Below are 123,908 nucleotides of genomic sequence, written 5' to 3'. Positions count from 1 at the left end.
CCGGAAAAGTCCACGAAGACGCTCAGAGTTGACTCCACACGTCTGCTTTTCTCTCATTTTACGGACTTTCTGCCGCTGTCGCGCATCGTAACCTCTGAATAACCCAAGGTACGAGGCAGAGACGTTTATTAGAGCAAAGAAAATCATCCGAAACTTTTAAAATCGCGTTATATCCGGGCTAAGCTAACGTTAGCCATCCGTTACATGTCAGGCGTTTCGTCCTGGAGCTGGTGCTAAAACACAAACTGTTCTGCCCGTGTTATCATGAAAAACATGCTAAAAGTTACAAAAAACAAGCCCAGGCCTGTTCCTGATAGTTATGTTTGGGGTTTTGTTTAGTTTCTGAATTAGAGTTGATGTATATTTAATATTTTCTGCCATGGAAACCTAAAAGAATCACAAACTAATGCTATTTTCTCTGTATTAATGTACAGTTTCCTTACCATAACATGTTAAACGATTAAACTCATATTTACGATCATAACCGGCTCTTAAATACTACAAAAAACACTAAGATAAATAAAATAATGATGCTAAGCCAGCTCCACCTGGACGAAATGCCCAATAATTAGGGAGTCCTGTCATTTAACATGCAATTTCTTCACATGAATATGATGTAAACCAGGGAATAAAGTGATAGTTTTGTAATATTTGTGTTGTTTGGGTGGAAATATTGGATCTTGCTTTGAAAAAGCGAGAAATACAAACTTGGATGAAACGAACATCAGCATTGAAGAGTTTCCTTTGCTGTTTTTGACCCAAATCGCACATACAGATAAAAGAAGCCATTAACCTCTTACCTGAAGTGTGTTTTCTCCAGTTTGGCATTACCCAAATCTAAAAGCTTCACGACTGGAGGCTGTAGGCCAGTGTAACGCCTCATTTGAAAGCTAAGTAACTAACTAACTGATTTAAACGGGATAGATAGATAGATAGATAGATAGATAGATAGATAGATAGATAGATAGATAGATAGATCGATCTAAACAGTACAAGCATCGATACCAATACATTAAAAGTTAAAAAGCTACTGTCAATAGTAATAAATGTAACAAAACTGAGAGATGTTCTTACCTGCGCTTCGACGAGACCTATTAGGGCTGAACGATATGGACTAAATTTCATATCTCGATATTCATACCAGATGTCTCGATACGATACAACTATGGGTTCGGTGAAAACCAATAATTTTTCAGAAGAATAAAAGCATAATACAAAAGAGTGCAGTTTCATTGATGAAAATCTGTATTTTCTATATCTATATATCGCGAAAAATATCGTATCGCGATATTAGCTGACGCAATATCCGTATCGCGAGAAGCCGCAATATGTCGCAACATCACCATAGCCTTCGTCTGACTGAGATCCACCCATTTTTTTTGCAAACTCGAAACTCATGCATTGAAGTCACGTGTAAAAGTTCAGTTTTAGTTTAACATTTACCAGCTTTGTTAAATTCTACCCTTGTTTTGGTCCTGATTGGGATTTTTTTTAGTCTTTTTTTGACACAATGAAGTGTACCTGCTGCTACTGTGTCTGCAGTGAACTGATTTTATAATGAACTGATTTTATTATGTACATTGCTGGGCAAATGTATTAGAATGTATGAGCGAGCCAAAGGCAAATTTCTGCCATCATTGTGCATAGTAGACAATAAAGTTTTTTCTATTCTATTCTATCCTATTCAATTTGCTGAAAAAAATGGAACATATGGTGTTTGGTGAAATATCGCAATAATATCGTTATCGCGATATTGCACAGCCATATCGCAAGTCACTTCAATATCGTGCAGCCCTATCTTGAATGTTCATATCTCGATATCGATTTGACGATGTATCTTTCAGCCCTAATACCTGTCTGGTCTTTGTGCGCGTGGAAGAGCTTGATCACTTCTAACTTCAACCCGTTTTGGAGCCATAGGAATACACTGGGAGAGGCCACATGCTAACAACATCTTTGGTCGTTTTGCGTGACTGAGCGCACACACAAAGACCAGACATTTTGACACATTTCCTTTAGTAGCTCTGAAACACTGGTGGTCATTCTCTGTAAGTGAGACGTTAAATTAAATACGTTTATTTTCCTTTTCGCCATTGCTTGTTGAACTATTGTCCTGTATGTTTAAGCTTTTAGAGGTTATGACCATATTCTTTCCCAGGTTTAGACTTATTTCTCCTCCACCTTCCACTTCATGTCCTTCGTGATTTCTTCTATTTTGAGATAAACTCACAGACCTTGGGGGAACAGCTTGAAGGCCAGACCTTGATTCCTCGTCTTGTTTGGACGTTCCCTTAAAGCTAACATGCTGCGTTTGTTTGAATCTTTGCTAATAGTGTGGAAAGTTAGTAATGTTTATCTTTGTGCAGCGGACCTTGTCTCGCTCTGCCCTGTTTTCACATTAATCAGCTCTGATATGAGGACATGTTCCCTCCCCCGTCTCCCTCTGTCAAGAACACTGTGTAGCAATAAAGACTTGTTGCAGTTTGTGGTTTCTTAGCAACGACAATTTTCCCTTTTGTGTGAGCGACGAAACACGCAGTGGAGTTTGTTTTGCTAAAAATGAAAATATTGCATTTTAGTTTGGTTTTTGGAAAGAATCTCAGGAATCCACAAGAAATGGCGGTTCGACAGAGTCTCTGCAATAAATGTGATTTAAAAGGCTCATATTAATGTAAGTGTTCAGTGACAGTCTTTGTGGTGTTGTACACTACATTACTTGTACACTACATTACTTTTAAGTCATATAGACCTGAGACGTTTTTTATCTTTGACACTTAGATCTTTGGAATTGCTTCTATCACCACATCTCTGCTTAAAGTAACAATGCTGGAACCATCTGTTATGTATTTCTTCAATTTAATTATGATTTTGCATGAAATTCCCTGAACAACATACCCGAAATTAGAGCCGACTGACCGTTGCACATTTGTCTCTATTTTTCTTGTCTGTCCTTTGTCTGGTGTGTGTTCCACAGGAAAGACTGAACCCAGACGACTCCAGAAGAAGACGGCCTTCCCAAGATGGCTGCCCTGTCCCAGTTCCAGTTCAGTAACCCCTTCTCTTGTTTTTCAGCGTTGCACGAACAATCCTTCTGATTGGAGGGCTCCCTGGGAGCTCTCTGCAGATTGGGCTTCAGTGGGCTCTTTTACCGCTCGCACTGACTAAGATAAACAGAGGCCAAGCTAACGCCAGCGCCTTCTGAGGAACCCCAACAACATGTACAACCCGTACGGCAACCAGCGGCAGAGCCAGGGGCCGTACGGGGCCAACCTCAACCCGGATCATGACCCTCGGATGGGGGCTTCCAACATGGGGCTCCCCTTCAACCCTGGAGCCTCTGCTTCTGCCAGCCCCATGTCCAGCCTCCCCATGTTCTCCCAGCAGATGTCCTACAGACCAGAGCCGGGCCAAGCCCCTGCGGAGGCCGACAGGGACCGGACCATGGACAGAGCCAGAGACGAAACTCGACACCTCAACACCCCTCTGTCCCAGCCCTCCTCCCAGATGCCCCCGCAGAGAGACGACCTCTACTGCCCCTTCACTGCCACGTCCTCATTCTCTGCCCCTTCTTCCACTGCCGGGCCTCCTCCCACAGCCTCAAACAGCAGTGGCAGCAGCGGCATTGACGGGTCCCTGAGTTGGCTTCGGGACATAACTCGTTCCACGTCAGCCAAACCACAAACTTCCACCTTTCCCTCCTCTTCTTCGAGCTTACTCGGCGGCAGTGGTGACTCTTCCCTGAACTTCTTAGGCGGCGGAGACTCTCAGATTAAGCATAGTGCAGGGGTGATACCAGGTTTGGGTGACTATCCCGACATGGAACCCCCTTTTCCCCAGCAGAACAACCCCCCTCCCCAGCAGAACAATCCTCCTCCCCAGCGGAACAACCCTCCTACAACAATGTACGGCGCTGAAACGGCCACCAACATCCTCCGACATTTCAACCTCGAGAAAGAAGATCTAGAGCAGCTCTTGGCCATCCCCGAAGAAGAGATCACGCCTGACAATTTACCCCAAATCCTTCGCCAAATCCGTATTGAGAAGAACAGAAAGCGAGCAGCCGCTTCTGCATATAAAGACCCTTCACCTGCAAGACCTGGGTTCGACAGCAGCTCCCGGGCTGATTCCAAGCAAACTAAAGTTATGGACTATGGACACAAAGACTTGACAAGTAGTGCGATGAACATTTCAAAAGACATGCCTCTTTCTAAACAAAGCAGTACAATTACGGACTACGCTAAAGATATCCCACCAATTCCAACTAAAGCTGAAGTGAAAATAGAGACGTCGCCTGTGCAGCCCATTAAAGTGATCGAATATGGACATACCGGTAAACGCGTTGCAGGAGCTGGCACTGAAAGTGGCACTATGGGGGCGATCGCGAGAGCTATTGAAGGCATCATGAAGTTCAGTTCACCTTCGACATCCACAGCAGCGGCTACTACTCCCACAAAGCCGGTTCCCAGTTTGGGATCTGCTTCCCAAGACCAAATCAGCCCTGCCACGAGTTTCCCATCACAGTTTCCCTCGACATTTCCCTCCGCAACTTCAAAGTCGAGCGAGAAACCCTCAACAACGCAAAGTCTTTCCAGCCTCCCGAAACAGGACATAGATTATGGACAAGCATCTTCCAAGCAGGAGTCCAAACAAGCCGCCAAGAAGTCCGGTCTGATAATCATAGACAGCGTGAAGAAGCCGATATCCAAAAAGCCCCAATCGCCACAAGCGCATCGATCAAACCCGGGACCGCTGCCTTTCGTTTCTCACCGGAAATCACGGTTCCATGAAAGCTATGGGCAAACGGTTGCTCTTACGCTGCCCGCAAACCCGATTCAGACCGTATCCAGCAACGTCATCACGGGGATTCCTAATGTATTCCCTGCCCCGTTTGTGCCCGTGACCAGCCCCCCGTCGGTACTAAACCATCCCAGCCCCGCGCAGATCGAGGCTTTAACGGCGAAACACTCGCCGACCTGGGTCAACATCCAGGACTACATCGCTGCCTGCCCGATTTCCTTCCCACACACCTGCAGTCTGTGTCAGGGAGAGAGCGCCTTCACTAACATGTGTCCCAAAGAGTGTTTGAGCATGAAGGTGAGTGGACGACTGCTTTCTCTACTCCTGTAAAAACAATACAGTGCTGTAAATTCTGAATGTGAATTGTGGTAAGACTTGTAAAACCTTCGTCTCCGTGGTTTTGTCCTGAGGAGGAAACTACGAAGCCGGATTAGAAGGTTCGGGTGGCACATTTAGCGTCAACCTTGGTTTCGTGATAATACAAAGCTGGATACCTTTGCGCAAAACCTGCTCTGGACTGGGTTTTGTTCCACTTTATATAGAAAGACGAGCAATCAAAGGAGAGAATCCTTCGCAGTGTACGCAGGAAGAGGAGGAAGCACCTTGAGCCACGGCGAGAGAAGTCCTTTTCCTGAAAACGTGCAGGGATTTCATATAGTAGCAACATTTTTAATTAGATAATTAGGGTCTTAGGGTTTTAAAACTTTAAGTCATTCATCTGTTGTTTTTACTAAAAAGCGTCAAGGACCTGAAGGGCAGCGCTTTCCGTTCATTTGGGTTGTAGTTGCTCTGCTACCGAAAGATAATTAGAAAGACCATGCGGCCGCTCGTCTGAGGGGACTTACGGGCGGGTCTAAGGTTCGGGTCCGTACGAGTTCGCAAGTGGGTTCGGATCTGGGCCGAGGTTTGCATTTCCATGACCTCTAGTTTAGTCTATGGTTGGGATATTAGAGAATGAGCTTACTGTCTTACCCATCCTCTGGAAAAGAAGGTAGCAATAATGCTTCAATAAATGGCTGCAAACAGAGGACTTTTTTGTGTTCTTTAAGTGTTGAAGGTGCTTAAAATGTTGAAGTTGAAGGTTGTAGTAATCATCCATCTGCATTTTTGGATCTTTACTAGTCCCAGTAGCAGAGTGCGGTTCAGTGCTGGCTGGTAGAACCACACCGGTGTCACTGCTGAGACGAGCCGATCGTGTGACGCGGGTGTCCAGGAAAAGACAGCTTCCCTTAGCGTTGGCTTGGCCGGACGCACAAGTGGTTGTGACCTAAAATATCTGTGTATTTCATTGTTTAGAAATGATGATGATGTCTGTGCAAAGTTGTTTGTTTTGGCCTTGCTGTTCCCTGTATATCCCCCGTGTGAGGACGAGGCGACGGAGACGACTGTTCCTGCACCAAACCCCAACCAGAAGGAAGATTCCGGACTCCACAAGAACCTCTTGAAATTCTTTTCTCTTCACAGTTCAGTTTTAGTGTCTAGAGTTGAGTCTTTTTTCGGTTTTGGTTTCATGTTTGCAAAATTTGAGCCTGTTGTTAAGTCTGCTTCATACTTAGACCCCGATTTTCCCACAGTCGATGATGATGAAAGATGTGGATTCTAAGACGGTCTTCAATCTGGATAGACGTCCGATGGCCCCCGATCGATGACCGACGCTCCTGGAATGATGACCGGTCACTGCTCTACAGGCGAATTCTCCAACTTGGTCCTTTTGATCCAGAGTCGTGTCTGCCCTCTGTTCCCCACAGGTTTCCCATAAGGCGCTGGTCGAAGGATGGTTCAAAGCCAGGACAAGAGAATGATGTCTGACTTTAGTTCATGGCCTTCCCATCCAAAATATTGTCAAATAGGGATGCCAACATTAACCAGTTTTATGATTTCCACAATTTTAAAAGGACACAGTAATGAGATCCATTATGAGATCAATAAAGGCCATCTTATCTTATCTTAGGTCAACCTTTAGAGTTTTAGAAGGTATGGTTTACCGCGGAATCTCTCGCATGAGGAACGGCCATCTTGAGTATCTTAAAGATTACGAAGGTGCAAAGCCTGTCCTCGGAAAGTTGCAGCAATACGTCGAGTACAAAACATCTTCGAGATAATCCTTCGCAAAGCACTGTTTTCTCCTGTATCGTCCGGACTTAATATGTAATGTAAAGTTAATACGAAGCATTTTTCTTCCAATTGTTGTTTTTCCCAGGACTGGATTTCTCATCAGAACAGCTCGCTCCACATTGAAAACTGCAAGTCTCTCCGCGTAAGGTCAGTCATCGTTTCTTTTGCTTAATTGTGATTTGTTTATCAAGTGTTTTTGGTGAGTTATTCTCTGAAGGTTTAAAATAGAGATGGTAATATTAATGCATTAATATTTCGTGTTTTAAAGGAACAGGCCACCTTTTTCAGATATGACAGATGGGATTGTCTTTCAGGTATCCGGACTGGGATGGGAAAGCGTTACCCGTTGCGAGCGTCACTCCTTCCAGTACTTCATCGCTCAGCCCCCCAATTCACATCGCCCCGGAGCCGAGAGACAAGAGCCGGTCCCAGTCTCCGCGCAGAGACAAAAAGAAAGAAAGAAAAAGGTCTGAACAAACGTCATTTGTTAAAGTACTTTTGTTGGCACTAACCCTGTGTTTGTTCTCGGACATGTACGAGGACGGCAAAGCAGGAGTGTTAGTTTTGTTCTGCCGTATATTCTGTAAAAACTGTGATTAAATATTCCTGAAAGCCTTTTTATCACTTGTGAACTGGCATCTAGTTATTTGTTGCTACATTATTGGGACCTGAGGCAACTTCCTCGGTCTCAGGAGAACTGAGAATCATCACAAGTTTGTACACCTCGGATTGTGATGTTATACTTTATGTTGCAGACTTATAATTTCGTAGCCATAAGGGTCAGCCAGGGTTGCCAGATTCTCAAAACCAATATATCAGGGGTAGGCAACATCAGGCCCGGGGGCCAAATCCGACCCTCCAGCAAAGAACCTTTGGCCCTCAAGATGATTTTGAGAAATATTATTATACAAATCAGAGGTACTTTAATCGTTTTAGAGTTTAATCTTAAACAAGCACATCTTCTCCAGTTAAGCTTTACCTAAATCTAAAAGCTTCTCAACTGGAGCTTACAGCCTATACAGTGTAACGCCTCATTTAAAAGCTAAACTGACAAAACTGATCTACGATTTTTCATTCACTTTTTTGTTCCGTTTTTGTGACTTTTTGTCATTTTTTGTTGCTTTTTCGCCACTTTTGTGTCAATGTTTTTGCCTTTTTGTCACTCTGGATATGCTATTTTAGGGAAGCTTTTTAGATTTGGGCAAGGTCGAACCAAATTAGGTCATAAATGATGCACAGCACTGGCAATTGTAGGAAATGGTGCTTTACTTTTGGCTAAAATTGTCAGGTTCGGCCCTTGGTCCTTTTACAATAAAGGAAAAATCGGCCTCCACCAAGCAAACCTGCCTACCCCTGTAATATATCATACCAAGTTCCCAAAACTGTCGTATTTCAGCACAAACTATCGAACACTAAATATGTCAGTAGCGCAAAACATGGCTCATATCATCACCTCCCCGAACTACAACACAGGCACACGCACTGTCCCATTTATTACATCATGCACACGCATGACATGACCACATTGGCACTCACCTACGAGATGAACCCCACCCCCTTGTCGGAGTCATTCCCTTCTGCAGCATTTCTGATCAAAATGGCGTCACACTGTATCACACAGTGTCGGTTGGCTTATAGGTGCCATCTAGTGGTGGTGAAAATGGACTTTTTCAAGCTTTCCATCATGTTATTATGTCATTCCCTCATTAAAAACATGCCTGAAGTGTTGCCTTGGCACATTCACGTATTTTTGAGTAATCTGTAAAAACTCTGATGGCGGCCATTTTAGGGATAGGTTTGCCTGAGTCCTCCTAGGAACGCCCCCACCTCCTGGAGACGCCTCCGAGCTTTCGTCACCAGCCGAGTAACCAACCACTGCTCCTCAGCAGAACCCCCTCCCCACTGATGCCACAGACAGCGTGGAGGGGGCGTGTCGGAAAGGGTCAGAGGTTCTTAAAGAGACAGAGGCCGATTTCAAGACATTCACTACAGCCATTTTGAGAGAGCACTTTTATACAAGGCAGTTATTCTAATTTACTGCATTGACAGACCAGCAGAAGGTTTCGTCATCATTGTAGTGTGATATAGACTGGTGCTATGTGATTGAAAAAAGCAGAATACCCCCTCTTTAAGGCAAACAACTACACCATAATAGTTGATCATCTGACTCGAACTCTCGACCTCTGCTTGTTAACCGGCCGCTCTCCTCACAGAGCTACGTGAACAGTATGACAACTTTACCAAGTACTGCCCTCTATCTCTGTTTTTGCGTCGCACTTCAGTATGGACATGAAAGAGACGGCTCTTGTATCAGTTGAATCATTTTCTTATCAGGTCCGGTGCATAAATCCCAAATGAGCCAGGTGTTGCTCTCGTGCAGCCGGCGCCCCCTCCTGCACGTTGATAATAATTTCAATAACAGAATATTGTAAGATTTGGCGCATCCAGCGAACAGTGAGAGGCCAATTATAACGGATGTGTTTGTCCCTCCAGATCCCGCTCGGCCTCTCCCCCCTCGTCCTCCTCCTCCTCTCGTCGGCCGCGCTCTCGCTCTAGAAGTCATGAACGCCCTGAGTCGCCGCCTCGCCGGGCGGAGGAGCGTCGCCGTGACGACAAGCGGACCTCCCCAAAGAGAAAAGACAAGTAGGAATTTCACTGAGCATCATAAACTCGTCTCTTCATCCCCCCTTTACCACGAGCCAGGGTTGCCAGGTCAATTGGGCGCCATTTTGATTTTATTATTATTACGGGACAGTAGTAAATTCCAGCCACGCATTCATGTATGTCGATAGGTTTTGTGTAAAGGATGGGTTTAGACTTTGTAACCCTGCCTGGTCCGTTTATAAATGAAAGTATGTATTTTCACTCCAGGTCCCGCTTGGTCTCTCCTCCCTCCTGTTCTCGCCGGCCGCGGTCCCGATCCCGAAGCCGCGAGCGCCGCAGACGGTCCTCCCCGAAGAGGAAAGACGAGCGTAGGGCGTCTCCCAGGTGGGAAATACACTGGGATCATGTCGCTTCCAAATCCTTAACATTCTATAGATACAACGCCTCTCGAAAGTACTAATACACCTTGAACTTTTGCACATTTTGTCACGTTTACAACCCTAAGCATAAAGATTTTATTGGAAAGGAAATGGAAAGAGTATAGCACCACTGCGAACTTACCAAGACACGGCCGTCCACCTAAACTAATGGACCGAACAAGGAGAGCACTGTAAGAAATGCAACCAAGTGCCCCAAGATAACTCTGGAGGAGCTGTGAAGTCCTGCCGCTGAGCTGGGGGAATCTGGACATGGGACAACTATAAGTCGTGCTCTACACCAGTGTTTCCCAACCAGGGATACGGGGACCCCTGGGGGTACTCCAGGTCCTAGTTGGGGGTACTTGGAGCTATTTCAGATTTCAAAAAGTGGAAAATTGAACATCATTTTCATAGGAAAAGCTATATTTTGCTGTAAATTGTGCTGCTTTGGGAGAATTATAGGTTTATTTTTACCACAGCATTGTCCTTTTTCTTACAAATACCACTTTTAAGTAATTACTTTCTAAATGAACTGCAATACCCTTGAGGTAGGGGGTACACGGACGACCACTGAAAAGCCCAAGGGGTACGCAAGACAATAAAGGTTGGGAACCACTGCTCTACACAAATCTGGCCTTCATGGACGAGTGGCAAGAAGAAAGCCATTATTGAAAGGAGGCCATAAGAAATCCTGTTTGAAGTTTGCTAGAAGTCACATGGAGGACACAGCTCCATGTGGAAGAAGGAGCTTTGGTCAGAGGAGACAAACGTTATGTATGGAGCAAACCTAACACTGCTCATCGTCCTGAGTGCACCATCCCCAGTGTCAAATATGGTGGGGGGCATCATGCTGTGGGGCTGCTTTTCCTCAACGGGGACTGGGGAGATTTTAAGAATAGTTGTGGAGATGGATGGAGCCAAATATGGGGACATTTTGGAGGAAAACCTGCTGGAGTCACAAGAGAACTGAGGCTGGGGCGGAGCTTCACCTCCAGCAGGACAATGACCCTAAACGCAAAGATAAACCTACAATGGATGGTCTATCTACAATTTATGTTTATGGTTGTAAACATGACGACATTTGCAAAAGTTCAAGGTGTATTAGTACTTTTGCGAGGTATGTACTTTTGAGACTGTATTTCAACGTCGTTTTCTCCCAGGAGCGAAGAGGGCAGACGTTTCTCACCGCTCAGAAGTAACAACTGGCGGATGAGCAGGTCGTCTCCGCGAAGGAGCCGAGAGAGACGCTACTCCCCGACGAGATACTCACCTTTAAGATATAGTCCTCACAGGTAGATGGAGTTGAATTGAGTCATTTATCTTGGACTGGAATGCCTAAAATGGCTATCGATCTAATGAAATCTTTCAAAACTGCAGCCGTTCTCCGTCGCGTTCCTCCCCCACGCCCCCTAGAGGCCATGACCGGAGGGAACGCCGGCGCTCTCTGTCCCGCAGTCGTGAAAGGAGATCTCCGTCGGATAAAAGATCGGCCGATCAATCCACCGACCGCAGGAGGAAACACAGCGAGCTGGAGCAGGCCACCAAGGAGGTGCTGGAGAAGTCGTCAGGTGAGGCGGCTGAGAAGTTCTGTAAAAAGGTTTAGCAAAAGTGGTTTAATTGTGGGATTGACTGCATGTTTTCAGCTCTCACTTTAGTACGACAGATTTTTTTTGTTTTGTTCCTAACGTGGCACATCGTTCATGGTTTTATCGTGTCCCGTTTGCAGTGCTGACCGCTCTCTCCGGTTCCGCGGACGTGGAGTCTTTGGTGGAGACGATGATGCCGCTGTTAATGTCGCGTTTGGCCAAAGAAATGGCCGCCTCCTCCGTGCCCTCCACCGCCGCGAAGAAGAAGAAGGTGGTGAAGAAAACGATCTCCAAGCCCACTGTGAGTCAATTCTGTCGGCTTTAAACCGTTTTTAATTTTCGCCTGGTTTGGTCAAATGTTTTTAAAGGGACTGTACGGATTTTAAAACTATTAAAATTAAGTATTTTCCTCCCCCTACATGTTCCAGCCATGTCCTAATGTGTAGAATTCACCACAACTGCCTCTAAAATCCTGCACCGTCACTCAAAAAGGTGTTAATTCGGGTCTGAGGTGCTTAATATAGATGGTGCAGTTACACGTATGACCTGAGGTGGCAGTAGTGAGTGTAAAATGGCAAACTTGCGTCTAGTCCCTTTAAAGGGGCTGGAAGCAAGTTCGCCATTTTATACTCACTACTGCCACCGCAGGCCATATATGTAACTGCACCTTCTATATTAAGCTCGTGCATGACGGCAATTCGGGCCGAAGTGACACATTTTTGAGTGACCGTACAGGATTTTAGAGGCAGTTGTGGTGAACAGGTCTGAGCTCATTCTACACATTAGGACATGGCTGGAACATGTAGGGGGAGGAAAATACTTAATTTTAACATTTTTAAACTCCTTATAGTTCCTTTAAGTCTTGTATTTCTTGCTGGGTATCGTTATTTTTTTTCCGATACCGGTACTTTAACAATACCTGGTTTTCGATACTGATGCTGAATATAGAACCAGAAAACAGATTAATAATGTTAATTTATTTATTTCCTTTGTTTTAATTTCTTTTGCATTTATATCATTTGTTTGAGGTGAAACAACCAAGAAACTTCCTTAACGACAAAAGGCCGGAAAAACTGTTGTTGTTTTTATTTTTTTTCATTTTTTTTATTTTTACAAAATATATATTTTTTACCCAAAATTATTTTTTACAAATTTTGCCCCACATTTTCCCATGTTTTTTCCCAAATTTTTCAAAATGTTTTTTGTCTTCAACTTGTGTCACTTAAACCGATACGAGTACTTGGATTTAAGTGCGCACCGATACCGATACAAGTACAAGGAACATTCTTTCTTTTTTCACAGCAGATCGGTTTGGAATAAGTTAATTTACTCATGTACATTTCCTTAAGTAAAGTCGGCGACACATTTAAGAGCAGTTATATTAGAATTGTGCTGATGCCATTTATTTATTTATTTTATTTTCATTCAATTTCATTCAGTCAATATAATTTTTTATTTTTATTGCACATTATTACACAGACAGAAAAGCCCATGTCCTAAAGCTCCCAATGCCTGAGCTTTATTCATTTATGTATTTTTATTTAACAATAGTATTGAGATGTTACTTAAATGGTCTCTTTTCATCTTTACTTCAGCTCCTGTAGATTTTCTCGTGTGTTTGTAGTAACTTAGCGAGAAGCTACAGCGTTTTCATTGTTCTGCTGCAGCTCATTTTGGCTCAATATAAACATGCTGTATGTCTTTAATTTGGATTTTCTGAGGACTTTTTAGTCGCTGGGTTAGTTTTTCAGATGAATAAACCCCTGGGCTTAAAACGGCGTCAGAATGGCCAAAACTGTTAGCCGCGAGTTAGCAACGTTAGCCTGTATGTTGTAAACACTGCAGACGCTGCAGCACGAACAACATTAGCTCTGGTTAAATCCAGCTCAGACTCTGATTTAGAGAGCGCAGTCTGTAATAAAGTCAGCTCTATGCTCTATCTGGCCGCGCATTAAATGGTATCGGTTTCTGGTATCGGGACCTCCTGAATGAGTACGAGTATGAGTACAAGCTGAGAGTACTGGTATCGGTATCGGTGCATCCCTACTTTTTTTGTGTTTTAAATTTTGATGACCAACAGTAGCAAAACTTGAATATAAAGATTTTCTCTTCCTTTTCGGTTCCTGCTTTTCCATACTTTACCCCTAAACCCCTGAAATCAAGCCTGTCACCCTTTGTAAGTTTTGTTTTTTTGTGTTTCCAGGCTGTGAAATCCTCGACGATGGTGAGACTGGGCTCCATCGTTCCTCCTCTGTCTCACGACGACGTGGCTGCGTTTGCAAAACAGTTCGGGAAAACTAAATCCATCTTGCTGTTTCGACAAAAATGCCAGGTTTGTCCGAATAAAGTGTCACTGCGAGACATTTTAGAATTTGTTTTGCTTAATCTTGCCTTTCCTTTGCAGGCTGTGGTGTGTTTTGAAAAAGAGGAAGACGCCAAAAAACTGAGAAACTCACCCGTCCTTCTGATCAAAGAGCATCCGGTCACAATCGTCAAGCTTAAGGCAAGACATTTTATCACCTAATTACGCCAACATTTCATGGACTTTTTGTCTTAAAGGGATATTTCAGGATTTTTGACATAGGGCCTCATTTCCTAGTTATCCAGAGTGTTGCTGATTTCTGGATATATATTTTTTTGTAATTCATGCAGTTCTTATATTTGAAGAGTTTGGTGGCGCTAGGCTAGTGCAAGGCTAGTGCATTTCTATGGTATCAGCTAGCCTGCATTAAAAACAGTGTGACCCGCTCCACAGAGCACCTGAGGCAAATCACTTATAACACCAGACTAACCATATAAATGTCTGTGTCCGTAGAATCATGTTTGGAATATAACTGACCTTGCATCACATGAATAATCGCATTTTGAGGGACTATTTTCTAGCAGATCACTCGCCGCGTAGCTTAAACAACCACGAAGCTGATGCTGCTCAAATATAAGTTATTTTAAATGCAAAATGGTTAAAATTACTCTATGGACACAGACATTTATGTGGTATTACGGCAATGTCAGTTCCCTGTCACGAGGACCAAAGAGAAGCGCTTTCCTCGCCCATTGTGTTGCACCAGACTAAATGCATTTTGTGAAAACAAGTTCCCAAATAAATCTATTTCAAATCAGTGAATCAATGCAATTCCTAAACATGTTATTGTGAAGATTTGGGTTTTTGTGTTTCCAGGTGAAAGTTTAGATTTTTATTTGGCCCAAAACCTGAAAAATGATTCACCCCACTGAAGTGTCTCCCCTGAAGTCATTTACTCACATTAATTTACTTTGTTTGAACAGATCCTTGTAGTCCCTGTAATAATTCCCTATCTTCTGTTTTGACATGTTTTATCTTATTCACCAGGCGGCGGTTTCTACGGCTCAAAAAAAGTCTGCAGTGTCTGGGGTGAAAAGAACCTTGAAATCTGCAGCAAAGTAAGATGGAACTCTGTTAAATGTTCAAAACCCTTGTTTTCTACAATCGTTTTTCATTTCATTACAGGATTACTCCCGCTACAAGCGAAACTAGTGCGTCAGAAAAGACTTCAGGAGAGGCCTCTACCTCCAAAGCAACAACCAGCAAAGAAGCAGCTGCCGAAACTGCTCCGGAAAACATAGGTAAATCTAACAGTTGCATAAGTTAATGGCATGTAGATTTGGATTTCCGAATGTTCTTGAATGTGATTATATAGTATACAATTTGATTCCACTGGCATGAACTGAAATCTCTTGGATATAGTGACATAGCTCCACTTTTTTCCATTATCAGTTTATTGAATATACAAAAATATGAACCAAAACCGATCAATCCAGAGTTCAGATCTTGAGCCCATTGAGAACCTTTTCGATGTGCTGGACAAGGCTTTAGTATAAGGCTTAGTATTGGAGCATGTGATCAAAGCTGACTTTGTTTGTGATACAGCGACTCCAGAGCCGAAGGTAGAAGAGCCACAGACACCAGAGCCGACAAAAGAGGAGCCCGTCCCCAGTCAGAGTCCCAGTCCCAGTCCCAGTCCGTGGGTAGAAACAGTGGGAGAAACTGTGGAAAACAGACTCGACGTGAAGTCCATCAGTGAGTAAAACCTCCTTCACTGTAGACAAATGTTTATTATTGTTTGTTTTACTAAAGCTTTATGTTTTCTCCACAGAGGATAAGGTTGTGTTCGATCTTAAACTCGGCCGCAAAGTAAGTTCTTATTAGATACCAATTAAAATCATCATGGGGCCAATAATAATTGCACTTGTCACTTCCTTTATTGCTGTATTATTATTTTTCTGTACCTGCTTTTGATACTTTTATTATTTCGACACCAGTAGTACATAATTTGGATGCCATACCCGTCTCGTTTAACAGTTAGATTCTAATGTGGCAGTCAAATATCATGGCAAACAAAAAGGTGATAAAGGGCAACCCTGACAGACTCCAGGGTTTATCCTATAATGTCTTTGTTGTGTCTGTTTTTTCTAGACTTCTTACCTTTTAATTCAACATTTTCAGTTGACATGATATAATCTAATAAATGTTATAATCTAATTGCCAGTTTTGCAATTGTAATCTATTACACTTCAATGATTAACCTTTTTGTTTACGACGACATAGATTACTTTGATAGTAATCTAATGCTCCACACTGCTACTGCTACATCCATGAGAACAGAGAGCAATGCCTTATTTTTAAATATGCAAATTTGTATCAATACTTTTTACCTGATATCAATACAGAGTTTAAAAATGTTCAAACTAAGTATTTTCCTCTCCCTACATCAAGGGGAGGCAAGTTATCTTGGAGGAGGGCATTTTCTTTTTTTGTAGACAGACCGAGGGCCGAAGCCGCTGATAATTAGCCCAAAGTAAAGCACAACACTGGAAAATTGTCGATCTTAAATGAGACAAATGAGACAAATGTGACAGATTTTGACAAAATGTGACAAAAAATTACGAAAAAATTACGAAAAAATTACAAAAATCTGACAAAAATGTGATAAAAATTTGACAAAAAAATGACAAAAATGTGACAAAAAATGACGAAAAAAGTGACAAAATTTGACCAAAAAAAGTGACAAAAAAAGTGACAAAAAATTACAAAAATGTGATAAAAAAATGTGACAAAATTTGACAAAAAAATTACAAAAATTTGACAAAAAAATGTCACAAAAGGTGATTTTTTTTTTACAAAAATGTGATACAAATTTGACAAAAAATTGTCGAAAAAATGACCAAAAATGTGACAAAATCTGATGACGTGAGGAAAAAGATCCTCTCGGTTCAGGCGGGAGTTAAGAGGTTAAATAATTTGAATTTAGCAAAGTTTAAAAATGTATATTTATCTAAAATTCGACACTGGTGGTATGACGAAGGTTTCTTGTCTAATATTTTCAATGCTCTTTTGTAGCTTCGATTGGCCCAATAGCAGCTTGACTTGTGATACAGTTCTCAATATGAGCCAGTATCATAGAGTGCAGGAATGTAATCGCTGCTGTATCCGTTAATGATGTGTGAATATGTCTAAAACATGTTTTTATTTCCTCCCCTCAGTGTCAGGCGTCAGGAGACTCCGCGGTCGAAGGTCCCGCTTCCCTGGACTTTCCGTCGGAGGAGATTTTGAAAGAAGCCGGTGAGTTGCTGTGCTTTTGTTCTTTCAGATATATATTGGATCATTAAAATTACAATCAAAAGCTTTACAACCCACTTGCTCAAACATGTTTAAACTGTAAATGTTTTGTTTTAGGTATTAAGATCCCGGAGACGACGGAGGTGGAACCTGAAAGTGAATCAAAGCCGAGTTTAGAACCAGCTTCTCTGACTCTCGACGAACCACTGGAAGCGGAGGAGGGTGAACCGGCGAAGTCTGGCCATGAGGGGGCAGACGAGAGTGTTTCCTCATCACAGGAGAAGGAAGATAAACCAGGGGAGAGCTCGGGTTTCGTGGAGCTAAGCAATGAAGAAGATGAGAAGGAGGGGAAGGATTCAAAAGAAGAGGAGGCGGCGGCCGTGAGAGGATGGAGCGCATACCCGTGTTCTCTGACAGAGGGAGAGACTCTGGACAAACGACTCACCTTCGACACCTTCAGTGAGAACAAAACACCTCCACCAGATCAAAGCACTGATGCATCGTCGTCTAACGCGGCTTTATGTTCCACAGAATGTCATGTCGTGACTTTGGAAAAAATCTTTGAACCAAACGTAAGTGTGTTTTTATTGTTTTTAAGGATTTTTAAACATCAGAGCAAAAAGAGACGAGAGTTAAGTGGCAAATTATTACTTAACGCATTTTCTCCAGTTCAGCTTCACCCAAATATAAAAACGTCTCGACTGGAGAGCGACAGTGTAACGCCTCATTTGAAAGCTAAGACCTACAAAAGTTACAAAAGTGAATGTTCACAAATGGGGATCTGTCGCGAGAACCAGGGACACAAGTTTTTAAAGTTTTTAAAATGGGTGAATTTCGCTTTTTTGCAGAATCGTTCAGTTGAAGCCTCGAAGAAGCCTCTCCATGTTTAAGCTGCAGTATTGGTTTATTTGAAAGCGTAAACTTCTAGGTTCACACCGGCTTGTTTAGGGAGATTTGGGAGCGTGCAGTAAAAAGGGGCGTGGTTTTGTCTGTGTATTTACATAGTGGGTAAACACCGGGTCGTGTTGGATGGAAAAAGATTGTATCAGACGAGCTGAACCGTGAACATGTTTGGAAGTGGATTTATTAAAGAGGGGGTATTATGCTTTTTTCAATCACATAGCACCAGTCTATATCACACTACAATGATGACCAAACCTTCTGTTGGTCTGTAAATGCAGTAAATTAGAATAACTGCCTTGTATAAAATGTCTCTCTCAAAATGGCTGTAGTGAATGTCTTGAAATAGGCCTCTGTCTCTTAAAGAACCTCTGAGCCTTTAGACACGCCCCCTCCACACGCTGTCTGTGGCATCAGTGGGGAGGGGGTTCTGCTGAGGAGCAGTGGTTGGTTACTCGGCTGGTGATGAAAGCTCGGAGGCGTCTCCAGGAGGTGGGGGCGTTCCTAGGAGGACTCAGGCAAACCTATCCCTAAAATGGCCGCCATCAGAGTTTTTACAGATTACTCAGAAATACGTGAATGTGCCAAGGCAACACTTCAGGCATGTTTTTAATGAGGGAATGACAGAATAACATGATGTAAAGCTTAAATAAGTCCATTTTTGCATTATACCCCCCCTTTAATCCCGGATTATGCGGCGCCGCTTCCTCATGAAGAGCCTTGATACTAAAGCAGCAACAGCGGGACAGAAACGCTGCATTGCTCCCCAGACAGGACCACACTTTGGCCTCAGCTTCAGCGTAAAAAAAACTTCAGCAAAAGCACCAAACAGTGAGTTTAGTATTGTTTTATTACGGTGATTTTTGCGTTTGAGTCTCTCTCTGACGTCTCTGTTTCCACGTTCGAATACACTCGTCTCCTGTTTCCTTTTGTTGTTTGGGGAGGAGGCACCGCGTTGTTGACACATCCTTTAGTGAAGAAATGCCACGCAAAAAAGGCACCTATTGTGGATCAGTTTATGACAGGAGGAGCTTTACAGCCGGCTTTTCAAAATGAGATGTAAATGAGCCCTATTGTCGCTCCCAGAGAGGTGAGAACAGCCCGAAAGTTTAGAGAACGATTCCTCTCTTTGACATATTTCCACTTCCTAAATTCAACTTGCCACATCTTCTACAAAAATGATCAGATTTCCACGTCTACACATTGTTGGAAACTTTGGAGACGACACTTTCACATTCACAATATGTCTCGCTCAAAATGCCCCAAAACCCGAGCTGTGGCCCCCGTTCTCCTGACGGGTCACATATTCTCGAGATTTCGTCTCTTTTTCACCATGTTTTTGTTACTTTTTCATTGCTTTTTTGTCGTTTTTTGTCACTTTTTTGTCGTGGCTTTTTCATCTCTTTTCTGATTTCGTTGCTTTTTTGTTACATTTTCATCCTCGCCATTTTGATGCTTTTTTCAAGCTTGTAGATTTGGGTAAAGCCAAACTGGAGAAAATGTGCAGGCAGGGGTTAAGTTAAAAAACTGATCGTATTCCAAGTAGAAAGTACAAATCCGTGTAAATAAGTGTTTCAGGTTCTTTCAGATGTGGTGGAGTAAAAACTATAATAGCTCAGTACTTCACTTTGACTGAGCAACTTAACCCCTTAACTCCCACCTGAACTGAGCACATTTTCTCCAGTTTGGCTTTACCCCAAGTCCAAAAGCTTCTGGGAAAAAAGGTGTGAAAATAGCAGCAAAACTGAGACGAAAACAATGATGGAAATGTGACAAAAAAGTGAAGAAAAATTGATGAAAAAGTGGCAAAAATGTCACAAAAGTGTCACAAGAAAGTGACAAAAAATGGATGAAAAAATGATAAAAATGTGACAAAAAAATGATAAAAATATGACAAAAATGTGACAAAAAATGACAAAAATATGACAAAAATGTGACAAAAATATGACAAAAATGTGATAAAAATTCGACAAAAAAACTGCAAAAATGTGACAAAAAAATGACCAAAATTTGATTAAAATTGACAAAAAAATGACAAAAAAGTTACAAAAATGACCAAAAAATGTGACAAAAATGTGACAAAAAATTGATGAAAAAGTGTCAAAAATTCACAAAAATGTCACAAGAAAATGACAAAAATGGGACAAAAAAATGACAAAAATATGACAAAAATTTGATAAAAAATCGACAAAAAACTGTAAAAATGTGACAAAAAAATGACCAAAATTTGATTAAAAAATGGACAAAAAAATGACAAAAAAGTTACAAAAATGAGTTGAATACCCAACAAAAAAATGATGGAAAAAAATCTGATGACGTGAGGAGAAAGATCCTCTCGGTTGAGGCGGGAGTTAAGTGGTTAACCATCTGTACTTTTACTCAAGTAGCCAAATCAAGTACTTTGTCCACTTGTGATGTTCCGTTCCAGTTCTGTAAGACGTCCCGAAGGCTGGTGCTTCTCTGCGACCTCCCGGACTACGACCCTCAGGACCCGTACACCAAGGCGGAGCTGGCGGAGAAGCTGTCGCCCTTCGGGTTCCTCAACGACGCCAACGACATTTACGTGGTCCCTCAGAGCAACATGGCCTTTGTCTTCATGCCCGACAGCCAGGCCATCGTGAACCTGGTGAGGGCCTTCGAGGAGGAGCCGGACCCGCTCGCCGCGTTCAGGGGCCGTCGGCTCAAACCCCACGTCCTCAAGGGATGCCTGAAGGAACCGGTAACAAAGCGTCTTTACTTTAGAGTTCACTTCACAGTATTTCCTCCTGACCTGCTCCTCGTGTTTCTTCAGTGGAGCTTCTACTGTTGGCTGGTGCGTGTTGCGCGTCATATCGTGAGTATGAAGCTCTTTTGGAAATACGTTCTTCTGTAGACCTGGGAGCAACATCTGGGAACTTTTGGGGGAATCGAGAGTTAAAAATTGTATTGCATTTCTCGTTCTGGGGATGAAATATTCCAAACCAGTGTCAGAACACAGGTTTCCTCCGGGTACTCCGGTTTCCCCTACCACTAAAAACATGTACAATAGGTGAATCCTCCAGCCAGGTGTTTCTGACCACCAGCCTGGCTGCACATCATGGACACGGGTCCCCGAGCGCCGGCCCAGGCTGGAGCTCACTGCTCCTACAGGTCGCCCCAGCGGCACCGAGGACGGGTCAAATGCAGAGAATGAATTTCCCTACGGGGATCAATAAAGTATAACTTAACCTTAAAGGAATAGGCCACCGTTTTTTTAGGTTATTGACGGAAGTGAGCGGGGGAAGTCTTTAGGAGTTACTGCGCGGACGTTTTGCTCCTGTATCATTACGCCTCACAATATAGTCCCCCTTTTTATCTGCTTATAAAATCGACATGCTACATTTCTGTGTAAATATACTTCGCATGAAAACACTTCACGTAACTTTATTTAAATAGGGAACACGTGGAAGAGCTTGGTAGCTTCTATCGTGAGCTTTTTTGGAGCTATGTGACATGTGGGAGAGGCTGCGTATGTGCTCCGTTTGCCTGACAGAGCGCACGGACAAAGACCAGACGGGGATATATTAACTCGTCTAAGGTTACGTAAGAGCATATCTCAGTATCTCACTATTCCTTTAACCTAGAACCTCAGGAAAATGGCCGCTCTTGATTAGGGCTGGGTACCGTTGTTTGTTTGTTTTTCGATACCACTACTTTAACGATACCTGCTTTTCGGTACCGGTGCCTTAACAGTACTTTTTTCGATACCTATGTTATTTTAATTGAGTTAAAAGAATGTGTATAAAAAGTTTCGTTCAGGAAAACAAACAGCACAGCGGCACAAACACGTAACATCACAAAACAGGAGCAGCAGCGTCACCTGTAACTTCATGTTTTGAGCAGAATTCCCACTAAAGCCGTGATAAAAAGAGAGAAAGGACATTATTACCTCCTGAGCTGCAGGAACAGACCAGATCCACATCAGGACCGTTTACTGAAGATAAACTTTTCTAAACTCACTGAGCTGTTCGACAGTGAAAGCTCCTCAAACGTCACAGATCTGTTACATAGTGAGAGCGCTCACTCTGTCACTGAAAAGCACCATAACTGTTCCAAACATGGCTAATGCAGAGTGAGCCTCACCTTTTCCAGAGACAATCTTTGATCCAAACGCTCCGGTGCAGCTGGAGTTTAAACAACAGCAGGAACTTCAGGCTCTGCGGCTAAAGCTAAAGGTAAAGCTAAAGCTAAAGCTAAAGGTAAAGGTAAAGGTAAAGATAAAGGTAAAGGTAAAGATAAAGATAAAGATAAAGATAAAGGTAAAGGTAAAGGTAAAGCCCATGTGTTTCTCGTTGTCACTGCTTTTCTCTTTGTCTAAGAGTCTAGTTTCTTGTTCAGTCCAGGTTTAGTCCTGGTTTTTTACCAGTTTACTGTAAGTCCTGGTTTAGTCCTGGTTTAGTCCTGGTTTAGTCCTGGTTTAGTCCTGGTTTAGTCCTGGTTTAGTCCAGGTTTAGTCCTGGTTTAGTCCTGGTTTAGTCCTGGTTTAGTCCTGGTTTAGTCCTGGTTTAGTCCTGGCTCAGACCGCAGCTCTGCCATCTCTGATAATGACAGAAGTGTGAGTAAGTTACAGCTTTGCTTCTGCATTTGTGCTGAAGCTGCTCATGAGTTCAGGCTTTTTTAGCCTCACTGCGGATCATTTATTGACGCTTGGAGAGAAAAAGTACCGAAAATTAGCACCGAAGGTACTGAAAATTGTGGGCATAAAGCAGAGCAGCCAGCGCCCATTGGTTTTGACTCACCAATAAAATAAAATAAAATAAAAATGTAATAAAGTCCTGTCCTCTCAAAGCCAAAACTCTTTTCGTCCAGAGTAGGTTAGAAAGAGCTCCTTCTTCATAGCTTTCGTTGTCCCCTTATATTAACTCATAATGAGCAGTGGACAGACTTTACTCATGGCTCCACCACATTATATTATAACAGTGAAACCAGTTTATTGTAACACATCATGACCTGAAGAACCTGAGGGAAACTCGTGCATTTAGGGTCTAAATATTGAACATTTATTGACAGAAACGGGATAACGTCGACAGAGAGAGAACGGTTTTCATCTCAAACATCGACAGTGACTTAATGGCTGAATTCAGGAAGAAACTGGAGAAGTTTGGATTTATCACGAACTACGTTCCGCTGCTCAACCAGGTACGTCTGACAGAGAGACTCCGACTGAAAACCGTCTGAGTAATGACTATAAAACAACAGAGCGCCGTTAAAGCGTGCATGTTTTTTAGGCGTTTGTGGAGTACGAGTCGAACGCAGGCGCCGACAGACTGGGAGTTTACCACAGCCTTCTGGACAAACCGCCCTCGTACACGCTGACCCGCATGATTTCCCCCAGGCCCAAACACGACCCCCAGCGTGAGTCCATGTGGGGGTTTTCACATTCATCCAGCCGTGAACCTTAAAAACCGTGATTGTCCCGTGTGCAGCTCCGTCCGTGTTCGCGGCCATTCCCGACGCCGCAGACCGAGCCCCCGGAGTGACCGTCCCGCAGAGGAGCAGCAGGATCCCCCACTTCAGCCGGGGGGAGTACTACATCACCATGAGCTGCGGGTCCTTCCTGTTCCCCACGGAGTCCCCCTGGTTCCACATCCCAGGTACGGACCAGGCCGGACACAGGCAGGGAGGGAGGAGAACATGGATGGGACGATTAGAACGATATTATCATGATATTTTTTCTATGGTTTAAAAAATCACTGAATCTGCAGAAATGATGGGGTTGGGTAATTATTAAATATTCCTCTTCATTGTCTGCTGTGAATGTCATACGAGTGAGACCTAAAGTAAGTGTTTAACCTCTTAACTCCCGCCTAAACCCAGAGCATTTTCTCCAGTTCAGCTTTACCCAAGTCCTGTAGGCCAGTGTAACACCTCATTTGAAAGCTAAGATCTACAAAACTCATCTAAATGGATCTTTTTCCTCACGTCAGCAGTTTTTTTTCAATCTTTTTTGGGGGGGTGGTATTCAACTCACTTTTGTATCTTTTTTGTCATATTTTTGTCATTTTTTCGTCACTTTTTTGTCATTTTTTTGTCATTTTTGTCATTTTTTTGTCACATTTTTTGTCATTTTTTTGTCTTTTTTGTCACTTTTTTGTAATTTTTTTGTCACGTTTTTGTCATTTTTTCGTCACTTTTTTTTAATTTTTTGTCACATTTTTGTCATTTTTTCGTGACTTTTTTGTCATTTTTTGCCACATTTTTGTCACATTTTTTGTCATTTTTTTGTCTTTTTTTGTCATTTTTTCGTAAATATTTTGTCACATTTTTTGTCATTTTTTTGTCTTTTTTTGTCATTTTTTCGTAAATATTTTGTCACATTTATTGTCATTTTTTGTCTCATTTTTGTCATTTTTTCGTCACGTTTCATCAACGTTTTCTCACTTTTTTGTCACATTTAGGGGTTAACCCCTTAACTCCCACCTGAACCGAGCACATTTTCTCCAGTTTGGCTTTACCCCAGTCCAAAAGCTTCTGGAAAAAAGCTGTGAAAATAGCAACAAAACTGAGGCGAAAACAATGATGGAAATGTGGCAAAAATGTCACAAGAAATTGACAAAAAAATGACGAAAAAATGACAAAAATGTGCTAAAAAATTTGACAAAAAAATGACAAAAAAATGACAAAAATGTGACAAAAAATGACAAAAATGTGACAAAAAATGACAAAAAATCCTCTTGGTTCAGGCGGGAGTTAAGAGGTTAATTCATGAGAACATTCAATAAATATGACACGCTTGACTTAATGTGTTCTGTAGATTTCGAGACGGTGCCGATGAAGAAGTGCTTTATGGAGGTAAAATCTTTCTCGTTGAACTGAAAAGTGTATTTTCTGTGTGATTCCTGGACTGTTCTTGTTCTTGTTTCTCCTCCAGAGCTTCCCTGCGGTTGATAAAACAGCCGTCATGCTCACAAATCTACAATGCACCGGCTTCACTCACGAGTCTCAGACCCACCTGGTGTGGCCCTGGTTAAAGGGCACAAATCTGCAATGCTTCTATTACGACTTCATCGTCCTGCCATTGCAGAATAGAGTAAGTCTCACTCACTCGTCACAATCAGAGGAGTTTCTACATCAAACGTGTCGCCTCTGCACTTGTGTTTCAGGCATTTGTCAACTTCTACTCGGCAGAGAAATGTGCTCAGTTCGCCGAGAGTTTCTTCACCAATGCTCACATAAAGAAGCCTGCCTTCCAGCCGCACTACATCCACGACAAACTGTTTTCTGTGTCGACGGAGGCAAGTTTCACTGACATTTGTATCTTCTATTGAGGAGAATAAAAGAAGCTAAAACACAGTAGTAGTATAGTCTAGGGAAGCGGTTCCCAAATTGTGCTAACACAGTTTAACCCAGGGGTGTCAAACTCAAATACACAGTGGGCCAAAATGTAAGACTAAAACATATGACAAAAAAGTAACAAAAAAATGACAAAAACCCGACAAAAGTGAAAAAAATATGACAAAAAAGCAACAAAAAGAAACGACCAACGAAAAGACCAAAAGACAATAAAAAAAGTGTCAAAAACGCTTAAAAAAGAAACGAAACACGATAAAGATGCTTAACATAAACAGTTAAAAGATGCTTTTTAAAAAAGTGACAAACATGTGCTGAAAACGCAACATAAACAGTTCTGTAAGTCTTAGCTTTCAAATGAGGTGTTACAATGGTCTAGATGCTGTAAGATCTGAACTGGGTAAAATGCATAAGGCGGGGTTTAAGAGGTTAAATTTACGAGCTGAAAAGAAGATAATGTCCTGCGTATACTTTATCTTCTAACCCCTTAACTCCCACCTGAACCAGTGGCTTTACCCCAATCCAAAAGCTTCTGGAAAAAAGGTGTGAAAATAGCGACAAAACTGAGACGAAAACAATGAAGATGTGACAAAAAAGTGAGAAAACATTGACAAAAAAGTGACAAAAATGTGACAAAAAATGACTAAAAATTTATTTAAAAAATGTGACAAAATGTGACAAGAAATGACCAAAAAACAAAAAATGTCCAAAAAAATGACAAAAAATGACAAAAAAATTTGACAAAAAATGGCAAAAAAATGACAAAAAATGACCCAAAAAATGTGACAAGAAATGACCAAAAATTGATTTAAAAAATGACAAAAAATGACAAAAAAATGACAAAAAATGTGACAAAGATGAGATGAGATGGCCTGTATTAGAGCATTTACGGTAATCAAGTAATGATTATATTGATGTTTTATGGATTGATTTTATCTGCCGATTAAAATAGTGTCTGTCATGATTAACGCAGATTGTTTTGTGCTTTTCGTCTCACAGGAAGAAGCATACACCAGTCTCATGGCACTGAGCAACAGCGTACGTTCATATTCACATCTGTAAATGTTTTCTGTGTCTTTAACTGAACAATTACAGATGTTTAGCCCCCCCCCCCCCCCCTCTCTTCGTTTCCAGCGCGCCCCGGAGAAGCACCAGCTGGAGCATCGCTTACTCTGCGTCTTCCTGGGCAGATTCACCGCCAAGCTGGTTCGACTGGTGATGGAAGTGGTGGCGTCCGCCGCCCCCGTCCTCGGCTTCCTGCCTCTGGCCAACAGGGTACGGCTCAAAACGCTCCTCATAATTATACCAAACTCATCCTCGTCCTCCCGCAGGTTTGTATCGAGCTGCCCAAAGTCAGCGACGTGGCCAAAGTCAGGCTCAAATTCTGCAACTACCAGCCGGAAGACAAGACGCAGGAGGAGCTCTGGTAAGTGCCTTTTGTCTCTTTGTTTTAAGATTATCCCCCATTTAACCAAATCTAAAGTCCTACAAAATGGATCTAAACTGACCTTTTTCCTCACGTTGTCATCATTTTCATCCTTGCTTTCATCTCACTAAACAAATTTAGTTCCACGGCTTGAAAAAAAGTCAGGTATAGTGCCTTTAACCTCTTAACTCCCGCCTGAACCGAGAGCATTTTCTCCAGTTCAGCTTTACCCAAACCCTGTAGGCCAGTGTAACGCCTCATTTGAAAGCTAAGATCTACAAAACTCATCTGAATGGATCTTTTTCCTCACGTCATCAGATTTTTCCATCTTTTTTGGGGGGGGATTCAACTCATTTTTTAAAAAACTTTTTTGTCATTTTTTGTGTCATTTTTTTTTTGTTTTTTTCATGTTTTTGTCTTTTTTTTGTCTTTTTTTGTCACATTTTTGTCACATTTTTGTCATTTTTTTTCTTCATTTATTTCTTTATTTTTTGTCTTTTTTGTCTTTTTTTATTTGTATTTTTTTTTGTCATTTTTGTGTCTTTTTTTGTCACATTTTTGTCATTTTTTTTCTTCATTTATTTTCTTCATTTTTTGTCATTTTTTTGTTATTTTTTGTCATTTTTTGTCTATTTTGTTGTCATTTTTGTCATTTTATTCTACATTTTTTGTCTTTTTCATTTTTTTTCCTTTTTTAGTCACCTTTTTTTCCTTTTTTTTTTTTCTTTTTTTTTCCGTTTTTTTGGTCATTTTTTGTCACATTTTTGTCTTATTTTTTCTTCATTTATTTCTTCATTTTTTTTTTTTTTTTGTCTTTTTTTTTTTTTTTTTTTTTTTTTTGTCTTTTTGTCACATTTTTGTCATTTTTTTTCTTTATTTTTTGTCATTTTCTTGTTTTTTTTTTTTTTTTGTCATTTTTTGTCTTTTCTTGTTTTTTTAGTTTTTTGTCTTTTTTTGTCACATTTTTGTCATTTTTTTTTCTTTATTTTTTCTTTATTTTTTGTCACATTTTTGTCATTTTTTTTCTTCATTTATTTTCTTCATTTTTTGTCATTTTTTTGTTGTTTTTTGCCATTTTTTGTCACATTTTCATCATTGTTTTCATCTCAGTTCTGCTGCTATTTTCACAGCTTTTTTCCAGAAGCTTTTGGATTGGGGTAAAGCCAAACAGGAGAAAATGTGCTCGGTTCAGGTGGGAGTTAAGGGGTTAAATATAACTATAGGCCCGTCCTCTGTCAAACAGGAAGTCAGTCAGATTGAATTTTAACACATGCAGCTGCATTAATCATTTCTTAAAGGGATATTTCAGGATTTTTGACACAGGGCCTCATTTCCTAGTCATCCAGAGTGTTTTTTTCTCGAGATATATATATATTTTTTAAATTCATGCAGTCCTTATATTTGAAGAGTTAAGTGGTGCTAGGCTAGGGCTAGGCTAGTGCATGTCTATGGTAACTAGTAGCCTGCATTAAAAACAGTCAGATATGGCAACGTTTGGAGGACGAGCCCATGATTTAGAAGAGGTTTTTAATGCAGGCTACTAGTTACCATAGACATGCACTAGCCTAGCACTAGCCTAGCACTGCTAAACTCTTCAAATACAAGGACAACAACACTCTGGAAAACTAGGAAATGACGCCCTATGTCAAAAATCCTGAAATATCCCTTTAAGAATGTTTTAGCACTTGTTATGATTTGCATTAATCCATTATTATCTATTACAGGTTTGTCCTATGTTCATGATGTATCAGTATGAGTATTGTATTATGAGTCATTTTGTTTTTCTTTCACTTTAGGAGAAGAGTCCTGACTTTGGAGACGTAAGTACATTTTTATTCTTACCATAAATAACGTTTAAACTTAACCCCTTAACTCCCACCTGAACCGAGCACTTTTTCTCCAGCTTTACCCCAATCTAAAAGCTTCTGGAAAAAAAGGTGCGAAAATAGCAACAAAACTGATACGAAAACAAGGACGAAAATGTGAAAAAAGTGAGAAAAAACTGATGAAAAAGTGACAAAAAATGGACAAAAATGTGGAAAAAAAGTGAGAAAAATTTGACGAAAATTTGAGGAAAAATGGACGAAAAAGTGATAAGAATTAAGACAAAGAAATGCAAATAATTTGACGAAAAAGTGACCAAAATTACAAAAAAAATGACAAAAATGAACAAAAATTTGACAAAAAAGTGAGAAAAATTTGACGAAAAATTGACAAAAAATGGACAAAAAAGTGATAAGAATTTGACAAAGAAATTAGAATAATTTGATGAAAAAGTGACAAAAAAATTTATGAAAAAATGGACAAAAATTTGACAAAGTGAGAAAAATTTGAAAAAATTTGAGAAAAAATTGACGAAAAAGTGATAAGAATAAGACAAAGAAATGCGAATAATTTGACGAAAAAGTGACCAAAATTACAAAAAATTGACAAAAAAATGACAAAAATTTGACAAAAAAGTGAGAAAAATTTTACGAAAAATTGACAAAAAATGGACAAAAAAGTGATAAGAATTTGACGAAGAAATTAGAATAATTTGATGAAAAAGTGACAAAAACTGACAAAAAAAAATTGCTAAAAAAATTACGAAAAAATTGACAAAAATTTGACAAAGTGAGAAAAATTTGACGAAAATTTGAGAAAAAATGGACAAAATAGTGATAATAATTTGCAGAAAAAGTGACAAAAAAGTCACGAAAATTTGACAAAAATGATATGTCTGCCCGACAAAAAAAGTGATGAAAAAAAATCTGATGTGAGGAAAAAGATCAATTTAGTTTTGTAGGTCTTAGTTTTCAAATGAGGCGTTACACTGGCCTACAGGATTTGGGTAAAGCAGCACTGGAGAAAATGCTCCTGGTCCAGAAGCTTTTAGATTTGGGTAAAGCAGCACTGGAGAAAACGCGCAGGGTGAATACTGTTGTGCTTTTAAGAAGGTGTAGCTGACTCTGTGGTTGCCATTGTATTGTGGGAAAATATATTTGTTTTACTATCATTTCAGTGCAGCTGAGGTGAAACGCCGTGTAAAGAGGGCTGGAAGCGACGCTGTTTGCCTCGTGTCTCCTTTCGACGGACCCTCGTGTAAATGCAAAGACATGTCTCATTACCACCTCTTCCTGGGCAGAGAGGAGCAGGACTGGCGGCAGGACTGGGACATGGTCAGTTCATCCTCTGCTCGATTCCGCCTGTCGTTTCCAAGAGAATCAACAAAACATCGTTCCTCGGGATCTTCTCCGTCCAGTTCTTCTTCCCCTAGAAGACCCAGCGAGTCGTCCAAATCTAAATATCGAATATCGAAATATCACTGGAGTTGTAGCCAATCCTCCTCTTCTTGCGATAAGCGTTCGGAAAAGCCCAAGGATCAACCAGAGGAGAGCGACCTGGCAAAGTCTGGCCTCATGGGGTCGGACAAAGGTTCTTCGAAAACACAAGAGAAGAACGCAGAATCAAAGGAGAGCTCGACGTGTGTGGAACCAACTGCGGAAAACATTGAAGACGTTAAAGATGACGCTAGAAAACATGAACCACTAGGCCCTGAAGGATCCAACTTTGATCAGCCGGAAGAGCAAAAGGATTCGAGTGACGCCACAGAAGATTCGAGCGACGCCACAGACGAACACATTTCCGAAAACTACCAGGTTTTAGATTCATTTGTCGAAGCAATGAAATCAGGAGATGGTGGAGTTCACTTTGTAGAGGCCGTCCAAGTGTTAGACAATGAAGCCAATGAAGAACCAACTGATGAAAGGTTGTCTGAAGAGGCTCCCAACAAGGAAGACGAGAAGCAGCATGAGGAAGAGATTGTTGAAGAGGACGAGCCAATTCCCCAAGATCAAAGTCAAGATGAACAAATGCCAAGTGTCGGAGAAACTGAAACTGTTTTGGTGGAAGGTTTACGAGAAGATGCATCGACTGAAGACAAACTATCATCAGTTTGTCTTGTAATGGACGCTTCCCAATCTGAAAATGAGGAGAATTTGAAACCTGATGCGGGAAGCAAAAGAAAAAGAGAGGACGATGTTACTGAAACACAAGAGGTTTGTTCCAAAGCTGCCAAAGCTGATAGTCAAGAAGGCAGTGAACATGAAAACTTTGATATCGTAGCTTCCGCTGAAGATCAAACTATTACAGAAGAAGCGGGAAAAGGTGAAGATGTTCCCAAAGATGAGACGTTGTTGGAAAAAGATGACTTTAAAGTTATTGATGAGATGGAATCCAAGCAGAAGGAAGCCACTAGCGCAAGGTCAACGAGGAGTGGAAGATCAACTCAAGGCGATGAGAAGGAAAAACTGGAAGCAAGGAACAAACAGGAGTCAAACGTTCCAAGAATAGAGGAGGAAATGGTTGAATTGAAAGCTGAAGATTCGGTGAGAGAGGAACCTACGAAAGACGAAAGCTTGACGAGAAGACGCAGCACTAGAGGGAAGAAGGATTCGATTGAGGATAGTTTGTCAAAGCAAGATGTATCTCCAAGATCAACAAGAGGAAGAAAGTCGGTCAAAACAGCACCCTCGTCAGATGAAGCTGAAAACAAAACAAGTGAAGACTTTAAAGGAAGTGCCACTGATTCGGAGAAAGGTGTATTTGAGATTTTGGACTCTGTTGAGGAAGGAACTAAGTCAACTACTGAAAAGGGAAAGACCTCAACAAGTGATTTATCGGAAAAGGACAGTACGCCATCACAAAGTGGGGAAACTCCAGCAAAAGAAACAGGAAGCCGTGAAGAAAAAGATTCGGTTGAAAACGTACAAACTCGGTCTTTGAGACAAACAAGATCTTCCCAAAGAGATCAATCCTCCAATACGCCACTAAGAGGAAACACGCCGACGAGACACGGAAGAACTCCTGTTAGAGAAACAAAATCTGAAAGGCCTGACATGAAAGATTTGCCTAAAGTTGACGTACAAGAAGAGATCGAACAGGAGATCAAGATACAAGATGCTGTGGAAGTGAGTCCAAAAACTAGGAGGGGAAGACTTGGAAAACAACCGCAAACTCCTTCGAAATTCGAAGGAATGAAGGAAGAAGGTAACATCCAAGAAGAGAAAGCGAAAATGATGGAGATTATTGTAGATGATGTGCCCAGAACAGTTGAGGAAAAAGAGGACGAGCCAGTTCCCGAAGATCAAAGTCAAGATGAACAAATGCCAAGTGTAGGAGAAACCTCTGAGACTCTTTTGGTGAAAACTGACAAAGGTTTGCAAGAATCATCTGAAGAGGAAAAAGCCATGAAAGAAGAGATCGACCAGAAGATACAAGATGCTGTGGAAGAGGAACCAACGGTGACTCCGAAAGCTAGGAGGGTAAGACCGAGAAAAGAACCACAAACTCCTGCAAAATCGGAAGGAAGAAAGGATGAAGGCAACGTCCATGAATCTGAAAAAGATGAGCAAGCAAAAACGATGGAGATTGTTGAAGAGGACAAGCCAGTTCCCCAAGATCCAAGTCAAGATGACCAAATATCAAGTGTAGGAGAAACCTCTGAGACTCTTTTGGTGAAAGGTTTGCAAGAAGATGCATCGACTGAAGACAAACTATCATCCGAAGAGGAAAAAGCCATGAAAGATTTGTCTAAAGTTGACGTACAAGAAGAGATCGAACAGGAGATCAAGATACAAGATGCTGTGGAAGAGGAACCAACGGTGACTCCGAAAGCTAGGAGGGGAAGACCGAGAAAAGAACCACAAACTCCTGCAAAATCGGGAGGAAGAAAGGATGAAGTCCATGAATCTGAAAACGAGAAGCAAGATGAGCAAGCAAAAACGATGGAGATTGTTGAAGAGGACAAGCCAATTCACAGAGATCCAAGTCAAGATGAACAAATGCCAAGTGTAGGAGAAACCTCTGAGACTCTTTTGGTGAAAGGTTTACAAGAAGATGCATCGACTGAAGACAAACTATCATCTGAAGAGGAAAAAGCCGTGGGAGAAGGAAAGGAGAAAGCTGCCATCGTCGAGCAAGAGTCTTCAGAAAGCATTAAGGAAGCTACAATTGACGACCAGAAGCAATCCGGACGTTTGAGCGACCGAGCCTCTAAGGAGACAGAGGATACAAGCAAGGTGGCCATTTTGGAAGTCGAGAAGACTGAAACACAGACCACTCGAACAACGAGAACAACCAGAAGCGGGAAAGTGGTTCTTAGTGAAGGAATCTCTCCGAAACAAAGAGTAAATAAACGGAGTGAACCCAAGCAAGAGTCCAAATCTGAATCTCCGGTGAAGAAAGATGTGAAGGGATTGTCCAAAACGGAATCTGTTCAAGATGAGACGGAGGGTAAGGACCAGGAAAGGTCTCCTGCCAAGAGGAGAGGCAGGCCACGCAAACAACCCAGGAAGAGCCCTTCGAAATCGGGATGTGTCGAGGATGTTGGCCAGGCCATTGAAGAACGACAGGAGTCAAATACTGAAGACAAAATGGAAGCATCAGCAAAGCAAGAAATGGACAAATCTGAGATAGTTTTGGAAGAAAAAGCAAACCAAGAACTCCAGGTGAAGCCAATTCGTGAAGTTGTGGATGCGGAAATTGTAGATTTGACTGAGGATCAACCAAGTGAAGACACCAAATTTGCCTCAGAACTTAGTGCACGGCGAGATTCAGTCGAGAAGGAAGATGCGGAGTCGGAGGAACGATCAGAAGAAAAGGATAACGAATTTGTAGGAAAAGATGGCATCCAAGTGAGCGTTTCAGTAGACGTCCAACATTCAGAGCAAGAAAGGGCCGGGAAGGATGAAGGGGAAGCGCAAAAAGTAGATTTGGAAATGGTCAGCGATGGAGAGAAGTTTCCAGACAACACCGACGAGGAACAGGAGAACCAGCTGACCCAACAAAAAGTGAGTATTTCAAGAATTCTTCAAATGTTTCAAAAGTTTTAACGATTTTAGCCTTTTCTTTAATGCTTATTCTCTTAATAGCTAACTCTGTAATCATTTTGTCTTTAGACTTTGAGAACTCCAGGTGAAGCTGCAGAAGAGACGCCAGAAACGTCCAAATCAGCCAAACAGAAGCTTGAAGAAGAGACAGGTTTGTTAATGGACTCAGATATTGCTAAATGTAATTGTACTTGTTACGGATTTTAACATCTACATCACATTTAAAGAAAAAACTGACTGTAAGATGTTTCTTTGTTTCCGCTTTGTTTCAGAAGAGCTTCCAGGCTTCGTGATGGTGGACGGCGTGGGAGAAGTAGAGGACGAGGAGACGTTAAAATCCCCAGATCGGGGTCGAAAGAGCGCCGGGAAAACAGGTAAATTCACTTTAATTCAAATGTGATTTAACCCCTGAACTCCCGCCTGAACCGAGCACATTTTCTCCAGTTTGGCTTTACCCCAATCCAAAAGCTTCTGGAAAAAAGGTGGGAAAATAGCGACAGAACTGAGATTAAAACAATGATGAAGATGTGACAAAAAGTGAGAAAACTTTGACAAAAATGTGACAAAAAATAACAAAGAAAAGACAAAGAAAAATGACACCAAAAAATGACAAAAAATGACCAAAAAAATGACAGAAAAATGACACAAAATATGACCAAAAAATGACAAAAAAATGACAAAAAAAGACAATAAATGACCAAAAAAAATGACAAAAAATGACAAAAAAAATGACAAAAAATGACAAAAAAATGACACAAAAATGACAAAAAATGACAAAAAAAAGACAAAAAAATGACAAAAAATGACAAAAAATGACAAAAAATGACAAAAATAACAAATATGACAAAAAAGACAAAAATATAACAAATATGACAAAAAAAAGACAAAAAAAGACAAAAAAAATGACAAAAAATGACAAAAAATGACAAAAAAAATGACACAAAAATAACACAAAATGACAAAAAATAAAAAATGACAAAAAAATGACAAAAAAATGACAAAAAATGACAAAAAATGACAAAAATAACAAATATGACAAAAAAAGACAAAAAATGACAAAAAATGACAAAAATATGACAAAAATATGACAAAAAATGACAAAATATAACAAATATGCCCCAAAAAAAGAAAAAATGACAAAAAAAAGACAAAAAAAGACAAAAAAAAAGACAAAAAAATGACAAAAAATGACAAAAAAAGACAAAAAAATGACAAAAAATAACACAAAATGACAAAAAAGTAAAAAATGACAAATGACCAAAAAATGACAAAATATAACAAAAAATGACCAAAAAATGACAAAATATAACAAAAAATTACAAAAACATGACAAAAAAGACAAAAAAATGACCAAACAAATGTGAAAAAAAGTATTTAAAAAATGACAAAAAAGTTACAAAATGAGTTGAACCCCCCCAAAAAAGATGTGATGTGATGACGCCAGGAAAAAGATCCATTTAGAGTTTTGTAGGTCTTAGCTTTCAAATGAGGCGTTACACTGGCCTACAGGATTTGGGTAAAGCTGAACTGGAGAAAATGCTCTCGGTTCAGGCGGGAGTTAAGACGTTAAGGTATTTAAAAAGTTAACTCAGTCCTATGATTTTGCTCATGTTTCCTGTATTGCTCCAAGTTTCTTATAACATTCGTTTATCTGCATTTTATTGATTTGGTTTTAATGTATCTGAGCCACAAAGTCACGATAACTCTCCTTGTGTTGTTGCAGTGGGCAGTAAACGGAGAACAGACGCCGACGGTCCGGAGTCAAAGCGTTCTCGGTCTCAGTCGCCTCCTGTTCCGTCTGACATAAAGCTGCCTCCGTTCAAACCCAACAACCCTCTCGGTAACAGCCACACGCACTCTTTCACACGTTTTTCTCTACGATTTCTAGCGACTTTGGTTCTGTGTTTCAGGCCAGGAGTATGTCGTTCCAAAGCTTGGCTTCTTCTGCGACCTCTGCTCTGTGTTTTACCTGAGCGAGTCCACGGCGCGAGAGCAGCACTGCAGCAGCCGCCGCCACTACGACAACCTCAAGGTACGAGCCTTCAGTGTAGCAGCATCACTACCTTTTTATTAGGTTCATTAGGTTTGAAGGTCCAAGTTAAGTTTATTTATAGGGTGTTGAAAAAATATATATCGCAATATTACGTTTCGCGATTCTTCTGTTGATGCAAAAAGCGTCTGAATTCATTCATTTCATTTCATTCATTTATTTCAGGCACAGAAAGTACAGTTGGCCTATACAGTATGTAAACATGATCCATTTCTACCTGAATTGATTTGAATTTGAATCTGAATTGAATTTGAACATCTATTTTGGGGGGAGTGTCTCTCTTTGGTTGGTCTTATTCAGCCATTCATTGTAATTATCCCGAGTGGTCAGTGAGATTAACACGGCTGCGTGGAGCCGCCCTTGGCCACCAGGGGGTGGTACTGCTGCAGCGTTAGCTCCCTGCCATGAGGACCAAAGAAAAGCGCGTTCCTCGCCCATCGACTACAACCGTTTAAAAAGTGAAAACGCGCCTCTTTGCTCCTCACTAACCCTTGGTTTATTTTCTAATATTTTCCAGAAACATTTGGAGAGAAAATCACAAGGAGCTTCTTAGTTTTCAAGACGACTTTCTGAAAGCTGGATCTCTGCTCCTCACCCTGGGTCACAGTCGACCTCTGCTCCTCACCCTGGGTTAAGCTGGACCTCTGCTCCTCACCCTGGGTTAAGCTGGACCTCTGCTCCTCACCCTGGGTCACCCTGGACCTCTGCTCCTCACCCTGGGTCACAGTCGACCTCTGCTCCTCACCCTGGGTCACAGTCGACCTCTGCTCCTCACCCTGGGTTAAGCTGGACCTCTGCTCCTCACCCTGGGTCACAGTGGATCTCTGCTCCTCACCCTGGGTCACAGTGGACCTCTGCTCCTCACCCTGGACCTCTGCTCCTCACCCTGGCTCACAGTCGACCTCTGCTCCTCACCCTGGGTCACAGTGGACCTCTGCTCCTCACCCTGGGTCACAGTGGATCTCTGCTCCTCACCCTGGGTCACAGTGGACCTCTGCTCCTCACCCTGGGTTAAGCTGGACCTCTGCTCCTCACCCTGGGTTAAGCTGGATCTCTGCTCCTCACCCTGGGTCACAGTGGATCTCTGCTCCTCACCCTGGGTCACAGTGGATCTCTGCTCCTCACCCTGGCTCACAGTGGACCTCTGCTCCTCACCCTGGCTCACAGTGGACCTCTGCTCCTCACCCTGGGTCACAGTGGACCTCTGCTCCTCACCCTGGGTCACAGTGGACCTCTGCTCCTCACCCTGGCTCACAGTGGACCTCTGCTCCTCACCCTGGGTCACAGTCGACCTCTGCTCCTCACCCTGGGTCACAGTCGACCTCTGCTCCTCACCCTGGGTCACAGTGGACCTCTCCTCCTCACCCTGGATCACAGTGGACCTCTGCTCCTCACCCTGGGTCACAGTGGATCTCTGCTCCTCACCCTGGGTCACAGTCGACCTCTGCTCCTCACCCTGAGTCACAGTCGACCTCTGCTCCTCACCCTGGGTCACAGTCGACCTCTGCTCCTCACCCTGGGTCACAGTCGACCTCTGCTCCTCACCCTGGGTCTCTGCTCCTCACCCTGGCTCACAGTCGACCTCTGCTCCTCACCCTGGGTCACAGTGGACCTCTGCTCCTCAGGCTGGGTCACAGTGGACCTCTGCTCCTCACCCTGGGTCACAGTGGATCTCTGCTCCTCACCCTGGGTCTCTGCTCCTCACCCTGGCTCACAGTCGACCTCTGCTCCTCACCCTGGGTCACAGTGGACCTCTGCTCCTCACCCTGGCTCACAGTCGACCTCTGCTCCTCAGGCTGGGTCACAGTGGATCTCTGCTCCTCACCCTGGGTCACAGTGGACCTCTGCTCCTCACCCTGGGTCACAGTGGATCTCTGCTCCTCACCCTGGGTCACAGTCGACCTCTGCTCCTCACCCTGGGTCACAGTGGATCTCTGCTCCTCACCCTGGGTCACAGTCGACCTCTGCTCCTCACCCTGGGTCACAGTTGACCTCTGCTCCTCACCCTGGGTCACAGTGGATCTCTGCTCCTCAGGCTGGGTCACAGTGGATCTCTGCTCCTCACCCTGGGTCACAGTGGACCTCTGCTCCTCACCCTGGGTCACAGTTGACCTCTGCTCCTCACCCTGGGTCACAGTGGATCTCTGCTCCTCAGGCTGGGTCACAGTGGATCTCTGCTCCTCACCCTGGGTCACAGTGGACCTCTGCTCCTCACCCTGGGTCACAGTCGACCTCTGCTCCTCACCCTGGGTCACAGTGGATCTCTGCTCCTCACCCTGGGTCACAGTCGACCTCTGCTCCTCACCCTGGGTCACAGTTGACCTCTGCTCCTCACCCTGGGTCACAGTCGACCTCTGCTCCTCACCCTGGGTCACAGTGGATCTCTGCTCCTCACCCTGGGTCACAGTCGACCTCTGCTCCTCACCCTGGGTCACAGTTGACCTCTGCTCCTCACCCTGGGTCACAGTGGACCTCTGCTCCTCACCCTGGGTCACAGTCGACCTCTGCTCCTCACCCTGGGTCACAGTGGACCTCTGCTCCTCAGGCTGGGTCACAGTGGACCTCTGCTCCTCAGGCTGGGTCACAGTGGATCTCTGCTCCTCAGGCTGGGTCACAGTGGATCTCTGCTCCTCAGGCTGGGTCACAGTGGATCTCTGCTCCTCACCCTGGGTCACAGTCGACCTCGTCCTTCTCTGTAACTGTGCTTCACTCACACATCGAGCCACAAACTTTGACTTCTTTGTATAAATGTTTTGAGTTTTGAGTCTCATGAATTGTTTGGTCTGAACATGATTCCGAGACTGATTTCTCTGTATTTCAGCTGTGCCTTCATAGAATAATATATTTAAAACACAGATTTGGAAACATCAGCGTGTGTGAAACCCAAATGAAGGCTACGGTGCTTTAAGCTTCTGTGAAGTTATGAAATAAAGGCTTATTTAAACAGAAGTGTGTCCTGAGTTTTGTCTGGTGTTTGAGGCTGTTGGAATCAGGATTAATTCATATAAACTGGATTAGACAATAAGAACAAATAGGGCTTTTTGTCACTTTTTTGATGGATTTTTGTCTTTTTTTGATGGATTTTTGTCTTTTTTTTGATGGATTTTTTTCATTTTTTTAATGGATTTTTGTCACTTTTTTGATGGATTTTTGTCATTTTTTGATGGATTTTTGTCATTTTTTGATGGATTTTTGTCACTTTTTTGATGGATTTTTGTCTTTTTTTTGATGGATTTTTGTCATTTTTTGATGGATTTTTTTCATTTTTTTAATGGATTTTTTTCATTTTTTGATGGATTTTTGTCACTTTTTTGATGGATTTTTTTCATTTTTTTAATGGATTTTTGTTACTTTTTTGCTGGATTTTTGTCTTTTTTTGATGGATTTTTGTCATTTTTTGATGGATTTTTTTCATTTTTTTAATGGATTTTTGTCATTTTTTGATGGATTTTTGTCACTTTTTTGATGGATTTTTTTCATTTTTTTAATGGATTTTTGTTACTTTTTTGCTGGATTTTTGTCTTTTATTTTGATGGATTTTCGTCACTTTTTTGATGGATTTTTTTCATTTTTTTGATGGATTTTTTTAAAGGCAACAAATAATCGTTTGAATAATCGTGATTTCAATTATGACAAAAATAATCGTGATTATTATTTTTTCAATAATCGAGCAGCCCTAAGAACAAATATTTTGTCATTGCTCCATTTAGTCCAGCACATTGGGGGCGGTTACTCATTTACAGATCTGATTTCTGTTAAAAATGCACAATTCTAAATAGTTTATGAAATGCTGCAATGTTTTGTTCCTTGGCACATGTTTGAAATGTATTAAAAAGGGTTTGTACTTGTGTATAAACCGTGATTACTGCTCGACCTCAGAATAAATATGAATAGATTTAATGGCGTTTGTGTCACTTTTGCGTTGGCGTGTGAGTGTTTTTATTTTACAGGTTCAGTGATGAAGAAGGTTTTATGACTTTGACCTGCAGCGTCACCACTTTAACTCAAATGTGCTCGAAATTTAGCTCGTAATGTAACTTAACCCCTTAACTCCCGCCTGAACCGAGAGCATTTTCTCCAGTTTGGCTTTACCCCAAGACAAAAGCTTCTGGAAACAAGGTGAGAAAATAGCAACAAAACTGAGACGAAAACAATGATGGAAATGTGACAAAAAAGTGACAAAAAATGGATGAAAAAGTGGCAAAAATGTCACAAGAAATTGACAAAAATTTAATTGAAAAAATGACGAAAAAATGACAAAAAAAATGACAAAAATGTGACAAATAAATGTGACAAAAATGTGGCAAAAAATGACAAAAATTGGATTAAAAAATGATGAAAAAATGATGAAAAAATGATGAAAAAATGACAAAAATGTGACAAAAAATGACACAAATTTGATTTAAAAAATGACAAAAATGTCACAAGAAATTGACAAAAAATTCATGAAAAAATGACAAAAATTTGACCAAAAAATGACAAAAATTGGATTAAAAAAATGACGAAAAAATGTGATAAAAATTTGACCAAAAAATGACAAAAATTGGATTAAACAATTACAAAAAAATGACGAAAAAATGACGAAAAAATGACGAAAAAATGACACAAATTTGATTTAAAAAATGACAAAAAAAATGACAAAAAAAATGACAAAAAATGACAAAAATGTGACTAATAAATGTGACAAAAATGTGACAAAAAAAGACACAAATTTGATTTAAAAAATGACAAAAAAATGACAAAAATGTCACAAATTGACAAAAAATTAATGAAAAAATGACAAAAATTTGATTAAAAAAATGACGAAAAAATGTGATAAAAATTTGACCAAAAAAAAGACAAAAAAGTTACAAAAATGAGTTGAATACCCCACAAAAAAATGGAGAAAATAAAATGTGATGACATGAGGAAAAAGATCCTCTCGGTTCAGGCGGGAGTTAAGCGGTTAAACCAAGCCTTTAACATCTGCGCTTTTATTGTGAAGTGCGCAGACCGGATGTAGTTCACCTGGATCCTGCGCTTCACCTTCAGAGGAAGCGCGAGCAGCGATGGAGGTGAGTGAAGTCTTAAATCTGTCACATCTGACGTTTTACTACAGACGTCTCACCAATGCGCTACGTTTGATCATTTTCCACCGAGTTTACGTTTACGTGACGCACGCGCCTTTCGCAGGTGACGCTGAACCGGAATGTTTTGCTCGTTATTAATGCGTTTAAAGGTTCATCCGTAAAAGTTGCTTCTTCTTTTTTTTTTTAGCAACAGCGCGTGCACGTGCCTGGCTTTGTAAAGGTGAACTGGAGATTTTGAGAAGAACGTGGTGCAGGTCGAGGTTAAACAGATATAGTTGTGAGTTTAACACAGTGACTGGAGAGACTGGTCAGAGTCCACGGGGAGCTGATAACGAGCTCCAAAGAGAGTTTAAAGATTGTTTGGAGAGAAATTCCTTCCTCTGATCACATTAGACTTTAGCAGCAGAGCTCAACATCACTGCAGAACGTGCACATTCCCTCTGTTGAGTATTTTAAGCCAATAAATAAAGCATTTATTTTATGACAGATATTTTCATTATTAAAATACCTCATTTTATTTACCTTTATTTAACCAGGATAGTCCCACTGAGATTAAGAATCTCTTTCAGGGGAGTCCTGGTCCCAGAGGGGAACCTATTGTACATGTTTTAGTGGTAGAGGAAACCGGAGGAAACCTACGCAGACAGAGGGAGAACATGCAAACTCCACAGAAAGGCCCCGTCCAGGTGGGAATCGAACCTGGGACCTTCTAGCCAAGAAGCACAGGCGCTTAACCGCTGTGCCACCGCGCCGCCCGAACAATACTTCATAGATGTACAAACAAAACAAACAAACAAACAAACGTGTACGAGACTCGCCATGACATGACGTGTCCAGCTCGTCTCCGTGGAGATGTGACGAAAGGCAGTAGAATTTTAGGGAAAAAAGCAACAAAAATGTCAAAAACATGACAAAAAATTGAGAAAGTTGGCTTTAAAATGAGGCGTTACCCTGGCCTATAAGCTCTAGGCTCTTAGATTTGGGTAAAGCTGAACTGGAGTTAAAGGTGGGGGGTTAACACATTGAGGGCGGTGCTGTTTTGGGGATTTAGCTGCTGAGTGCAAACGATCCAGAACAAGATATTTGTAGCAGCTTCTGTGTTATATCTATGGACACATGTTGTGGCTCGTTTTAAAGCTGAGACTCTGAACTCTCCAGAGGTGAAAACTGTTTGATTCTTCGTGTCTCGGTTCCTGAGAAATCTGAGCTAAACAGAGGCTAGTTTTGATCAACATCACAGATTTTTTTTATAGATTTGAAGATATTGTGTGTTTTATAAAACACTCTCCTCCCTCATTAACTCCTCTCTCCTCCTCTTCCTCCTCCTGGTTCTCAGATTGAATATACATAAATATTATATAAAATGTCCAGATCGTGACTTTTCATACGTTTTTGATGGTGATATTTCACTCCTGTTCATCACAGAGCTGTAACACATGAGGTGCATTAGAGGTTCTAGTTTCGAGTTTCCGATGTTGGTTAAAGTTCTCCTCCTCAGGCTGTAACACATGAGGCGCATTAGAGGTTCTAGTTTCGAGTTTCCGGCCCTCAGTTGTTCAGAGGTTAAAGTTCTCCTCCTCAGGCTGTAACACATGAGGCGCATTAGAGGTTCTAGTTTCGAGTTTCCGGCCCTCAGTTGTTCAGAGGTTAAAGTTCTCCTCCTCAGGCTGTAACACATGAGGCGCATTAGAGGTTCTAGTTTCGAGTTTCCGATGTTGGTTAAAGTTCTCCTCCTCAGGCTGTAACACATAAGGTGCATTAGAGGTTCTAGTTTCGAGTTTCCGGCCCTCAGTTGTTCAGAGGTTAAAGTTCTCCTCCTCAGGCTGTAACACATGAGGCGCATTAGAGGTTCTAGTTTCGAGTTTCCGGTGTTGGTTGAAGTTCTCCTCCTCAGGCTGTAACACATGAGGCGCATTAGAGGTTCTAGTTTCGAGTTTCCGGTGTTGGTTGAAGTTCTCCTCCTCAGGCTGTAACACATGAGGTGCATTAGAGGTTCTAGTTTCGAGTTTCCGGTGTTGGTTAAAGTTCTCCTCCTCAGGCTGTAACACATGAGGTGCATTAGAGGTTCTAGTTTCGAGTTTCCGGTGTTGGTTAAAGTTCTCCTCCTCAGGCTGTAACACATGAGGCGCATTAGAGGTTCTAGTTTCGAGTTTCCGGTGTTGGTTAAAGTTCTCCTCCTCAGGCTCCTCAGAAGTTGCTGAACTCGGTGGACGGGTGTGTGGACGAGGCTCTCCTGGGTCTGGTCCGGGCCTGTCCCGGGCTGACCCTCCTGCGGGGCCACAGGGTCGTGGTGCGTTCGGACGTCCACAGCCTGCGCGGGAAAGTGGGGCTCCTGTCGGGAGGCGGGTCCGGCCACGAGCCGGCCCACGCGGGGTTCGTCGGCGCGGGGATGCTGTCGGCCGCCGTGGCGGGAGGCGTGTTCGCGTCTCCTCCTCCGGACGCCATCCTGGCCGCCATTCTTCACCTTCACCACGCAGGTACAGGAGAGTCATGTTCTTCAAGAACACGCAGGTACAGGAGAGTCACGCTCTTCAAGAACACGCAGGTACAGGAGAGTCATGTTCTTCAAGAACACGCAGGTACAGGAGAGTCATGTTCTTCAGGAACACGCAGGTACAGGAGAGTCATGCTCTTCAAGAACACGCAGGTACAGGAGAGTCATGTTCTTCAAGAACACGCAGGTACAGGAGTCACGCTCTTCAGGAACACGCAGGTACAGGAGAGTCATGCTCTTCAGGAACACGCAGGTACAGGAGAGTCATGTTCTTCAAGAACACGCAGGTACAAGAGAGTCATGTTCTTCAAGAACACGCAGGTACAGGAGAGTCATGTTCTTCAGGAACACGCAGGTACAGGAGAGTCATGTTCTTCAGGAACACGCAGGTACAGGAGAGTCACGCTCTTCAAGAACACGCAGGTACAGGAGAGTCATGTTCTTCAAGAACACGCAGGTACAGGAGAGTCATGTTCTTCAAGAACACGCAGGTACAAGAGAGTCATGTTCTTCAAGAACACGCAGGTACAGGAGACTCATGTTCTTCAGGAACACGCAGGTACAGGAGAGTCATGTTCTTCAGGAACACGCAGGTACAGGAGAGTCATGTTCTTCAGGAACACGCAGGTACAGGAGAGTCATGTTCTTCAGGAACACGCAGGTACAGGAGAGTCATGTTCTTCAGGAACACGCAGGTACAGGAGAGTCATGTTCTTCAGGAACACGCAGGTACAGGAGAGTCACGTTCTTCAAGAACACGCAGGTACAGGAGAGTCATGTTCTTCAGGAACACGCAGGTACAGGAGAGTCATGTTCTTCAAGAACACGCAGGTACAGGAGAGTCATGTTCTTCAGGAACACGCAGGTACAGGAGAGTCATGTTCTTCAAGAACACGCAGGTACAGGAGAGTCATGTTCTTCAAGAACACGCAGGTACAGGAGAGTCATGTTCTTCAAGAACACGCAGGTACAAGAGAGTCACGCTCTTCAGGAACACGCAGGTACAGGAGAGTCATGTTCTTCAGGAACACGCAGGTACAGGAGAGTCATGTTCTTCAAGAACACGCAGGTACAGGAGAGTCACGTTCTTCAAGAACACGCAGGTACAGGAGAGTCATGTTCTTCAGGAACACGCAGGTACAGGAGAGTCATGTTCTTCAGGAACACGCAGGTACAGGAGAGTCATGTTCTTCAAGAACACGCAGGTACAGGAGAGTCACGTTCTTCAAGAACACGCAGGTACAGGAGAGTCATGTTCTTCAGGAACACGCAGGTACAGGAGAGTCATGTTCTTCAGGAACACGCAGGTACAGGAGAGTCATGTTCTTCAGGAACACGCAGGTACAGGAGAGTCATGTTCTTCAAGAACACGCAGGTACAGGAGAGTCACGCTCTTCAGGAACACGCAGGTACAGGAGAGTCATGTTCTTCAGGAACACGCAGGTACAGGAGAGTCACGCTCTTCAGGAACACGCAGGTACAGGAGAGTCATGTTCTTCAGGAACACGCAGGTACAGGAGAACAATGTTCTTCAAGAACACGCAGGTACAGGAGAGTCACGCTCTTCAGGAACACGCAGGTACAGGAGAGTCATGTTCTTCAAGAACACGCAGGTACAGGAGAGTCACGCTCTTCAGGAACACGCAGGTACAGGAGAGTCATGTTCTTCAGGAACACGCAGGTACAGGAGAACAATGTTCTTCAAGAACACGCAGGTACAGGAGAGTCATGTTCTTCAGGAACACGCAGGTACAGGAGAACAATGTTCTTCAAGAACACGCAGGTACAGGAGAGTCATGTTCTTCAGGAACACGCAGGTACAGGAGAGTCATGTTCTTCAAGAACACGCAGGTACAGGAGAGTCATGTTCTTCAAGAACACGCAGGTACAGGAGAGTCATGTTCTTCAAGAACACGCAGGTACAGGAGAGTCATGTTCTTCAAGAACACGCAGGTACAGGAGAGTCATGTTCTTCAAGAACACGCAGGTACAGGAGAACAATGTTCTTCAAGAACACGCAGGTACAGGAGAGTCATGTTCTTCAAGAACACGCAGGTACAGGAGAGTCATGTTCTTCAGGAACACGCAGGTACAGGAGAGTCATGCTCTTCAGGAACACGCAGGTACAGGAGTCACGCTCTTCAGGAACACGCAGATACAGGAGAGTCATGCTCTTCAGGAACACGCAGATACAGGAGAGTCACGCTCTTCAAGAACACGCAGGTACAGGAGTCACGCTCTTCAAGAACACGCAGATACAGGAGAGTCATGCTCTTCAGGAACACGCAGGTACAGGAGAGTCACGCTCTTCAAGAACACGCAGGTACAGGAGAGTCATGTTCTTCAAGAACACGCAGGTACAGGAGAGTCATGTTCTTCAAGAACACGCAGGTACAGGAGAGTCATGTTCTTCAAGAACACGCAGGTACAGGAGAGTCATGTTCTTCAGGAACACGCAGGTACAGGAGAGTCATGTTCTTCAGGAACACGCAGGTACAGGAGAGTCATGTTCTTCAAGAACACGCAGGTACAGGAGAGTCATGTTCTTCAAGAACACGCAGGTACAGGAGAGTCATGTTCTTCAAGAACACGCAGGTACAGGAGAGTCATGTTCTTCAGGAACACGCAGGTACAGGAGAGTCATGTTCTTCAAGAACACGCAGGTACAGGAGAGTCATGTTCTTCAAGAACACGCAGGTACAGGAGAGTCATGTTCTTCAAGAACACGCAGGTACAGGAGAGTCACGCTCTTCAGGAACACGCAGGTACAGGAGAGTCACGTTCTTCAGGAACACGCAGGTACAGGAGAGTCATGTTCTTCAGGAACACGCAGGTACAGGAGAGTCATGTTCTTCAAGAACACGCAGGTACAGGAGAGTCATGTTCTTCAAGAACACGCAGGTACAGGAGAGTCATGTTCTTCAAGAACACGCAGGTACAGGAGAGTCATGTTCTTCAGGAACACGCAGGTACAGGAGAGTCACGCTCTTCAGGAACACGCAGGTACAGGAGAGTCACGCTCTTCAGGAACACGCAGGTACAGGAGAGTCATGTTCTTCAGGAACACGCAGGTACAGGAGAGTCATGTTCTTCAGGAACACGCAGGTACAGGAGAGTCACGCTCTTCAAGAACACGCAGGTACAGGAGAGTCATGTTCTTCAAGAACACGCAGGTACAGGAGAGTCATGTTCTTCAGGAACACGCAGGTACAGGAGAGTCATGTTCTTCAAGAACACGCAGGTACAGGAGAGTCATGTTCTTCAAGAACACGCAGGTACAGGAGAGTCATGTTCTTCAAGAACACGCAGGTACAGGAGAGTCACGTTCTTCAAGAACACGCAGGTACAGGAGAGTCATGTTCTTCAGGAACACGCAGATACAGGAGAGTCACGCTCTTCAGGAACACGCAGGTACAGGAGAGTCACGTTCTTCAAGAACACGCAGGTACAGGAGAGTCACGCTCTTCAGGAACACGCCTCATGTGAGGAGATTATGAACATTTACAACATCACGTCTGTCTCCATGTCTAGAACTGTGGAAATGTTTGGGGTAAAAATGTGGAAATTTGAGGGAAAACATGTTGAAAAAAAATCATGGAGGACTAATTGGGAAAATGGGATTAAATTGGTAAGAAATGGGGGAAATAGTAGGAAAAAGGGGGTAAAATGGGGCAACAATTTGGAAAGAGTTTTTCTTCCCTTTTTAAGTTATATTAAAGGATCAGGCCACAGTTTTTACATACTGAGATATGTTCTTACCTGAGCTCAGACGAGTTCTTTAGGACCTGCCTTCAGTCACGTAAACACAGCGCAGACGGCGTTAGCATTTAGCCTCTCCCTCTCTCCTCTATATCTCCAAAACAGGTCAAGATAGAAGCTACCAAGCTCTTCCACGTTTTCTCTGTTTAAATATGGTTACGTGACTGAAGGCACGGGTGAAGACCAGACAGGTCCTAATGAACTCGTCTGAGCTCAGGTAAGAACAGATCTCAGTGTGTAAAAACAGTGGCCTGATCCTTTAAAGCTCCTCTCACTGATAGCTGTGCCACCTTCAAACAGTGAGCAAACCTTTCTCTGCAGAAGCAGACGAGTTCCGCACCTCACCCGCCTCACACAGTCAGAGTTTCGCATTGGGATATAAGTTTACAAAAAGAAACATCTGAGCGCCCTGCTCTGCTGAAATCCTCATGAAATATCCTGGACTTGATGCAAGATAGCCATGTTATGCTCACTACTGCCACCTCAGGTCATACGTGTAACTGCACCTTCTATATTAAAGAGGGGGTACTGTGGTGGTTGGTTACTCGGCTGGTGACGAAAGCTCGGAGGCGTCTCCAGGAGGTGGGGGCGTTCCTAGGAGGACTCAGGCAAACCTATCCCTAAAATGGCCGCCATCAGAGTTTTTACAGATTACTCAGAAATACGTGAATGTGCCAAGGCAACACTTCAGGCATGTTTTTAATGAGGGAATGACAGAATAACATGATGGAAAGCTTGAAAAAGTCCATTTTGCAGAATACCCCCCCTTTAACATGTTTAAACTCCGTATAGTCCCTTTAATAATCCAATGTCTACAGGAGCCTCAGGTCTTTTTCCTCAGATATAAACGTTTGGAGAGTCGTCCTCTCTGTGGTCAGGGGCGAGCGCGGTGCTGCTGATCGTGAAGAACTACACGGGCGACCGGCTGAACTTCGGCCTGGCGCTGGAGCGGGCGCGGGCGCTCGGGGTGGCGGCGCAGATGGTGGTGGCGGCGGACGACTGCGCCTTCGAGCGGCCGAGTAAAGCCGGCCGGAGGGGGCTGGGCGGGACCCTGTTCGTCCACAAGGTTCGTCCGTCCCGGTCCACACTGCAGGTCTTTGTCTGACCCGAGTCTCTGCCGCAGCTGGCCGGGGCGATGGCGGAGGAGGGCGAGGCCTTGGACCGGATCGTTTCCACGGTGAACGCGGCGCTAACGGGAATCGGTGAGTTTCCTTTAAGGCCGGACGCTGCAGGCGACATTTAGAGAAATCAAATAAATCTAATAATGGGGGTTTAACCTCTTACCACCCGCCTAAACCAAATGCACTCTGTCCTCTTTGGCCATTATATAGGCCTGTGTAACACCTCATTTGAAAGCTAAGACCCACAAAACTGATCTTTTTCCTCGCGTTGTTGCTGTGTTGTGTTTTTTTCTTTTTGTTGAATTTTTGTCACATTTTTGTTGAATTTTTGTCACATTTTTGTCACATTTTTGTCACATTTTTGTTGAATTTTGTCACATTTTTGTCAATTTTTTGTCAATTTTTTTTTTAATTTTTGTCATTTTTTGTTTAGTTTTTGTCACATTTTTGTCACTTTTTTGTTGAATTATTGTCAATTTTTTGTCAATTTTTTGTCAAATTTTTGTCAATTTTTTTTTGAATTTTTGTCATTTTTTGTTTAGTTTTTGTTGAATTTTTGTTGAATTTTGTCACATTTTTGTCACATTTTTGTTGAATTTTTGTCACTTTTTTGTCACTTTTTTGTCACTTTTTTGTTGAATTTTGTCACATTTTTTAAAGTTTTTTGTCAATTTTTTTTTTTATTTTTGTCATTTTTTGTTTAGTTTTTGTCACATTTTTGTCACTTTTTTGTTGAATTTTTGTCACATTTTTGCCACATTTTTGTTGAATTTTTGTCACTTTTTTGTCACATTTTTGTTGAATTTTTGTCACTTTTTTGTCACTTTTTTGTCACTTTTTTGTCACATTTTTGTCACTTTTTTGTCACATTTTTGTTGAATTTTGTCACATTTTTGTCAATTTTTTGTCAATTTTTTTTTAATTTTTGTCATTTTTTGTTTAGTTTTTGTCACATTTTTGTCATTTTTTGTTTAGTTTTTGTCACATTTTTGTCACATTTTTGTTGAATTTTGTCACATTTTTGCCACATTTTTGTTGAATTTTTGTCACTTTTTTGTCACTTTTTTGTCACATTTTTGTTGAATTTTGTCACATTTGTCAATTTTTTGTCAAATTATTTTTTAATTTTTGTCATTTTTTGTTTAGTTTTTGTCACATTTTTGTCACTTTTTTGTTGAATTTTTGTCACATTTTTGTCTCATTTTTGTTGCGTTTACATCCTTGTTTTCTTCTCATTTTTTGTGGCTATTTTTATTTAACCCCCGCCTTAACCGAGCACATTTTTGCCAGTTCAGCTTTACACAAATCTAAAAGTTTACAGCCTCATTTGAAAGCTAAGACCTACTAAACTGATCGAAGGTGTTTCCTTGCGTTGTCACCACTTTTTAGTCACATTTTTGTCGCTGTTTTGCAGAGCTTTTGTTGCTTTTCCACGCTTTTTTTTTCTAGAAGCTTTTAGTTTTGGGTAAAGCTCTGCGTGAAAGGTGTTATGACCTCTGACCTCTGACCTCGTCCTCCTGACCCTGTGGTTCCTCTGCCTCAGGGACTCTGGGCGTGAGTCTGTCGCCCTGCTCCGTGCCCGGCTGTGCACCCACGTTCCAGCTGCCGCCCGGCGACCTAGAGCTGGGCCTGGGTGAGACTCGGCGCCGCTGGTCACATGGTTCTGGTCACATGGTTTTGTAAAGTATAAACGTGAGTGTGATGTTCTGCAGGAATCCACGGAGAACCCGGCGTGAAGCGCTCCAAGGTGAGCTTCTCATCTCACCCGTTTCTTCCTACATTTGCTTCTAAATCCACTTCCTGTTTGTGCGTTTCAAGGTGACGTCTGCGGACGACGTGGTGCAGACGATGATCGATCACATGACCAACCCCGACAACCAATCACGTCTCCCGCTCACATCAGGTTCTGCAGATCCTTCAGTTCGACTCAATCACCTGCATTGTCAATTCTCCTTTTCTTGTTTCAACTTTTACATTTAAGCCTCACATTTTATTAACGGTTTACAAGGAGCTGATGTAAGAGATTTAAATCAGTTTCTCAAAACACATTAATAAAAAGTTCCATAAAAGATGTTTAATTAACAATAATAATGATAGTAATGCATCGGTTTTATGTCGTGCTTTTCTGGTTACAAGAAAATGACATTACTGCATCATTCATTCACTCCAAACATAATCAGTAATAACTTAACCCCTTAACTCCCACCTGAACCGAGCACATTTTCTCCAGTTTGGCTTTACCCCAATCCAAAAGCTTCTGGAAAAAAGGTGTGAAAATAGCGACAAAACTGAGATGAAAACAAAGATGGAAATGTGAAAAAAAGTGATGAAAAATTGATGAAAAAGTGGCAAAAATGTCACAAGAAATTGACAAAAAATGGACGAAAAATGACAAAAATGTGACAAAAATGTGATAAAAAATGACAAAAAAATTATGAAAAATTGACGAAAAAAAATGACAAAAATGTCACAAAAAATGTGACAAAATGTGACAAGAAATTGACAAAAATGTGATAAAAATTTGACCAAAAAATGACAAAAAAATGATAAAAAATTGACGGAAAAAATGACAAAAATGTCACAAAAAAGGACAAAAAATTGACAAAAATGTGACAAGAAATTGACGAAAAAATGAAAAAAAAAATGACAAAAAAGTGATGAAAAATTGATGAAAAAGTGGCAAAAATGTCACAAGAAATTGACGAAAAATGACAAAAATGTGACAAAACAAATGACCAAAATATTACAAAAATGTGACAAAATTTGACAAAAATTTACGAAAAAAATGACAAAAATGTCACAAAAAATTACAAAAAATGTGACAAAATGTGACAAGAAATTGACAAAAATGTGATAAAAATTTGACAAAAAAATGACGAAAAAATGGAAAAAAATGTGACAAAAAATGACAAAAAAGTTACAAAAATGAGTTGAATACCCAACAAAAAAATGATGGAAAAAAAATGTGATGACGTGAGGACAAAGATCCTCTCGGTTCAGGCGAGAGTTAAGAGGTTAATAACTCAATAACAAGAAATAGATATAATAGTCAATAACAACAATAAAATGGCAATGATAAAAATCTGAAATAGTTTATAGAATGATACATATAAATAGTTATTAATAAAGATAGACAAAACTGGGTAACACTTTACATTACGGGCCGGTAAGTCCGTGGTACTTACAGTGGTAATTACAGGATAATTACTAGGTTATTATTGTGGTACTAAAAGTCATAATTACTAGTCATTAGGGGTCAGGGAGACACTTGTACTTCTATTTACTTTGGTACTTTAAATGATACTTTCTAGTAGTTTCAGTGATACATCTATGGTACTTATTGGTAACTCAAGGATGCTACAGCAGCAATTCACAAGTAGTAAATGAGGTACTTCTACAAACAGAAGTAATTTCTAGGATTGTGTGACTATAAAACAACATAAAACAGCATTAGGGAAAACAAGAAGTACAACCTTCATTACTAAGAGTTACCACTGTTTCTAGAAGTACATACCTGGTAATTCTCACTGTAGTATCCTTTAAGTACCACAATAAGTACCTAGAATTACCTCTGTAAGAACCACCATAAGTACCACAGTAAGTACCAAGGACTTACCTTGGACTTAAAAAGTGACAAAAAACTCAACCAAAAAATGACAAAAATGTGACAAAAATTCTACAAAAATGCAACAAAATCTCAACAAAAAGTGACAAAAAACTCAATAAAGAAATGACAAAAATTCAACAAAAAAGTGACAAAAATTCAACAAAAATTCAACAAAAAAGTGACAAAAATTCAACAAAAAAGTGACAAAAATTCAACAAAAATTCAACAAAAAAGTGACAAAAAATGACAAAAACTCAACAAAAACTCAACCAAAAAAGGACTTACTGGCCCGTAATGTAAAGTATTTCCCAAAACTGTTAATAAAACATTATAAAAATAGTTAATATGAAATAGTCAAAGAAAAAAATGGTCAATCCTGTATTTTCTTTGGCCAGAAGGGCAGCTGTGGCTACAGAAGTCGCTTACCACCGTCATCATTAAGTTCATGTCACGCTGGACTTTGAGACAGTTTTTGTTTCATGTGGATCCAGCCGTCACAGAGGCATTAGTCCAACGCTCGGTTACCATAGTAACTGCACCGGCGTTGTTGACATTATGGGCTGTTGGCAGTGTTGCGTTGTCTCCACAGGGGACGCCGTGGTCGTCTGCGTGAATAACCTCGGCGCTCTGTCCTGTTTGGAGCTCGCCGTCGTCACCAGAGCCGCCATCTTACATTTGGGTCAGTGTTTTCGCTCGCCGCTTCTTCTTCTTCCTGAAGTAAACGATTCTAACGAAGCGCGGCGTCCGTGTGCAGAGTCCCGCGGCGTCGGCGTGGAGCGGGTCATGTCCGGCGCCTTCATGACGTCCCTGGAAATGAGCGGCGTCTCCATCAGTGTCATGAAAACCCACCCGGAGCTTCTGCGTCTGTTCGGTGAGAGGTTTGAGGAAAGAATCAGGATCACACGCCGTGAAAGGGGGCGGAGACTCGGGCTGGTTCAGAATCACACGCCGTGAAAGGGGGCGGAGACTCTGGAAATTTACATTTTTGTAAATTTTTGTGACATTTTTGCCACTTTTTCATCATTTTTTTTGGTCAATTTTTGTGATTTTTGTGTCAATTTTTTATCATATTTTTGTCACATTTTTGCCACTTTTTCATCATGTATTCATAATTTTTGTAATCTTTTTGTTATTTTTTCGTCATTTTTTTGTAAATTTTTCGTCATTTTTTTTGTCCTTTTTTGTAAATTGATTTGTCAATTTTTTGTCACTTTTTCATCTTTTTTTATTCATTTTTTTGTAAAATTGTTATCATATTTTTTTCACATTTTTGCCACTTTTTCATAATTTTTTCGTAAAGTTTTTTGTCTGTTTTTTGTCATTTTATTGTAAATTTCTGTGACATTTTTGCCACTTTTTCATCATTTTTTCATCAATTTTTTGTCAGTTTTTTGTCATTTTTTGTCACATTTTTATTCTATTTTTTGTCAAATTTTTGCCACTTTTTTTTATCATTTTTTCGTCAAATTTTTTGTCACATTTTTTTCATTTTTTTTTCATTTTTTGTGACATTTTTGCCACTTTTTCATCATTTTTTCATCAATTTTTTGTCAGTTTTTTGTCATTTTTTGTCACATTTTTATTCTATTTTTTGTCAAATTTTTGCCACTTTTTTTTATCATTTTTTCGTCAAATTTTTTGTCACATTTTTTTCATTTTTTTTTCATTTTTTGTGACATTTTTGCCACTTTTTCATCATTTTTTCATCAATTTTTTGTCAGTTTTTTGTCATTTTTTGTCACATTTTTATTCTATTTTTTGTCAAATTTTTGCCACTTTTTTTATCATTTTTTCGTCAAATTTTTTGTCACATTTTTTTCATTTTTTTTTCATTTTTTGTGACATTTTTGCCACTTTTTCATTATTTTTCTGTCAATTTTTTGTCTACGTTTTCTCACTTTTTTGTCACATCTTCATTGTTTTCGGGTAAAGCCAAACTGGAGAAAATGTGCTCGGTTCAGGTGGGAGTTAAGACTCGGGCTGGTTCAGAATCACACGCCGTAAAAGGGGGCGGAGACTCGGGCTGGTTCAGAATCACACGCCGTAAAAGGGGGCGGAGACTCGGGCTGGTTCAGAATCACACGGCGTGAAAGGGGGCGGAGACTCGGGCTGGTTCAGAATCACACGCCGTAAAAGGGGGCGGAGACTCGGGCTGGTTCAGAATCACACGGCGTGAAAGGGGGCGGAGACTCGGGCTGGTTCAGAATCACACGGCGTGAAAGGGGGCGGAGACTCGGGCTGGTTCAGAATCACACGGCGTAAAAGTGGGCGGGGACTCGGGCTGGTACGTTAAACGAGACCAGTCTGTATCGGAAAAATAAAGTACGGGAAGCAGGCACTGAAAAGATGTATAAAATCTTTATATTCAAGTTTGGTTTTGATGCTGAAATTTAAAAGGATTTTTTTTTTTTTTTTAAGTGGAAAATTTGGGGAAAAACTTGGGAAAATCTGCAGAAACATTGGGGGAAAAAAGGGAAAAAAATGGGGGGGAAATTTAACGTTTTGGAAAAAATGGCTGAAGAAATTGGGAAATTTAGGGGGAAAATGTGTTTAAAATTTTTTTGGATAATTTTGAGGGAAAAAAGTGTAAAAAACAAAAAAAAGAAAACATTAGGAAAAAATTGTGGCAAAATTGGGGGAAAATTCATGAAAAAAGGGGAAAAAAAATTAAATTTTGTGAAAATTTTACCAACAAAAAATGTGGAAATGTGGACATAACTGATTACTGGACACATTGGGGCAAAATAAAAAAAATAAAAAATAAAAATAGAAAAATTGGGATATAACTTGGTTTGGTTTTGTCCCAATACAACCAACTATGAAAAATGAAAGTATGGAAAGCAGATACCGAGAAGATGTAAGTTTTGATGCTGAAATTTTGAAATGTTTTGAATATTTTTTTTTAATTTTGGGAAAAAACTTCGGAATATCTGCAGAAACGTTGAAGAAAAAATGGGGGGAAAATGGGGAATAAATGTAACGTTTTGGGAAAATTGGCGGAAAAAATTGGGAAATTTAGGGGAAAATTTTGAAAAAAAAAATGTTTATAATTTTGAGGGGAAAAAAGTGTAAAAAAGGAAAATATTGGAAAAAAAATTAGTGGCAAAATTGGGAAAAAAAATTATGCAAAAAAGGGGGGAAAACTTGAAAAAAAAAAGAAAATTTGGGGAAGATTTTACCAACAAAAAAAAATTGGAGATGTGGACATAACTGGACACATTGGGGCAAAATTTGAAAAAAAAAATATATATATATATATATATATATATAAATATAAATATAAAAAATAGAAGAAACAATTAGGGGACAATATTTTTAATTTTAGGAAAATTGAACCCCCGGGAGTTCAATGTCTCCCACCCCGTTGTGTGTGTGTGTGTGTGTCCTTGTACTTACGACATTGTGAGGACCAGTTTGAGTTTTTAACCAACAGAGTGAGGACATTTTTAAGGTTAGGGTTAGGATTGGGTTTAGATTAGGGTTAGGATTAAGGTTAGGGTTAGGATTAAGGTTAAGGTTAGGGTTAGGATTAAGGTTAGGGTTAGGATTAAGGTTAGGGTTAGGATTAAGGTTAAGGTTAGGGTTAGGATTAAGGTTAGGGTTAGGATTAAGGTTAGGGTTAGGATTAAGGTTAAGGTTAGGGTTAGGATTAAGGTTAGGGTTAGGATTAAGGTTAGGGTTAGGATTAAGGTTAGGGTTAGGATTAAGGTTAAGGTTAGGGTTAGGATTAAGGTTAGGGTTAGGATTAAGGTTAGGGTTAGGATTAAGGTTAAGGTTAGGCTTAGGATTAAGGTTAGGGTTAGGGTTTAGATTAGGGTTAGGATTAAGGTTAGGGTTAGGGTTTAGATTAGGGTTAGGATTAAGGTTAGGGTTAGGGGCCCTAAAATACAAATGCAAAAGAAATGACTTGGAAGGAAAAGGGATGAATTAACATTATTATCGTTCAGGTCTCGGTATCGAAAACCAAGCATCGTTAAAGTTCAGCCCTAGAGGTAACGGCGTCTTTGTCCCGTCCAGATGCTCGAACCAGCGCCCCCGCCTGGCCAAACCTCAGCACTGCGTCTGCGAGTGGGCGGGGCTTCACTGTGGACCCGGCGCCTCAGACCAGACCCCAGGACCAGACGCACGCAGAAGGTAAAACCACAAACAGATCCAGACCAGAGACAGAGTGATTTATTTAAGTCCTCCTGTGGTCTTGGGGCAGGTCCTCTGAGTCCGGTCCTGGGCCGAGTCGTGGACGGCGTCTGCTCCGCTCTGCTCCAGATCCAGGACGAACTGAACCGGCTGGACCGAGCCTCGGGCGACGGCGACTGCGGGAGCACGCACGCTCAGGCCGCCAGAGGTGAACGAAACTGAAACGAGGACAAACCAAACCAAAACCAACACAAAGATCATGTCAAAACTGCCATTTGGAAGGAATGCAAATTTACAATATCGAGTTTGTCTCCAAAACTTGTGTCGCCTTCGCGGGTCATTTTGACCCACTGTCATGTTCCGGGCATTTGGATGCAAGATGACACCAGGGGGCGCTCTTCCAACCTTCTCAGTGTAAATGTGAGTTGACTTTCTTCAGAGACTTTAGGTCAGACATGAGTGACAGAAACATGAGGCTAAATACAGTGAGCTCTTTGTTTGCAGTTTATGAGTGTACAGGTGATGTTATTCCTGCTCCATCCTTTCGGTTGATGCACCTCCTACGGTGCCTTTTCAGGTCAGCTGCAGGATCGTCAGCTGGTACCACCGTTCACTGATGTTTCGCCCCCTAGCCAGTACATCTCCCGGTGGGGGGGCAGTGGCTGAATAGGGACGTCTCCCCGCCACCCCCTGCAGCTGACCCTACTATATATCATATTCTGAAACTCAAATATGTAGTAAAAACATAATATATGGAAAATTATTATTACAATTCCAAAAAGAAAAATCTTTGAAAATCCTGTATCTAATCAAAAAATTAGTTTTTTTTATTTACCCTCATTCTAAAAAACAAAACAAAAACAAACCCAGGTCATGTGTATCTGCTGTAAAGTCATGTTTGACCCAGTTCCTCTGAGTCGTGGTGCAGCAGGACTGATGTGGACAGATGTTACAGAGGTTCATTTCTTCAACAGTTACTATAGTAACTATTTTCTCCAAAGTAAAAGTAGATCTACCACAGTCCTGTCAACATCTGTCATGGTCCACCATGACCCACCACGACTCAGAGGAACTGGGACAAACATGACTTTACAGCAGATACACATGGCCTGGGTTTGTTTGGGTTTTCTTCTTTAGAATGAGAGTAAATTAAAAAATATATATTTTTTGATTAGATACAGGATTTGCTAATATTTTTCTTTTTGTAATTGTAATAATAATTTTCCATATATTATGTTTTTACTACATATTTGAGTTTCAGAATATGATATGACTCTTACGTGCAGCAGAGTCTGAAGTTCTGTCTAAAGCAGAAGCTCCATCTGACTCTGAAGAAAGTCAACTCACATTTACACTGAGAAGGTTGGAAGGGCGCCCCCTTGTGTCACCTTGCATCCAAATGCCCGGAACATGACAGTGGGTCAAAATGACCCGCGATGGCGACACAAGGGTTAAGAGAAGGGGGGAAATGGGGGCAAACATTTTTGAAAATGGTGGGGACAATGGGGAGGAAAATATGGGAAAAACATTTTTCATTTTCAAAATGAAAAATGTTCAACTTGTTCAGAAAAATGTATTTATATTAAAAATGAAGAAAAAAAAATAGAAATTGAAAAATTGGGTAGACATTGGGAAGAATAATAAGAATAAAGTGGAAAAAAATGTTTAAAAGAAAAAAAGATGGGGAGAATTAGGGAAATAATCAGGAAAAAATTAAAAATTGTGAAAAGGGAAAATTAGGGATAAAAATGGAGGGAGAAGGAAATGGAAAACAAATTGTTAACTGGGGAAAAAAATGGGAAAACTTCAGTAACAAATGTGTTTTTTTATATATTTCGTCTGTTCAGGACAATAATCTATTTTAATGACATATATTAATATATAACAAGTAAATGTGCTTTTCCTTGTTCCTGTCTCAGCCGTTCAGGAGTGGCGCCGCGGTCACGTGACCCCTGGTTGCCCCGGGCAACTGCTGCAGGTGTTGGGGGCGGTGCTCCAGGAGAAGATGGGCGGGTCTTCGGGAGCGGTGCGTGACGTCATCGATACTGTGGTTTTTGAGGAATATTTTACAATTACAGACTTATTAAAATGTATTAAATTTGACTGAAACGGTAAATAATCCGCCAGATGTTTATTGAAATACAAAATATATGATCTTAAACCCGTTCAGTCGCAGGTTTTGCTCACATTTTCCATCATTTCTTTGTTTACTGGATCGACTACACATGGTTAAATTTTAGAACTGCAAACGTTTTCTTCCGTTTGTGGCTTTTCAGACTCAGTTTTTAGCTGCATAACTATCAAAAATACCAAGTAATGTTACAAAACACATTCATTTGTTGTTTTCACATAGACGTTTTTGCGCAAAATGTTATTATTATTTTACTGGAATGGATCTTTTGCATTTGTGGCCTTAGAAATACGCATTTGTGTGTTTCTAAAGTCGGGTTAACCTCTTAACTCCCGCCTGAACCGAGAGCATTTTCTCCAGTTCAGCTTTACTCAAATCCTGTAGGCCAGTGTAACGCCTCATTTGAAAGCTAAGATCTACAAAACTCATCTGAATGGCGCTTTTTCCTCACGTCATCAGATTGTTTTTCCATCATTTTTTGGGGGGTTTTCAACTCGTTTTTGTAATTTTTTTGGTCAAATTTTGGTCACATTTTAGAATTTTTTTTGTAATTTTTTCGTACATTTTTTGTAAATTTGCAATTTTTTTGTCACATTTTTGTCATTTTTTTCTAAATTCTTGTGACATTTTTGCCACTTTTTCACCATTTTTGTAAATTTTTAATTTTTTCGTAATTTTTTTGTACATTTTTTGTCATTTTTTGTCGCTTTCTGTCATTTTTTTGTCCTTTGTCAATTGATTTGTCAATTTTTTGTGACATTTTTTTGTAAATTTTTTGTCAAATGTTTGTCATATTTTTGTCAATTTTTTGCCACTTTTTCATAATTTTTTCATCAATTTTTTGTCAGTTTTTTTGTCTTTTTTTTGGTCAAATTTTTATCAAATTTTGTCACATTTTTGGCATTTTTTTGTAAATTTTTGTGACATTTTTGCCACTTTTTGCTTCATTTTTCTGTCAATTTTTTGTCCTTTTTTGTCTAAGTTTTCGTCACGTTTTTTCTCACATTTCCATCATTGTTTTCGTCTCAGTTCTGTCACTATTTTCTCACCTTTTTTCCAGAAGCTTTTGGATTGGGGTAAAGCCAAACTGGAGTAAAAGTGCTCGGTTCAGGTGGGAGTTAAGGGGTTAATCAGGTTTGAGATGATGAATGGATTCCTCTCGTCTCAGCTCTACAGTCTGTTCCTGGCGGCGGCGGCGGGTCACGTGACGGAGCAGAAGAGCGGCCCGTCGGACTGGGCCAGAGCAGTGCATGCTGGGACACAGGCCATGAGGAGGTCAGTGAGAAACGCACAACACTACACCAAACTTTACAACGTTTTTAATCTTGTTTGATTTCATTTTTCTGTCAGATACGGCGGCGCCGACCCTGGAGACCGAACGATGGTGAAGCTGCTCTTACATGAAGTATTTATTAAAGTATTTGTGTAACTTTTCCTTCGTCCTCTTCAGTTGGACGCTCTGTGCCCGGCGGCGGATGAGCTGATGAAGCTCACCACGGCGCCCCCTGGTGGACACATGGACATACTACAAGCTGCTGTCCAGGTACAAGACATTAAACCATTCGAAGACAATTTAAATGGAAAAAAATATCATAATTAACAATCAGGCCAATGTTATGAGCTGATAAATATTCAACCCCTTAACTCCCACCTGAACCGAGCACTTTTTACTCCAGTTTGGCTTTACCCCAATCCAAAAGCTTCTGGGAAAAAGGTGAGAAAATAACGACAGAACTGAGACGAAAATAATGATGGAAATGTGGCAAAAAAGTGACGAAAAATTTGACAAAAAAAAGTGACAAAAAAATTTGACAAAAATTTATGAAAAGTGCCAAAAATGTAAAAAAAAAAAAAAAAAAGAAATACAAAAGATTACAAAAAAATGACAAAAATGTGACAAAACATTTACAAAAAATGGCAAATATGACCAAAAAGTGACAAAAAATTTATGAAAAGTGGCAAAATTGTCACAAAAAATGACAAAAATTTTACAAAAAGTGACAAAAAAAAAGAAGGAAAAAAAGTTACAAAAATGAGTTGAACCCCCCCCCAAAAAAAATGAAAAAAAATCTGATGACGTGAGGAAAAAGATCCATTTAGATGAGTTTTGTAGGTCTTAGCTTTCAAATGAGGCGTTACACTGCCCTACAGGACTTCGGTAAAGCTGAACTGGAGAAAATGCTCTCGGTTCAGGCGGGAGTTAAGAGGTTAAATTAGTTGAAAAGGTTTGATTTATTTTATTTCTGTTAAACTGTTTATTACTGTTGATTGGTTTAAATAGTTTTACGGTGGAAATTAATTCATATTTTTTATTTTTTTATTGTATCAACTATTAAAATAAATAAATCCAAATGTGCTTAACTTAAGCAGCACATTTATAAACAGTTTACATGGAGTTGATTTAATAAATTGAAATGAGTTCCTCAAATCTCATACATAGAAAGTAATTATCATTAAAGCAACAAATACATAAAATATGTTAAATGTAATAAATTAGCCAAAAGAAATGTATATCAATAATTAAAAAAAACAGCCATAAAATAATCAGATAAAAATATAAAAAGTTAATAGAATAATATATAAAAGTTATTCATAAAGATAGACAATAAAACATTGTTTATAAAAAATAAAATTCATAAAATATTTAATATAAAAGTCAAAAATAGTTACAAAAAGTTAATTAAAAGTATATCTAAAACAGTGAATAATAAAATAAAAAAGTCCATAATAGAATTTTTTAAAGATTGATATAAAATTGTAAATAAAAATAAGATTTACATATAAAATCATAATACATGAAAGTTAACAACCTTGTCTCGTTCCTCGTTCAGAAAGCGGCGCAGGGAGCGGCGGCGACCTCGGACCTCACGGCCAAAGCGGGGCGAGCGAGCTACATCAGCGCCGCCAGGGTGAGCGAGCCAGACCCGGGCGCCGTCGCCGTGGCGGCCATTTTGAAAGCCGTCCTGGAGGCGCTCGAGCGTTAGAGCGTCACGTAGATCAACTGGAACGTTTCTGATCTGGAGCTGCTGCAGTTAATTACATCCTCGTTTGATCGGGCAGTGTTTGTATAATCAAGTAATGTTGATTTAAAAGGAAATGTGTGAAATTGTGATGTAATAAAAATAAACACTTAACTTTTTCATGGAAGTAATGTGGAAATCTTATACAGTACTTAAATACTTGCTCTTCCTGGTGCTTTGATTGACATAAAGTGCCTTTTATAAAACAATCTCAACACTATTTCCCACTTAGACTAAAACAAGCGCGAGTCCGATTTAAAAATATTAAACTTTATTCTTTTTATACACAAACATGTTATAAAATCAAAACAATGTACATAATGTGGACCCTTTTCAATACATTTCCATCTGAACATGTGCCATGGGAAATAAAAACAAAAAGATAATACAAAACAAAAGATAATAGACTTAAAGGACATTTTTTTCACATTTTCACATCGAGTTTGTTGAATTTACTCCAACAAAATCAGACATTTCCGGGAGAAACTCGCTGTTCAGGACCCATGAAGTTGAAAACAATGAGGCAGGAGAACGATATAGAACAGAACTTGTGACTCCATGAGCAAAGGCACAGATACTGAAGGCGGTGAGGTCCGGAGTAAAAGGAAATACTGAGTTTAGCTTCAGGGAGATGTCGTCTTCAAAGGTGACTCGCACCTCGTGACTGTCTCTCGAAGTATTTCTGGAAAATATGAAGACAAATAAACCTTCAAACAATGCACGTCTGCTTTCGGACTCAGGTCGGGCGGTAAAATGAATGGAGTTAACCTCTTAACTCCCACCTGAACGGATCCCATTTTCTCCAGTTTGGCTTTACCCTAATCAAAAAGATTCTTGGGAAAAAAGCGCCAAAACAGCCACAAAAAATGAGAAGAAAACAAGGATGTAAACGCAACAAAAATGTGACAAAAATTCAACAAAAAAATTACAAAAAATCAACAAAAATTACAAAAATGTGACAAAAACTCAACTAAAAAATTACAAAAAATCAACAAAAATTAAAAAAAATGTGACAAAAACTCAACTAAAAATTTGACAAAAACTCAACAAAAAATTACAAAATTCAACAAAAATTCAACAAAAACTCTAAGCTCTAAACTAAAAAAAAAACAACCATAAAAAAGGTGACACAACACAGCAACAACGTGAGGAAAAAGATCAGTTTTGTGGGTCTTAGCTTTCAAATGAGGTGCTACACAGGCCTATATAATGGCCAAAGAGGACAGAAGGCATTTGGTTCCGATACCTACACTAAAATATTTGAACCAGAACAATAATGTGTAAAAAATGGGAGAAATTGTGGCAAAAAAAATGAAAAAATTGTGCAAAAATAGGGAAAAATGGAGGAAATAGGGAAAATAGTGATTAAAAAAGAGCCAAAAATTGGGGTAAAATAAGAAAAAAAAATGTGTAAAAAAAAAAAGAGCACATTTTGTACAGTTTGGCATTACCCAAATCTAAAAAGCTTCCTGAAAAAGAAAGCAACAAATCAAAAGAAAAGAGCTACAAAAATCGTACCAGAATACAACAAACACGACAAAAAATGTGACAAAAACGTGGTTGATGCTTGTGCTTTTTCTTAAGTTCGGCTTTACCCAAAACTAAAAGCTTGTTCTAGACTTGTGAGCAACAGTGTAACGGCTCATTTGAAAGCTAAGACCGACAAAACTGATCCCGACTTTTTTGTCGTTGCTTTTTGGTCATGGTTTCATCACCTTTTTGTGGCTCTTTAGTCTTTTTTTGTTTTGTTTTATGTATTATTGTTGCTTCTTTGTCACTCTTTTGTGGCTTTTTTCCTTTGTATTTTTGTTTCTATATTGACGTTTTTTTTAGGGATGCACCGATACCTCTTTTTCTAAAACCGATACGAGTACGAGTACTTTGATTTAAGTACTCGCCGATACCGAATACCGATACGAGTACAAGGCATTTTCTTGTTACTTTGTTACTTTTTTCACAGCAGATTGGTTTGTAATTAGTAAATTTACTCATGTACATTTCCTTAAGTAAAGTAGGCGACACTTTTAAGAGCCGGTATATTAGAATTGTGCTGATGCCATTTATTTATTTATTTCATTTTCATTCAATATAATTTTGTATTTTTTATGTCTCTGTCCATCATAGACAGAAAAGCCCATGTCCTAAAGCTCCCAATGCCTGAGCTTTATTCATTTATGTGTTTTTATTTAACAATAGTATTGAGATGTTACTTAAATGGTCTCTTTCCGTCTTTACTTCAGCTCCTGTAGATTTTCTCGTGTGTTTGTAGTAACTTAGCGAGAAGCTACAGCATTTTCATTGTTCTGCTGCAGCTCATTTTCCCTCATTATAAACATGCTGTATGTCTTTAATGTGGATTTTCTGAGGACTTTTTAGTCGCTGGGTTAGTTTTTCAGATGAATAAACCCCTGGGCTTAAAACGGCGTCAGAATGGCCAAAACTGTTAGCCACGAGTTAGCAACGTTAGCCTGTATGTTGTAAACACTGCAGACGCTGCAGCGCTAACAACATTAAGCTCTGGTTAAATCCAGCTCAGACTCTGGTTTAGAGAGCGCAGTCTGTAATAAAGTCAGCTCTATGTGGATTATTGTGTTTCCACGAATTCTCCAGTTTGTTGCCTCGTAGCTGCGCTGGCCGCACGTCAAATGGTATCGGTTTCTGGTATCGGGACCTCGTGAATGAGTACGAGTACAAGCATGTGGTATCAGTATCGGTGCATCCCTAGTTTTTTTATTCAAGGAGCTTTTAAATTTGGGTAACGTCAACCTGTAGACCTGGGTAAAGAGGTGCAGATGTTGTTAAAGAGTGGGATGAAAACGGCCCTAAGGTTTAGTAACTGTGTCTGCACATGCGCACACACACATCTCGTCTTTAGTGAAAGAGTGAGTTTGGTGTATTTTCACTCTCGTACCTTGACGTTGTCGTAGTGGCGGCGGCTGCTGCAGTGCTGCTCTCGCGCCGTCGACTCCTTCAGGTAAAACACGGAGCAGAGGTCGCAGAAGAAGCCAGACTTCGCTACGACGAACTGCTGACCTGCAACACACGAGAGATTCACTGTCCCTCGGCTCGACTGGAACCGTCGGTAAATATTCTTCTAAAAATCGCCTAATGAAAGTCGAGAGAGTGCGTGTGTTTGTTACCGAGAGGGTTGTTGGGTCTGAACGGAGGCAGCTTCGTGTCGGACGGAACAGAAGGCGACTGAGACCGAGAGCGCTTCGATTCCGGACCCTCGAGATCCGTTCTCCGTTTACTGCCCGCTGCAACAACACAAACATTTCATTATTAAAAATAGGAATTAAAAAAAAAAGCCACTGAATCTTCTTTTTTAAATAGTCGTAGTTGAGAGGCCAAACAACTTTTTACATCTTCTCCGAATAGTGTAGATTGCTCCAGGCAAAATGGAAAAAATTATTATATAATTACCGTAAACTCTCTAATACAGGCCGGGGCCTTTATTTACTCAAGGGCATCTCGGACCAGGCCTTTATTGGAACCAGGCCACAATTAGAGACAGGCCTTTATTTCTATTTGAGCAAAACGGACGACCAGGAAAACGAAGAAAAACGAGATTTGTGTCCATTTGAACCTAAAATATTAGGTTAATTTATTAATGAACATTTCAAACCCTCTCCCAGCGGCTGGAACATTGATGTCTTTTATTTTGTCGGGACAACAGGAAGTGTTTCGTTGCTGTTAGCGGAGCTTTGACATCAATGTCACTGCAGGTTTCTGTTTCGTTTTTACCGCGGACCGGATTATTTGTTGTTATCTTGTGTAAAGGCGAGTTTAGACGGAGCGTTTGTGTTTGTGATCGATCATGAGACTGACCCGAGAGAAGACGAGACGCTCGCGCTGATGGGAGGAGTTATTTTGAGACGTGGGACTGACCTGCACACGGAGCAGCTGGACGTGCTTTGAAGACGCGATGGAGACTTTATTAAAACCCTGGAGGGTCATAAACATTTGTTTGCCCTGTTTCCAAATATAGTCACAGGAGGTTTGAAAAGTGGCTAAATCTGTGTCAAAGTTACGCTCGGATCAGATCCTCCGCAGCGTTCCCCTCGGCCCGGGTTCAGTTTGTTTACTTCCTGCACGTGAGTTTTCTTTTACACCAGTATGAGACAAATTCCTAACATGGGGAATATTTCTACCGCTATAGTTTCTAATAAAAGCCCCGGCCTGTTTTAGAAACCGGCCTCTGTCAGAGACCCGGCCGCTAATGGAAGACAGGCCAGTATTAGAGAATTTACGGTATTACAGTCTGCTAGTCCGGTACCTAAATGTAATTACGTAATTTGTAATTTGTCCTGGTACCTCTGAGGCCGGTCTCTGCTCCCAGCTCCACACACAGCTCCCCGGCCGCCGCCTGCGCCCGTGTCCCGGTCTCTGGATGGGGCTCCACAGAGGGGCCACTGTCCCCTCTCCTCTCCCTAGAATCAGCACTGGGCTCGCCCTCCTCCGCCGGCTCCATCTGACCCTCCTCCGGCACTTCGTCGTTCAGCGCCTTTCTGCCTCGAGCCGACTTCCTCACTAAAGATTCAAGAACAAAGAACATGTTTTAAAACAATGATTTACAGGGCATCTGCAGAGTGGGACAAGTCAAATTTAAGACTTTTTAAGACCTTTTTAAGACCACAAAATCTCCAAAATAAGAGCTGTTTTTGAACGCGCAATATATAAATGGACTGTAAAGAAAATCACCGTCACAAAAATCCAAGTGTCAAACGGTTGTTTCTGATTTCACAGTGGGATGTACAAATGTAAGAACTTCATTTTTCACATTAGGCATTTTAACAACCATTCAAGCTTTAACAACCTTATCCCATAATAAGAATATTGAGATTGAATAATTACTCACAATTATCGACTGAATGAAAGAAAACAAAATGCTTTATAATACTTGAGCTGGTAAACATTCACTGTTTCTACAAATAAAAGCAGCTTTTCCACTCGTTTGCCAAGAACAAAACACTGTCAACTTTACAACTCATTAATTATCATCATTATTTTAATGATATTATTATTAGGCCAGAATCTCGTCTCGGTTTTCTGTTTTCTAAACTTGTTTGTCAGATGTTTTGATGAACAAAGTGAGAAACTTGTTTCTAGAGTAACAGGACTTTCTCTTTCCTTCTGTTCCTGAGCAGAGGAGCGTTCGCTTTGTGTTTCCCAACATTTGGACAAACTTTATTGTGAATGATGCCGTTCATCACCTTGAGTTGGATATTTACAGTGAAGGATTATCTCCACGTTGTTTCATATTAGACGTATCTTTCCACCGACAGCAGCATTATGGATCCATCAGCGACACCTCGGTCATGTTCTGGATTCCTAAACTCTGCTGACTTCAGTGGTTTGTTTGGGCGGATAAAGCTCTGAAGGAGAGTCCTTCTGCCTCGCTCGACTGTCGCTGAGTTTACGTTGTTTGTGGCGGCGGCCAGAGCGTCAGCGTCGCTTCGCCGTCTCGGACCATGAGCGGCACCGGCGGCTCCTCATCGCTGCTTCTGTCACTTTATTTGTCGACTTTTTAAACTAAATTGTGCGCAAATAATTGGGTCGTTGAACGTTAATTTTAAGACCAGTTTACCCTGGATTTAAGATCAAACAGGCCGAATTTTAGACTTTTTAAGGCCTTAAATTTGGATTCTTGAATTTAAGACTTGTTAAGACCCCGCGGACACCCTGGATTTAACGACATGAAAAGTGAGATTTATCAACGTGCGTGAATCAAAATAAACTTACCGGGCGATTTCCTGCCCTTCTTTCGGCCCCGACCTCGAGATTTCGGAGTCGTCTCCTCCTCCGCTTCCCCCACTTCATCGACCGTCACGAAGCTTGGAATCTCTTCTGAAACGAGACGCTGATGCCTTAGTACAGACAGCAAAACGCCGTACTTCATCTGCCTCCCACTTAGGGCTGTGCAATTAATCGAAATTCGATTACGATTTCGATTACAACAGTAAACGATTACAAAATTAGCATAATCGCAAAAAATCGATAATAATATTTTTTTTCAATTTTTTTTTTTTAATGTTTTTTTTTAATTATTTTATTTTTTTAAGGTTTTTTTTCAAATTTTTAATTTTGGGATTTTTGTCCCTTTTTTGCTGGATTTTTGTCTTTTATTATGGATTTTTGTCTTTTTTCTGCTGGATTTTTGTCACTTTTTTTTATGGATTTTTGTCTTTTTTTGCTGGATTTTTTTCTTTTTTCTTTTTTGATTTTTGTCACTTTTTTGCTGGATTTTTGTCTTTTTTTTAATGGATTTTTGTCACTTTTTTGCTGGATTTTTGTCCTTTTTTTATTTTTGTCACTTTTTTGCTGGATTTTTGTCCTTTTTTTTATTTTTGTCACTTTTTTGCTGGATTTTTGTCTTTTTTTGCTGGATTTTTGTCACTTTTTTGCTGGATTTTTGTCTTTTTTTTATGGATTTTTGTCACTTTTTTGCTGGATTTTTGTCCTTTTTTTATTTTTGTCACTTTTTTGCTGGATTTTTGTCACTTTTTTGCTGGATTTTTGTCTTTTTTTTATGGATTTTTGTCACTTTTTTGATGTTTTTTTTTAAAGGCAACAAATAATCGTTTGAATAATCGTGATTTCAATTATGACAAAAATAATCGTGATTATTATTTTTTCAATAATCGACCAGCCCTACTCCCACTGAACAAAACCTACCAGCCTCCTCTTCGTGTTTTCGTTTGACAGATTTGGATTCTTCTTGCTCTTGCGTCTCTTCCACAGCGACAGCCTCCTCTTTACCAGCTTCATCTGGAAGTTCCAAACTCTAGAACACAAAAGAATTACAGGTTTAACGTAAATAATTGATTGTTTTTATACATCCATAATGTGAAAAACTTTGGGACACCATTGTTTCGAAAAATGTGCTCCCAAAAATAATGAACTGGAGTGAATAACTAAAGGTTATTGTCATTAAATGTAAGCATTTCAGTGTTAAAATACTCACTTCTGGTTGGACCGGCTCTGATTGGTCCTCCTGCACGAGGGGGTGTGGCTCCAAGACTTCCTTCTTTAGCTCCTCCTCTTCGGAAATGTGCTGCTCCACTTCTTTCCTTAGCTCCTCCTCTTCTGCCTTTGGCTCCTCTTTGGGAACTCGCTCCTCTCCTCCTGCCTTCAGTTCATCTTCTCTGCGTAGCTCCTCCTCTTCTGCCCTCAGCCCCTCCTCTTCTGCCCTCAGCCCCTCCTCTTCAGCCCTCAGCCCCTCCTCTTCAGCCCTCAGCCCCTCCTCCTCTCCACAAAGCTCCTCGCCTTCCGCTTGTAGCCCCTCCCCTTCCTCCTCCTCCTCTTCATCGTCGACAAATTCATCCAGAACGACCAGACCATCGTCATCAAAGAAGTCGGGAAAATCTTCTCCGTCGCTGACCGCGTCTAAATTCATATCTACTTTTACACTTTTGTCCTCCTGCTTTTTCTCAGACATTTCTAGCTCTAAAACCTGGACATTGCCACTATCAACGGCTAACTCTTGTTCATGTTGACCACTTCCATCTCCAGCTTCAGTGCAAGAATCAACCAAGTTATTTTCAGATTCTTCTTTGGCCACAAATTCACACACTTTGTCCGTTTGCCTATTTGGAGATGTCTCTTCACTCAATTCCTCAGTGTTTCTTGGGTTGTCCGAGTCCGTAGTTGTAGCTTGATTGTCTGCTACCTGGGCGTCATCTTTTTCTACAACTTCTAAACCCTCCACAATGTCTTCAGTCACCGTCTGATCTTCTGTCACCGTCTGATCTTCAGTCACCGTCTGATCTTCTGTCACCGTCTGATCTTCTGTCACCGTCTGATCTTCAACCGGTTCTTGAACTTCAGTAGTTTCTTGTTCAGTAGTATCTTCCTCCGATTTCTCAATCACGTCTGGGGTTCCCAAATTTTGTTCTCGGAGTTCTGTTGTTGCATCTTTTTCCACATCCCCTTTCCCGATTGCAACCTCTTCTTCGCGGATTTCGGAAGCAGTGTCGCCTTCTCCGCTTGGTTGACCGTCTTTCGGGGCCAAATCTTTTAAGTTTTCCGTCGTTTCTGCGATAACGTCTTCACGCTCCTCGCCCAGAACTTGGTCTCCTTCTACCGCGTCCAAGACTTCATAAATCGGTTCCTCGTCATCTTCAGCTTGGGCCATTTCTTCCGAAACAGTTTCGGATTTCGCCATGTCTTGCTTTTCTGAAACATCGTCCATTTTGTCTTGTTCAATGTTTGACTCCTGGCCTTGATCTGTGGACTGACTAGCTGCCTTGACGTTGCCAGATTTCGAGGCACTCTTCCTGGGTTGTTTGCAAGGCCTGCCCTTCCTCTTAGCAACAACTGATGGAGTTCGTTTTTGCTTCTTAATCTCCACCACATCTTCAACAGAGTCCAACACTTGAAATTCATCATCGCTAACCTCATCCAATTTCAGAATTTCAGACTTTTCCGATTTTGATGCCACCATTTCACGAGTTTGGGATGATTCCTTCTCGTCTTTCTCCATTGGCGATTCAGATTTTGACTCTTGCTTGGCTTCATTCCGTCTGCTCGTCCGTTGTTTTGGAGAAGCTTCTTCACCAAGACCCACTTTCCCGCTTCTGGTTGATCTGGTTGCTCGAGTGGTCTGTCTTTCCGTCTTCTCAGCTTCCGGAACAGCCGCCTCACTGGTTTCCTCTGCTTCCTTAGAAACTTGGTCGTTCAAGTTTCCAGATTGCTCCAGGACCTCCATCGCGGTTTCATCCAAGGTTTCGGAAGATTTTTGCTCAAAAATGGCATTTTCTAAATCATCTTTCTGCAATTCAACAGATTTCTCTTGAACTTGACCAGATCTAACCTCAGCTAAATATTTTTCAATTTCAGAAACATTTATGGTAGTATGTTCCATGGGTTTTTCCTTGGTTTCAAAAGTTTGTCCATCCTCTTGATCACTTTTTACCACGAGAGTTTCAGCGGCTTCTCCTGTGCATGACATTTGTTCATCTTGGATTTGATCTTCCTCCAACGAATCCAAGATTTCATAGAGTGGTTCCTCCTCTTCTTCAACGTTTTTGGGTAAACTGTCTTCAGGAATCACCATCGATTGCTTCTCCTGCTCAGATTCCCGGATGTTGCCTTCCCCCTTGGCTGTCATTTTGACTTTTTTGTCTAATTTGGCAGCCATCTTTTGGGGTTGTTTTCTCGGTCTACCCCTGCTAGCTTTCGGAGTCGGGGTTGGTTCCTCTTCCACAGCGTCTAGTATCTCAAACTCCTCTTCAATCGCTTGTTGTACGTCAACTTTAGGCAAATCTTTCGCCGGTGGCTTTCCAAGTTTTTCTTGTTTTGTTTCTCTGGCAGGGGTCCTTCCACGTCTTGTTGGCGTAGTTCCCGTAAGCGGCGAGGCGGAGGAGCGATCTCTCTGGGAGGATCTTGTTTGTCTCGAAGACCGAGTTTGTACTTCTTCAACTGAATCTATCACTTTATACATTTCTCCCGCCGTAGCTTCCTGTGATTCTCTTACTGGCGTTTCTCTACTTTGTGACGGTGTACTTTCTTTTTTCGATGAGTCACTTTTAGACATTTTCCCACTTCTCGGGCTTTCTGAAATTGTTGTAGGTTCTTCCTCAACGGAGTCCAAAATCTCAAATGTACTTGACTCCAAATGGGTTGGATTTTCTTCTTTCGCTTCTACCAACCCTTTGTCTTCACTTCTTTCTCTGGATTTTCTTGTCTTTTGCCTCGAGTCATCTTTGCATGACTTTTCGTCCAAGGAAGAGTCACTTTTGGACGTTTTTCCCCTCGCAGACATGTCTGAAACAACAGCCTCTTCTTCGACGGAGTCCAAAATCTCAAAGGCACCTTGCTCAAAATCAGCAGCACTTTCTTTCAAATCTTTACAAGCCTTGCTATCTGCTTTTTCTTGAGAACTTCTCCCCTTATGCTTGGAGTCGTGCAATTTTTCATCGGTCGAGGAGTCCATTTTGACCGATCGAGACCTCCTTTCCCTCGTCGATCGTTCAGATACGTCCAGCTTTGATGAAGTATCTGTAATCGAATCCAGTACTTCAAATTTCTCCTCCTTCTTCCCTCTAGTACTACGCCTTCTCATAGAGGTTTCTTCTTTAGTAGGTTCCTCTTCGACCGAATCCACAACTTTAAATTCAACCATTTCCTCCTCTATTTTGGAAACTGGCAACTCTTGTTTGGCCTTTGGTTCCGATTTTTTGGTAGCTCTTCCACTCCTTGTTGACCTGGTACTGGCAGCCTCATTCTTCTTGGACTCAGTATCTGATTTAGGCTGATCTTCCACTTGTACAGCCTCGGAGTCATCTTTTTCTGCCAATTCCTCATGACTGGAAACATCTTCAACCTTTTGCGCTTCTTCAGTAGAAGTCTGGTCTTCAATGGAATCCAGGATCTCAAAGGTTTTTTGTTCATCGCCTTCTTGGTCGTCCGTTTTGGCAGTTTTGGAGCAAACTTGTGTTTCAGCAACGTCTTCCTCTCTTTTCCTTTTGCTTCTCGTCAATGGTTTTAAATCCTCAACGTTTTCTGTCGTACTTTTGGTTTGGGAAGAGTTCATTTCCTGATCGGGAGCCTCTTCAGATACCTTTTCATCAGATGGTTCTTCGTTGGCTTGTTCTTCAGCAACACTGTCCAACACCTGAAAAGATTCCTCCAAGTCAGCTCCCTCTTGTACCGTTTTTGTCGAGTCGTCAACTGAATCTAAAACTTCGTAGCTTTCGGTTTCATCAATAACTTCATATCCATCACCACCATCATCAGTTACCGAAGTTTTTTCACCAGCATCTTGTAAATCCTGAACGTTTGAGCTTTGTCTCGATTTCGCTTCCTTTTCTTGCGATCTAGAAGAACCTTTGTCTGACCCCTTGTGGCCGGACTTTGCCGCTTCGCTCTCCTTCGCTTTATCCTTGCTATGGCGGTCCGATTTTTCCGAAAGCTTATCGCGAGAAGAGGAGGGTCGGCTACTACCGGAAGACGAGGCGGAATGGTATTTCGGAGATTTGGACGATTCGCTGGGTTTCCTGGGAGAAGACGAAGTGGAGCTGGAGGGGCTTTTGAAACCGTCTTTACTCGACCTAGAACTAGAAGCCGTCGACGAAGGATGTTTCGCCGAATCTTTCGAAGACCGCGAAGACGACGAGTGGTGACGATCAGAGGACGAGCCGGGTTTTTCCCGATCCCGCCGCGAATCCGAGGACCTACGCAAAGAGGAAGAAGAGGACTGATGGTGGTGGCGACTCGAGCTCCGTTCTTCCCCTTCGTCCGAAATCTCGTCGACCATCACGAAGTCGGACAAGTCTTCGAACGGGAAGTCCCTGGAGGAGATGCGATGGGTGGCGGAGTCTTCTGAAGCCTGACTCTGTAAAGGGGAAAGGAGATTTATTTATAACAATCTAGCGCCTGAGCCAAATGATAATATCTGCGGATTGTCTGACCTTTTTGTCCTCCTGCTCGCTGTCCGAAGACTGCAGTTTGTTCTGTTTGGGCTCACGAACAGCTGACGTCTTGGTTTTCAGGTCCTGCCCTTTAGGAGGAGCCGAGGAGGCGGTTGAGTCTGGTTTCTGAAAAATAAAATACATTCCAGGGCTCTAGACTGGGACCAAAATGCTTGCATATGCGACTATTTTTAGAGTCTAATAGGCTTTATGAGGAGTGCTACAAACAATGTTATAAACATCGTCTCCAGAGCCCTTCTGTGAGAACACATACACTGCACAAACACGCACGCTTGCACCCTAGCTTCTACTATTATTGAAGAAGTCAGCTGGTAGTTTAGGCTAAACGTTTTGTCCAGGCAGGTGCCCCGCTCTCCCTGTTTGTCTGAGTGACAGATGAAGTACAGACAGCAACAGAAGCCACGTGTCCCGAGATGAATTAACCTTCTATTACTTTCTGCCAATATGCACTTTCCGACACTTTATTCCCCAAAAAAGTATCTATTTTCACTTTTATGTTCGCCTTTTGGGGCGGTAGCGCTGCAGCCGAGCGGCGAGCTCACGAGCGCAGGTCAGACAGAAGCACGAGCTCGAGAGGAGGAGACAGGAGCGACTGGAGAGGAGGAGACAGGAGCAGAAAGAGTTTAGCGGTTTATGTTCCTACCTGAGCTCGCTCTGATCTCCTCGCGGTCAGAAGAAGCTTGTTTTAGAGCGCAAATGTAAAGCTAACAGAGAGCTAACGTAAAGCTAACAGAGAGCTAACGTAAAGCTAGCAGCTGCTGTTATAGCCCGCCCCCCCTCAGCCGCGGCAGATTCAGCTCCTGTATTTTATTTAGGTTTTAGGCTAAAACAGGTGCTTTTTGCCTGTGATTAATAGGGTCTTAATTGGCCGTAATACATAATTTTCTAAGTGAATATCCTGCAAGTGACAGTGATATTGCAGATTTGGAAAGAAAGAGACAAACAATTGTCAAGGAAGATGAATAATAATGGATTGAAAACACAAAATTAAAGCAGAACAATGCAAAATTATTAATTTTAACAAAAAATAACATTATTTTAATCATTATTAAGATCAATTATTAGTGATTTTGAACATGTTTATAACTGTTCTTGTTTTAATTTATTAAAATGGTGAATTTTGATATTGTGTCTCGAGTCTGTGCGACCAAAATATTGTCTGTGCGACCAAATGAAAAAGTTGGTAGCACCAGCGCAACTAAAATAAAAGTTAGTCTGGAGCCCTGCATTCCAATTTCTGCAAAATCAATGAAATTTCCATCAAAGAAAATGTCGAGCACATTCTTACCTCTTTTTGGTCATTGTCGTTAGTTTCTGATTTCTCTGTGGCCTGATCCGTGATCTCCTCCGTCACTTTAGTGCCTTCAGACTGAGCTTTCTCCTCTTTCTTATCACTGGCCGTTTCTTTATCCGTCAAAGCTGTATTCTGTTCTTTTTTGCCGTTTTCAGCTTCCACTTTGGCACACTTTTTGGGCAATGTTGGGACAGGAGGTTGGTTTAGTTGAACCACGGTGTTCCCAGAGTCTTTAATGCGCTGTTTTAACTCAACAGCACTAAAATAAATTGGAAAAAAAGCATTTTTATACAGTATATTTGCAAATTGTGTAATGCTTATCTTATGTATTTCGAGCACTAAGGACCTTAAAGAAAACTTACGTCTCTAAATGTAGGATTTTACTCCTAAAGTGAAAGAGAAACATACAATCATTTAAACTTAATATGTCCCCATGTATATAACAAGCCCATAGCTGGAGGTTTGTTTTTCGTAACCCCTTAACTCCCACCTGAACCGAGCACTTTTTCTCCAGCTTTACCCCAATCTAAAAGCTTCTGGAATAAAGGTGTTAAAATAGCAACAAAACTGAGACGAAAACAAGGATGAAAATGTGAAAAAAGTGACGAAAAAGTGACAAAAACTGACGAAAAAGTGACAAAAAATTGACAAAAATTTGACGAAAAATTAAGAAAAAGAGGACGTAAAAGTGATAAGAATTAGACAAAGAAATGCGAATAATTTGACGAAAAAGTGACAAAAATTTCAAAAAATGTACAAAAAAGTGAGAAAAATTTGACGAAAAATTGACAAAAAAGTGATAAGAATTTGACAAAAAAATTTGAATAATTTGACGAAAAAGTGACAAAAAAGTGATAAGAATTTGACAAAAAAATTTGAATAATTTGACGAAAAAGTGACAAAAAAATTGCAAAAAATTGTCAAAAATATATATTTTTTTTAATTGACAAAAATGTGACGAAAAAGTGAGAAAAATTTGACGGAAAAGTGAGATAAAGTGACAAGAAAATGGACAAAAAATGGACTAAAAATTTAAAAAAAATGGACGAAAAAGTGACCAAAAAGTCACGAAAAATTGACAAAAATGAGACGACTGCCCAACAAAAAAAGTGATGAAAATAAATCTGATAATGTGAGGAAAAAGAGCAATTTAGTTTTGTAGATCTTAGCTTTCAAATGAGGTGTTACACTGGCCTACAGGATTTGGGTAAAGCTGAACTGGAGAAAATGCTCTCGGTTCAGGCGGGAGTTAAGAGGTTAAGGATGAAAACTAAATAAATCATCAATGGAAAGCGACGTAAAAAGAACGCACCAGAGCTTCTCCTTCCAGTCGACGTCGGGTTTGTAGGTGGAGAATTTCTCCTTCACTTTTCCCACGTCACTGACTGCAGGCATCTCTACACAAACCTGAGGAAGAAGATGAGCTCACATGATCAATATAATGGTCGGCTTTAGAGGCGGGATGAACGCTGGAGAGCTGAGAGAACCGCACCCTGTTGGCCAGAGGCAGGAAGCCGAGGACGGGGGCGGCGGACGTTACGACTTCAATGACGAGTCGGAACACATCGAGAGAAACTTCAGTCACGAAGACGCTGATTAACCGCTGAGCCAGCTGGAGCGTCTCCGGGGCTCGCTGAAAACAAAGCAGGGAGGAAGTGCCATTACACAAGAGCTTTACGAGCCTCGTGAGCAGAACGTTTGCAGACGCCACAGGCAAAAATTCTCTCTTCTCTTTTCTTTTCGCACAGCAAATAAACCGCTTTTTGGTGCTGCAAAGGATCTTAACATTTGTCACATTTTTTGTCTTTTTCAATCCATTTTTTGTCTTTTTTTTAATCCATTTTTTGTCTTTTTTGTCATTTTTAAATCCATTTTTTTTTGTCATTTTTTGTCACATTTTTTGGTCTTTTTTTTAAATCAATTTTTTGTCACATTTTTTTGTCTTTTTTTGATCAGTTTTTTGATCAATTTTTTGTCTTTTTTAATCCAGTTTTTGTCTTTTTTGTCATTTTTAAATCCATTTTTTTGTCATTTTTTGTCACATTTTTTGTCTTTTTTTAATCAATTTTTGGTCATTTTTGGTCATTTTTTGTCACATTTTTTTGTCTTTTTTCTTAATCAATTTTTTGTCTTTTTTTTGTCACTTTTTTGTCTTTTTTTTAAATCAATTTTTGGTCATTTTTTGTCACATTTTTTGTCTTTTTTAATCCAGTTTTTGTCTTTTTTAATCCAGTTTTTGTCTTTTTTTAATCCCTTTTTTGTCTTTTTTGTCATTTTTAAATCAATATTTTTGTCATTTTTTGTCACATTTTTTTGTCTTTTTTTTAATCAATTTTTAGTCATTTTTTGTCATTTTCACATCAATTTTTTTGTCATTTTTTGTCACATTTTTTTTGTCTTTTTTTTAATCAATTTTTTGTAATTTTTTGTCACATTTTTTGTCTTTTTTTAATCAATTTTTTGTCTTTTTTTGTCACATTTTTTGTCTTTTTTTAATCAATTTTTTGTCATTTTTTGTCACATTTTTTGTCTTTTTTTTAATCAATTTTTTATCAATTTTTTGTCTTTTTTTAAATCAATTTTTTGTCACATTTTTTTGTCTTTTTTTTAATCAATTTTTTGTCATTTTTTGTCACATTTTTTGTCTTTTTTAAATCAATTTTTTGTCTTTTTTTGTCACATTTTTTGTCTTTTTTTAATCAATTTTTTGTCTTTTTTTGTCACATTTTTTGTCTTTTTTTAATCAATTTTTTGTCATTTTTTGTCACATTTTTTTGTCTTTTTTTTAATCAATTTTTTGTCATTTTTTGTCACATTTTTTGTCTTTTTTAAATCAATTTTTTGTCTTTTTTTGTCACATTTTTTTGTCTTTTTTTAAATCAATTTTTTGTCATTTTTAGTCATTTTCACATCATTTTTTTTGTCATTTTTTGTCAAATTTTTTTGTCTTTTTTTTAATCAATTTTTTGTCATTTTTTGTCACATTTTTTGTCTTTTTTTAATCAATTTTTTGTCTTTTTTTGTCACATTTTTTGTCTTTTTTTAATCAATTTTTTGTCATTTTTTGTCACATTTTTTGTCTTTTTTTTAATCAATTTTTTATCAATTTTTTGTCTTTTTTTAAATCAATTTTTTGTCATTTTTTGTCAAATTTTTTGTCTTTTTTTAATCAATTTTTTGTCATTTTTTGTCACATTTTTTGTCTTTTTTTAATCAATTTTTTGTCTTTTTTTGTCACATTTTTTTGTCTTTTTTTAAATCAATTTTTTGTCATTTTTTGTCACATTTTTTGTCTTTTTTTTTTATCAATTTTTTGTCATTTTTTGACACATTTTTTGTCTTTTTTAATCAATTTTTTTGTCTTTTTTTAATCCATTTTTTGTCTTTTTTTGTCACATTTTTTGTCTTTTTTTAATCAATTTTTTGTCTTTTTTTGTCTTTTTTTTTTTATCAATTTTTTGTCATTTTTTGTCACATTTTTTGTCTTTTTTTTGTCTTTTTTCATCTGGAGAAAACGTGCTCGGTTCAGGTGGGAGTTAAGGGGTCAAGATGTGAAAAGGAACTTACGTTGTTGCTCATCTTCATAAAAGTGGTGTACATTTGCTCCTGTGAGACGAGCAGCACAAAAGAATCAACGTTAATAATGATCAGACCGATATTGTGTTTTTAGATGTAACACACAAACTGAACTTGCCTCAGACAACAGTGGGAACAGGCTGCTGTCGATGTAGTGCGGCTGGATCAGGATCCCATTCATCCTCAGTCCGTGGTTGAAGAACCTCTCAGCAAAATGTGCACATTTCCCCGTGTAGAAGTTTATAAACGCCTACAACACAAGCAGAGATACGTGTGAGGAGCCATTGCGGGAGTAAAAAGCCCCGTGTTTCTCACTCACTCGTCTCTGCAGGGGCAGCACGATGACGTCGTAGTACAGACAGTGGAGGTTCCGGCCCAGGAGAAAGGCCCACACCAGCCGGGCCACGTCCTCGTGAGTGTAGTCGCCCGGAGGCAAACGCGTCAGCATGATGGTTCTTTTATTCAACGCGTGGAAGCGCTGAAGAAAAGGAAAAACCACACATTTCAATTAGAGCCGGGAAACATCGACAACATCTGTATGGCTTTGTCGCTCTAAACCAGGGGGAGGCAAGATTTTCTTTATTGTAAATAGACCGAGGGCCGACGCCGCTGATACTTAGCCCAAAGTAAAGCTGGAAAAAACACCATCATGAGATAAATGACTTAAAATTGCTTGAATTAAAGTTATTTTATTTGAGAGAGGAAACAAAGTGATGGATACAGTGGGTAGAATAGTCTGTAAGGAGGTCTGGTGCTCTTCAGGTATAGGAAAAAAAAGGGATCGAGGCTCTTTGATACCAGGTTAAAAGTCCTTTAATGAATGGACATGCCAGGCCTCAGATTTTTCCCTTTCTTTGCCTTAAAGGGGCTGGAAGCAAGTTGGCCATTTTATACTCACTACTGCCACCTCAGGCCATACGTGTAACTGCACCTTCTATATTAAGCTCGTGCATGACGGTAATTCGGGCCGAAGTGACACATTTTTGAGTGACCGTACAGGATTTTAGAGGCAGTTGTGGTGAACAGGTCTGAGTAGGGCTGCTCGATTATTGAAAAAATAATAATCACGATTATTTTTGTCATAATTGAAATCACGATTATTCAAACGATTATTTGTTGCCTTTAAAAAAATCCATCAAAAAAATGACAAAAATCCATGAAAAAAATGACAAAAATCCATCAAAAAAAAAGACAAAAATCCATCAAAAAAATGTCAAAAATCCATCAAAAAAAAAGACAAAAATCCATCAAAAAAATGACAAAAATCCATCAAAAAAAAAGTGACAAAAATCCACAAATTAGAGAAAAAAAAGTGAAAAAAAAATAATAATAAAATAAAAAATTATAATCGATTTTTTGCGATTATGCTAATTTTGTAATCGTTTACTGTTGTAATCGAAATCGTAATCGAATTTCGATTAATTGCACAGCCCTAGGTCTGAGCTCATTCTACACATTAGGACATGGATGGAACACGTAGGGGGAGGAAAATACTTAATTTTAACATTTTTAAACTCCTTATAGTCCCTTTAATTCTTCTATGCAGTGTTAATTTTGACAACATATTTTAATTTAGTTTTAGTTTTAGTCTTTTGACGAAAATGTAATTCGATTTTAGTCTACTTTTAGTCGACTAAAATGGCAAGTAAATTTAGTCGACTAAATTTAAGACTAATTTAGTCGACTTTGCATTGATAATATTCATTATAATCATATTTAATCTCGTTCCTCTGCTTCATGGAGCTGCTCCCTCATGATAAAGCTCAGAGCTGATCCTTTGGCAGAGAATTTACATATGAGGCTCTTTCAGACGCTCAATAGAAGTTTGGTTGATTTTAGTCTCTCCTTTTCATTTTTATTTAGTCTCATTTTAGTCGACTAAAATATCTGGACATTTTAGTCATAGTTTTAGTCTCATGGAAAACTTTTAATTTAGTTTTAGTTCAATTTTAGTCGTCAAAAAAATCACTTTGACTAAAATTAAGACTAAATATTTTAGTCGACGAAATTAACACTGGTTCTATGTTGAATTTGAGTTGGTTTGAACTAAGATACAAATGCTACAGCGCCAAAGGAACAAGAATGTTGAGGCCTTTAAAAAACCCATTTATTTAAAAAGGCCTATTCGGACTAATTTGTTTGCTGCTTTGTTTTACTATGTGAATGTTCTTTGTGTTTTTATCTGATTTGATTCTTCTGTTGTAGCACTTTGAGGTTTCGTTGAAATGTAAAGTGCAATATAAATAAAATGTATTCTTATTATTATTATCGTCTACGGATTTCCCATCAACCAGTGCTCCTCCTGTGACCAAAACAGTGAAGATGGCGGCCGCGACACAACGATCTTTCACCAAAGAAAAAAAAAAAGTGGAAAAAGAGTGGTGCGCACTGAATGGGTGCTGCTGCCGGATGCTCTCTCATCGAATGCAATTTCTCCATCTGTGAGATCAATAAAGTATCATCTTATCTTATCTTATCTTATTAATAAAACCCTCTTCAGACCAATAATTGTTTTTCTCTTTTACTTTTACATAAATTACACAAAATTATCTGAATTAAGAGAATAACGACTACTAGAGGTTTTATCTAATCTAAGACCAGACCAAATCTACTCAAACCTTAGATTTAATCTCTTAATTAAAGTAGATTTATGTGATTTCTTCCTTAAAGCAGTACTAACTAACTCTTCCCCCTAAAGGCCATAAGCGCAACTGCAGGTGTCGTAGCAAGTTACGATTTTTTAATGTATTAATTGAATTGGAGAGTAAATACTACGCCGACAGGAAAGGCGAAGGGAGAGAGGGTCACTGTGCATCCAATTATACAATAGAAATATTTTTTTTCACTCAAACTTGGCTGTAAATACTGTTTAAAGTGACGCTAGCCCGCAGTTAGCTTTGCCCGTTAGCATGTTAGCTTCTTCTTCGTGATTCCATTAGTGTGTATTGCTTTCTCCGCACCGGTGGCAGTCAAGTTGCAAACATGGTTTTCTGGCCAGAGACACCAGGGGGCGATGAAAGACCCTCCAATCATCCCATAAACACTTGTATCACCCCCACAGGGACTACGGGAAGGATTTATTAAGGTAAATAAGTTACTTAGTGCTGCTTTAAAACGATTATTCTCTTTCCAGTGGACGTCTTTCAAATGCCAGTGTTATGACCTAATCGGGTGCATTGACAGTATTTCTACCTTTTTTTCCTCCCATTTAACTAATAATGTTAAAAGTACTCTGTGATTTGTGTAATAGTGTTTCTGAAAATCATCTTGAGGGCCAGAGGTTTTGTGCCAGAGGGCCTGACGTTGCCTACCCTTGCTCTAAACGATCACTGTATCGAACAGAGGACAACTCAAAGTAATAAATGAAGTACTTTCAGAAGAGATTTTACCTGACTGGGGTTGTTCCTGATCAGCAGCGTCGTGAAATCTACAAAACAAAACCCACTTTACATTTACCAAATCACAAACACTGAGCCTGGTGACCGCACCAGCGACAGAGTGCATACCTGGGATGGTGAACCAGGGGGCGCTGGTGGGGTAGAAGTAAGGTTTGTTCGTCACGGTGACCCAGAACGGACCGATGCTTCCGCAGGGGATCCCGAAGCGAGACCCTGGGACGGCCACGCCCGGAGCCCTCGCTGAGGCCTCGGGCACGGCTCTGGTCGCCTGAGAAGGAGCTGCACACGGGAAGAGAAAAGTGAAGACCAGGAAGAACCATCAAGCTTCATTTGGCTTGTTGCACAATGTGGCTACGCTAGTTCCTCTGAGCTGAAGCTGTGGGCGCCAGTACTTCCTGTCCGTATTCATTTCCATTAAGATTAGCTCAGACCAGTGAGTTTCTGGTAGAAATATTTCCATAGATGAGACGTTTGTGTTTGTGAGGATCAGGGAGTTTGTCTTGAAGCTAAAGGCTAATTTAACCTCTTAACTCCCGCCTGAACCGAGAGGATCTTTTCTCCTCACGTCATCACATTTTTTTTTCATTTTTGTCACTTTTTTTTCATTTTTTTGGTCACTTTTTTTAAATCTTTTTTTTGTCAATTTTTTGTCACATTTTTGTCACATTTTTGTCACATTTTTGTCAGTTTTTGGTCATATTTTTGTCATTTTTTTGTCATTTTTTTGTCATATTTTTGTCATATTTTTGTCATTTTTTTGTCATTTTTTTGTCATTTTTTGGTCATTTTTTTGTCATATTTTTGTCATATTTTTGTCATTTTTCGTCAATTTTTTGTCAATTTTTTGTCACATTTTTGTCACATTTTTGTCACATTTTTGTCATTTTTTGGTCATTTTTTGGTCATTTTTTGGTCATATTTTTGTCATATTTTTGTCATTTTTTTGTCATTTTTCGTCAATTTTTCGTCAATTTCTTGTGACATTTTTGCCACATTTCCATCATTGTTTTCGTTGAGAAAATGTGCTCGGTTCAGGTGGGAGTTAAGCGGTTAATGCATCACACAACTTGAAATAGTGCCTTTATAGATATATTTTTATAGCATGTTAGCCTTTAGCTTCAAGACAAACTATCAATCGTTCATGATCACAGGCGTCTCCGATCTGAACTCGTTACATAAAGATTTGAACACAGTAAATGATCGTCTACCGGGAACTCACCGCCCACAACGTAATCTTTAGAAAATATGATTATTATTCCAGGAAAAGAAAACAGACAGGAAGTCCAGGCGCTCACACCTTCAGGTCAGAGGAACTAGCATAGCCACACCGTGCAACAAGCCAATTGGGCTTATGCTGCTCTTCCCGCCGCTGCACTTCTGTACTAAAGTAGAAAATGTCGACTTACGCGGAGTTCTGCCTTTATTCAACGGGATCTGCAGCCGGATGAGTTCGTACGAAGGAGCTTTGTTCAAGAGGCTGTGGTAAACTCCGAGTCTGTCGGCGTCGAGGCTCCAGTTGAACTCCACGAACACCTGCAGCAAAGTACATTTTAAAGCGGTACTAAGTAACGTGTTTACCTTAACCCCTTAACTCCCACCTGAACCGAGCACAAAAGCTGTGAAAATAGCAAAACTGAGATGAAAACAATGATGGAAATGTGACAAAAAAGTGAGAAAACATTGACAAAAAAGTGATGAAAAAATGATGAAAAAGTGGCAAAAATGTCACAAGAAATTGACAAAAATTGACAAAAAAATGACCAAAAAAAAGACCAAAAAATGACAAAAATGTGAGAAAAAAATGACAAAAATGTGAGAAAAATTTTACAAAAAAATGACAAAAATGTGACAAAAAAATTACAAAAAATTGACGAAAAAAATGACGAAAAAATGACGAAAAAGTGTGATAAAAAAAAAAAAAATTGACGAAGAAATGACAAAAATGTGACAAAAATTGACAATAAAATTACAAAAAAGTTACAAAAATGAGTTGAATACCCAACAAAAAACTGATGGAAAAAAAATCTGATGACGTGAGGAAAAAGATCCTCTCGGTTCAGGCGGGAGTTCAGAGGTTAATAAATCCTCTCCGTAGTCCCTGTGGGGGTAATACAAGCGTTTATGGGATGATTGGAGGGTCTTTCATCGCCCCCTGGTGTCTCTGGTCAGGAAACCATGTTTGCAACTTGACTGCCATCGGACCGGAGCCACCAATACACACTAATGGAATCACGAAGAAGAAGCTAACAGGCTAACGGGCAAAGCTAACTGTGAGCTAGCGTCACTTTAACCTCTTACCACCCGCCTAAACCAAATGCATTCTGTCCTCTCTGGCTATTATATAGGCCTGTGTAGCACCTCATTTGAAAGCTAAGACCCACAAAACTGACCTTTTTCCTTACGTTGTTGCTGTGTTGAGTCACCTTTTTATGTTTTTTTTGTTGTTGAATTTTTGTCATTTTTTTTGCTGAATTTTTGTCATTTTTTGGTAGAATTTTTGTCACATTTTTGTGGAATTTTTGTCATTTTTTGTTGCGTTTACATCCTTCTTTTCTTCTCATTTTTTTGGCTGTTTTGATGCTTTTTTTTTTTTAAACTGCCAAACTGGAGAAAATGGGATCCGTTCAGGTGGGAGTTAAGAGGTTAAACAGTATTTACAGCCAAGTTTGAGTGAAAATAATTATTTCCATTGTGTAATTGGATGAACAATATCCCTCTGTCCCTTCGCCTTTCCTGTCAGCGTAGTATTTACTCTCCAAGACAATTAATAAGTTAAAAAAATCTCAACTTGCTACGACACCTGCAGTTGTGCTTATGGCCTCTAGGGGCATGAGTTACTTAGTTCTGCTTTAACCTCTTAACTCCCGCCTGAACTGAGAGGATCTTTTTCCTCACGTCATCAGATTTTTTTTTTTCCATCTTTTTTTTTTTGGGTGTTCAACTCATTTTTGTAACATTTTTTGTCAATTTTTTGTCATTTTTTTTGCCAAACTTTTATCACATTTTTGTCACATTTTTTCGTCATTTTTAATAAATTTTTTGTCATTTTTTTGTCACATTTTTGTCATTTTTTCGTACATTTTTTGTCCATTTTTTTGTCATTTTTTGCCAAACTTTTATCACATTTTTGTCACATTTTTTCGTAATTTTTAATCAAATTTTTCTCATTTTTTGTCATATTTTCGTACATTTTTTGTCCATTTTTTGTCCATTTTTTGTCATTTTTTGCAAAACTTTTATCACATTTTTGTCACATTTTGTCACATTTTTTCGTCATTTTTAATCCAATTTTTCTCACTTTTTTGTCACATTTTTTTTCATTTTTTCGTCAGTTTTTTGTCAATTTCTTGTAACATTTTTGTGACATTTTTGCCACTTTTTCATCAACGTTTTCTCACTTTTTTGTCACATTTCCATCATTGTTTTCGTCTCAGTTTTGTTGCTATTTTCACACCTTTTTTCCAGAAGCTTTTGGACTGGGGTAAAGCCAAACTGGAGAAAATGCTCTCGGTTCAGGGGTTAACAATGGCCACAAATTAGCATCAATATTTCACACTTAAAATCATAGCTTGACATTTGACACAAAGCCGGCGTTGGATTTTCTTCGAACGAGGAGTAAATTCAGCTTGTTCTTTGTCGTTACCCTGTCGAGCAGCGGCAGGTAGTTCTTGACCCCTCCGACCACCTCCAGCGTTTTCCGGAGCTCCACCGCGTCGCTGTCGGAAACGCCTTTGATGAAGACCAGCTTCTCTATGTTGTTGTTGTCGAATTGCTGCCGATAACAGTGAAATATGTCGCAGATTAGGAGAGATTCACGCACATTCGGAGGCTCTTTTTATAGTTAGAGCCACAGGTTTTTAAAAAGCTCACTTACATATTTGCACATCCGCGACAAATGCAAGTAAAACCAGGCCTGAAACACACAACACAAAGCTCAGCAAAAAATAACACAATGTGGAAAATAAATACATTTACTTAAAGGGAACATGTCAAGCATATGGAGCCTAAAAATTCAAAACCTTATTTTGGTGCCTCAGCTTTGTTACAACAGCGAGTGTAATAAGGAAGTACAGAACGAGGCGCTCAGGGTGTCTGCAGAGCTGGACAAGTCAAATTTAAGACTATTTAAGACCTGTTTAAGAGCACAAAATCTCAAAAATAAGACCTGTTTTTGAACGCGCAATATATAAACGGACTGTAAAGAAAATCACTGTCACAAAAATCGAAGTGTCAAACTGTTGTTTCTGATTTCACAGTGGGATGTACAAATATAAGAACCATTCAAGTTTTAACAACCTTATCCCATAATAAGAATATTGAGATTGAATAATTACTCACAATTATCGAGTGAATGAAAGAAAACAGATAATTAGTTTGTGTATTTAAAATGCTTTGTAATACTTGAGCTGGTAAACATTCACGGTTTCTAAAAAATAAAACCAGCTTTTCCACTCGTTTGCCTAGAACAACACAAAACACTGTCAACTTTACAACTCATTAATAATTATTTTAATGACATTATTATTAGGCCAGAATCTCGTCTCGGTTTTATGTTTTCTAAACTTGTTTGTCAGATGTTTTGATGAACAAAGTGAGAAACGTGTTTCTAAAGTAACAGGACTTTCTCTTTCCTTCTGTCCCTGAGCAGAGGAGCGTTCGCTTTGTGTTTCCCAACATTTGGACAAACTTTATTGTGAATGATGCCGTTCATGACCTTGAGTTGGATATTTACAGTGAAGGATTATCTCCACGTTGTTTCATATTGGACGTATCTTTCCACCGACAGCAGCATTACGGATCCATCTGCGACACCTCGGTCATGTTCTGGATTCCTAAACTCTGCTGACTTCAATCGTTTTTTTGGAGGATAAAGCTCTGAAGGAGAGTCCTTCTGCCTCGCTCGACTGTCGCTGAGTTTACGTTGTTTGTGGAGGATAAAGCTCTGAAGGAGAGTCCTTCTGCCTCGCTCGACTATCGCTGAGTTTACGCGTTGTTTGTGGCGGCGGCCAGAGCGTCAGCGTCGCTTCGCCTTCTCGGACCATGAGCGGCACCGGGCGGCTCCTCATCGCTGCTTCTGTGCATTCATTTGTCGACTTTTTAAACTAAATTGTGCGCAAATAATTGGGTCGTTGAACATGTAATTTTTAAGACCAGTTTACCATGAATTTAAGACCAAATAGGCCAAATTTTAGACTTTTTAAGGCCTGAAATTTGAATTCTTCAATTTTAGACTTTTTAAGACCCCGCGGACACCCTGGGCACTGACGCCGTAGAAGAAGAAACAGCTAAATGTAACAGCTTTGTCCGAGGGTTAACTAAAAAACTGCGTGAATGTTGTGAAATACTACTCTAGGTCTGTCTTGGGCGAGGGAACAACACTAAAAGGTTACATCCTCGACTAGACTGGGTTTTGGTCAAGTTGAGGACACGCCCTTCTAGTCACAGTAGCTTCTCCTTAGCTCTTTAGGTCATAAAAGACAGTTACGAACTCTCCAAAGCAAATAGTTACCGGTGCCATGACGACCATTCTTTCGTTGATGACGTGGGGCTTCAGCTGACAGCGCCGGAACATCGCGTTGGGATGAGGCTTTCTCACGAACGCTGTCACCAGTTCCAGAATCGCTCGACCGTCGGGCATCGTGATGAAAGCCTGGACAGAATGAGAGTGTTGATCGAGAGCAGAAGAGCCACAGGAGCCGGTCTTCGCCGAGGACGTTACCATCTTGCACTGAGGGATGATGTAGATGTTGCTCGGTTCGTGCTTGAACCCAAATGGCGTGAGCTTCTTCACCAGCTCCTCCTCGGTGTAGGGGTCCTGAGGATCGTACTTCGGGAGGTTCGATAAAACAACTAGGTTTCTCTCAGTCAGAAGGAACTGAAAAAGACGGACTCAAATCAGTTTCTTCAAAGAGGCCGGGAGAAAGTCAGCGAAGAACTCAAACTTCAGAGCCAAAAAAAACAATAAAGACTTACTTTTGGTCCGAAGATGGTGGACAGGGAAAGACAATTTTTTTCTGCGAAGAAAGACAACAATTTTCAGAAAATGATTTGTTGAATGATAGACTTGTGACAGATTTTTCTCACTGAAGATGTTGAAGGTGAGAAGCTTGTCCAGAGTCTCGCCCACGGTCAGAGACGGCCCCGCTGCTTCTGCACTCGGACTCTGCGGGACGGGGTTTTTCTGGGTCGTGTTTGGCTTTGCACCGGGCTTCGTTGCTTTCGGCTTCGTCGTTTCGGGCTTCGTTGCTTTGGGCTTCTTCGTTTCAGGCTTTGTCGTTTCGGCCTTTGTCGCTTCTTGCTTCGTGGCTTCGGGCTTCTTTGTTTCAGGCTTCGTTGTTTGCTTCGTCGTTTCTTGCTTCGTCGTTTCTTGCTTCGTCGTTTCTTGCTTCGTCGTTTCTTGCTTCGTCGTTTCTTGCTTCGTCGTTTCTTGCTTCGTCGTTTCTTGCTTCGTCGTTTCTTGCTTCGTTGCTTTGGGCTTCATCTCTTCGGGCTTCGTTACTTTGGGCTTCTTCTCTTCGGGCTTCGTCGTTGCAGGCTTTGTCGCTTCTTGCTTCGTCGTTGCAGGCTTTGTCGCTTCTTGCTTCGTCGCTTCTTGCTTCGTCGCTTCTTGCTTCGTCGCTTCTTGCTTCGTCACTTCGGACTTCGTCTCTTCGGGCTTCGTCTCTTCGGGCTTCGTCTCTTCGGGCTTCGTCTCTTCGGGCTTCGTCGTTTCTTGCTTTGTCTCTTCGGGCTTCGTGTCTTCGGGCTTCGTTGCTTTGGGCTTCGTTTCTTCGGGCTTCGTCGTTTCTTGCTTCGTCGTCTCTTCCGGCTTCGTTTCTTCGGGCTTCATCTCTTTGGGCTTCGTTTCCGCCGGCTTTGTGGTCACTGCATCTCAGACAACACACACACAGTTACAATCCGCTTTGGTTTATTGGATTTTTCAAAGCAAATCTACATATTCACACCAGCTACGGAAAATCTTACCTTCTGCCTTTGACGTTTCTTGGACTCTTTCAGCTTCCATGGTAGAAACGTCCATCTTTTCCTCCCGCTCCTCTACAACCGCCTCTCCTTGTGCCGCTGCGGACGTCACTTCGGCCAATTCTGCTGGTTTCTCCGTTGAATTATCTTCTTTTTTAACCACCGTGCACTCTTCCTGCGTCTGCTGAGCGCTCAACTCCGCCATCGGTTTCTCAGAAGCTTCAACGACTGTCTTTTCTCCTGAATCTGTTCGTTCCGTAGCGACGTCGGTCAACGGTGAAGACTCTTTTTGTGGTAAATGTTCGCTTTTTTGTTCCACAGCTTCTTCCGCTTCTTGCTGAGGAGTTTGTTCACCCTGTGTATCGTCTTTTGTTGGAGAAAGCTTGTCTTTTTCTATGGGCATTTCTTGCGTGGACTTGGGATCGTCTTGAAGCTTTTCTTCCATCACGGCAGAATCGTCTTTTTGAGAATTTTGCTCAACATTTTTTCCGCTTTCACCCGTTTCTTGGCTTGGAATCTTCTCTCCGACTTCTTTAACTTCTTCAGAGTTTTTCAAATGATCCTTTCCTGCCGTCTTGTCCGTATTTCCAACCACTTCTTCTGGAGTTTTCTCTTCAGTAACTGCTTTATTCTTGCTTAGTGTTTCCGCAGCCGCCTTTTTCGACACCCTTTGCTCGTCTTCGCAGTCCGTTCCGCTGCTGATTTCTATCAGTTCCATGTCCACGTCTATGATTTTGATTGCTTTCTTGTCGGATTCTTTGGGCACATTCGTGACATCCTTTGACAAACTCGGCATCGGATTGTCTTGGATCACGACTTCCTTCAGGCTCGAGTATTGCACGGATCGCAGATTCTGACCTGCCGTGGGTTTCCTCGCTCTGGTGACGACCACTCCAGCCGCCGCAGGAGGAGTGATAATCGTAGCAATGGTAGAAACAGCAGCAGCAGCAGTGGGTGAAGCAGCAGAAGCAGATTTTAAAGTAGTTCGTGACACAGGCGGCTTTGGGGCGGCTCTAGCGACAGGTTTCGGGGCAGCGGCGACCTTCTTGGTGACGCCAGATTTGACCGAAGTAGTTTTTGATTGCGTGGTTTTGGAGGCCGGTGTTTTGCTGGTTGTTGCTTTCGACGTAGTGGCCTTCGCTGGAGCTGTTTTGGACGCACTGGGTTTGCTAATAGTTGTGGTCGTTCTGTAATCAAATGCAAAAAGGGTAGTTTTACATTTACTGAAGAAAATGTTCAAACGTTTACGATAGATACAGACGGCATCTCTGGAATCGCCCATACATGGCTCAATCCTAACCCTAATCTTAACCCGAACCCTAAAAACACATCTCGACCCTCAATAAGTCCTTCAAATAAGTGAGGACCACCCAAAATGTCCTCACTTTCCAAAAATGTCCTCACTCTGTCGGTTAAAAACTCAAGCTGGTCCTCATACCATACCAACTTTATTTATAAAGCACTTTAAGAGCTGTACAGTTAGCCAAAGTGCCGCACAAGGACGACCTCATGATTCTATCCAGGCCTGTTGGTCTCTTATAAGGGGCTTCTGAACCGCTCTTTGTCTGACCCGTCACCTAGGACCTGTTTGCCCTGGGAGACCCTACAGGGGCACAAAGCCCCCGATAACAGAGCTCCCAGGATCATTCGGGCGCTCAAACCCTCCACCACATTAAGGTGGCGGTTCCAGGAGGGGCAGGATCGACTCTTACACCCAAGTTGGAAACAACCGGCTTGATAAAATCCGACAAAAAGCCAAGGTCAGGAGGGGTGCAATTAGGGCCACTAGGGTCAAAAACCATGACTTCAGTTTTGTCCTGATTTAGGCATAAAAAGTTAAGGGCCATCCATGCTTTGATATCGCTGATGCAAAAGGGGCCTAACAGCAAATGGATCACCCTTCTTTAAAAGCAGATAGATATTGAAAAGTTATGCCATGTTTTCTCAGAATGGAACCAAGTGGGAGCACAATGTCTCAAGTACAAGAACACACACAAAACCCGTCTGGGGCCAGGACTCCCCTGAAAAAGAGATCCTAAATCTCAGTGGGACTATCCTGGTTAAATAAAGGTCAATACAAAAATACAATACACACACACAGACACACACACCAGTGTTAATTTTGACAACATATTTTATTTTAGTCTTAGTCTTTTGACTAAAATGTAATTTAATTTTAGTCAAGATTTAGTAAAAAAAAACTTTTAAATTTTAGTCCAGATTTAGTCGACTAAAATTGCATGTCAATTTAGTCGACTAAAATGAAGACTAATTTAGTCGACTTTGCATTTATAATATATATTATAATCATATTTAATCGTGGTCCTCGACTTCATGGAGCTGCTCCACATGAACAAAGCTCAGATTTGTTCATTTCGCAGTGAATTTACATGATCTGAGGCTCTTTCAGACGGTCAATAGAAGTTTGGATGATTTTAGTCTCTCCTTTTCATTTTTATTTAGTCTTATTTTAGTCGACTAAAATATCTGGACATTTTAGTCATAGTTTTAGTCTCATGAGAAACTTTTAATTTAGTTTTAGTCCAATTTTAGTCGTCAAAAATATCACTTTGACTAAAATTAAGACTAAATATTTTAGTCGACGAAATTAACACACACACGCCACTGAGTAAATTACTCTATTAGTCAGTAAATTTCGAGTGACTTTATCACTATCTTACACTGTGTCGTCTAGAAAATGCATTATTGATCTAAAACAGCTGAAACAATGTAGAAAAATGCTTTAAATAACGGCGATCTTACTTAATGGCCGACTTCAAGGGTCTTCTCGCCGCAGATACGGGAGATTTTCTTTGAGTCGTAGAAACTGCCTCCTGAAAATTTATGTCAATGTCAGTGAATGTTATTTCAAGAAGCTTTGGCAAAATGAACAGAAGTGAAGTCAATAATTTGATGGTGAACTAGTAGTTTCTTGCCTTATACTTGACGATTGTGACCGGATGATCTTTGATTTTCAGGTCTTTCGCAGTTCTCAGTTTTTTAGCGTCTTCCTCTTTTTCAAAACACACCACAGCCTAGAAAAGAGATTAAAATTGGAATGGCGGGAAAAGGGAAACTCAGAAGCTGCATCTACTGAGGAATGTCTTTTTTAATATAAATCTATTCCAAGATTCTTCTTCCCCAAACCAATTTCCACGAACCTGGTGTTTTTGGCGAAACAGCAAAACCGATTTGGTTTTCCCGAATTGCTCTGCGAACCCCACCACGTCGTCGTGAGACAGAGGCGGGATGATGGAGCCCAGTCTCACCATCGTGGAAGGTTTCACGGCCTGGAAACATGACAGGGATCAAACAAAACTGGTAAAAAAAAGACTCAAACATGTCAGTTTTAAAGGGCGGTACTTTCAGTTTCACCATTTCTTTAAAGCAGAAAGTCGTGACCAGGGCCGTAGCCAGGATTTAAAAAACAGTGAGTTCCGGATAATTCTTTAAACCGGGGGGTCTGGGGGTCCTCCCCCAGGAATTTTTTAAAGATTCAGATATAATTTCCTGTATTTTAAGTGATCAAACACACTTTTTGTCTCATCCTGGAGCCATTTTCAAAAATTGCTTTTTGTTGCGCAGTTTGGGACCAGGAGCCTGAGTGAATGCAGTGAGTGAGTGGAGGTGGTCGGACATGCAGATGGTGCCGACTGGCCTCGCTTTCATCAGTCGACCCATGGGCAGTGGGTACAGCCGTGCACCCCCTGAAGTTTTAGGTGACGAGTCACGTACCCCCTACTTTGACATGATGAATATCACAAAATAAAATATCTATTTAATATCTATTTCATCCATTATTACTGTGAAGCAGGTTTTCCAAACAGTTTTACTCGCCTGAGTGAGAGGCAATAAGAAGGTCTTGTCCTAAATAAATACTGAAATGTTAAATGAAAATTGTTTTGAAAACGAGGCTGTGGGTGTGAATGGGTAAAGCTGAGGGTTTTGCTTTGGCTCATTCTGAACATCAGACTCTGGTTTGGACACTGCGCTCTGGCCCCGCCCCCTCTGCGTCGCCCTCACTGGCCCCGCTCCCTCTGCGTCGCCCTCACTGTCAAACCACTGGAGCTACAAAGGTGAATGTGCTGGTTTAAGCTCTCATTAAAGCGAAGATCATTTACACGCAGGACAATCTTTGCATGAGACAGAAACAAAGTGAGCAGCAGAGGAGGAGGCAATGATGAGGCACAGACGCTTCTCCTCCTCTCGCTCCTCAGATCAGAATGAGGAAAACTCCTGTTGTAAATCGAGGTCACCGTGACGCGCTGGCTCCTCTCTCTTTATGACAGAGAGTAAAGAAATTGCATCTCAATCAAACTTTGGCGCGGTTCATGCACTGCTGTTGTAGTGAGGCTGACGCACAGCCGCGCCCCCGCGGAGTTTTACGCACTCGGGTCCAAAGCGGCTCATGAGGTCCGGTTTCAGAGTGGACACGTTTAGGCTCAGAACAAGCTCATCCACGTCTGAACTAGAGGCTCTTCCGCCTGTAGAAGCGCGTCTTTACAACATTCATTTGCGCAGGATTCAATGTGTAAAAAAAAAAAAAAAAAAGCTAAAATTTTACCGAGGTCCGGACCTCGGTGACCTCAATGGTAGATACGGCCATGGTCGTGACTCACTGTGGGTTTCGACCCCGCGGAGATCGTCCTCCTCACGGGAGCGGAGACCGTTTTCTTCACCACCTTCTTCTTCGCGGCTGTAGGGGGCGCCGAGGAGCTGCCCATTTCTTTAGCCAAACGCGACATTAACAACGGCATCATCGTCTCCACCAAAGAGTCCATGTCGGCGGGACCCGAGAGAGACTTCAGCACTGCCAACGAACCACAAAACAATTATTCCCAGCAATGTCATTCTCCATTATTTCCCACATCTTTCCCATTTTCCCCACTTTTTTCACCGATGTTTTGACATTTTTTCCCCAATTTTTTCCCATTTTTTTTCAAATTACTTCCCTATTATGCACAATTATGATTTCCATGATTTCCCCCATTTCCTATTTCCCCCCACTCTTTCTTTATTTTTTCCCCCATATTTTTCCCCAATTTGTTCCCCTATTTTTTCCAGAAAATTTTCTTAGTTTTTCCTAATTTTTTCCAATTTCTTTTCCAATTTTTTCCCTATTTTGCGCAATTATTTCCCCATGATTTCCCCAATTTGTTCCTATTTTCCCCCACTTTTTCTTAATTTTGTCCCCTTTTCCCCCTTATCTTGTTCTCTATTTTCCCCATTTTTTCCCCAATTTCTTCCCCTATTTTTTCAGATAATTTTCTTGATTTTTTCCAAATTTTTAAACTTTAAAAAAAAAATTTTTTTTCCCTATTTTGCCCAATTTGTTCCTATTTTCCCCCACTTTTTCTTAATTTTTCCCCAATTTGTTCCCCTATTTTTTCCAGAAAATTTTCTTAGTTTTTCCTAATTTTTTCCAATTTCTTTTCCAATTTTTTCCCTATTTTGCGCAATTATTTCCCCATGATTTCCCCAATTTGTTCCTATTTTCCCCCACTTTTTCTTAATTTTGTCCCCTTTTCCCCCTTATCTTGTTCTCTATTTTCCCCATTTTTTCCCCAATTTCTTCCCCTATTTTTTCAGATAATTTTCTTGATTTTTTCCAAATTTTTAAACTTTAAAAAAAAAATTTTTTTTCCCTATTTTGCCCAATTTGTTCCTATTTTCCCCCACTTTTTCTTAATTTTTTCCCAATTTCTTCCCTATTATCCCAATTTTTTTCCCCAAGTACTGCCCCGCGTCTCACCCATGATTGTTCCTATTTTCCTCCACTTTTTCTTTATTTTTTTCCCCCCATATTTTTTCCTCTATTTTCCCCAGTTTTTCCCAATTTCTTCCCCTATTTTTTCAGATTTTTCCCCCCAATTTTTTTCCCTATTTTGCGCAATTATTTCCCCATGATTTCCCCAATTTGTTCCTATTTTCCCCCACTTTTTCTTAATTTTGTCCCCTTTTCCCCCTTATCTTTTTCTCTATTTTGCCCATTTTTTCCCCAATTTCTTCCCCTATTTTTTCAGATAATTTTCTTCATTTTTTCCAAATTTTTAAACTTTAAAAAAAAAAATGTTTTTCCCTATATTGCCCAATTTAGTCCTATTTTCCCTCACTTTTTCTTAATTTTTTCCCAATTTCTTCCCTATTATCCCAATTTTTTTCCCAAGTACTGCCCCGCGTATCACCCATGATTTCCTCCATTTGTTCTTATTTTCCCCCACTTTTTCTTTATTTTCCCCCCCATATTTTTTCCTCTATTTTCCCCAGTTTTTCCCAATTTCTTCCCCAATTTTTTCCCCCAATTTTTTGCCCTATTTTGCCAAATTATTTCCCCATGATTTCCCAATTTGTTCCTATTTTCCCCCACTTTTTCTTATTTTTTCCCCCATTTTTTCCCCATGTACTGCCCCCATGTTTTCACTATTTTCCCCATATTTTACTAACCCCTTTTTTCCATTTTTTTCCTCCACATTTCTTATCATTGCACCTCGACAATGTAAATTTGCACATCAGTTTTATCCTGCAGACGAGTTATCGCCGCCTCCGGACTCGGAGCTCCTCCCACCTGACGACTTCTCCAGCATCTTCTTGGTGGCCTGCTCCAGCTCGCTCGGCTTCCTCCTCTGGGCGCCGCTCCTGTTGGCGGCGCTTTTAACGGACGAGGACCTCGCTTCTCGACTGCCCCGGGACAGAGAGCGCTGCTCCTCGCGCTCACGCTCCCTCCGCTCATGACCTCGAGGGGGCGAGTGCCTCGGCGGGGAATATCTGCAGATAAAGGAATAACCAGAGGCTTTACGTTACCAAAAACCTCCTTTGTCACACATTCCCTCGGACTAAATGCTTTATTATTCAATATAATGTTTATTGCAATATACCGTAAATTCTCTAATACTGGCCTGTATTCCATTAGAGGCCGGGTCTCTGACAGAAGCCGGGTCTCTGACAGAGGGGCCGGGTTCGCGGCTGGCAGAGGCAAATTAAAGCCGGTCTCTAAAACAGGCCGGGGCTTTTATTAGAAACTATAGCAGTAGAAATATTCCCCATGTTAGGAATTTGTCTCATACTGGTGTAAATGAAAACTCACGAGCAGGGAGTAACAAACGGGAACCCGGGCCGAGGGGGACGCTGCGGAGGAGCTGATCCAAGCGTAACTTTGACACAGATTTAGCCACTTTTCAAACCTCCAGTGACTATTTGTGGAAACAGGGCAAACAACAAATGTCGTGTGACCCTCCAGGGTTTTAATAAAGTCTCCATCGCGTCTTCAAAGCACGTCCAGCTGCTCCGTGTGCAGGTCAGTCCCACGCCTCAAAATAACTCCTCCCATCAGCGCGAGCGTCTCGTCTTCTCTCGGGTCAGTCTCATGATCGATCACAAACACAAACGCTCCGTCTAAACTCGCCTTTTGACCTGCTCCTTCTGGATGTGCCCAAAACGCACATGAAAACCAGAGGAGACAGAGCTTTTTCCGCTGCTGCCCCCCGACTGTGGAACGGTCTGCCCCTCAACATCCGTTTGGCCCCGACTCTAAGCAGTTTTAAGTCCTCCCTTAAAACTCACCTCTTTACACAGGCCTTTTAATATGTTACACTGTTTCTCCATTGTATTTTTGTTTAATTGATGCAATGTTTACCATGCCTTGTTTGTATTTGTATTCCTAGTTTTTATCATTTGTTTGTGTTGTGAAGCACTTTGGGCAGCCGTGGTTGTTGTAAATGTGCTATAGAAATAAACTTGACCTTGACCTTTTACACGAGATAACAACAAATAATCCGGTCCGCGGTAAAAACGAAACAGAAACCTGCAGTGACACTGATGTCAAAGCTCCGCTAACAGCAACGAAACACTTCCTGTTGTCCCGACAAAATAAAAGGCGTCAATGTTCCAGCCGCTGGGAGAGGGTTTGAAATGTTAATTATTAAATGAACCTAATATTTTAGGTGCAAATGGACACAAATCTCGTTTTTCTTCGTTTTCCTGGCTCAATTAGAAATAAAGGCCTGTCTCTAATTGTGGCCTGGTTCCAATAAAGGCCTGGTCCTAGATGCCCTTGAGTAAATAAAGGCCCCGGTCTATATTAGAGAGTTTACGGTATTCATGTCTCAATATCTCGACCTTTGCTTCATAACGAGGTTAATTCTCGCTCAGGCCTTTGTTATTGTTGTCCGTTTACCTGGGAGGAGGAGAGTATATAGGAGGAAGCCTGGGAGGGGAGTATCTGGTCGGGGAGTAGCGCGTCTCTCGGATCCTTCGCGGCGGCGTTCGTTTTTCCTCCGCTCTCTTGGGCGACGGCCGCCGCTCGTCATTTCTTCGAGGCGATAACCGTCTGTCGTCCGGTCGCCTGAGGGAAAAGGAAACCCAGAATACGAGCTTTAGAGGATGGTAAAGTGAAGAGAGAGCAGTTTGGTTTAAGCTTCACACCTGGGGGACGGTCTGGGCTCGTCCTTTCTCTTCGGAGACGCCCGTTTGTCGTCACGGCGACGCTCTTCCGCTCGGCGAGGCGGCGAGTCGCGGCTTCTGGAGCGAGAGCGCGGCCGGCGAGAGGAGGAGGAGGACGGAGGAGAGGCCGAGTGGGATCTGCAGAGAAAAACATTTTAATAAGAAGTCGGCGTAAACAATCCAGTCTACAGTCAAGTCCAAGTCCTGAAGCTCCAAGTCCCAAGCAAGTCCGATGGGCGGGGCAGCGACTGAGTTTTGCGGTGCATTATGGGTAACAATAGTCTTCGCAACTTCCGGTTCTGCCGGAGCGTTTTCGTTCGCTTTGCTTGCTTCATCTTCTGCTAAAAGAGGAATACAACTAGGGCTGAAACAACTAATCGATTAATCGACAACTAATCGATTACTAAAATAGTTGTCAACTATTTCAGTGATCGATTAATCGTTTTCTAGTGAACGCAGACTAAAATAGAGCAAAAATGACTTGACAATTATGTATTTTAGATGAAAACCTACTTTATTTTTAAAGTGAGGGTCTGCAGTGTTTTGTACATTGTAAATTTCATAAATATCTGTCTTTGCCTCATCCAACCAGAAAGCAGAATTAGCACAAGAGCCTCCTACAAATGTTTACTTTAAGTTTACTCCATCAACATGTCCTCAAGCGGCGCCACTTTAGCTTTATGTGGTCAAAAAATTGAAAAAATACAATTTCCATGCACCTTTCACAGCCACGCAATTCATCGATTAATCGTGAAAATAATCCGTAGATAAATCGATTATCAAAATACATTTGGGGCTCGTACCTCCCGCCTCCTCCTGCCTTCACACTGCCCCGCTGTACGGTTTCCCGCCCGGCTCGGAGGCTCGAAGGCCGGGCAGGATAGCTAAGCGTTGCCCCTGGGGTCTGTGAGCCGTCCCTGCGAGACGATAGTAAAAAGCATCGACAACCTCTGATTATCTCTCTGCCCAATACAACTTTATAGAGTCTGTGTTTTCACTGTGAGAACATCAGCCATGTCAAAAAACAAGTCCGTAGCCGAGCTGCTAACCGCTCGGCCGGAGCTAACTAGCTCCTTAGCAGCACATAGCTCAGGTGAAAAGTGTTATACAGCCAGTATTTATATAAAGCAGCCTTTGAGATGATCACACACTGAGCCGGGCTTGATGTATTTGTGGTTTATTGTGGACTTTTCATCAACAATGAGCTGTAGTCGATTGTAACAAGCTAACGGGGCTAATCTGGAATAACCATTGTCCACTGGCAAAAGTAATAGTCCTTTTGGGCTGGATATGTGCTTAAATACTAGGGAGATCTTCCGGTAAACCATGGGTATAGCTAGTTGAAGATCCATAGGACATGGCAGAAACAAAGAGGGACTAGTTAGAACCAAGAACCAGCTCCTTCCTGCTTCAGAACACATTCAAAACCACTGACGTCTCAATCAATCAGTGGTTTTGTAAAGCCCAATATCACAACAGGAGTCGCCTCACAGGTCTTTAATCGGTTAAGTCAAGTCCTAAGTCAAGTCTTTTTCGAGCATTGGTCAAAAACCTCCTGAAACTGTCTGACAATGACACACAGTGGAAGTGATTTTCGATGTACGATAAAAGCAGATGAAGTGCAGAGCTGGGGGGCAGACCTTTTGATGTGCCTGTGCGGGGATCGAGTCCTGCTCCTGCGCTTGTCCCTCCGCTCCGAGTCCTGGTGCCTTCGAGGGCTGGGCGATCGGGTGCGGCTCCTCCGGGGGACGTCCCTGGAAGCGGCGGAGCTGCGGAGCGACCGTGCGTTAACAGCATGGCGACGTGCACGCATTACAAACACATCAGGTCTAAAAAAGGCTCGAAAATCTAATGATACTCTGGTCCCGCTGCTTTCCTACTTCAGACCGAGCATGACCGCGTTTGTCCTGATCTCCTGACCTTAAACTTTGTGCTCTTCGAGGCATTTGTGTTTGGCCATGAAAACACTCAGACACAAAACAGACAGATAAAGAGCCTGAGAAAGCTTTGGCTTCTGCTGCGATCATGTGGGAGTTTGTGTGCTCCGGTGCTTCTGGGTGAGAAAAGTTGAAGAACCGCGGCCTATAGACTTTACCTTAATGGCAATTCACCGTCCCAGTCCGGATACCTGGAAGAAAACACAGGAAAGCAACTTAACCTCTGACCACCCGCCTAAACCAAATGCATTCTGTCCTCTTTGGCTGTTATATAGGCCTGTGTAGCACCTCGTTTGAAAGCTAAGACCCACAAAACTCTTTTTCCTTGCGTTGTTGCTGTGTTGTGTCACCATTTTGTATTTTTTTAATTCTTTTTTTTCATTTTTGTCACATTTGTTGAATTTGTGTCACATTTTTGAATTTTTGTCTTTTTTTTTTTTGTTGTTGAATTTTTGTCACATTTTTGTTGAATTTTTGTCTTTTTTTAGTTTTTTGTTGAATTTTTGTCACATTTTTGATGAATTTTTGTCTTTTTTTTGTTTTTGTTGATTTTTGTCACATTTTTGTTGAATTTTTGTCACATTTTTGTTGATTTTTTGTCACATTTTGTTGAATTTGTGTCACATTTTTAAATTTTTGTCTTTTTTTTTTGTTTTTGTTGAATATTTGTCACATTTTTGTTGAATTTTTGTCTTTTTTTTTGTTTTTTGTTGAATTTTTGTCACATTTTTGATGAATTTTTGTCTTTTTTTGTTTGTTTTTGTTGAATTTTTGTCACATTTTTGATGATTTTTGTCTTTTTTTGTTTGTTTTTGTTGAATTTTTGTCACATTTTTGTTGAATTTTTGTCACATTTTGTTGAATTTGTGTCACATTTTGTTGAATTTGTGTCACATTTTTGAATTTTTGTCTTTTTTTTTAGTTTTTTGTTGAATTTTTGTCACATTTTTGATGATTTTTGTCTTTTTTTTGTTTGTTTTTGTTGAATTTTTGTCACATTTTTGTTTTTGTTGAATTTTTGTCACATTTTTGTTGATTTTTTGTCACATTTTGTTGAATTTGTGTCTTTTTTTTTAGTTTTTTGTTGAATTTTTGTCACATTTTTGATGAATTTTTGTCTTTTTTTTTAGTTTTTGTAGAATTTTTGTCACATTTTTGTAGAATTTTTGTCACATTTTTGTCACATCCTTGTTTTCTTCTCATTATTTGTGGCTGTTTTGGTGCTTTTTTCCCCAAGAAGCTTTCTGATTAGGGTAAAGCCAAACTGGAGACAATGGGATCCGTTCAGGTGGGAGTTAAGAGGTTAACCCGGTGAGACACGGCCCAAGCAATGCAGCAAATTTAACTTTAAGGGGAGACACTACAGGCAAAATGTTTAGCTGCTTTTATGGTTCAAAGTGGTCTCTTAAAGGGGCTAGATGCAAGTTAGCCATTTTATACTCACTACTGCCACCTCAGGTCACATGTGTAGCTGCAGCTTCTATTTTAAAGGGATGTTTCTGGAGTTTTGACACAGGGCCTCATTTCCTCATTATCCAGAGTGTTGCTGATTTCAGGAGATGTTTTTTTTGTAATTCATGCAGTTCTTATGTTTGAAGAGTTACGTGGTGCTAAGCTAGTGCAAGGCTAGTAAACAGTTTTTATTTCTGACATTTCACGAGTAAAACCAGCAGTGACTGACCTCTGGCGGAGCTGTTTGCACTTCTGGATGTGGAGGGACGTGTTCTGGTGAGTAATCCAGTCCTGGACAGACGCCACAGTGAGAAATTAACAAAGTGTAAAGTTCTGAATCAACTCCCGCCATTTTTACAAACCGCTTTAATCCGACAGCACAATAATCTAAGAGTGGTTAGACTGTTTTGGTTTAATAAAGGCTGTGCACATCATGGGATTTTCTTAACGTCATTGAAATAAAATACAAAACACACTTGACAAGAGCATAGAGGAGGTAAGACTTGAGTAGTAAAAGTGCATGAATTCATACAAACATCTAACTCTTCCTTACAATAAAACAGTTTGAGTGTAAAACAGCAAATGTCTTAATACAACAGGTCCCAGATTCAAGAGGAAAAAAAGTCCATCTTCATCAGTCGAGTTGAATCGTTGAGACAAAAATCTACCAAAAAAAAGAACTACTAATGTAACTACAGCTTCATAAACTTGTTACAATGGTATATCTGCTTGGGAAGTGGAACCTCCTCATCACCAGTGGTTCTCCACATTAGAATTCCCAGGGGTGTGTTTTAGAGCTTTCTACAAAGTTATAATCGAGACCATTACACTTTCAGCCCTCAGGGTTTAGGGCGGCTTCATACTCTGCACTACTGATTCCATTTCAAGCAGCACTAAGCAGTAATGGACGGTCCTACGGAGGAAAAATGATGAAGGCAGAAACAACAGGAGAGGTCTGTGGATCACACGGTGGATAAATACAGCCTTGTGATGGCGTTGATGGAGTTATTTATCAGTGTTGATCCAAAAATGAGGGAAAGAAGCAGCTGAAATAGAGGAAGGTGCCCCAACAAAGGTCATAACAGCGGCTAACGGCACTGTCAGCAAAACCACTTTGCACAACTGCAGCATGATCTTAAAGGGGGGTATTATGCAAAATGGACTTTTTCAAGCTTTCCATCATGTTATTGTGTCATTCCCTCATTAAAAACATGCCTGAAGTGTTGCCTTGGCACATTCACGTATTTCTGAGTAATCTGTAAAAACTCTGACGGCGGCCATTTTAGGGACAGGTTTGCCTGAGTCCTCCTAGGAACGCCCCCACCTCCTGGAGACGCCTCCGAGCTTTCGTCACCAGCCGAGTAACCAACCACTGCTCCTCAGCAGAACCCCCTCCCCACTGATGCCACAGACAGAGTGTGGAGGGGGCGTGTCGGAAAGGCTCAGAGGTTCTTAAAGAGACAGAGGCCGATTTCAAGACATTCACTACAGCCATTTTGAGAGAGACATTTTATACAAGGCAGTTATTCTAATTTACTGCATTTACAGACCAACAGAAGGTTTGGTCATCATTGTAGTGTGATATAGACTGGTGCTATGTGACTGAAAAAAGCAGAATACCCCCTCTTTAAGCTAAACTTAGATAACTGCATGGCAAAAACCCCAAGGAAAGGTGTTTTTTTGTTTGTTTTTTTACTTGGATCAAAGTGTACTGATCTGGTACGAGCATGTCTTTCCACAAGGGGAAAGACCGTCCTGAAAGGAGCCCTGGCCTGGCACAGCCACCAAGTCGAAACACGACAAAACAAGGGTAGTCGACTGTACGCCTGTGGTTTCTCTAGGAAGTGAGCGTGCATCATGTTGGCATCATCGCAGGCTGTTTAGTTGAAAGTGAAACCATGTGGCGTCCAAAGGTCCGACAGTCATGTAGCTGCTTTAGCTCAGAGATAAAGCAGAGCTGCGTCTACGTTTTAATGACGACTTGATTTTCAATCCGTCAAAATGAGGGACGGCCTTCAGAATTCTCTGTGAAAACTAAAAAATATATTGTACTTGTCTACGGAGGAGCAGTCCCCACTCTAGCACAGCTTACACCTCCTCCACGGAGCAACAAGAGGCGAAAAATATCCACTGGAGGCTCGATACTAACAAAAAAACAGCTCTTTCTGAAACTGTTGATGCCGGACAGATGCCACAGTCATGAAACCGGCAAAACAGCTGAGTAAGTCAAACCAGACACAAAGAAAGCACAGCTGTTTAACGTCCATGTATTTACTAACCAACAAAATGTAAAATGGTGAAGATGTGTTTGATCCATCACCAAACCCCAGATAAATAGCTGAACTAAGGACTTTCTTGCCGTTAGAAAGTGAAATCTGGAGAACCACTGGTCTGTGAAATACTGCCCTAGCGTGGAGGTACTTAGTCGCTAAAAAGATTTACAAAAACGAAGTCTTCCATGTGTCTTCCTCTTCAGAAGATCCACCTTGAGATGATGTCAGTGAAGTCTTTTGTGCTGCGGTGTTGAAGGCTCTCGTCAGTCAGTCATCTGTTCTGGAACATCCGCTGGACGCCAATTCACTCCGTCCAAAACGATTGCAGGAAAAAAAAATCGTGAAGAGGCTCGTGAACGCCGACTTAAAGCGGATGCAAAAGAGTTCATGAAACATTTAAACTATATGGAGTGTTTAAAAGTGATTTTGTGTTGAGAAATGTAAAATAAATGTGGGTGAAAGTGTTCCCGGGAGTTCTCGTGGAGTCTGGGATCTCCCGTGTGGTTTGGGTCTGGAACAGGACTGGCCACTCCTCTGCAGTGTCTTCACGTCTCTTTTGTTGGGTCTTGAGGTCTTGCTTCTTCATTTAAACATTAAATACAGTACACGATAGTTGTACAAGGTTAAGATCCCCCATTACACTTACAGGCAATTTAAAATAAATGATCTCGAAAACAGGTAGCCACTGCTGCACCCGGGAAACATGTACATCAAGTGAACTGACTTTCCATCGGTTTGTGTGTGGGTTTAAGATGTACAGTGGCGGCTGGTGGTCTTTCAAACAGGGGAAGCTCATGATATTTTCTTTTCTTTATCACTGACCGGCATATGTACCAGCATTGGACCCTACATTTTTACTCCTTAGCCTTTTGTGCAAACAAGATTTATTTAGACTTTTGACTGGGCCGATATTTGGGGATTTTACAATTGTTTCACTAAACCTCAGTCAATATGAATGTCATTTTGAGGCACAGAGCCTGGAAAATGCCAGCTTCGCAACCGTATTTTTGATCGCCGTGCTAAATGCCATGGCAAGCAACAGTATGCTAATGCTAACTGCAGCTAATCAAAGCTGGGACAGAAACTATGATTGAATCACCTCAAGAAATAAAATAAAGTCGGCCACAATGTTTTTACAGGATTATAGACCAGACATTTGGAAAAAAACGTCAAATATATTGGTCAAGGACATCGGCAATGGCCTTAGACAAACCCATATCGGTCGACCTCTACTATAGAGTTCGGGAAATTCCACAGTTACCATGGAGATCGGCCATCTTTGCTGTTAGCATACATTTCCATTGACTAACATTAGCTAAAGACAGTATAAAAAGTGGAGAAAAAACACGTGGAATAACTCCGTTAGCTGCCGAGTTACTGCTGGTAAATACATTTATTACACTGTGGGGTCCAATAACTCCAGTATTTTGACTTTTAAAATCTCCATTAGTTTACAATTGCTGCTAATCCCACAATGCTTAGCGAGATGACATCACATTCCCGAACTCTATTGACTCAAAATGTTAAAATTCAACAATTGAATTCGGCCTAATATTTAGAGGGAAAGTTGGCTATTCTTACATCAGCGACTAAACCAAGTCCAAACGCTAACAGGGTTCAACTGGGACTAAACAAAGCTGACCCCATTAGGAATAACTGAGCTGTTGTACTAAAACGTAGTTGTGTCTGTGGTTAATATCAGCTAAAGCAGGAGGAACTAAAGCCAGAAACACTTTTTACCCTCCACAGAAGTCTATTATCCTACAAAAGTACATTCTTTTCTTCCATAAAACGTGCCGTTCATGACAGAAATACCGCAAAGTCCATCCATGTCATGCTTGGCCTTAACAGCTTCAGTTTACTTCTTGGAGCCATGGAGTCATTTGGCTTTTTTTCAGTGAACTTTTTCAGTTTTCTGTGTAGTCAACGAGGAGCCACCACTGGACTGCACTGTTGGTAGTTCGATCTCTGAAACCAGCGCTGTGGATATTTGGGTGCGCAGTGAACATGATGTATCACCAAACGCCTAAAAAAAAAAGCTCTTCATGAAGGCCTGGAACTGGCAAATCAAAAACGGATTGCGCGCCCATGTCACTCCATGGCCCGCCACATTCTCCGTCATGGGGCTGCCTTGTGTTTCGCTATTTTGTACCATAAAAAAAACTCACAACACTCACATAAATGGAATACTAAACACTAAAATAGTAAGTATAACAGGGGATCTTTCACATTACTCTCCTCAAAACAACAGTTGAAGATTTTCCATCACAAGTCATAAACAAACTACACAATAACAACGTCCAGCGACCCCTTTCCTTCCTTCGAATTGTCTAATAAGGAGTCTACCATCCGCCAAAATTAACAGATTCCCAAAGGATTCAGTGTTTTTTTTTTTATTATGATCAAGTTAAAAGGTACAGGAGACAGGAGGAGAGAGAGCAGTCATCTACTCACCTTCATCCGCAGACACTCTTTCTCACACAGACTACAGGTGTGGGGAAAGGTCCTCGGGGAGGCGGCGGCGGCGTAGTCTTGCACCATGGACCTGCACGGTATGCCTTTCACGGGCTGGATCTTGACCGGCGCGGGGGCGGGTTTGGCTTGGGGCTTCGGGGTGGACAGCGGAGGCACCTTGTTCTTCGGCGTGGCTTTGCTTTGCTGCTGCTTCGGCGCCGGCGGGACGATGGTGGGACGGCCCGTCGCGTTGCTGGATACGGTCGGAATCCGATTCGCGGACGCCGGGGTGGGCAGGAGCACGTTTCTCGGAGCGAACTGCGAGGCCGGCTGGGGTGCGTTAGGCAGCGGCCCTGTTTTCGTTTGTCCCGTTTTCGTTTGATGCGCGGGCAATTCTTGTTTTTTGACGCCAACTTTGGACTGCGGCTTCTTGGCGCTGTCAAGGACTACGACTCCGGACTTCTTGCCGGCTTGTGTGGGCTGTGGCGGCAACTTGGAAAGCGACTTCACGTCTTCCCCCTTCTCTTTGAACGCTTCGGGCTTGCGCTGCCTCAAATCTGTGTCCTGTTTCGGGAGGTTGAAAGATTTCACCGCAGCAGGACCTTGCGTTGTTGGCGGTTTCTCGCTTGATTTGGAAGTTGCAGTGGGAAACGCTGGGGGAAACCGTGATGAGAAACTAGCGGCAGGGCTGATTTTGTCTTGGGACGTAGACCCCAAACTGGGGATCGGCTTAGCGGGAGTGGGAGCTGTGGCCGTCGCAGTCGTAGGGAAGGTTTCTCTTGTAAAACCTGTGTCAATCTTCATGATGCCGTGGATAGCTCTTGCAATTGCCCCCATAGTGCCACTTTCAGTGCCAGCCCCCGTTATGTATTTCCCGGTATGCCCATATTCAATGACTTTACTGGGCTGCAAAACAGGCGACTTGTCTTTGTCCAAGTCAACTTTATTTAGAAATGGTGGCAAATCAGTGGAATAGTCCCTAATTGTAGTGCTTTGTTTGGAAAGAGGCATGTCTTTTGAAAAGTTCATTGCACTACTTGACAAGTCTTTGTGTCCATAGTCCATAACTTTGGGTTTCTTAGAATCAGCCCAGGAGCCGCTGTCGAACCCAGGTCTGGAAGGTGAAGGGTCTTTATAAGAAGACGTTGAAGCAGATGCCGTCTTTCTGGTCTTTTCGATGCGGATTTGGCGAAGGATATGCGGTAAATTATCAGGCGTGATCTCATGTTCAGGATACGAGATGAGCTGCTCGAGATCTTCTTTCTCGAGGTCGAAATGTCGAAGGATGCTAGTGGCCGTTTCAGCGTTGTACTTGTTGGCAGGAGGGTCGTTCCGCTGGGGAGGAGGGGCTTCCGTGTCGGGATAGTCGCTCAAGCCTGGTATCCCCCGCTCGCCGCGCTTAAACAAAGCGTCACCGCCTCCGAGGAAACTTGAAGACGAATTACTGGCACCAAGGAAGTTCGAAGAAGGGGAGGGAAAGGTGGAGGATCTCGGCTCGGCTGACGTGGATCGGGTTAGGCTGAGAAGCCAATTGAGGGACTTGTCGACAGCGTCTTCGTTGCTTGAGGCTCTGGCGGGAGGATGAGCAGTGGGGGTGGGGGCAGAGTATGAGGACGTGGCAGTGAAGGGGCAGTAGAGGTCGTCTCTCTGCGGGGGCATCTGGGAGGAGGGCTGGGACAGAGGCGTGTTGAGGTGTCGAGTGTCGTCTCTGGCTCTGTCCATGGTCCGGTCCCAGTCGGCCTCCGCGGCGGCTCGGCCCGGCTCTGGTCTGTAGGACATCTGCTGGGAGAACATGGGGAGGCTGGACATGGGGCTGGCAGAAGCAGGAGGTCCAGGGTTGAAGGGGAGCCCCATGTTGGAAGGCCCCATCCGAGGGTCCCGATCCGGGTTGATATTGTTCCCGTACGGCCCCTGGTTCGGCCGCTGGTTGCCGTACGGGTTGTACATGTTGTTGGCGATCTTCAGCAGGTTCAGGAGGCTGATGGCGGCTGCAGTGGGGGACGGGGCGGCGGCGCTGGCGTTAGCCCGGCCACTGTTTATCTGAGTCAGTGCGAGCTGCGCCTGGAGCTGAGCGAGCTGCAAAGAAGCCGCCTGAGGGCCAATCAGTACAGCGCTCCCGGGGAGCCCTCCAATCAGAGGGCTTGTTAGCGCAACGCTGAAAAACAGGACAAGGGGTTACTGAGCGGGAAATGGGACAGCGGCCATCTTGGGAAGGTCTTCTTCTGGAGTCGTTAAAGCGCAGTCCTTCCTGCGGGACACACTCCACAGTTTAGACAAAGGACAGACGAGAACACTGGAGACACACGGACAATTATCACTAGGACTGGGACGATGCACTTTGGCATGATCCGATACATATTGCGATACAGTAAGTCATTATTTTATATCAGGGGTAGGCAATGTCAGAAGCTCTGGCCCTCAGGATGTTTTGAATGATTTTGAAGATGATATTATTACATAAATCAGAGGTCAAATTCCTGTTTGAATACTCTAAAAATGTGTAAAAGACAAGTCAAATCTTTCAAAAATGTCTTAAAAAAACCCACCCAATTGGGTCATGCATAGGGCTGGGTAAAAAAAACAGAACAATAATGTGTGGAAGATCTGCACATTTACAATATCGGGTTCAGCCCCAATGACAGGAAAGTTCTAAACATGGGAAAAATTTTGGGGGAAATGTGGCTAAAAAATTGGGAAAATCGTGTTAAAATTGTTTTGGGGGGGAAAAATGGGCAAAAATGGGGAATCAATTAGGAAAAATTAGTAAGAAGGAAAAACAATTGTGAAAACAAGAAAAAAAAAGGGGAAGAATAAGAAGAAGAAAAAAGATTGGGTGAAATGGGGCAAACATTGGGCAAGAAATTGAATACATGGAAATAAAATAAAATAAAATTGTACTTTACTCTGGGCTAAAAATGGCAGGTCTGGCCCTCGGTCTTTTTGCAATGAAGAAAATCGGCAAAGCAAACTTGCCTACCCCTGTTTTATATGATATATTTACATTAAAATGTGTAAAAAGAAAACAGTCGTGTGTGTCCAAAGTTTATAAACCAAATGCCATGTGATTTTTGTGACGTATAGTGTGAAAAATAATGTTGAAAAATGCATTAGCACAACAAAATGTGAGTGCTGCGTAACCGTCACTGGAGTGCAGGATAAAACTGCCTCCAAACACAAGTATTCAAAGTATTGCGATACTTGATGAAGCATCAGTACTTGGTATTGCAGCACAAACGATCTGATATTTTGTCCCAGCCCCAATAACCACTGCAAAAGCAAGATGAAGTGCGAAGGTTTGGCACAATAAGCACAAGCTTCAGCCACATTTGGGGGTAAATAAACCTTTTATTAGTGAGTATTGGACCTTTCAGTGACCCAGAGGTCAGCATGGCACCTTAACTTTTCATAACAGTAGTGTCTGTGTCTGACAAAAATCCATCAAAAAAGTGACAAAAATCCATCAAAAAAGTGACAAAAATCCATCAAAAAAATGACAAAAATCCATCAAAAAAGTGACAAAAATCCATCAAAAAAGTGACAAAAATCCATTAAAAAAGTGACAAAAATCCATCAAAAAAATGACAAAAATCCATCAAAAAAGTGACAAAAATCCATCAAAAAAGTGACAAAAATCCATCCAAAAAATGACAAAAATCCATCAAAAAATGGACAAAAATCCATTAAAAAAAAATGACAGAAATCCATCAAAAAAATGACAAAAATCCATCAAAAAAGTGACAAAAATCCATCAAAAAAGTGACAAAAATCCATCAAAAAAGTGACAAAAATCCATCAAAAAAATGACAAAAATCCAGCAAAAAAATACAAAAATCCATTTAAAAAAAAGAAAAAATCCAGCAGAAAAAAGACCAAAATCCATCAAAAAAGTGACAAAAATCCAAAAATTACAAATTTGGAAAAAAAAAAGTAAAAAAAAAAAATATTGAAAAAAAAAAAAGAAAGAAGAAAAAATAACGTTGGAAAAAAAAAAAATGAAACAAAATATATAATCGATTTTTTGCGATTATGCTAATTTTGTAATCGTTTACTGTTGTCATCGAAATCGTAATCGAATTTCGATTAATTGCACAGCCCTACATCACACATCATAATGGAGTAGTTTGTAAACTTTAAAAGGCGGTTCGATGAAGCAAATGCAGAAAAAGTAAATCATTTGAGCTGATGACTTCTTCAAAATCTCTCTCTCTCAATCCCTTCATAAGTGTTCGAAAGACTTCAGATAACAGTGTGTTGTTTAAAGGCCCTATACCTGATTTATATTTATTTTTTGTATGTACAACAATGAAGTAGAGACTGAAAGTGTCCAAACTCACAATAGATTAAATAAAAGCTTTGCAAACACATTAACTTATTTCACAAATCACTAAACATCCATTCATCCATTTTCTTCCGCTTTAGTCGGGGCCGGGTCGCGGAGGCAGCAGTCTGAGCTCTGAGTCAGTTAAAATCAGTCCAAGGACGGCTGAGAAACATCCTGTTAAAGTCTTCAATCCGAGAACCAGGCTGTTTAAATGCACACGCCGTCATTTCAAAATGTCTCAACAATGCTGTCCTTGAACACTGACTTGAAACGGAAATATTTGCCTCTTCCCATAACCTTAGTAACTGAGAAGAGAGAGGAGTTAATCAGAAAGGACACGGTTTCATAAAACACGCATGATCTCTGTGATTTTCATCAAAACTAGCCTCTGTTAAGCTTAGATTTCTCAGGAACGGAGGCACGTAGAAGTAAACTGTTTTCACCTACGGAGAGCTTAGAGTCTCACCTTTCAAACGAGCCATAGCTATTCACCTTAGGGCTGCTCGATTATTGAAAAAATAATAATCACGATTATTTTTGTCATAATTGAAATCACGATTATTCAAACGATTATTTGTTGCCTTTGAAAAAAGTCTTTATTTTATTTTTATAATTATTAATAAAAAACCAAAAAACGATGCTGAATATTTTATGTTTGCCTCGATTAAGGAGAGGTCTCTGTTTCACACCTGCCCCCTGCTGGCCAGCCCTCACACCTGCGCAAGTAAACTGAGCAGCGCGGCCTGATGACATCATCACACAGCGCCGTTTGATTTTATGTCAGACAAAAGCATGAGCCATGGCACGAGAAATGTGAAGGGAAAATAATCCCAGCGCCGCGAAATAATGCAAGTCTGCTTTGCCAGAAAAAATAAATAAATAAAAAATTAAATTAAATTAAATTTAAAAAAAAATTAAAAAAAAAATAAAACTCTGATTATGCTAATTTTGTAATCGTTTAGTGTAGTAATCGAAATCGTAATCGAATTTCTATTAATTGCACAGCCCTAATTCACCTTATTCCGGACGTTCGCGTGGGCGCCGCCATGAATTGAATTTGATTAAGAATAAGTGACTTTATATTTTCTGAAATACACTGTAAAGACAAATCATCAAGCATACATCGAGCTTTTTCAATGGCACTCTTCAGTTCTTGCAAATGAACTCATCTTATTTACTTTGAACTTAGAAAGGATCATGATTATAGCAAATTATCTTCATTGAAGTGGTTTGTAATTTAATTTTCTGGGCTTATTCCTCACTGGTTTGGCACGGTATACCCGAAACAGAAACTCTCCTCTTTTTAGCAAACAAACCACGGGGGAGCAGATGTTTTGAGGAAACTATTTAATAGACAATAGCAGTGAGTGGACATGACCTATTGAAGAATCTGTCCACAGGCTCAAAGTAACTACGGTCCGGGTTCGGTCCGGATCCAGTCTGGGTTTGCCCCAAACTACAGTGAGTCCGGCTACACTGTGGCTCCGGCGCCAGACGCTGCGCCAGAAACGACACGCCGGGCTCACACCATGCGGAGAAAAAAAACGCTTTCCGTCGCTCAGTTTGCTCTACTTCCTTGGCCAGCCCCCCGTGTGCAGGAGCGCGTGGAGGTGGGTTTGAGACGCAGCTTTTGCGCATGACCCATTTACGCACAGGTGTCTGTCAGATCCAGCTCTGTGGTTGTGGCCGCCGCCGGAAATGGCTCTGTATTTGCATAGCGTTGGAATTTTTTTAACGCTAGTCTCCGCTCCGGCCGCCCGTATCTCGCCGCTCTCCTGTGGATTTCCGGAGGCTTCTTTCCGGTCGCCAGGCAGCAGAGGGAATGAATGGAAGCTCGTCGCTCTCCTCTCTTTCGCCGCTCTAGTTGTGAGCTCGACGTCACCCGCTTGGTGCGAGTTTACGTGATGATTAGCCCCGTGTATACGTAGTTTTTTGTAAACAAAAGCCGCATTTGCCAGAACAACGACTCTCCCCAGTGAAGTGGATGCTTTGCAACACACTCCTGCCCCCGTGTCACTGGTGATGGAGAAATGTTTACATTTACGACGTTACTCGCGTGTACAGGTGGTAAACGAGACCAAATAAGTAGCGAGCAGAGATTTTATTTTGAAATACACCGGATCTTCTTTCCTCACGAGACCTGACTTCCTGCTTGGTTCGTGTTTTTCTGTCAGCTTGATCCGCTGGGGCAAAAATAGACTTCTTGCGGCTTCTTTCCGTTCACGCCGGATGTCCTCGGTAACCCCCGGCTCACATTAACTACGGTCCGGGTCCGGTCCGGGTTTGGTCCTGATCCGTATGGGGGGTTTGCCCCAAACTACCACTCACAGTGAGTCCGGCTGACACTGTGGCTCCGCCGGCTCCGGCGCCAGACGCTGCTCCAGGCACAGAAACGGCACTTGCGAGAACAGAAGTGCACGGGTTTCCCGCTTGGTGCGAGTTTACGTGATGATTAGCCTCGTGTATACGTAATTTTTGTAAACAAAAGCCGCATTTGCCAGAACAATGACTCTCCCCAGTGAAGTGGATGCTTTGCAACACACTCCTGCCCCCGTGTCACTGGTGATGGAGAAATGTTTACATTTACGACGTTACGCGCGTGTACAGGTGGTAAACGAGACCAAATAAGGAGCGATCAGACCGATTTTATTTTGAAATACACCGGATCTTCTTTCCTCACGAGACCTGACTTCCTGCTTGGCTCGTGTTTTTCTGTCAGCTTGATCCGCTGGGGCAAAAATACACTTCTTGCGGATTCTTTCCGTTGCCGCCGGACGGCCTCGGTAGCCGGACCCGGACTTCGCGGAGCATTGTGAGTCTGCAACATGGGTTTCAATGACTTTCTAAGTTTGCGGATGCCGTACCGGACCTTAACCGGATTTAGTGTGAGCCGGGGGTAACCGGACCCGGACTTCGGAGCAGTGTGAGTCTGCAACATTGGTTTCAATGACTTTCTAAGATCGCGGAGGCCGTACCGGACCGTAACCGGATTTAATGTGAGCCGGGGGTAAGCTGTAACCTATCGTTAGCCACATAGCATAACTGCCTTGTTAAAATGGCAATAAGAGAAAAACAATATGTTTCCTATAAAATGTCTTTTTACATGTTTTCCAAAATCAAAACAAAAATAGTTAGGCAATTATGCTATATGGCTAACGATATGGCAATTATAAGGAACAAAGAGGGGCTTCCACATGGAGACAAACTACTGATAACCACGTGATTCACACACGCTTGACTGAAGCAAATTTGCAAAGACAAAACCCCCTAAATTCCCCATGTCATCTGTTCTCAGTGACACATTTAAATCTCTGACAGAACTTATGGCCACACCTGAACGTGGACCACAGCAAAGGGTTAAACACGTGCATTGATGAATTTGCATCAGGTTCAACTTGTTTTGTTTATGGCAAATGTCCACATTAGCTCAGAAATCCAAGTCACAGCAGATGGTCTTCTACTAAACTCGCACATTTCAAACGCAATAACCACACGTCTCACCCACACACCACGCACTCCGCCAGAACATCGCTTTATTTCCACCCCCGCTATGTTTACACTTCATTTGTACAAAAGTTTGATATTAAAAATGACGTGTTTTGGGCCGGGAGCTAACGCGGCTAGCGCTAGCATCGGGCTCCACGTTACGCGCGGAGGACGTCATTTAAACGGTTTCGAGGAGCCGATCTTTCAGGAGTAAACATCTCTGCCTCATACCTTCGGTTACTTTGGGGTTACGGTGCACGACAGCTGCAGAATAATCCACTGAGAGGGGGAAACCGAGGTGTGTGTGGCGTCAACTCTGCACAAGCGCTGAGGGAGGCGTTTCCGGTCACTGGGTCAGAGTGGAGCGACAGCGCCTCACAGCGGCAGGGGGAGGAACTGCGTACTGAGTGGCGCATTTTGCAGAAGAGTAGTATTGAAAGGAATTGTGTAATGTACAAATAAAGTAAACAATGTATTTCAAATGTTTTTATACGGGGTGATTCGTAATTCATGAATAAAAAGTAATAATATAGCTGTGACACTGCTTTTGTAGAATTCATCTTACTATATACTGCAGGGGGAGCAGTGTTAATTTTGTTGACTAAAATATTTAGTCTTAATTTTAGTCAAAGTGATATTTTTGTGACTAAAATTGGACTAAAACTAAATTAAACGTTTTTCATGAGACTAAAACTATGACTAAAATGTCCAGATATTTTAGTCGACTAAAATAAGACTGAATAAAAATGAAAAGAAGAGACTAAAATCATCCGAATATTAACAGTCTGAAAGAGCCTCAGATCATTTAAATTCACTGCCAAATGATCCGCTCTGAGCTTTATCATGTGGAAGCAGCTCCATGAAGTCGAGGACCACGATTAAATATGATTATAATGAATATTATAAATGCAAAGTCGACTAAATTAGTCTTAATTTTAGTTGACTAAATTGACATGCAATTTTAGTCGACTAAAACTAGACTAAAATTGAAAACTTTTTTTTGGACTAAATCTTGACTAAAATTAAATTACATTTTAGTCAAAAGACTAAGACTAAAACTAAAATAAAATATGTTGTCAAAATTAACATTGAGGGGAGGCAAGTTTGCGTCGTGGAGGCTGATTTCTTTATTCCCAAAACGCCCAAGGGCTGAACCTCAACATTGTAGCCCAAAGTAAAGAACTATTTTCTGCAAATGCCAATGTTTTACATCCATGGTTCCCAAGTGTATGGGCTTTGGGAACAGGGCCGGATTTAAGTAAAATGGGCCCCGGGGCAAAACACTTTTCAGGGCCCCACATCTAGTTTATGTCTGTCTGATTTCTCTCACTCTACAATGAAAGGATAAATTAAAGTTGATTAATTATTAAAAATTAATGTTGTTTTTTTTATTTTTTTATTTTTTTTTATTTGAACTTGCAGGAGTAACTTCAGAAAAAAAAAAAAAAATATGAAAAACAAAAAAAACGTTTCACATAATGATCCCAATTTGAGCTCTGTGGCCTCGCGGAGGAACCTTTGCTTCTGCCAGACTGGTGGGGGGACACATTTAAAAGGGAGGGGTTACGTAGAAGAAGAGGGGGGGGGGTCCTCCCACAGAAAATCTTTTGATTTTATTTTAATGGTGCCTTTTGTCTTGGTTTACTCTTGGATTTGACCTGGTAAGCCTTACATGTGAGGGAGTCTGCAAAGAGAGAGGAAACTCTGTCCTTTTCTCCTTTTGCCCAGGGGCCCTTCAGGCTTAGCCCCTGTAAGCCCCTGCATAAATCCGGCCTTGTTTGGGACCCACCATTACCCTCGGATAAAACTGTAACAATGTAATTTTTCACATATCGTATAAAATATTGTATTTTCCACACACGTTTTTGTTGAAGGCCGTAACTATGATCAAAACCACCCAATAACATTCATTCTAACAGACACAGTTAGTGTTTCTCTGCAGTTTCAGATGGAAAATATTGAATTAAAGTTCCCTATAGAGTTTGGGAATGTGACGTCATATCGCTAAGCATTATGGGATAAGCAGCAATTGTAAATTAATGGAGATTTAATGGAGAATGAACACTTGGACACCACAGGGAGCTAGATGTATTTAGGGACTCAGCAGCTAACGGAGCTGTTCCACGGCTTTTTTCTACACTTTTTCTACTGTTTTTAGCTAATGTTAGTCTATGGAAATGTATGCTAACAGCTGCAAAGATGGCGGATCTCCATGGTAACTGTGGACTTTCCCGAAGGGGGCGTGGCCTCGCCAAAGGGGAAAATACAATCTTTTGGGAAATACACTTTTTCACTCTTTTTAGCCATTTTCTGGTGGAACATGAACCTATTTATCACGTACAAATAAAGTCACGTGTAAATCGGGTCCATATGGATATTTTCTCACAGCAGATTGTTCAGTAGAAGTGAAAAAACGGCAGTTGTAGCAAGCGCTAGCTAACGTTAGTATTAGCCCGATGCTAACATGTAGCATCATGTTAGCATTCTCCGTTGGTTTTTATGTATTTATGGGCTGTTGAACTACTTTGCTCCTACCCATGTCTTTGTATCTTTATTTAGTAGAAAACTATGTTCATAATTCTGCATTTGATAAGGTAGTTTTTGAATAATTAGAGAAAGTTTAGTTAGGGGGGAACAGTTAAGGGGGAAAACAATTTTGAAAAAATGTATGTTTTCTCTAATTATTCAAAAACTACTGTAACAAATGCTGAAATATGAATATAGTTTCCTACTAAATAATGATACAAAGACATGGGGAGGAGCAAAGTGGCTCAACAGCCCATAAATACATGAATAACGGAGAATGCTAACTTGATGCTTCATGTTAGCATCAGGCTAATGCTAACGGTTAGCTAGCGCTTGCTACAACTGCCATTTTTTCACTTCTACTGAACAATCTGCTGTGAGAAAATATCCATATGGACCCGATTTACACTTGACTTTTGTGTGTGATAAATAAGTTCATATTCCACCAGAAAATGGCAAAAAAGAGTGGAAAATTGTGTTTCTCTAAAGATTCTATTTTCCCCCTCAGCGAAGCCACGCCCCCTTCTATGACGAGATGCCGTCCGTATCTTTAGACCCTTTAACTGCTGACATCATCTGGAGGCAGGAAGTGATCAAGAGAAATAAGATTAAACTAAAACTAGCGATTCTAAGTGTAAAACTACAACTAAATAATGTGGTCCTGTTGTGGCTTAAGGTGCCAGACCAAGAGGAATGACATTTGAGACGATAAAATAAGGTTTATTTGATATTTCCCAAAACAGTTAAAGGTCCTATATCATGCAAAATCGACTTTTTGGAGCTTTTAGCCATGTTGTTATGCTATTTCCTTATCAAAAACACCCCCAGAGTGGTTTGTGGCTTCATTCACGCAGCTCTCAGTAATCCTCCTGAATCCTGCTCTCTGAGGCTCCGCCCTCTCCTGGTGAACGACTGAGTGTTCAGTTGTGTCGTCACAGCGGAACGGAAGTGCTCGACGTCTGTAATGTAATGTCTTAATTCTATGCTTACGGCCTGATTTTAATTTATAAAACAGCTTTTTCATTATTTCTGTCGTAAGAGAGAAACAAAGAGAAAAAATAAAATAAAATAAAAAATAAAAAAAATAAAAAGGATGTGCCCGAGGTGCTTCCAGGTCAGCTGAGGCCAAAACAAACCCTGAGCGTCTGAACAGATCAGTCATGTTTGCGCTGTTGAAGATGGAGCTCGTTATAACCTACTCTGGACACACCTGTTCTTTATTCTTACCTAACGATAATGTCACGGAGAAAACGAAGCGTGTTTGGCTACGAGGACGAGGAGTTTATTCAACCTTTTTCAGGAAGAGGCCACTCAGCTGTTTTTTTCTCTGGGATTCAGCGACTTTCACCAAAATATTGTTTTTCTGTGACTGTCTCTGATGGATGTTTGGTGAACCTTCGCCAGAATCAAAGTGGATTAACTTTTATAACCAACGCGAGTCCCATAATGTAAACAGCGATGGACGAGAGTGGTGAGTCAATCCAAACGCGGGTTAGCTTGTGTGTTAGCATATTAGCTTGTGTGTTAGCATATTAGCTTGTGTGTTAGCATATTAGCTTGTGTGTTAGCATATTAGCATGTGTGTTAGCATATTAGCATGTGTGTTAGCATATTAGCTTGTGTGTTAGCATATTAGCTTGTGTGTTAGCATATTAGCTTGTGTGTTAGCATATTAGCATGTGTGTTAGCATATTAGCATGTGTGTTAGCATATTAGCTTGTGTGTTAGCATATTAGCTTGTGTGTTAGCATATTAGCATGTGTGTTAGCCATTTATGAAGCTGTGTTGCAGATGTCAACTCCGTATAACTGCATCGTGAAGCAATTTCACTTATCGCTGTTTATTTATATTACGGTAAAGTATGTGCGGAGAGAGGGGGCGGAGTTAACTGAATCGAAGCGTTGTGTCTTCCAGGTTTGAAAAATACCTCCAGAAAACACTTATATTTATCACAAAAATGAGTGCTCCATAGTGGTAGAGGTACAATCATTCATATAAATGCCAGTTAAAACTCCTCTATAGATACAGACGGCATCTCGTCATAGAAAGGGGGCGTGGCTTGGCCGAGGGGGAAAATGGAATCTTTAGAGAAACACAATTTTTCACCCTTTTGAGCCATTTTCTGGTGGAATATCAACTTATTTATCAATAAAGTCAAGTGTAATTTGGGTCCATATGGATATTTACTCACAGCAGATTGTTCAGTAGAAGTGAAAAAACGGCAGTTGTAGCTAGCGCTAGCTAACCGTTAGCATTAGCATTCTCCGTTATTTATGTATTTATGGGCTGTTGATCCACTTTGCTCCTCTTCATGTTTTTGTATCTTCATTTAGTAGAAAACCTTATTCATATTTCAGCGTTTGTTAAAGTAGTTTTTGAATAATTAGAGAAAGTTTAGATTTTTCTCCAAATTGTTTTCCCCCTTAACTGTTTTCAAACATGACCATATATGGGCGATTCCAGGGATGCCGTCTGTATCTATGTCTCTGTATCTTTATTTAGTCAAAAATATATCCATAATTCAGCATTTGTCAAAGTAATGGACTAATCCCTTTGGCTGCTACGAACATGACCATATATGGGCAATTCCAAAGATACCTGCCTGTTGCTTAGAAACGATTCCTGTGATTTGATTGGCTGACAGCGTTCTATTGTATGACATCATATTCTTCTCAGCTGAAGCGTCATCTCAGAAACACACGCTTTGTCAGAGGCTGCAGGTTCATTTCTCTGTTACGCACGGACATTCGGACAAAGTCGCTTTAAAAACAGCGGTGATAGAGACGTTTTACACCCCAGTCACGTGGTCGCCAGAGTTTAAGCATGACTGTCGACGAAGAATACACAGAAGGTATTATTCACGCGGAGAACAAGTTGATCGGTGAGATTGTCAGAGCGATCCACACGCAGCTCCGAGGGGACACACTGGAAAGACTGAAGAGGCTCAAAACTCTGGGCACGTTCATCAGAGAGGATTACACATGGCCACTGGAGGCGCCCAACACGTCCCTCACAGAGGACGACACGTGGGCGCTGGAGCTGCCCGTGAACACGGCACAAGACGACGGATCCACGGCCCCTGCACGACCAAGCGACCCTCACCAACAGCAGCCGTGTGCGTCGGAGACACAGACAGATGTTTCACAGAGGTGTGCGGAGACAGAAGAAACAGAACAGGCGGACGCAGCAGTGGAACAGCGGAAAGCAGACTGTGCCGAGCTACAAAACGAGGTCACAAAGCTACAGCATGGCAAAAGATTTAAGCGGGAAATTCAGAGAAATCTGTCACGCAAACTGCAGGAGCTCAAAGCCATCGAGAAGACCGTCAACAACCTGACAGCAGAGGTTTCTGCCCTGAAGGCCCAGGGCAGAGCTCTGGACGAAGAATCTGAAGACATCGCCAAAAAAATTCAGTTTAAAAAGACACAACCCCAAAGGTGCCTCGACTTAGAAGCGGAAAGAGACTCCATTCGTCAGGAAGTCGAAGCCAAACAGAAACAAGTCTCTGAACTCAATGAGAGGGAACAGAAGCAGTTGGAAGAGTACAGGAGTTACGAAAAACAACTTCAAGATGATCTAGCGCTGGCAAAAACCTGTAAAAGTGCTTTAAATGTTGAGCAAAACAACGTTAATTCTGACCGGCTCCTATTAGACGAGTTAAAACAACGGTGTAAAGACTTGGAAAATGAAATCAAGAAAGATCACGATGAAATTGAAGAACAACAGGAAGCCATGAAGGAGACGATAATCCAATCCATTCAGAGAACGTACATGGAAATCAAGCACATTCAACTGTTGGACACAAAAGACATCAAGAAAAGAGAAATCGAGGAGCTGCAGAACTATCTGAAGAAGTATGAGGATATATGGGAGGGCTACATGAGGAACATACACATATATGAGGAACAGATCCGTAAAGATGAAGACATGAGAAAAAGCAATGAAGCAACTGAGGAAAGAATAGCTCATTTAAAGCGTGAAATAAGAAAGGCCAAAGCCACAGAGGACAGCTACAAAGCAGTCATCAAGGGCGGCGCTGGACTGAAAGCTGAAAACAAAAAACTGCTCAAGGAACAGCAAATTCTTGAAAAGCAACTTCAGAAACTTCAAAGCGTGGAGGAGACGCATGAGAAGCAGCTAAAGGCGACTGATGCTTCGAGCCAGGAGAACCGTCGCTTACACGAAGAGGTGGGTTCACTGGAGGAGAAGTTCACACGCATGAGTGTGGTGAAAGCAAAAGCAAAACGACTGGCCCTGGAGGAGGAGTCATTTAACGCTTCAAACTGCTCTCTGAGGTACAGGGTCCTGAACTTACAGAACCAAATGAAGCATCTGCAACCTCTACAAGGAAAAATCAGTGACCACAAGGAGAGAATTAATGACCTGCAGCTGGACTTTCAGAGGATTCAGAAAGAGCACGAAGACGTGGCTGTCAGTATCTGCACCGAGGAGGTCAGGCAGATAATCGAGAGGGCGTTGGGGAGAGAGGTCAACGCTCTGGCAGCTGCAAATAAGACACAGCGTGACAATCAGACAGAAGACCAGGAACGCCATCGCAGGAATGTAGATGACAGACGACTCGACAGGAGGGAGGAGGATTTGTAAACAGCTGCTTTTAACAGGCCACAGTTTTCCACACTGAGATATGTTCTTACCTGAGCTGAGACGTTGATGCTTAACTGTCTGGTCTTTGTGCGTGACTGAGGGCACAGAGACCAGAGATGTTGCTAGCTAAATGCTAACAACATCTCTGGTCTTTGTGCGTGACTGAGGGCACAGAGACCAGACAGCTAATCATCGACTCTCAGAAAATATCTCAGTGTGGGGAAAACGGTGGCCTGTTCCTTTAAAGGTTTAGAAGTTTATATTTGTGCGTATTAAACTTGTTAAATACGCACACATATAGGGACCCAGCAGCTGTGTCAGCAGCGGTGCCTTCAGTTTCCATCAGTGTCTCTACAAAGCTCCAGGATCAACTGTTCTGTAGGTTTTCTGGTGAGGGGGACATTTCAGTCATCGTCTGTGCTCTAGTTAGAGTGTTGAACGTTTCGCCTCTCATCCAAAAGGCTTCGTCAGTGACACTAACGTTTCAGCTCGGCCCGACGACCGGATAAAGATCTGGTCTGTGGGCCGAGCTGTGCCTAGAGTTGCTGACGAAGCCTTTTGGATCAGAGGAGAAACATTCAACTCTTCAGCCAGAGTACAGACGGTGACTGAAGAACCTTCGTCTTTCGCCTGCACGACTGAGAGCCGACACAGATGCCCTTTTGTCTTGGTTTGTGTGCTTTTCTGTTGTCTTAGTTTAGCTCATTTTTTGTTCACCTTTGTAAAAACAAGGTGTAAAAGGGATGAATAACGTCATTTAATCAGATATTATACCATGGTCTGGGTGAATACTGGATTCTGATTGGCTGGTGCATTATTGTGGTATAACCGCACACGTAGTCCGGTAGTTAAATCACTGGGATATCACTCCGCTGTGGCGTCGCCATAGCAACGCATGACACAGCTGAATCAGATAAAGGCGTAATTAGTGACTGACAGGAACGTATGAGATGGATTTTGTTTAATTTCAATGTTTTGGGCCAAAACAAAACGTTAGCTAAATGTTTGTAGAGGAGAGTGAGCAGCTAGGTTAGCTACTGTTAATAACATATGAGCTTTACATTTCTACTGAAAACGGTTAAGGATATTCATCATTTTCAGGCGTACATAAAATGATCCTGCATTGAAGCATATTTGTCTGGATTAGTAAAGTCAAACATAAAAGTTTCAGTTGGGGGGGCCCAGGTGTGAGCGACTCCACCGCAGCTGTTTCCATAAACAGTTGAGCTGGTTGAGCTAGCTAGCTTTAGCTTCAGGTTAAACAGCGTAAACGTGAAATAACTCCTGCCCACGAGTGCCGCATATCGGTGTTTCCTTCCAGGGAAAAGTGTTTCCGGGTTAGTCCTGTTGTGTTGTGATTCTGTGCTGATGTTGTGTCGTTGAGCCTGACTGAGATCCTCGTAATAGCTGCGGAGAATGACTCGCTCTGAGACCAGCCTTCAGTGACCGGCTAATAACCCACACAAAATAGTCCCGTAGTCTGGCATATTTAGTGACTTTAGTGAATGAAACAAATATTTATTATAAATGTTACGTTTGTGGGACCCTGGTATAAGCGGATTAAACAACGAGGAGCCGTATTAGACGTTATAATGCAGGAGCATGTTCTTGACTCCGCGTCGTGCATTATAACCGTCTAACGCGGCTCCGAGTTGTTTAATCCTTACTTAATAGTCGCACATTCTTTTAGCTTTCCATCCAGTTTATTCCATAGTTTTACACCACAGACTGTTATACACATACTCTTTTTTGTTGAATCTACTTTTGGGTATTTCCATTTCCATTTACCTCTTAAATAATATGCACCGTCTCTATCTTTGAACCTTACTTGAACATTTTCTGGGAGCACCTTTTGTCTTGCTTTAAAAATGACTTGTGCGGTCCTAAATTTGAACTAAATCCTCAAGTTTCAGAATGTGGCTATACAAATGACCCCGCGGTCTCTCCATTACTACAGAAGTTATAGTAAGTCATGGTCAAAGTGACGCCGGCGCCTCAGTTCATTCACCCCGAAAGCGACCGTCCCGTCTCCGTCTCTGCCCCGCGATCGTATCTGTTCTTGTATCATCCCGCGGTCGATCCCCAAACACCCCTAAGTGATATCGGAGCGGCCGCGATGACGGGCTAAAACGGGCCCGTGCCGGTCCAGCTGTCGCGGGGCGGGCGGCGATAAGCTCCCTGGTCCGCGGGGGGGATGAGCGGGATCTTACCAGCATCGAGGCGTAATTTAGGGCCCGCGAGAGAGGCGGCTTTAATGAAAATAGTTATCGTCACGTCGCGGCTAAAGTGTTGACACAGCGGTCCGCGGGGTCAGACATTAGCGAGGGGCGAGGGGCGGGACATTAGCGGGAAATGTCTCCAGGTCTCTGTCCCTTAATGAGGAAGAAGATCAGGTTTCCGTCACGAAGCACGAAAGACCAGGCAGGGTTTGCACGATGTGTGAGGTGAGGTGAGGACAATATAAATCACGAATCTCTGAGGACGTTTTCTGCTCAAACACAAAAACGTAGAATGGGACGGAAATGAGGTCAGAAGTGTTTGAATAGATACAGAATGCGTCATGAAAGGGGGCGTGGCCAAGAGCAAAACCTCTCATTGGAGATGTTTATTTTAGGTGTGAGGTCCTAAACCTTTGATCAACAGCAAAGCAGCCGATTTCAGGTTAACCCTAGAATGATATCACTGAAATCCAAAACACCGTCACTCACGCCGGGTGAGTTTTACCCGAGATAATCCACCCGATAAAAAGAACTTTGAACTATCAAAAACATGACAATACGCGACACATGTGAGTCGTGTTCTTTTATATTAAACTGTGTCTGGTCTGATAAAAGAAAAGAAAAGCCTTGTGAGACGACCAGAACATTTTTAAAGAGGGGGTATTATGCTTTTTTCAGTCACATAGCACCAGTCTATATCACACTACAATGATGACAAACCTTCTGCTGGTCTGTAAATGCAGTAGATTAGAATAACTGCCTTGTATAAAATGTCTCTCTCAAAATGGCTGTAGTGAATGTCTTGAAATAGGCCTCTGTCTCTTAACTTAACTCCCACCTGAACTGAGCACATTTTCTCCAGTTTGGCTTTACCCCAGTCCAAAAGCTTCTGGAAAAAAGGTGAGAAAATAGCGACAGAACTGAGACGAAAACAATGATGAAAATGTGACAAAAATGTGACAAAATGTGACAAAATACGACAAAAAATTAATAAGAAATTGACGAAAAAATGACAAAAAAAATGACAAAAATGTGACAAAATATGTCAAAAAAATAAAAAAAAATTGACAAAAAAATTACAAAAATGTGATTAAAAATGTACGAAAAATGACAAAAATTTGACAAAAAATGTGACGAAAATGTGACAAAAAAATGACAAAGAAATGACAAAAATTCAAAAATGTGATAAAAAAAATTAAAAAATTTGACAAAAAATGTCAAAAAAATGACAAAAAAGTTACAAAAATGAGTTGAATACCCAACAAAAAATGATGTAAAAAAAAAAATCTGATGACGTGAGGAAAAAGATCCTCTCGGTTCAGGCGGGAGTTAAAAACCTCTGACCCTTCCAGACACGCCCCCTCCACACTCTGTCTGTGGCATCAGTGGGGAGGGGGTTCTGCTGAGGAGCAGTGGTTGGTTACTCGGCTGGTGACGAAAGCTCGGAGGCGTCTCCAGGAGGTGGGGGCGTTCCTAGGAGGACTCAGGCAAACCTATCCCTAAAATGGCCGCCATCAGAGTTTTTACAGATTACTCAAAAATACGTGAATGTGCCAAGGTAACACTTCAGGCATGTTTTTAATGAGGGAATGACATAATAACATGATGTAAAGCTTGAAAAAGTCCATTTTGCATAATACCCCCCCTTCAAACTCCGTCTAGTCCCTTTAACTCAATAAGCACAATATCTAATACATCACAAAACAGGCTCATAAACCCCCATGGCACAGTGGTTAGCCTTGTTGTGTGTTATAGACAGTCGTTCCCACACTGAGCAGAGTATTTTCTGCTCTTGACTCTTGGCCCCTCGTGTCGCGGTGATGTATTTCTGTTTTATTAGCCTTTGGCCAAACGGCCCCAAGGACGGCCCCCCGCGGAGGAGCCCCCCACCCCCCGCGGAGGAGCCCCCCACCCCCCGCGGAGGAGCCCCCCACCCCCCGCGGAGGAGCCCCCCACCCCCCGCGGAGGAGCGCCCCACCCCCCGCGGAGGAGCCCCCCACCCCGGACTCAGGCAGGATCCAGGGGCGTGGCCTGTAGTGGCTCACACTGAACTGATGTTTCCAATATTCACCTTAATCGCTTCATTTGCATCACACACATTTCAAGCATGAACACAGAGAATCGCTGAGAGAAAGTGAAGTGAAAGTGCATCCTGGGACCGGAGCGGAGCCTCGTAAATCTGAAGTGTGGACAGACGGAGTGAGCGATGGCTCCGAGTGTCGGCTCCAGTGTCAGCGAAGTCTGGAGAGAGAACATACGACCGGACCGAGGAGAAACATGTGTGAAGATGAGAACTGTGAGGCCATGTTTACACTTGTCTCCATTGATGAGCAGAGCTGGGACTCGGCTTCGAAAATACCTAAGTGTTCAAAGTAGAAAGTACAACTCATTTATGATTTAAAGCTTGGACCGGGTTGAGTCACTTCTAACATTCCCAAATCAACTCAGTTCAGTTGATGATTTTAAAGCTTCACAAAAAGAGCGAGTCATTCTCCGCAGCTATTACGAGGATCTCAGTCAGGCTCAACGAC

At 41.4% G+C, this 123,908-nt stretch overlaps 4 protein-coding genes and 2 long non-coding RNA genes across 6 annotated transcripts; 4 read left to right on the top strand and 2 right to left on the bottom strand.

Moving 5' to 3' along the window:
• Positions 1-3,216: 3,216 nt before the first annotated feature.
• LOC306981041 (uncharacterized protein) lies at positions 3,217-31,273 on the top strand (the record flags this gene model as incomplete). Its single annotated transcript, XM_079580587.1, has 29 exons — positions 3,217-5,094; positions 6,998-7,059; positions 7,227-7,379; positions 9,406-9,555; positions 9,784-9,900; positions 11,096-11,227; positions 11,313-11,503; positions 11,662-11,822; positions 13,725-13,853; positions 13,926-14,024; positions 14,871-14,941; positions 15,009-15,124; positions 15,429-15,578; positions 15,655-15,692; positions 17,042-17,120; positions 17,235-17,689; positions 20,446-20,736; positions 23,046-23,174; positions 23,264-23,390; positions 23,462-23,629; positions 24,790-24,827; positions 24,907-25,065; positions 25,139-25,270; positions 26,325-26,363; positions 26,421-26,600; positions 26,657-26,751; positions 28,548-28,571; positions 29,753-31,118; positions 31,226-31,273. 29 exons carry the CDS (start codon positions 3,217-3,219, stop codon positions 31,271-31,273), a joined length of 6,777 nt encoding a protein of 2,258 aa, XP_079436713.1.
• Positions 31,274-33,545: 2,272 nt separating this feature from the next.
• LOC306980825 lies at positions 33,546-33,993 on the top strand. The gene is made up of 3 exons (XR_013794056.1): positions 33,546-33,581; positions 33,690-33,771; positions 33,893-33,993. It is a non-coding gene; the product is annotated as an uncharacterized lncRNA (long non-coding RNA).
• Positions 33,994-35,347: 1,354 nt separating this feature from the next.
• LOC306980820 lies at positions 35,348-36,246 on the top strand. The gene is made up of 3 exons (XR_013794055.1): positions 35,348-35,460; positions 35,531-35,652; positions 36,188-36,246. It is a non-coding gene; the product is annotated as an uncharacterized lncRNA (long non-coding RNA).
• A 4,422-nt stretch (positions 36,247-40,668) lies between these two features.
• Positions 40,669-60,969, top strand: tkfc (triokinase/FMN cyclase; the record flags this gene model as incomplete). The annotated part of the gene is made up of 16 exons (XM_079580586.1): positions 40,669-40,724; positions 42,922-43,216; positions 47,871-48,058; positions 48,116-48,194; positions 49,657-49,746; positions 49,826-49,860; positions 49,932-50,016; positions 52,310-52,399; positions 52,475-52,591; positions 55,738-55,854; positions 55,925-56,062; positions 57,774-57,880; positions 59,154-59,260; positions 59,336-59,369; positions 59,436-59,528; positions 60,817-60,969. The coding sequence occupies exons 1-16, from the start codon at positions 40,719-40,721 to the stop codon at positions 60,967-60,969; spliced, it is 1,734 nt and encodes a 577-aa protein (XP_079436712.1). The 5' UTR covers positions 40,669-40,718.
• Positions 60,970-61,564: 595 nt separating this feature from the next.
• On the bottom strand, positions 61,565-77,344 carry LOC306980466 (uncharacterized protein). The gene is made up of 13 exons (XM_079579857.1): positions 77,299-77,344; positions 75,224-75,364; positions 75,044-75,138; positions 74,094-74,117; positions 73,726-73,990; positions 72,417-72,542; positions 67,970-72,340; positions 67,681-67,789; positions 66,748-66,852; positions 65,320-65,535; positions 64,146-64,262; positions 63,917-64,038; positions 61,565-61,687 (listed from the first exon to the last, which is right to left on the bottom strand). Exons 1-13 carry the CDS (start codon positions 77,329-77,331, stop codon positions 61,646-61,648), a joined length of 5,766 nt encoding a protein of 1,921 aa, XP_079435983.1. The 5' UTR covers positions 77,332-77,344; the 3' UTR covers positions 61,565-61,645.
• Positions 77,345-77,368: 24 nt separating this feature from the next.
• Positions 77,369-112,381, bottom strand: LOC306981039 (uncharacterized protein; the record flags this gene model as incomplete). Its single annotated transcript, XM_079580585.1, has 23 exons — positions 112,259-112,381; positions 104,221-106,375; positions 99,723-99,784; positions 98,200-98,232; positions 97,745-97,873; positions 96,087-96,242; positions 95,839-96,006; positions 94,231-94,430; positions 92,285-92,475; positions 90,827-90,955; positions 90,602-90,700; positions 90,429-90,499; positions 87,669-88,852; positions 86,790-87,569; positions 86,679-86,719; positions 86,425-86,580; positions 86,215-86,355; positions 84,349-84,477; positions 82,112-82,238; positions 80,814-80,984; positions 80,697-80,734; positions 77,627-77,785; positions 77,369-77,557 (listed from the first exon to the last, which is right to left on the bottom strand). The coding sequence occupies exons 2-23, from the start codon at positions 106,165-106,167 to the stop codon at positions 77,369-77,371; spliced, it is 6,300 nt and encodes a 2,099-aa protein (XP_079436711.1). The 5' UTR covers positions 106,168-106,375; positions 112,259-112,381.
• Positions 112,382-123,908: the final 11,527 nt, after the last annotated feature.

Source organism: Gobius niger (assembly GCF_951799975.1).
Source record: "Gobius niger genome assembly, chromosome: 21".
Classification (NCBI taxonomy): Eukaryota; Metazoa; Chordata; class Actinopteri; order Gobiiformes; family Gobiidae; genus Gobius; species Gobius niger.
The sequence above is the reverse complement of the archived record's forward strand: the minus strand, read 5'-3'. Positions and strand labels throughout refer to the sequence as shown.

What these genes read in the sequence shown, in the direction of transcription:
- LOC306980466 (XM_079579857.1), bottom strand. Translation starts at nt 77,331, where the DNA reads ATGTACACCACTTTTATGAAGATGAGCAACAAC. An exon ending in TCCTGCCTCTGGCCAACAGG is followed by an intron (nt 75,139 to 75,223) that starts GTGCGGTTCTCT and finishes CTTCTTCCTCAG; the next exon opens with GTTTGTGTAGAGATGCCTGC. An exon ending in AAAATCCTACATTTAGAGAC is followed by an intron (nt 73,991 to 74,093) that starts GTAAGTTTTCTT and finishes AATTTATTTTAG; the next exon opens with TGCTGTTGAGTTAAAACAGC.